General features: G+C 44.1%; 1 protein-coding gene and 1 long non-coding RNA gene across 2 annotated transcripts; one reads left to right on the top strand and one right to left on the bottom strand.

The window, feature by feature from the left end:
* Positions 1-38,918: 38,918 nt before the first annotated feature.
* Positions 38,919-142,091, top strand: TGFA (transforming growth factor alpha). Its single transcript, XM_068274928.1, has 6 exons — positions 38,919-39,547; positions 78,043-78,096; positions 114,219-114,336; positions 120,384-120,533; positions 125,399-125,502; positions 137,632-142,091. The coding sequence occupies exons 1-6, from the start codon at positions 39,505-39,507 to the stop codon at positions 137,637-137,639; spliced, it is 477 nt and encodes a 158-aa protein (XP_068131029.1). The 5' UTR covers positions 38,919-39,504; the 3' UTR covers positions 137,640-142,091.
* Positions 129,394-132,897, bottom strand: LOC137561143 (uncharacterized). Its single transcript, XR_011029880.1, has 3 exons — positions 132,763-132,897; positions 130,299-130,357; positions 129,394-130,198 (listed from the first exon to the last, which is right to left on the bottom strand). It is a non-coding gene; the product is annotated as an uncharacterized lncRNA (long non-coding RNA).
* Positions 142,092-144,179: the final 2,088 nt, after the last annotated feature.

Here is a 144,179-nt window from a genome sequence, read left to right as displayed (position 1 = left end):
GAAGGTTAAAACAGAAGGTATTTGCGATTATTCACCAGTGATGGACTGTGGGACACCTCAAAGCTCACCCCAACCTGAATAACTTCACATACCTTCTGTTTTAAAAAGGCAAACTTCTGTTTTGCATAGCATTTTAGTAAGGAGGCTTTTTGGTGTCTTTCAGCCCCTTACACACTCCTAGGAGTTCTGGTTCACCATGAGCTAGCTGGGCAATCTGTAAATCAGCGGAGGTAACCTTGCCCACATCTAAATAGACCCTTATGTGATTTCACCTTTACCCTGATAACCTTTTGCCAGTTTTAGGTAGTTTTCACAATAAAGTTGTTTGTGAAGGTGAATTGTTGTAAAAACGGCATCCTGACGAATAGTATTCTTTTTTTATGAGCTGGTGACATCACCAAGAACTTTTATCACATAAGATTTCTGGGAAATCTCGAGGACATGACTATGTTTGTTTGTATTTCATTTACCACAAACATTACCTGAATCTGAAAGACAATAAGAGATAATCTTTAAAACAACATCCGAAAAGTTTAATTTGTGTGCAGTCAACATAGTTTTGAATTGTTTAAGGGCCTTCTTCCACTAAAAGTCTCAATGGCAAACCTGCTACAGCCGCTATTTTATGTACACATCTACAGTGTGAGTGCTGCAACGTGTTTGGGCGGATTTCATGTTTTGACTGTGTTAACAATTTCAGACGGATAAAGAAAGAGCTGCAGAAAACTTTCAATTGCAAAATTGCTAGAAGACCGCATATTAATGCATTTATGATGCGATAAGTTAATTATGGGACCTTTGTTTGAATGTGCAGTACGATCTGGCCCTACAGAGTAAACAGTTGCTTTTATTTAGTGACATTATTGAGCTTGATTTGATACATAAATGTGCCTGTACATCACTCGACTTGGAGGCCGATCGACCCCCCGATTTAATAATTATTATCAAATCAGATTAAAGTCTGTGCCGCCAAAAGCTTGCCCAATGGACGATGGGACCTATCTCTGTCTGAGATTGGTTGCATATGTCGATCAAACATGCTGGTATTGCGGTAGTAACAGCATGCAATATCAAGATGAGCAATGATTGTGATGGAAACCCCGGAGCTGCCCCCCCCCCCCCCAGTGTAAATGTGCCACCGGCGCATTTATAATTTACCTGTCACTGTCAGCTGTCAAAGAGCTTGGTCAGCATGTTTGTAGCCCTGCTCAATCCCTGCTTGTAAACAGGAGCAAAGGTGGCGCTGAGGGGAGGAGCAGGAAGTTTAAGCAATCCGCTTTGGCAGCATCTGGGGGGGCTTGTCTGCTTCCCGCCCCCCTCCCTTGCCCCACCATCGTTATGCTTGCTCCCAGGACATGCAATTTGCAACATAGGTAAGTAAATTTTCAAAGGTATGGATTCTATCCTTTGGAGGGTTAGCATGGGTGGTCCCCCTTGGGCACCAGCCATATCCAGGGGATGCACTGGCCATGTTCTCTTGCTCCCCCCTCCCTGACGGGCAGTTGCGGCGCTCCCGAGCAATGGATGCCTTGTGGGAGTGTCTGCGCTGCCCTCCATTTCTTGGGGGTACAAAGAGGCCTACACGCGGCACCCCTGTTGAGATGCAACGTATATTGCGTTGGCCAACTCCTGCAGGAAGAGCAGGTGGATAGTTTAGATCCTGCATATTCTGTTAGGCGAATGCAACATGCAAACGCTTTGCCATTTTAATTAGTCAGTTGACTTGAGGCAGCCAAGTCAGGAGTTGACTGGTCAGAGCACACATCCCTTTTTCTTGTGCAGCATACCACTTTCGCATACCATTTCAGTGCAAAGTTCTGTGTTTGAATGAAGTTCCATTTTTGCATTGGCTTTCATTGCCTCTGTGGCAATCCGCTCTTCGGAAAAAAGTGCCAAGTGCAGACTCTCCACTCAGTTTTGAAAAACGTATCCAACGGATCCATTTTTATTTGCAAATCAAGACAGCCAATATTTTTAAAATTATAATCCATTCCTCCGTGCCTATAAACAGATACGTTTTTATTGCAAGTGTGCAACGGCTCTAACTGATTCTTTGCTTTTCATTTTTGCATACAAACACCATGCCTGATGAAGCAACCTGAGCTGCTTTGAAAGCTTGCTGTTGTAGCCTACCATTTAGCCAATAAAAAGTATCACTTAACCCTCCAATTTCCCGTCACAGCAAAATTTGAGCAGGCCAATTCATCTCAGTCAAGTCATTTACATTGTTGACAACTAGGCTTCTTGATTGTTGAAGATGAAACTGAGACTGTAACTTTAAGCCAGAGTATCACTTAATCCTCCTTTTCCTCTCTACCAAGCACCTTTCCTGTACTACAAGTTTATATTCAACTACAGTCTCCATAAGTGCCTGCTAATTGCTAGAAGAAAAAGTGGCACAAGTCTTCGGGGTCAATGTATAAAGCATTACCTACCGCATTCCACAAGTCGGGGTCAATGTATAAAGCATTACCGCATTCCGCAAGTCGGGGTCAATGTATAAAGCATTACCGCATTCTGTAATGCAGAAAACAGCTGACTTTACCGAGCACTTAGCAAAATGTCAAATCATAAAAGCAGTTACCGCATGGAAACCTAAAATTACTGAGCAGTGAGGTAAATTACCAACTTGTGCGGTAAATACCTCAACAAATGTCAGTAAATGTCAATTCATAAAGCCTACAACATGCGGTAAAGCCACAAAAATATACCTTCTGCTCTGTGGTGAAAAGAATACAGAGTCTGTGCAAGGAGACTGTGCTGGGAGCCGTGACTCACAAGCAAAAGCAGTGAGAGTTGTGATTGACAGGAGCAGGGAGCCAATAGAAAGAGCCCCTGTTCTCCTGCAAGTCTGAATGATGGAATCTGATAGGACTCGCAGCCTTCTCAGGCGGGACAAGCTTTTAAACCCCCCAGGCAGCAGCAGAGCAATCAGAACAAAACAGGCTTCCCCTAAATACGGTCAGCTGTTTAACCTCTTGGGTTCCTGTTTGAAGATGTGTAGGAGCTAGTGGGGAAAATCACCTAAGCATGGCATGTGTAAAGTTTCTTGAAGTTCTAAGCTGTGGCAATTAAATAGAATGTTAAGAAAGACTAATAGACAGATTCAGAGTAGATTCAGAGCAAGCAGAGGCAGTATAACAAAACATGTACATCTAAAGGGATCCCGGGGTGCCTCGCAATGCCTCACTGCACGGAACAACTTGTAACAACACAGAGACACTCCACGCTGCTCTGCTGTGTTATGGAGAAAAGCCATTTAACCTCATATTTTCTGAGTTATGACAGTTATGAATAAGCAGAACACCTGTGCCCATATGCAATTCACTTTTTCTCCTGTGTTTTTTCCTATTGATGATATGATATTTTTACATGTTGTCAATAAGATGCCTCATAAATCATCAGCAAGCGAGAAAATACTTAAAATATTTTTGATAGTACTTTTTTATCTACTATTCGATATGTTCTTAATAGGAAAATGGGCCCATTTGGGTGATCAAAATCGATGCTTGTATGGTGAGCATGAGATATTTTATTCGTAACTCAGGTGATAAAATTTGGCTTGTTGGCTAGTTTGCTGGCATGCTTTAATCCTTACTTGCTAGCAAGCTGCTCCTGTGTGGACAGATCACAGACAAATCATTCTTGACCCCAGCCTGTGTCTCAGGATTCTACAAGCAAGGGAGGGGAAGAGGCAGGAGGGAGAGAAACACTGTGTGTTATTCCTTATCTTAGTAACTAAGTATTGCTGCAGACTAGAGCTTGTATTTTACAGACAAGAAGTTTTGAATCAGGGTTATTATCCTGATTCAAAACTTACTGTCTGTAAAATACAAGCTCTAGATGGCTAATTTAAAAGAAAAAAATTAAGCTTTCAGCTGTAAGCCTTCTTTAGACTATATTCCTGTTAACAAGCAATGTTAGAACATACAATCAGAAGGAAGTAGATACATTGTTTTGCAAATATAAGTTGCATCCAGATACATCAATTATAAAGGATCTTGCAAGGATTGTAAGATATTTATGGCAAATAGATAAGATCTTTGGTTTACTGAACGTCTGCATAGACTGGAGAGTTGTTTTTTTACAGACCCTATCCTGTTCACTGTACTCTGCTGGAGCCTATAAATTGTTATCTGCATAATACTGAGTAGAGGGGTGGGGGCACTCAGAGTGGGCACAGTGATTCCCAGGAGGGGGGGGGCAGTGCCCTAGCATGCCCCAGTGTAGCGCCACCTATGCTTGCTTGGTGAGGCAATCAAGAGCAGGCCACAGCAGTTGTAACACCAACATGCTAAATATTCTCCTGCTCAGAAAAGTAACATTTACAAACAAGGATGAATTGGTTCCAACATATTTCTCAATTAGTCTTTCAATATGCTTCAGATTCATGCAGCTATGTCGCAACATCAGGCAAAAAGCCCCTATGTTTGAGCCTAATAGACTCTAAACATCCACAGACCTACAGGCAAAAAGGAAACGTAAAGAGGAACTCTAGAGACATACAGTAGAATGTAGTAAATTATTCAGGATACTCACATTTATGTTAGTTACTCTAGTTTCAGGCAGCATCAGAAACACCTCCTATTTCTATATATTGCTGTAATAGGGTATGTAGCCCAGCCCTCTCAGTGATGTTAAGCCTAGGCTCTGCAGATTACCCCCGGAAGACGCCCCTGCACCATGATGATGCACCAGGTTTAGAACATCTTTTCTCTGCTTTTCCTCCTCAAAACCTAGGTGCTTCTGATGGTCAGGTGCATCTTATAGAGGGAAAAATATGGTACATGAAGTCATCCTACATGTAGTGGCTCTTATAACTGAAAAAATACACTATCATAAATACTATATTTTTGCAAGCTCAATGCCCATCAGGATAATGCGTTAATTGTCTAAGCTTATCTCAACTGTTTACATGACTCTTCCCGTGAACATCTTAATGAGCGGTGGTCGGTGGATATTTTTAAAGGCCATAAATATGAAATCAGATGCTTGTCTAGAGAAACCCTTTGGGGTTAGTGGAATGGTAATGGCGTATAGAAAGAGGGGCCCACTGGGATGAAAATGTGACACCAGACATGATTGTTTGAGGGCAAAGCATCTCTTTCTTGTGACTGAGAGCCCCACTTGAATAACGAAGGACGTGGCATTGTCCTCATCAAAAGGGTTCTCAGGAGATCTAGTTTCAAGGGGAAACATCGGCCTCACCTTAATGTGAGGGAAGGGACAAAAGGAAGCGATAACTTTGTTTAACCAGCGAAGCAACTGGTCCCGGTTCTCACAGCGATAGGGGCAGAGGGCGGCCTTGTGGTTTTCTCACCTGATCCTAAAAGGATGTCTTGTCTTACAGAAACATGATCATGTGGCATACCCTATTTCGCTAATCCATACCACGGTCCATGGCAAGTGCTGGATTTTTTTTCCTTTTAGCCTGAACCTCTGACGATGTTATAGCATGCTGCTGGTAGTACGCTTGCATTAACAGGTGGCATGTTCAAACTATCCCATTTCAGGTGCCACATGTAACACATAAATTACATTGACAAATGAAAGATCTTGAAGATACAATGCCACGTCTGGTGTCCTGTAACATGATTACTGCTTAGTCATACATGAGCAGTTCCGATGTGATTAACAGTATTGCATGTGGGTCCCACTGTAATAGGTAACACCGTCATTAGTCTTTGATCATTTGTAATCATTCTGGCTGTCAGTCAACCTGTCAGCCTGTGACAGGCATGCGCTTATAGTTCAGCCAAGCTGCATGTGTTTTCCATTGCAGAGAGAGAAGAGGAGGAAGAAATAGGAGGCTTCCCACTGTGGGCTACAGGAAAGAAATTGATTATAACCAACCATTTATCCTGGCAGTCCCTGCTTGCCAGAGATATGATGGATACAGAAGATGAGAGATATTGATACAGATTAGAGAGTGACACTGATACAAATTGTTTTAGCCATCAAAAGCATAATGTTTGTATGAGCCATAATATACAGCATCAATTCTCCTGATAAGGAGACATTGCTCACATTAAAACAGGATGTACATAGCAGAGTGAACTCTTCTTTTACTTTAAAATACATACTGTATTGATTCAACCTGTAGGTCATCCATTTATCGACTCACATTATTTAACATTGCAGGTTATGTTCTATGAGCATAGTATCGATCTCCCTTTGCACCTTATTAAAAGCAGTAGCACTTTGGTGAATATTCATGCTCTATTGTTGGGAGGTACCAACAGATTTAAGGTGAGTACACACCGTTGACTTGTAGCCCTTGGGCAACATCAGTGGGCCGGCATACCGTGGCTTTGCAAAAGTATTCGGCCCCCTTGAAGTTTTCCACCTTTTGTCACATTACTGCCACAAACAAGCATCAATTTTATTGGAATTCCATATGAAAGATAAATACAAAGTGGTGTACACGTGAGAAGTGGAACTAAAATCATACATGATTCCAAACATTTTTTACAAGTCAATAACTGCAAAGTGGGGTGTGCGTAATTATTCAGCCCCCTGAGTCAATACTTTGTAGAACGACCTTTTGCTGCAATTACAGCTGCCAGTCTTTTAGGGTATGTCTCTACCAGCTTTGCACATCTAGAGACTGAAATCCTTGCCCATTCTTCTTTGCAAAACAGCTCCAGCTCAGTCAGATTAGATGGACAGCGTTTGTGAACAGTTTTCAGATCTTGCCACAGATTCTTGATTAGAGTTAGATCTGGACTTTGACTGGGCCATTCTTACACATGGATATGTTTTGTTGTAAACCATTCCATTGTTGCCCTGGCTTTATGTTTAGGGTCGTTGTCCTGCTGGAAGGTGAACCTTTGCCCCAGTCTCAAGTCTTTTGCAGACTCCAAGAGGTTTTCTTCCAAGATTGCCCTGTATTTGGCTCCATCCATCTTACCATCAACTCTGAACAGCTTCCATGTCCCTGCTGAAGAGAAGCACCCCCAGAGCATGATGCTGCCACCACCATATTTGACAGTGGGGATGGTGTGTTCAGAGTGATGTGCAGTGTTAGTTTTCCGCCACACATGGCGTTTTGCATTTTGGCCAAAAAGTTCCATTTTGGTCTCATCTGACCAGAGCACCTTCTTCCACATGTTTGCTGTGTCCCCCACATGGCTTGTGGCAAACTGCAAACGGGACTTCTTATGCTTTTTTGTTAACAATGGCTTTCTTCTTGCCACTCTTCCATAAAGGCCAACTTTGTGCAGTGCACAACTAATAGTTGTCCTATGGACAGATTCCCCCACCTGAGCTGTAGATCTCTGCAGCTCATCCAGAGTCACCATGGGCCTCTTGACTGCATTTATGATCAGCGCTCTCCTTGTTCGGCCTGTGAGTTTAGGTGGATGGCCTTTTCTTGGTAGGTTTACTGTTGTTCCATACTACTTCAATTTCTGAATGATCGCTTGAACAGTGCTCCGTGGGATGTTCAAGTCTTTGGAAATCTTTTTGTAGCCTAAGCCTGCTTTAAATTTCTCAATAACTTTATCCCTGACCTGTCTGGTGTGTTCTTTGGACTTCATGGTGTTGTTGCTCCCAATATTCTCTTAGACAACCTCTGAGGCCGTCACAGAGCAGCTGTATTTATACTGACATTAGATTACACACAGGTGCACTCTATTTAGTCATTACCACTCATCAGTCAATGTCTATGGGCAACTGACTACACATTTAGACCAAAGGGGGCTGAATAATTATGCACACCCCACTTTGCAGTTATTTATTTGTAAAAAATGTTTGGAATCATGTTTGATTTTCGTTCCACTTCTCACGTGTACACCACTTTGTGTTGGTCTTTCACGTGGAATTCCAATAAGATTGATTTATGTTTGTGGCAATAATGTGACAAAATGTGGAAAACTTCAAGGGGGCCGAATACTTTTTCAAGCCACTGTATACTGAGGCATACATTCTAATGCTATGCGGGGGGAAGGCGGAGCGGAGGGACGACGGAGTGGCGCGTATATGATGTCACGTGGCCGGCGGGGGAGTGGCATGGACAAAGGAGTTGGTCATGGCTCGTCCAAGTTGGTCAGCTAGACGGATTGCTTGTGGAGCGGCGGTCGGGGGCTACTGTGCACACGTCTGACTATCAGCTGAGGCGGTCCTTATCGGCCACCTCGGCTGACTTTAGTCATGCGTGTGCCTTTACACAGACCCGTGTTTCAGATTGTGTCACTTACCTGGTTCTATGGAACCATTCAGTGACTTTTTGCAGCAGGGGCTCATTTGTGAGTTTGAGGCAGCCTTTGTTTGACATCCCTGGTGCATGTCATCGCTAGGAATTGTCTTTTTGGTGCTTAGCACACTATTTTAATTGTTTTGTATTGTACTCCTTTGTTTAACCATTTAATGGCAAGCATACGTATTAAAACGTCATGCTTTAGCCTATTAACGGCAACATGACGTTTTAATACGTCGCGCGTTCCCGCTGCCGCTCCGTACGTGTCCGCGCCGCTACCGCCGCCATTACCGTTGGGTTTCCGTGCTATGTGATTGGGGAAGAGGACCGAGCGGTCCTCTACCCAATCGCAGTGCCTGGAGTGAATGGACGTAACCGCGAACGGCGGCTACGTCCATTCACAAAAACAGGAAATTGTTACAGGTTTAATAAAGTGTAAAAAAAAAAAAAAATTAACACTTCCTATTACGGAGAGTGTTCACTAGCGCCATCTTGTGGCCAAAAAGTATATTACACATACATGCACATACATAATATGAACATACACAGTATTAATAAATTAATATAGTACCCCCCCCTCCCCCCCCAAAAAAAACCCTTGTAAAAAAAAAAATCAGCTTCAAATAAATAAATAAATAGTTGCCTTAGGGACTCAGCTTTTTTCAATCTATATTTTATGTGGGAAAATGTATTTTACTTTATTACATAGGGGCTTGTAATTATGGCCAGAACAAAAAAAAAAAAAAAAAACAGAAAAATAACACCTATATTTCAAAATAATATATTGTCGCCATACATTGTGATAGGGACATAATTTAAAACAGTTTAATAATCAGGACAACTGGGCAAATAAAATGAGTTGGTTTTATCCACTGGAGAATGTTTAATTTTAAAACTATAATGGCTGAAATCTGAGAAATAATGATTTTTTTCCATTATTTTTGTATTTTTCCCATTAAAACGCATTTAGAATAAAAAAATTCTTAGCAAAATGTACTACCCACAGAAAGCTTAAAGGGGAACTGAAGAGAGAGGTATATGGAGGCTGTCATGTTTATTTCCTTTTAGACAATACCAGTTGCCTGGCAGCCCTGCTGATCCTCTGCCTCTAATACTATTAGCCATAGCCCCTGAACAAGCATGCAGCAGATCAGGTGTTTCAGTGGTTCAGACTTATAAGTCTGATCTGACAAGACTAGCTGCATGCTTGTTTCTGGTTTTAATCAGATACTACTGCAGAGCAATAGACCAGCAGGGCTGCCAGGAAACTGGTATTGATTAAAAGGAAATAAACATGACAGCCTCCATATACCTCTCTCTTCAGTTCCCCTTTAATTGGTGGCGAAAAAAACGAGGTATAGATCATTTTCTTGTGAGAAGTTGTAATAAAGTTATTAGAGAATAAAAGGGAGGAGCACTGACAGGTGAAAATTGCTCTGGTCCGTTAGGGTAAAAACCCTTGGGGGTGAACTGGTTAATAGAGAACATTTATCTACTGCATATGGTTGTACAGCCGGTTTGTACCAGGACTTCTTTTCTCTTTCTGTTCATCATCAATGTACCCTGTTGGTCCTGGGGCTCGCATGCCCCCAATTATATCATGCTTGTTGAGCAGATGACTTTATTTGCTCAAAGAAGTCCATGGGCATGATTAAGCACATTTTCTAGAAAATTCTTACTTTTGAGAAAATGTATATCTTGCCAAAATTCCAATACATTTTCGCGAGCATTACAAGTCAGGAGGTAAGGCAAATTTTGATGTGAAAATGAATTTGTAAAGTCTGTTTAATGCTATTTGTTATAAGAAGGGACATTATGGCAACTACTGTTGTAAGAAAGACATTATGGCTGCAGTTGCTATGTGGGGACATAATAGGGGGCAAATAGAAACACTTGTCATGTGTGGCTATTCACAAATGTTGCCATGCCCATAGGTAGGTAAGAATGTTCTCAGCTATGGGTATAACCAAACAGTTCTGGATCCAAATGTGTTCTGGATATTTGTGTCCTCCAGAACCCCCTGCTTGTGCAACAGTTGCATTGCTGATGTCATAGACTGCAGGAGATGGACCAATTCTCCTGATAATTAATTTAATAATTAGTTTTAAGCTTGTATTTATTCAAATTTGAAATGACATGGTTATTATATTAATGACAAATAATTAAATTAAGATGCTTACCTTTTGTGCCATTACATATGTTACTTCCTATGCACACTAACCTCCTCAAACTATGGCCCATGGGCTAAATCCAGCCTTCTGCCTTCATTCTTTCTCTGACTGTCCAGATAAAGCCGTGAGATAATTCATGAGATAAGTTTGGCAAACCAACCCCTTTGCGCTCTTATGTTACGTCACAATGCCAAATGTCACTTCCGGAACCCTTTTGTGTGTAAGGGTTAGTGCACTATTATGAAAGAAGTGGCTTAAGGATAAAAGTCATGAAAAAGCCTCCATATTATTTACATATTTATTTGCATATCATTCATATTGGGGGGGGGGGGTGTACTCTTTCAGAATGATGGAGGTTAGAGGAGCAGAACAGCAGCTTGCAAGCTCAGACTGCAAGTAAGCTTTCCTGAATGATGTCACTACCAATCATACGAGAGATATAGTTGGAACATCCAGTGATGATTGGTCAGCAGCTCTGGTCAGTCAGATTGGAAAACCTGTTTTTTTGTTTCACTGTTTAACTGATTGATCATAAATACTGTACAATCTGCACTAGTTCTCTCCACTTAGCTACATTGGCGTGAAAGGTGTTCCAGCTACATTGCTTTTTAAGAGTCTTCCAGATACACTGATGTTATGAATCTCAGTCCCAGCTATATCGGTGTTAGGGGTCTCAGTCCCAACTACCCTGGTGTTAAGGGTCTCCCAGCTACATTGGTGTTAATGGTCATCCAGATACACTGGTGTTAAGGAACAGGTGGCCACTGGCTTGATGCAATTACCTGCTTCTGGACGGCAGTGATTAAAAACTACGCCCTGTTTGGGTATTCCCTCAAGGGCATAGATTTCAATCACTCTTGCCGTGCGTTCCGCTTGCTCTCTCTTGCGCCGCTCTGTCATTGCTGCAGTCAATCACAATGATCACAGCTTTTCTTTTTCGAAAAAGTCCTTAAGGGGCCAGCGATGCTTCGTCCACAAGTGGTTAAAGCTTTGTATTGAGACAGATTAATGTAACCTATCTCAATACAAAGCTTTAACTGCATCAAGCCACTGGTGTGCCTCCTCTTCATTTAATACTTGCCAAAGCATTTGGTTTGTGATTGGAGGCCACATCGGGGTGTTGGCACCGGCTTCCAGGGTTTATCCCCCCGAGTCTGCAACACCCGTGGTTTTCCTTATAGTTAACACTAGTGTTAAGTGTCTCCCAGCTATATTGGTGTTAAGGGTCTACCAGCTAAATTGGTGTTAAGGGTCTCCCAGCTACATTGGTGTGAAGGGTCTCCCAGCTACACTGGTGTTAAAGGGAAGGTTCAAGCAAAAAAAAAAAAAATGAGTTTTACTTACCTGGGGCTTCTACCAGCCCCATGTAGCCATCCTGTGCCCTCGTAGTCACTCACTGCTGCTCCAGTCCCCCGCTGGCAGCTTTCTGACCTCGGAGGTCAGGGCCACATTGCATACATTTTTACGCATTCCAGCTAGTGCAGGAACAAAAATTTACGCGTTGCACCACTAACGCGTAAAAATGTATGCGTTAATGTTCCTGCACTAGCGGAAATGTGTAAAAATGTACGCAATTCGGCCCTGACCTCCGAGGTCAGAAAGCTCCCAGCGGGGGACTGGAGCAGCAGTGAGTGACTACAAGGGCACAGGATGGCTGCATGGGGCTGGTAGAAGCCCCAGGTAAGTGAAACTCATTTTTTTTTTTTTGCTTGGACCTTCCCTTTAAGGGACTCCCAGCTACATTGGTGTTAAGAGTCTCCCAGCTACATTAGTGTTAAGGGTCTCCAAGCTACATTGGTGATAAGTGTCTCTCAGCTACACTTGTGTTAAGGGTCTCCCAGGCCCAGCTACATTGGTGTTAAGGGTCATCCAAATACACTGGTGTAAAGGATCTCCCAGCTACATTGGTCTTAAGGGTCTCCCAGCTACATTGGTGTTAAGGGTCTCCCAGCTACATTGGTGTTAAGGGTCTCCCAGCTACACTGGTGTTAAGGGGCTCCCAGCTTCATTGGTGTTAAGGGTCTCCAAGCTACAGGCCGAAAGCTTGTTTATTCTTATTCATTTGTAGTTAGCCAATAAATGGTATCATCCTGATTTAAAACTTCTTGCTTTTACTGATGGCTAACACGGTACAATACCCTACTGCTACTACCAAGCTACATTGGTGATAAGTGTCTCCCAGCTACACTGTGTAATGATCGCTGCTGCAGCAGGTGTTGCTGGAAGTAGTAGTGCTGCAGCTCAGGCAGTTCTGATGTCTTTCCATGCAAGCTGCATAGCTTTGTCTGTCTTTCCCTGCTGTCAGCTTGTGACTGATTATTATTCACCTGTGTGGGAATCTGCATGTCTGCTCCCATTGGATGACCTCAGTATAAAGATCTGCTTCCTGCAGGGTTTCCTTGGGTTTTCATAGCTTCAGTTTAAGCCTGTCTTGCTGTCGCTTCGGCCCCCGATCGTGTTTCTTGTTCTAAAGATACTTTGCTGGTCTTTGCATCATATATTGGTTCATTGCCAATATATATGCATACCAGCACGTTTATTATTTTCCTTGTATTCGTGTTACGTTGATACATCAGTGTCGCTGATATATACGTACACGAACTGTTTATATCCTGTGTTCAGTTAGTCAGTTTTCCAGCACGTTTTGGTAGTTTGCGCGTACCGTGATCACCCGTGCTGAGGTAGTTATCCTGCTCCTGGTCCTGTTCGTGGATTGCGTTCATCTCTGCGAAGAGATAACGAATCCTTCTGAATCCTGTTCTGTTACTGTTTGTGGATTGCGTTCATCTCTGTGAAGAGATAACGAATCCTTCTGAATCCTGTTCTGTTACCGTTTGTGGATTGCGTTCATCTCTGCGAAGAGATAGCGAATCCTTCTGAGTCCTGTTCCCTGTGTTACTCCAGTCCTAGTCAGCGTTCCTGCTTATGTCATATATCGGTTCATTGCCGATATATACATATGTTAGTCAGACGTTACAAATAGTTTCATTGATAGCTGTAATTGTAATACGCTAGGAAAACATACTTATTGTATATTTGTCTGTGTTACGTTCATCTATCTTGATCCTGCTATTTCCTGACTATCCTGTCCTGTCTTTGTGAGGCACGCCATCGCCGCAACGAATTGGCTGCCTCATTCCAGTCTGTGTTATTGTGGACGCTTGCTGTCACTAAGTAGTGGCTAGTTAAGCAAGCGTTCATTCTGTTTACCTGTCCTGATCTCCTCAGTTCTGGTTTATGCGCTCAGCGCTACTTTGCGCTGAGACGTTATAACGAAAGCATTGTTTGTGGCTGTCAGATCTGCACCGGCTCTGTGCGCCACAATCTCCTATTGGAGTCAGTCCTCCCCTCCACTATACTAGGGATAGCCTGTTTCCTTGTGCTAGTGTGTGTACCTCCTCCACGTCAGCTCATGCGTTGCATGCTGACTGTGGAGAATACACCACCAAGCCTTACGCTATGAAAACCCCATTACCAATCCCCATTGTGGGGGGGATTCCCAGAAAGTATGACACTGTTAATTATGGTTCCTGTTCCTTTAAGAAATTTGAAGAACTTAACTCTGAAACAGAAAATGAGTTTTTCTCTGAATGTGCCAGGTTCCTGGCCAATCCCGATCTCCAAGCGACTCCTGTTTCAACCTGGGCACTCCAACTAAGTTATATTTTGTTTAAAGGGGAATTATTCCAGTGGGCATTTGATGTTCTCAATCATTCCGATTTGAAAGAGAGACCGCTGGAATTTCTAGCGTTTGTGATCCATAACTGGTTGCGCATAGATCTATTGCCTTTTCCTCTTAATGAACTCCTGGCAGCAGGCCAATCAGCTTCTCCTTCAATTGCTTGCAAAAATGTTCAGCAAGCAGAAAGTGTTACTGATAATTTTCCTGCAGCCTTGAATAAATCACCAAAAACAGCAGGGTCTAAGGCAAAACGCAAACGTTCTAAGAAACGTGTCCGATCTGCAGAGTCGTTATCCTTAGCGACTGAGACCTATAATGAGATTCTGCCATTAACAGATAATGAAATGCAATTGTCTTTCAGGGGAGTTAAATGGACTTATGAAACTACTAATGAACTTTCCTCCCTGGCTAGGGAGAATAAAGATTTTTGTTTAAAAGAATTATCTGAGTATGATTATGAGGAGATATTACAGAGTATTGAACAAATCAACTTATTTGTGAAGCAAGGAAAGTTTGCATACACTACAGTTCAGCACTTGCTACAGGTATTGGAGATTCTTAGGAATAAGGAATCTGCCAATCACCTGCTAATTAACCCAATATATGTCCCTGCTACAATCATATCTGCAAACCATGATCTGCCTGTTAAGTATGCTTGGAATCCTCCATTTGAGAAAGGAGAGATGGAAGCTCTGGTCAATGAATGGAAGAATGATTCAAGTTCATTTTGTCAATTTTACAGTGCAAAAAGTGAATTAGTATTGAATGCATGCATTAAGTCTGCCTATAACCTAATAAAAACTGGTGTGTGTGGGTATGACTTTGTGGCTCCATTGATTGATGTGTGGGAACTGATTTTGGATGATTTTTATGTGACTCCGAATTCGCAAATTTGGCGTTCTGACCCGCCTGCTTCAGCACCTTTGGCTGATTCAGCAGGTGATTCGGAGCTCTTTTTGTGTGAAATTGAAGTTCCTGCAATTCCACCCTGTACCATGGATAACTCAGTGTTACTTACCAGTAAAACAGAAGCCACTGATACATTCTTAACCTTGCCCTGCGCAAATTTCTCAGCAGAGAATCCAGAGGTCCTGCTGACTTCCGAGTCCAGCCTAGCCAGTACTCATGACTCTTTGTTCAGTGAAACAGACACCAGAAAAATCTTGCCTGCCTCTGCAAACACTTCTGCAGAGATTACCTGTGTTAATAAAGTTCAACTCCTGTCTGATCCAGCAGATGCCAATAGATGCACTACATCAGTTTCCGAGTCCCAGCAATCCTGTCTAGAAACCTCAGAACCCCAGCATCTGAATTTTCCAATTTTACAAATGAATGGTGATTCAGATGCGCAAACATTGTGTCTTGATCTTCCTGTTTCTACACCTCGCTCTAGTTTCGTGAATAGCTCAGAGCATCTGCTATGTGAACCTGAAATCGCAGAATTATTACCTTGTTCAGAAAATATTCCAGTAAATTTGCCCTGTACCATGAATTGTGCAGTAGATCTCTCCAATGAAACTCAGGTCACAGAGTCATTATGCTGTCCAGCAGGTGCTTCCATGGTTTTGCCCTGCAATATGGACTGTTCAGTGATTCTGTCCAGTGAAGCTGTGGTCGCAGAGTCTTATGCTTCACCCAGTACTTTGGATACTTCAAACCCTCTAGCAGAGGAGTCTGAGGCACTGCTTACCTCAGTTGGTGTTGCAGTAATATTCACTTGTCTAGCAGCTGTTTTGGAATTACAGTCTGCTCTAATAAAACTTGATGAATTTCTGCCCAGCAAAGCAGAAGCCATTGAAATATTGTCCTCGTCAGCAAGTGTGTTAGATACCTTGCCCTGTACACAGTCTGATTTAACCAATGTTGTTGAGTCCCTCTCCAGTGTTGTAACAGCCGAGGAACTCCAGCCCTGTCCTCTGAATGTTTCAGAAGTCTTGCCCTGTAACATGGATAATTCTGATTCTCTGGTCAAAATAATAGAAATCTCAGAATTTCAGTCCGGTCTGATGAGTGTTCCTGAAACCCAGCCCTGTATCCTGAAAGATTCTGGTTCTCTGGCCGCTGTGGCAGAGGTTCCAGAGTCCCCTTCCTGTCCAGGGAATTCCTCAGTTTTGCCTAGTCCAGTGGGGGCTGCTGCAATACTGACTTGTTCTGCAGCGCCTCATGAGCTCCAATCCAGTGTATTAGATGAGTCTCTGTCCAGTCCAGAGGTGGTTGTGGAGTCCCTATCTGGTTCAGTGCATACATTAGAAGATTTGTCCTGTCTTGTTAGTGCCCCTGAATCTGATTTGTTACTGACTTTGCTGGAATCAGCGACATCTAAGTCTGATCCTGCATTCTCGTGTAAAAGTCCAGTAGTTGCGAAGTCTAGTCATAATGATTTTTTTTGGCCAGTCCTGGTTTTGGTCCTGTCTTGGCTGACCCTGAGGCTCACAGTTCCTTGACATGCCCAGAGGTTTCTCTTGTGCCGGTGTGCCCAGATGTTCTTTGTGTGCCAGAATGCCCAAGTGTGTCTAAGGTGTTAGCGTGCTCTGATGCTTCCTTAGTGGGAAAATGTTCTGATGTTGCCAGTCTGCCTGCATGCCCAGAGATGGTTCTGGTCCCTGAAAGCCCTGATCTTGATGTTTGTCCTTGTGGCCCTGACTCGGGAATTGCCCTAGGTTCCATAGGGGTTCTTGATAGTTCTCCATGTGAGCCTAAGGGGCGTTCTGACCTATGGGGATCTCTTTGGAGCTTCAAGGTGTTCTGGGAGGTCTCTGAGAAAACTTGTCCTGGTGCCTTGGACTGGTTCAACAGTGGGTTTTGTGTTGGTAAAGACAGTCCCGGTGGGCATTGCAAAGGCTTTGGCATTTCTGAACGGTTCCTGGAAGGCGGTGGGTATCGCTCAGGGAGTTTCGGAGGGCTTTCTTCTGGAAATCATGGTTCTGATGGGTGTCACACTGGGGCTTGTAGTACTGATGGGCATGGTTCTGTAGGTTCTCGTTCTGATGGGTCCAGTCTTGTGGGGACTGATTCTGGAATTCGGTCTTGCCGGGCTTTCCCGGTCATCATGAATTATCAGTCAGACTGTTTTGTTGGGAATTTCAGTTTTGAAAAGTGTCTGGAATCCGCGTTTAAGGGCGGGGGTACTGTAATGATCGCTGCTGCAGCAGGTGTTGCTGGAAGTAGTAGTGCTGCAGCTCAGGCAGTTCTGATGTCTTTCCATGCAAGCTGCATAGCTTTGTCTGTCTTTCCCTGCTGTCAGCTTGTGACTGATTATTATTCACCTGTGTGGGAATCTGCATGTCTGCTCCCATTGGATGACCTCAGTATAAAGATCTGCTTCCTGCAGGGTTTCCTTGGGTTTTCATAGCTTCAGTTTAAGCCTGTCTTGCTGTCGCTTCGGCCCCCGATCGTGTTTCTTGTTCTAAAGATACTTTGCTGGTCTTTGCATCATATATTGGTTCATTGCCAATATATATGCATACCAGCACGTTTATTATTTTCCTTGTATTCGTGTTACGTTGATACATCAGTGTCGCTGATATATACGTACACGAACTGTTTATATCCTGTGTTCAGTTAGTCAGTTTTCCAGCACGTTTTGGTAGTTTGCGCGTACCGTGATCACCCGTGCTGAGGTAGTTATCCTGCTCCTGGTCCTGTTCGTGGATTGCGTTCATCTCTGCGAGGAGATAACGAATCCTTCTGAATCCTGTCCTGTTACCGTTTGTGGATTGCGTTCATCTCTGCGAAGAGATAACGAATCCTTCTGAATCCTGTTCTGTTACTGTTTGTGGATTGCGTTCATCTCTGCGAAGAGATAACGAATCCTTCTGAATCCTGTTCTGTTACCGTTTGTGGATTGCGTTCATCTCTGCGAAGAGATAGCGAATCCTTCTGAGTCCTGTTCCCTGTGTTACTCCAGTCCTAGTCAGCGTTCCTGCTTATGTCATATATCGGTTCATTGCCGATATATACATATGTTAGTCAGACGTTACAAATAGTTTCATTGATAGCTGTAATTGTAATACGCTAGGAAAACATACTTATTGTATATTTGTCTGTGTTACGTTCATCTATCTTGATCCTGCTATTTCCTGACTATCCTGTCCTGTCTTTGTGAGGCACGCCATCGCCGCAACGCATTGGCTGCCTCATTCCAGTCTGTGTTATTGTGGACGCTTGCTGTCACTAAGTAGTGGCTAGTTAAGCAAGCGTTCATTCTGTTTACCTGTCCTGATCTCCTCAGTTCTGGTTTATGCGCTCAGCGCTACTTTGCGCTGAGACGTTATAACGAAAGCATTGTTTGTGGCTGTCAGATCTGCACCGGCTCTGTGCGCCACAATCTCCTATTGGAGTCAGTCCTCCCCTCCACTATACTAGGGATAGCCTGTTTCCTTGTGCTAGTGTGTGTACCTCCTCCACGTCAGCTCATGCGTTGCATGCTGACTGTGGAGAATACACCACCAAGCCTTACACACTGGTGTTAAGATCTGCCTACTTACTTGTGGCCAGCCGCTAATCCAGGAGGAAGCAGGGACCAGGAAAACACACAGGCAAAGAGAGCCTGGAAGCCGACTTCACCATGGGCGCTGTGCATTGACAGCCTGCAGTACCGCTACAGGACATCAGGTGTCATCATGCGGTGGTGACGGGATGATGACTTGACGTTGGATGCAGGCAGCCCAAGAGGAGTCATGGAGGGTGATCACGCTGGTAATATACTTTCCTCTTCCATTTGGCTGCACCGCCCGTCACCAGCTCCCTAGCGGTTATGTCCTTCTGCCTGCGCCCCCCTTCTTCTACTTGCCGGTCTGCGACCAGGGCGATAGTGTTAAGGGTCTCCCAGCTACATTGGTGTTAAGGGTCTCCCAGCTACATTGGTGTTAGGGGTCTCTCAGCCAGGGCCGGCCCGCTCATGAGGCGGGGTGAAACATTTGCCTCAGGCGGCAAATATGGGGGGGCGGCAGGCACCCGCCTGTCCATAGACGCTGCTGCTGGGGGCCGCCCGCCGAGCTGGAGAGGTAGCGGGCAGAAAGGGGGCATTGGGCCTAGCGGCGGGGAGGGGGGTCGGACCCCACCCTCCCTCGCCTGGGTCCCCCAATCTGCGCTCCTCCTCCAGCGTTACTGCATATGATGAAGAGGCAATGGGCGGGGGAATCACTCACCTCTTCCGCGTTTCATCGCGTGCTCCACTGACGTCACTTTCGGCAACGCCGCCCACTGTATTGTAAGTGGACGGCCTTGCAGGAAGTGACGTCAGTGGAGCGCACGATGGAACGCGGAAGAGGTGATTCCCCCGCCCGTTGCCTCTTCAAATCTTCATCATATGCAGGCTGGTACGTAACGCTGGAGGAGGAGCGCAGATCGGGGGACCTAGGCGAGGCCCAATACCCGCCGCTAGGCCCAATACCCCTCCAGCTCGGCGCCCCCCCCCCCCCCCCCCCCCCCCACACGGCTACATTGGTGTGAAGGGTATCCCAGCTACATTGGTGTTAAGGGTCTCCCAACTACACTGGTGTTAAGGGACTCTCAGCTACATTGGTGTTAAGGGTCTCCCAGCTACATTGGTGTTAAGGGTCTCCCAACTACACTGATGTTAAGGGACTCTCAGCTACATTGGTGTTAGGGGTCTCCCAGCTACATTGGTGTTAAGGGACTCCCAGCTACATTGGTGTTAAGGGTCTCCCAACTACATTGGTGTGAAGGATCTCCCACCTACACTGGTGTTAAGGGTCTCCCAGCTACACTGGTGTTAAGGGTCTCCCAGCCACACTGGTGTTAAGGGTCACCCAGCTACATTGGTGTTAAGGGTCTCCCAGCTACACTGGTGTTAAGGGACTCCCAGCTACATTGGTGTTAAGGGTCATCCAAATACACTAGTGTGAAGGGTCTCCCAGCTACATTGGTGTTAAGGGTCTCCCAACTACACTGGTGTTAAGGCCCTCTCAGCTACATTGGTGTTAAGGGTCTCCCAGCTACATTGGTGTTAAGGGACTCCCAGCTACATTGGTGTTAAGGGTCTCCCAACTACATTGGTGTGAAGGATCTCCCACCTACACTGGTGTTAAGGTCTCCCAGCTACACTGGTGTTAAGGGTCTCCCAGCTACATTGGTGTTAAGGGTCTCCCAGCTACACTGGTGTTAAGGGTCTCCCAGCTACACTGGTGTTAAGGGTCTCCCAGCTACACTGGTGTTAAGGGTCATCCAGCTACACTGGTGTTAAGGGACTCCCAGCTACATTGGTGTTAAGGGTCTCCCAGCTACATCGGTGTTAAGGGTCTCCCAATACATCGGTGTTAAGGGTCTTCCAACTACATTGGTGTTAAGGGTCTCCAAGCTACATTGGTGATAAGTATCTCCCAGCTACATTGGTGTTAAGGATCTCCCAGCTACACTCATGTTAAGGGTCTCCCAGCTACATTGGTGTTAAGGGTCTCCCAGCTACACTGGTGTTAAGAGACTCCCAGCTACATTGGTGTTAAGGGTCATCCAAATACACTGGTGTGAATGGTCTCCCAGCTACATTGGTGTTAAGGGTCTCCCAGCTCCATTGGTGTTAAGGGTCTCCCAGCTACATCGGTGTTAAGGGTCTCCCAATCTATCGGTGTTAAGGGTCTTCCAACTACTTTGGTGTTAAGGGTCTTCAAGCTACATTGGGGATAAGTGTCTCCCAGCTACATTGGTGTTAAGGATCTCCCAGCTACACGGAGTGCAGTTTCTAGGCTAAATTCCACCCAGGGTGAGGGTGTAAAAAATGTGCCCCCTTCCAACCCCACCCCCACGGACTCGTGAACCCTTACTCTTTAGGGACAGTCACAGAGCCACAAGTAGATTTGCCTACTTACTAGTGGCCAGCCGCTAATCCAGGAGGAATCAGGAACCAGGAAAACACACAGGCAAAGAGAGCCCGGAAGCCGACTCCACCATGGGTGCCATGCATTGACAGCCTGCATTACCGCTACAGGACATCAGGTGTCATCATGCGGTGATGACGGGATGATGACTTGACGTCGGATGCAGGCAGCCCAAGAGGAGTCATGGAAGGTGATCGCGCTGGTAATATACTTTCCTCTTCTATTTTGCTGCACCGCCCGTCACCAGCTCCCTAGCGGTTATGTCCTTCTGCCTGCGTCCCCCTTCTTCTATTTGCCAGTCTGCGCCCAGTGCGATCGCCCTGCCCGCACTGCCCCAAAAACGGCCCTGGTGTGAAGGGTCTCCCAGCTACATTGGTGTTAAGGGTCTCCGACTCCCAGCTACATTGGTGTTAGCAATGAAAGGGATGGTGAACAGAGTCTGCTCACATGGAGAGCGACCTTGCAAGAAGGAGCTGTGACACTCTGCACCACAATATATCTCCATTTTGGGGCATGTTTCTGTAGTCAGTACACATATTAAAAACTGGTGTCAGGATTGTACATTGTTACAGTAGCAATATTTTATCACATGCATACATGTATAAAAGCAACTTTTTGCCATGAGATTACGTTTCCTTTTGCTTGCTATTTCATATACATGATTTCAATGCCAAGAAGCCTTTGATAAAGAATAAAAATCTTCAGCCAAAAAGTTCAAGAGTCTTCATGGTAACAGAAGTTCATCAGTCTGTAATGAATTACATAATGACGCAGGAAGGCCTAGGATGAACTCTTAGCTACGAGTGACCTGTGTACAGCATTATTAAGAAACTGCTATTTGGAATCCAGATAGAGTCATTGAACCACTAATCTGCGTCACTGTGAAGATGTGAAACCCCGCTAGATGTGTCAGATCACCCCACATATGGACATTAGTCATTCCTCAGGGAAACTTTGTGGGAAATTCTTGGGCTTGCCAATATATATCAGGGAGGATGAAACTATTCTATATCTCATCCACAATGCTGAGAATGAAACCCACCATAGAAGCAATCTGTGGGCTTCAGAGATAATGACTCTACTTGCTTGGAATTACAGTTCAGTATCATTATGACATATGTTTTTCTGTGATGCTGTTCCAGTCAGCCTTGCGCTAGTGACATACAGGTTGCCTTTATCTCCACCGTATTTGGTTTAAAGTGCTATGCATTCTCACAGATATTTTATGTAGCTTTCTGGAAAAATGGGAAAAGAGAAACAATTTGGACCTTTAGTCATTTTTTTTAAATGAATATTTACAAAATGGTGACGTATTTAAAGGACAACTGAAGCGAGCGGGATATGGAGGCTGCCATATTTCTTTTTAAGCACTACCGGTCTTATAGCCTGGCTTATCCTGCTGATGATGTTCTGCCTTTAATACTTTTAGCCATAGACCACAGGTGTCAAACACAAGGCCCGCGGGCCAAATCCGGCCCGCGAGGCCTTGCAATGTGGCCCGCACCGTGCTGTCCTGACTACGCATCGCCGCCACGCAATTTGGCCCAAACCGCGCAGTAAACATAACACAGCGCCGCCGCGCAATTTGGCCCACATTGCGCTGTCATCACTGCACGTGCTGCGTTCCAGCAGGATGACGCGCGGTGGCTTGTGATCTCTCGCATGCGCAGATATCCAGTCGCGCGAGATTCGGAAGGCGTGACCTATAGCCCGACATCCGATGTGGTTGCGCGGGTGAGGAAGAAGAAGGTGTTTGTGCGGGTGGCAGAGCAGAGGGGAGAGTGTCAGTGTGCGGGCATCAAAGGGTGAGAAAGAAGAAGGTGTTTGTGCGGGTGGCAGAGCAGAGGGGAGAGTGTCAGTGTGCGAGCATCAAAGGGTGAGGAAGAAGAAGGTGTTTGTGCGGGTGGAAGAGCAGAGGGGAGAGGGTCAGTGTGCGGGCATCAAAGGGTGAGGAAGAAGAAGGTGTTTGTGCGGGTGGCAGAGCAGAGGGGAGAGTGTCAGTGTGCGGGCATCAAAGGGTGAGGAAGAAGAAGGTGGTTGTGCGGGTGACAGAGCAGAGTGACTGTGCGGGCATCAAAGGGTGAGCAAGAAGGTGTTTGTGCGGGTGGCAGAGCAGAGGGGAGAGTGTCAGTGTGCGGGCATCAAAGGGTGAGGAAGAAGAAGGTGGTTGTGCGGGTGGCAGAGCAGAGTGACTGTGCGGGCATCAAAGGGTGAGCAAGAAGGTGTTTGTGCGGGTGGCAGAGCAGAGGGGAGAGTGTCAGTGTGCGGGCATCAAAATACACAGCAGAAGCTGCCAGTTCCTGGCCTACAGTGCGGGCATAAAAATACACAGCAGAAGCTGCCAGTTCCTGGCCTACAGTGCGGGCATACAAATACACAGCAGAAGCTGCCATCTGTACCCAGCCAACGGTGTCAGACATCTAGCCAGAAAACAAAACAATGAACATTTCAGGTACATTCCAATATTACTGTTTTGCGTGATACCAATATTACTGTTTTGCTTGATAGCATGTGAGTTGGTTTGACAGCCCTGTTAAGGAAAAAGATTGTTCCACTCATTTTAAATTCACATTTCTGGTTAACATTGTCAGTTTAGGACTGTTCAGTAAACCATTCGGCCCGCGATTTAGGCTGGGTTTTAGATTTCGGCCCCTTCTCTGATTGAGTTCGACACCCCTGCCATAGACCCTGAACAAGCATGCAGCAGATCAGGTGTTTCTGACATTTTTGTCAGATCTGACAAGATTATCTGCATGCTTGTTTCTGGTGTGATTCAGACACTACTGCAACCAAATAGACCAGCAGGGATGCCAGGCAATGTGTATTGTTTAAAAGAAAATAAATATGGCAGCCTCCATATACCTCTCAATTCAGTTGTCCCTTAAAAAGGCTAAATAAACTTTTATGCTGTGAGGTATAACAGCCACTAGAGGGCAGGGTAACAACAGAAATCATTCTCCTCAGTGCCTCTACTGGCAGCACCACTGCTATCACATACCATATATAGATAGAGCCTGCTTTAGATAACAAGATACAAGTGAAGATGTCAATCAACTAAAAACATTCAATATATTCAATAGAAGCAGCGTTATTCCCAGATTTCTGGCCTTGTTCTGTCCAATGTACAGGTTATGAGCTGTGCGTCTTTAATTTGAGGTGGACATATTTTGGACAAGCGGCAACCAGATGGAATCATTGCCTCGTTGATTCCATGAGATGGGAAGAGAGTCGTGTTTATTATGTCTTCTCAGCTGGAAGTGTTACATATTTACGGAATGGTGGACTTGCAATCTTCCAGTGGAATATAAAGTTTGACATTATGAATGGCTGGCTGGGACTCATAATTGATGTAAACACAGACACCAGCGTGATATTTACTTTTACTGATTTTTCCCTCCACCGAATAGGTGACATTAACCAAATTATTTATACAATGACATCATTTCCTGCACACAAAACAACTGCGCACGATGCGGGCACTAACTGACATTTATATTTACCTTTTGGAGCCCATTACAAACTCCGTAGCTCCCAAATGACCACAGTTTCCTGGAGAAGCCTGGGTTCGCAGACATGCCCGTGGAACCGTGTTTCCCTGGAAAGTTATTTGTTTTCTATTCCAAAACATTTACAACAGGGGTGCCCATTGTGGAGATTGTGATCTACCTGTAGATCTTCAACTGCGTTAGTTGAAATCCACATCCTGTGGCTGCTTACTTCTGACAGAATGTATATTTCAACTTCCCCGCTGCGCGCTCCCATCGCTTCCACCGATCACGTCGCTCTCTTGCAGCTACAGCTCACTCACCCTACCGTCGGTATTATGGAGGAGCTCTGTGAGCCAGTCAGGAGCCAATTTCAAAAGCTCACATTGACCATAGTTTCAGGAGCCAATGAAATTGGCTCCTGTTCGGCTCACAGAGCTCTGCCGCCATAGAAATGGCAGAGCGGGTGAGTTGAGGTAACGGTTGTGCAGCGTGAATGGTGACAGCAGTGATTTGGCAAGCCCCGGTATTTAGTACCAGCGGTCTCTGGTCCTTAAGGGGCCAGAGACGGCTGGTACCAAGGTGTTTAAGGACTTCTGGGTAGATCCTACACCTCCTGCCTGATTGACATACCTAATGTACTGTGTCTCTTGGATTAGTGCGATATGCTGTCCTGAAGTTTTGAACAGCAGTGTAGAGGATTATGATGTTGCAAGGTGGGGAGCCATATATTTAGAATCATTATGTGCTACCACTGATTACAATTTTGCTGGACACAGAGCATGATGATGTAAGCATGATATTGTGACTCTTACTTGGTCAAGCACTGTTATATTTGGCTTACTGAGGAGGACTCTACGATATGGATCCAATAGTCTGGCGACTTGTAGTAATCACTGATGGAGGACTTCCCCTGTACAGGTGCTGCAGCTGTGACTTGCATCTGTAGGTACAATCTACTTGCTAGATGGTTTTCAATTTGTATTCTTGACAGTAGCTTGCAAGCTGTAAAGATGTGGGCACCTCTGGTTTCCAATATGTGAGGAGTCTCTTTCTGTATACTGTGTCAATGCCCTTGTATTAAAGGACATCTGCACTGAGAACTGAGAAGGATATGGAGGCTGTCAGATTTATTTTCTTTTAAACAATGCCACTTGCCTGGCTGTTTTACTGATCTGCTGCCTCCAATACTTTTAGCTAAAGAATACTAAAGAGTATGCAGCTCAGATGTTTCTTACTGAAGTCCAACTTAATCTAGCAGGACTTTGGTTGCAAGCTGAATGCTTGTTTCAGGTGTGTGTGGTCCAGATAATACTGAGGTCAAAGAGATCGTCAGGGATGGTTTATAAGGAACTCGGATGGTTTATAAGGAAATAAATAGAGCAGCATCCATATTCCTCTCAATTCAGGTGTCCTTTAAAGAGAACCCGAGGTGGGCAGATGAGGGGCAGATGGGGGCAGAGGCATGTTCCTGCCTCATGACATGCTAATGTGTGTCCCCACACCGCCGCTCTCTGCCCCGCCCCCCCCCCCCCCTCACCACCGCTGCACAGGGAGAGGGATTCCCTGTTCAAACCCACCCACCAGGGGCATTCCGGCAGGGTTTCCAGAGCTGCCATTGGGTAGCTCACTCTCCCTGGCCGCGCCCCCTGGCGCTCCCCCGCCTCCCTGCATGCTGCGAGAGACACACAGTCTCTCCTTAGTTTCAAAGTATTTTATTGAATAAAAATTTCAGATAAAACTTACAGCTTTTTTGAATTGTCCCTTAGCAAAGGGTATTCTTTCATATAATCAGTACAACAATTATCAATAGAAATAAACAGTAACCAGAAATGCAGGTATTTACATTGTTCGTTTACAGGGTCGACCGTAAGGATGGGGATAGCACCTAGAATGAGAGGGCGCAGGACCTCAGACCAAGAGAATTCGAGGCTGAGAGCCAAGGCTGCCAGGTTCGAGTGAAGGCCAAAGTTGTATCATTAACTATTGCTAACAGTCTTTCAGAAATAAGGATGTTCATTATGATATTGTCTGCCTGATCGAGTGATAGAGAGGGTTTAAGCCATTGGCGGGCAATGTGGAGGCGTGCCGCCTTAGCAACATGTTGGGCTAATCTGTGTTGTGGATATTTCCACCTTTGAGGCTTGTGTCCCAGAAGAAGTTGCAGGGGGTCCGGAGATATATCTATCTCAAGCGCTGTACCTATGGTGGAGGCCAGTCGTGCCCAGAAGTTTTTTGCTATGGGGCAATACCACCATATGTGGGCAAGGTCCCCCACCTGGCCACATCCTCTAAAGCATAGGGGGGATTTGTCTTTCTGAATGATATGCAATTTTTGTGGAGTAATGTAGGTACGGTGCAGTAGTTTAAAATTAGTTTCGATATGTGAGAAGTAGTTACTTCCTTTGGCTAAAGTAAGACAACATTTGGCCCATTGTTTTATAGTGAGAGTTTGGCCCAGGTCTTCCTCCCATGCAATCATTGATTGAGTTTTAACAGCCTCTAAGGGCTGTGAAAACACCGAGTATAGGTAAGATATAAGACCCCCCTCAAGAGGCCTCTGGTCACACCAATGTTCATATGTAGTGCGATTCGGGATAGGAATTGTCTTGTGCATTATCCCTTTTATAAAGTGATACATTTGTAGCGCTCTGAAGTATTCCCTGGGGGGGAAGGCTGTGTGAGAACAAAATACGAGCCAGTCTGGGAGCTGGTCGTTTACCAGAAAGTTTGCCAATATTTTAAAGTTGTGGTTTATCCACCACTGAAAGGGGTGAGGCTCCCATCCAGGTGGGAAATCGGGATTTCCGAATATTGGAAGTTGCTTTGGGACCACTGATTGTAACTTTTTAGTGAATCTCAGTCTTTGCCAGAGGGATAGTGATTGGGCCGTTATAGGCGACATTTTTTTATATTTTGCAGGTGAGAGGTGTATGGACCATTGAAGAGCGGCCAGGCCAATTGGGGCTAAAAGATCACTTTCAATGTCAGCCCATAGAGGTCTATTGTGGGAGGCATGTAACTGAGCCAATTGAGCGATTTGAGCTGCTCTGTAGTAGTTGTATAAATCAGGGACACCAAGGCCCCCCCTCTCTCTGTTGAGAAACATAGTGGATTGTTTAATTCTGCTTCTTTTATTGTTCGCGATGAACTTAAAAATGGAGGTTTGTAAGTCTTTAAGGGAAGCCTTGGTTATTTGTATTGGAAGAGTTCTAAATAAGTAGAGAATCCGTGGTAATATATTCATTCGTACGGAGTGGATGCGGCCCGACCAGGAGATTGATGGAGAGTTCCATTTTGATAGGTCCCCCTTCAGCTCAGACAGAGTTGGTTTATAGTTTAGGGCATATAAGTCTGCTGGGTTGGTTGTGATTTTAATACCCAGATATGTAATGTATTTTGATTGGTAGGAAAGTCCTAATTTTGTGGCCAGGGCCTCTGCACTATTTTTGGGCAAATTATCAAATAGGACCTCTGACTTATTGACATTTAATGTAAGTCCCGATAGTTGGCCAAATTGCTTAACTACGTGGAGAAGATTTGGAATAGAGGTATGCGGGGATGAGAGAGTTAAAAGGAGATCATCTGCGAAGAGGTTGGCTTTGTATTCTGAATTTTTAACTTTAATGCCCTGTATGTCCACTGTAGAGCGGATTTTGCATGCCAGGGGTTCTATGATTAGTGCGAATATGGCGGGGGACAGGGGGCACCCCTGCCTGGTGCCTCTTCGGATGGGGATTGGAGTTGGGGAGTCAGTGGGCAATTTGAGTTGGGCCATAGGGTTGGAATATAGGCACTTGACTGCATTTAGGAAAGAGCCTCCGATACCCGCCCTGGCCAAGGTAGTGTGCATGAAGGGCCAGTCTATAGTGTCGAAGGCCTTTTCCATATCGAGGGAGAGCAAGGCAAATGGTGTCTTAAAGGCCCTGACAATATGTAGTAGGTTAATCACTTTTCTTAGATTATCTGGAGCCTGCCTCAGTGGGACAAATCCTACTTGATCTCTATGTGTACACAGTCTCTCCTTGCAGCGTCGTGACCTATAGGTCACGAAAGTGAAAGTGGCCAGTGCGGCCCACAGGAGAGGCGGCGAGCTACGTTGGTTTTTTTTGGGCTAACTGAACCACCCAGCCCCCTGGATCAGGTAGCCTACTTTTTTTTTTTTGAGCCCACCTCAGGCTCTCTTTAAGCATTTGAGAATGTGAAAAGCTGTAAAAATGTTGTGCTATTTATTTTGACACCAGTTTCAAAGCACTGACACTTAAAGATTGCAATATCAGTATTTCACTTCTGCCTTTATAGCACATTCAGATCAGTTGAAGCACTTATGGATGCGTGGATTATGAATTAGCCACTGACACTTATTATGCCAGAGGCTTACTGGAAGAAAAGACAAGCCAATAAGAGGCTTTGTTCACCTCTGAAAGCCCACCTAGGGTTAAAAGTGTTTAAAAACAAAACTTCCAATAGTTCCATTATGGCTGCCTGGAAGATAACAAGTGGAGGAGGGAATTGCTATTGATCTATCTGACCATACCAGCCTCCTATGGGAATCCCATTAACATTACTAAGGGGACTCCAAGGACTGGGTGTGGGAGCAGTGGAGAGACAGGTAACCCCCAGCTGCTCATGTTACAAGTACTGCAGATTCAGCAGATTCAGCCATCGCCATATTGGCTCTCAAAGCTATAACCCTGTCTACTAGGCATAGCAAATCAAAGGAAATAGGGGAAGTTTAACAACCATGAGGGGTCCAGCGAGCTGTGAACCTCACCCTGTTATTACATTTTTATTAACCAACCCTTATCCATCCCCCAGCTATATTTAAAGATGAACTTTAGTGAAAAGGGGAAAAAATAAATAAATACATTGCATAGTGAGAAGTTACAAAATAGAAGAGAAATGATTGGTATTCACCATGTCATTTGTTCATATTGCTGATCCACAATCAGCCTGCACGTCATCATCTTTACTGCTGACAGAAAAGAAAAAAACTAGACAGAACCAACTGCATTGTGATAGGCTAAGAGGTTGTTTTTTTTTAAAGGACCACTATTGCGAAAAAAGTAGGCAGTTAAAATCTGACAGAACCTGGATTAGTCCAGCTCCTCATGGAGGATTCTCAGGGTTTTCTTTGCTTTCAACAGCATTTCCTGAACAGCAGTTGCAAAGTCTAACTGACAAAATAGTGTGCAAGTGAGTAGGGAGGCTGGCTGGTATCTTACTATTTTGGCAGTTAAACTGCTGTTCAGGAAATGCTGTTGAAGAATCCCCCATGAGGAGATAGACCGGCCTAAAACCTATCGGTTCTGTCAGATTTTAACTGCCTACATTTTTCGCGATAGTGGTCCTTTAATAGAGATACATATGTACAGAGGTAGATACTGGTTGCTTGGCAGTTGGAAACAGCTGTTATTTCCCACAATGCAATTAGGTTCACAGACAGGAAACTGTCAGGACCTAGGTCATGACATCACACTGTGGGAGGGGTTTCACCACAATATCAGCCATACAGACCCCCCCCCCCTCCCCATTCAAGAAAAAGGTTAAGATTTATCACAGGAAAGGGGGTATCAGCTACTGTTCAGGATGAAGTTCAATCCTTGGTTACAGTTCCTCTTTAAACCTTGGATCTACTTGCCTTGGGTTAGGATAAGAAAAGCAATATAAAGGATGGTGCCATATTGGTTATCTGTAGTGCATTTTGTGTCAGGATTTTCTCATCTACAGATCAGTGGGTGGTGGGTCATCATAAGTGATGCTGAATTTACATTGCTGGACAGTTTGATACATCACCAGACAATGAGATTGCTCCTAAATGTATTTTTGGAGTTCTTCATTTTTTTATTCTTAAGACGCATGGAGACGGAGGGCGGGTTCAACAACTTGGCCTTGGCCTTCAGTCTGCAATAGGAAGGTATGGCTACAGTGGGCACTTGCTAAGGGGATTTAAGGGTGGAGTCGTACTGTGAAGTAAGGGGAAAGAGATTCAATAGTCTGGGAGAGATTGGGAAGAGAGGCAGCTTATCCAGGTACTCTGTAAAAGTCCTACATTTCAAGTTGTAACATAAAGCTGAACAATCCACAGCTTACACTGACAAAGTTCAACAGATTCTGGGACCGTTATTCGCAAGTTGAATTATAGGGCTCTGTAAAATGATCATAGGTTTAACTAACTCAATCGCACTTTCCATCGATCTCCATGGCCACAGTGGTGTCATGTGACCCGCCATCAGGAGGTAGGAGAGAAGAGGTTCGCCCACCACTGGGCTAGATGGTTCCTGGCTAAGACAGCCAACCGGGGCCCTCTCTGCCAAGAATCTAGCATGAATACCGCTGTTTCCGATCCCCCCCTTATGCGTCACCCAGGCCCCAGCGTCGGCTGACAGGCCACCCCCAGGTATTTATGTGAAATGCCGCCAGGACACTGAGAAGAGGCACCTGCAAGAATGAATACAAAGGATGCAGCTTGAGGAGGAGAGCGCAGGCCGGACAGGTGAGTTGCCAGTACCTTGCAGGCAGGGGCTCTGAGGAAGAACTGTCAGCCTGGGTGGCCTATCAGCTGATGCCCCGAGGTACAACAACTCTTAACAGAGGAAGAAGAGGAGGAAGGAATAAAGGAGCCACCTAGTGAATGCAGCTTTCGGGGGAGGTGTTTTCTTTTCTTAACATGCTGCTGCAATGGGGGGGGGGGTTGCTGGTCAGGGAAGACCCCATGGAATTTTTGCCCAGGGCCCCATTATTGCTAGCTCTGACCCTGGCATCACAAAGAGATCCAGAGTGCTGAATAATCTCCACCAATGGCAGGATGAGTGCATTGTTCTGCTCCTAACCACTGCCACTTCATGGTGCACTGCACATCGTCCTTTTGCTCCCCCCCCTCCCCCCCCCCCCCCCCCCCCACACACACACACACACACTTTACAGCAGCAATATGCATCAGCAACTGTGCTGTGGAGTTGCAAAACATCTCTACAGCACTTGGCAATAATTTGTCGCCCAAATGAACGTCCCAATCCAGTAGTTGTGTTTGCGTACGCACTAACAATGGAAAAAAAAGGTACTATGTGACTTGCCTTTAATAAGAAACTCTACATCTTTAAATTAAAAACCTGGAAAACCCGTAAGAGCCAGAGTGGAAAGTCTACGCTTACCTCCATTCTGAGACTGCTTTGATAAGTCTGCACTCTGCACTATTATGCGAGGCAGAACCTGACAGCAGGAGTGAACATTGCCAGAGGAAGATATCAGAACACCTGCTTGGAATAACACTGCCAGGAAGGAGGTAACTGGAGCATTCACTCCCAAGTATGATTTAGAATTTTTCTTTGTGATCCAACTAAATACGTCATTAGTATTAGTAAGAGCCAAAATACAATAATAAATAAATAAAAGCCTGTGCACAGAGAAAGCTAAACTCCCCTCCGTCTTGATGAGGTGCTTAGCTTCAGACTCTGGCTTGTGAACCTCGTCAGAGATCCAGTGTTGGACTGGGAGCTGAAAAAAGGTATACACCTGCTGGCCAAGCAGCAGTAACCCTGTGTTATCACTCCCAATAGAAACCTGCAGCAAGTCTTCACTGTGAGCAGCAACACCTGATTACTGCTGCTTGGCCAGCAAGTGGATTTCCTCAGCTTTCCCATCTCCCACTCCGACACTACAGAGATCTCTGGCAGACTGGCGCAGTTTCTTCTGGCCACTAGTCCATCCACACTGCATTGAAGTGAATGGTGGTTAGAACTTCTAGCAGTAATTTCAGAAGGATCACATCACCTGAGCCTGCAGCTACCCGCTGATTAAGACACAAGAGACCTGTCTGCACTTCTGATAAAACCAAAGACAGTGCATAGAGACCTTCATGGAATGGATTGCCATGCTCAAGTTGCTGCACCCATGCATCACCAAGTGCCATGCAAAGTGTCAGATGCAGGAAGCCACTAGACTGCAGAGCCAAAGAGACACATTTTTCTTAAAGCAGACCCAAACCAAACATTTTTTTTAATTCAAAATATTTAGTTGCACTACTCTGACACATACAAAGATAAATAAACACTCCTTCAAACCTATGAGCATTTCTGTGCATGCTTTTCATCCTTCCCTTTTCATAACTAGGGTTATACAGGTGGCAGCCATTACTTCTGAGCTTAGTAGGAGGTTTTAGATCATGGGTGTGTTTGTCATCAGCTACACTCCCTCACAGGGGAATCCTCTATGTGAAATCTCACACAAGCTGAGATCACCTCCCCTGTGACATCATCAGTAGCAGCCTGTGTTTTGTTTTTGTTTTTTATCTCCTTCACCAGTTTGCCGGAAAAATCCCGGCAATTTGAAAGGAAGGGAGGGGTTCCTCCAATAAATGTAAAATATTTTATATTTGTCATCATGCAGCTGAACAAAAGGCTGCTATTTATCATTATAATTTAGAAAATAGATTTTATTTCTGAAATCTTTTAATTTGGGTCCACTTTAAGTGACAAATAACACTTCAGTATGGTCATTTGAAGGATGAGTCTAGGTTTGGTGGATACAAAAAGAAAGTTACTTGCATGACTGCATTGTGCCTTGTGTAAAGTGTGGTGGAAATGGTATTATGGTGTGGGGTTGTTTTTCTGGGGTTGGGCTTAGCCCCTAATTCCAATGAAAGGAACTCTGGATGCTTCAAAATACAGAGATATTATGGGCAATTTCATGCCCCAATTTGTGGGAAGAGTTTGGGGATGGCCCCTTCCTGTTCCAACATGACCGTGCACCAATGCACAAAGCAAGGTCCATAAAGAAATGAATGAGCAAGCTTGGTATGGAAGAACTTGACTGGCCTTCACAGAGCCCTGACCCCCCAAAATAGAAAACCTTAGAGATGAATGAGAGTGGAGACTGCAAGCCAGGCCATCTGACCCAACATCAGGGCCTGGCCTTACAAATGCTACTCTGGAAGAATGGTCAAACATCCTCATAAACCCACTCCTAAACCTAATTGATAGCCTTCCCAGAAGAGCTGAAGCTGTTAAGGTAGCCATACACTGGTCCATTTGCCATCAGATTCGACCAACAGACAGATCCCTATCTGATCGAATCTGATCAGAGAGGGATCGTTTGGCTACCTTTACTGCAAACAGATTGTGAACCGATTTCAGCCTGAAACCGTTCACAATCTGTGGTGGTGGTGCCGCCGCTTCCCCCCATCCCGCATACATTACCTGCTCCGCCGGCACGACTCTTCTTCTCCGCTCTGGTCTGCGGCATGCTTCCCTTCTTCCTGTCTGGGGGAAGTTTAAACAGTAGAGCGCCCTGTTAAAACTTCCTGCCGGGACAGGAAGAAGGGAAGCATGCCGGAGACCAGACCAGAGCGGAGACGGAGAAGAAGAGCGGAGACCCGGGAGTCGCGCCGGCGGAGCAGGTAATGTATGCGGCTCTATTGCGTCGGTCGTCGGGCACTCGAACGCCGCTAGCGATGCGCTCTTTACCCGCGGGCGATCGACGGTTATTTTCCGCACGGCGCGATCGTCGGGATCGGACGGAATGGATCAAAATTCGGTGTGTAGCGTGAACGATTGGCAGCAGATTCGATCCCAGTGATCGAATCTGCTGTCGAAACGGCGGCAAATCGGGCCAGTGTATGGCCAGCTTTATAGTTGCTATAGCTGCAAAGTGGTGGATCTACTCCATACTTCATCCTACTACCAATTACTGAATCTGAGAGAGCCTAAGCGCTTTGAGTCCTATGGGAGAAAAGCGCTATAGAAATGTTATTGTATTGTATTGTATTGTATATTAAAGTCTATGGATTAAAAATGGGACGTCATTAAAGTTCATGTGTGTGTAAAAACATGCATCTCAATACTTTGTCAATATAGAGTAGATATACACTCATCAGCCAAAACAATAAAAACCACCCGCCTGATCTTGTGGAGATCTCTCCCCCCCCCCCCCCCCCCCACCTTGTGCTTCAAAAACTGTTCTGTGGTATTTAGAACCAAGACATTATCATCAGATAGATAGAACACAAGAGAAAAGAGACACCCCCTTTAAATACATCTATTTAGCTCTATCTGAGAACAAAATAATTGGCCAAAAAAATGCAAAGAAGTCTTTATTGATGCCAACTACAAAAATTAAAAACAAAGCAGCCGTGCCTAGGCCATAGGCCCCTAGTGTAATTAATGAGATGCCTGAGCCCTACATACATAAGGGTACAAAAATATTACGATTGTTGCGCCTCTCTCAAGAGATGGCGGTCTCCAAATCTTCCAGTGTCAGATGTGTGTAAAAAGATATAGACTGACACTGTGCCGCAATCAAATCAGGGGAGAGGCGCACAAAACCTGTCCTATATAAATAAAAATAAATATGCCTTTCAACTTCCAACGTCTGCGCCAAAAAATAAAGTGCTAGTGCTGAGGGTACAACAACATTATGAGAGGTTACTCACCCTGCTCTCAGCATTCCACTGACACCATCTCCCTTCAGTCAGGGGAACCTCTAGCTACTTAATAGTAAATTTCCTCTAGCTGCCTAATACTTGGGGGCACTTCTAGCTACTTAATACTGCGGTTCTTCTAGCTATCTAATTCTTGGGGGCACTTCTAGCTACTTAATATTGAAGGTACTTCTGGCTACCTAATACCAAGGGTCCAGGGACACCTGTAGCTACCTATGATGGGCAGGAGAAGTAAGGGCTGGTTCAGACGGACGTCTGCGTGGCGTCGCGTCTGTGGGCGTTGCGGCGGCTGCGCGGTCAGGCTTTCAGTAGCCTTCGGTCGCGTCGTGATGCGGTCGCGGTTTTTTCTTTCCCTAGGGGAACATTAGCCGTCGCGGTTGGCCGCTCCCTGGAAGCAACATGTCGCTTCCAGGGGCAGCCCGAACGCTCGCGAAAATCGGGACCCGAACGCTGCGTTCGGGTAAAAGCGCGCAAAAGCTCGGTGTAAACGCTCCCATTCACTTGAATGGGAGCGTTTACCGCGACGTTCCGAACGCTTGCGGTAAACGCTCCACAAGCGTCCGTCTGAACCAGCCCTAAGGGAGAAGTGACAGCTGGGCCAGCCAGCACACTTGCGATGCAGTTTGTGGGTGTTTGTAGGTTCATGGAGGGTGAAGTCTAGGGTGCCAGGACATCTGTGCCTATAGGCTCCTTTCATGTAAATCTGGGCCTGCAGACAGCCTTTGGGGAGAGCCAGGCAGCCAAAATGGAGAGCCACACAGCCTGCTTCTCACTGTGATTAGATGCAAAGGGGTATGGGGTGGGTCTTTCAGTGTATCAAAGCAGAGGAAGCTGACAATTCTGAGGACTTTCCTGCATCCCTTTAGATGTGTAAATCTGTATTCTAGCATACAGAAGAGCTCCCCCTGGTGGCTGCAGCACACCTAAAGGGATAACCGGGATTAGTGTTGGTCGAACAGTGTTCGACACTGTTCGTTTTTCCCCGAATATCGGGGTGTTCGGGTTCGGCTCGAGCTCAGCCGCGCTGTTCGGGGGCCCGCACGGGCCCGTTTTGGGGGCTGGAGGTCCATGACCACAGTCGCCCCCCCCCCCCCCTCCCTCACCTCGGGGCTCTCCCTACTGCACTCCCCTCCTGCTTAAATTGGTGTGTGGGCAGCAGCGGGCAGCGGGCAGATACATACCTTCTGTGCGTTCCACCGCAGATACTCCTCGCTCTAGCGTCTGACGCAACTTCACTCCAACTTCACACCAATGGCCGCTGCCCACACACCAATGTAAGCTGGAGGGGAGTACAGAGGGGAGAGCCCCGAGGTGAGGGAGGGGGAGGACCGTCCCCCCTCCCCGCCGACTGTGGCCATGGCTTTCCCTTCATGCTGCGTCCCCTCCAGCAGGCATGCTCGGATCCCCATTGACTTGAATTAGGCTCGGTGTTCGGTCGAATATCCCGAACATCTGGACCATGTTCAGCCGAGTCGACCCGAGCCTGAATATCTGGGTGTTCGATCAACACTAACCGGGATGCACAGGACAGAAAACTCATACACATAGCTCCCTGCCTGACCGCTGACCTGCTCCATGCAGGTAAGTGACACTTAGGGCCCGTTTCCACTATCACGAATTCGCATGCGGTGCCCGCATGCGAATTCGCATAGCCAGTGCAAGTGGATGGGACTGTTTCCACTTGTGCGTTTTCCTGCACGTTTTTCTGTGCAGAAAAAATCTGCAGGGTAGGGTTCCTCAGAATTCGCCTGCGTGTGGAATGCAGGCGAATCGCACGCAATGTATTTAATAGGGAAATCGCATGCGTTTTCCCCATGCGTTTTTTGCCGCGATTTTGCATGCGATTTCGCATAGGTACCCATGTTAATTCACACAGGCAGTGACATGGTTAAAATCGCATCACCCTTACCTATGCGAAATCGCATGCGAAATTGCGTCAAAAAACGCATGCGGAATCGCACCCGCATGCGATTTTCCTGTGGTGATTCTCCGGCGATTCCGCAACGCTATAGTGGAAACGGGCCCTTACTGAGCAGGGCTACGTGAATTGAGGCATGTTTGTTCTGTAATTACCGAACTTCTGCCTCATGGGGGAAAAAAAAGTGTAAAATACCGCATGAGGTATTTTACCATCCAAAATGATTTTACCAAACTTCCCATTGTGAATAGAGCCCATTGTGTTAATACTTACCTGCCTGCCAGAAGCTGCTCGCCTGTGCACCGCCACACAGCTAAATTCGGCGCAGTGCTGCACTAATGATTTGGGTGCTGCCATAGGTGGTAATGTGAGCTATAGCAGCACCTATGCATTAGTACGCCACTGGTGAGCTGGGCATAGGGTGAGCCAAATGACAGCTCAACCTGCAGCCGCTCAAACCCCCGGCGGCGTTAAATACTGAGTCATAGCAACTCGGAGAGAGATGTAATTTTAGGTCCAGAGATCGCCGGAACCCCGAATTGCGCTTACGCACCCTGCGTGCTATAGCATTACTGCTACAGAGGTGCCTAGTTTTGTCGCTCGGAGCTGATCGCCAAAACTACCTGCTTTGTACAACAGCACTCATTGACTAATTTGGGTGGCGGCAATAACCAGAGCATTAATTAGCAAAAACTGATAATTCGGCTGCTGGCCTGAATGACGTATTTACTATAAATGACGTGTCGGGCCTGAATTACGTGTCGGGCTACTCGATGAGGGAATATTTTGTATTCTGGGTAAGAGTTTTAGCAGGAGCAGGGTGGGCCATCTTTTGGCTTAACCCTGCATCCAGATTTTGCCAGCTGCGTTTCTACATGACGTGTTCACCGCCTGATATCCCCCCTCTCCTCTCCATTGAACAGTACACGCCGCTTGGCTATAGCACTGAAGCCCGAGACTGCCGACTTAACAGCCTATGCGTATTTGCTAAGGGCGACAGTTAGGCCTTGTTCACATCTAAAATCGCAATTGCTGACGCCAGCATTTTGCAATTTTGTGCGCGATTATTTTTAGCTCCTCCCGGCATTGCGATTTTTTGTAAAGCGCTTTTCTAAGCGATTTTGCAGAGTGATTTGTTCTTTCACTTCCTGATGCAAATCAGGAAGTGAACTCTTTGACCCAGAGAAGAATAAATACAATGGGCTCGATTCACAAAGTGGTGCTAGCCCAGTTAGAGACTTTAGGCGTGATAACCATTGCACCACGCTGGTGAAAAGCCAGTTTAGGCGTGATACGTTTAGGAGTGATAAGTTTAGATAAGTTTAGATCGCGCGCAAAGTCCCGCGCGCAAAGCAGCACCATTAAACTCTATGCGAAGTGCACCAGACTTTGCTAGCGCAAAACTTTTGATCAGTTGTGCACTGCGGTGCTTACCCAGTTGGTGCTATAGTTATCACGCCTAAACTTATCACACCTAAACTTATCACACCTAAACTTATCACGCCTAAACTTATCACGCCTAAACTTATCACACCTAAACTGAGTTTAGGCGTGATAAAGGGCTTTTCACCAGCATGCTATGGTAACTGTTAGCACCGCTTTGTGAATCAAGCCCATTGTATTTATTCTTAAAAGCTCTGGGGAAATTGCTATGCAAAGCGCTTTTTTAAGCGTTTTGCGATTTCCCTATACCTTCCATTGAGACAAATGCCCCAAAAATGGTATAGGCAGCGGTTTGGTGAGCGGAATCGGAATCGAACCGCTCATATGTGAACACTCTCATAGGGCATCATTGCACAAGCGCTTTTAGGGCAATTTTGAAAATCGCCGGCACTTAAAAAAAAAACAAAGGCGCCCAAGCGCCAGTGTGAACAACCCCTAATTGCGTGCTTTTACACGCCAGATTTATACTTCTCACCCATTGACATGTCCTGTAATGTTGTGGTTAATTGGAGTATATATTTTTTTCTCTTGTGTGAGTGTAGCTTTCATAAGCCAACAGCCTGATATCAATATTGCCCATAAGGTCCTAGGATGCTTTGCCTGCCTCCTGTGTGTGAATCCGCCATAGGACAGGAGGCCAACAATAGCGCCTCTATGGCAGCGTGATTCTGTAATGAGTAGTAGACTAATATGACTCCCTACACACAGATCAGAGGGAAGGGGAGGGACAGCAGGAGTACAGCTCAGCTCTCTCACCTACAGCACTCAGCTCACAGGACAGGCACGGAGCTGGCTGGGGATACCTCTCACATCATCGGGAAAAAAGTTTCCCAGCAAGAGTCCTAAACAAACAGGCAGATAATCGGGCTCTTCTCCTAACAGGGTAACTACAAGGGATGTCAGCGCGGAGGATCACAGGACGTGACTTTCTCTAACATTCTACCCGGAGATCTTCTCTCTGCCCTGCTGGAGATACTGGCAGCTGCTGCCCTGGGATTTGCCCTGTCCTGGTACCACTGACACTCCGCAGGATGGGAGTCACTCAGCATTGCTAGGGGGGAAGCCTTCTCCTCTGTGGTCTGTCCAGGATGTTGTCACGTTTGTTTGTTTTGCTGTGATCGGGCTTTATAGAGCGCACTGGTTGGGGACTGGCTGGCCCATGGAGGAAGGAGCTCTGGGTCACTGAATTGCCTGTCTGTGGGAAGAAGGTGAGTCAGCCAGTCTCTGCTTGGAGTCACGTCGATAGAACTCAAAAGGGGTCACAGTCTTGCCACCTCCACTGCCAGGGGACTTGCCCATCGCCGCCTCTGCCACGAGGATCCAGGGACAGAATGCTGCTGTCATCTGCAGGGGGCGTCATGCTGCTGATACTAGGTAGGTCAGGTCACCTGGAGACCCCCTTCCTCTGCTGGAGGGACTGATTGCTGTTCTGGATGTATAAGGTCTGATCAGCCCTGGTCATTGTCATTATTATGCTTTTGAGTATTTTCTGTACTAATCGGGTATCTTTTCCTGTATGGCATATCCATATCAAAATAGCTGTCAACGTGTTGATATTCAGTATGGTGTTTTTTTGGGGGGGGGTTGTTTTGTTTTTTGTTTTTTTGGTGTGTGTGTCTGTGTGTTTGGGTTATATTTATTGTTTTTTTGTTTTTTTAAACCAAATAGCGCTGCGTAATATGTTGGCGCTTTATAAATACAATAAATAAATAAAATAAATAAATAGAAAGGCACACTATAGCATGTGACTCCATTCTACGTCCTGTTGATAGATTTGGCTGCATATTTTGGTGCAGTATTTGGATTGGACGATATTGTAGACTCCTGTGTAGTCTTCACATGTGGGTGTGACTGTCGGTAAACACCAGTTTCACAGAAGCCAGTATGCCACAGTAACTGCAGATATCTGCCAGCATGCTGGACAATGTCTGATACTACAGCTACTCAGCATAGCAAAGTTTGATAAACTTGGTGGACATGTTTTAAACAGCATAGTAATCACTCAGAAGTAGAAAATGAATTTGATTGGAAATTTGATGTATCCATTCATAAGGCTCGGTTCATTGTGGCTGTTGCGCTGAGCTTCCTGTAACAGCCAAGAAGCAAGGGTATGGGAAAGCGGCTGCACATCTTATCTGAAAATTAATGTATCTACATGGAGTTTGTATGTTCTCCCCGTGCATGCAGATACATTAATTGGCTTCTTCCCGAAATTGGCCCTAGAGCATGATATAGACATATGACTGCGATAGGGATTAGATTGTGAGCCCCTCTGAGGGACAGTTAAGTGACAAGACAATATACTCTGTAGTCTGTACAGCGCTGCGGAAGAAGTCTGCGCTATATAAATACTAAAAAATAATAAAAATAATTAATGTATATGTAATCTTCACATTCTATCCATTTGAAGATGGTGAAAATTCCAAATTTATGATATGTATTGAGAAGGTGATTTTTTTCCTTCCATTTATTTTTACAATAGTGTAGGATGCCCAGTATCATTACAGGCTTTACAGTATATAGTTCATCACTTAGGTGATGGTAATGATTGTTGGAAATGGTGGGATTCTAGCATTGCCGCATCAGTCACAGTTGGGACACTTGTTACTGGGGAGATGTTTGAGAAAAGATGGGATATCGCTGTCAGAGCCCCGTGGGGGGCCCCGGAGCCAAAATACAACAGCAATTAGTTGAAGTGCTGAGGGATTAGCATACATGAGTAAGGTTTATACTATGCTAATCCCTTGAGAAATGTTATAATCATTGAGCTGTGATGTCATGATGTATAATTACTCTCATTATGCCTGTATACACAGAACAGCATACTCTTTCGCGATAACGCCATCAACATTTAGATCGTATAAATCCCAAAGTTGTCCTGTGTCTCTTTACCGCCATGAGACTGCAGGCCATGGGCCATGTGTTTACTAACGGCATTACATGGTGTTTTATTTGAGAAAACTCCAGAGAGGCAGAGAGGCGGTGCTGGGCAGGCTCCAATGTTCAGGTGTCGTGATGCTCACACTACAGCGACATCAGAGGATTGTTTACTTAATTTACTTATTAATGTGGAATTCCCAGCAGGGGTTCCAGACATTCCAAGTGTTCTCACTGTATCTGCATTGCTAATAACTCTGTCTATATGTGGATCTTCTGTGGATCTTCTCCATGGCTGTTATCAGTCCTTTTGTTTTGTTTACATGAGCTGATCCATTTCCATAAGCCATAATGGCTGGTCAGGAGATTAAATCAATGATTCCCCATAAATAAATTAGCAGATGAGATACACGATGGCTTGGAAGTGTTTTTAGTAAATAAGCAGCTGGAAACAGAGGTGCCAAAAAAGAATAAACTATACTAAAAACTGTTTAAAACAGGAGGTATATTGGTGGACTTACCTCCCCCAGCAAGGACTCAGAAAGTTGAGATTCAGCATAAATCAGACTTCAATCAAAAAGCTTCAAACAGGCAACGCGTTTTGCAGGTATTCACCCGCTTCTTCAGGCAATTAAAGAAGGAATTAGGAGGGTCAAATACAACAGGCTAAGGCCCCGTTCACACTTGCGGTTTAGTAAAAACCGCACCGGATGTCCGGACCGCACCGTATCCGGACCGGACCTGATCCGTACGGTTCCTATCCGGATCCGGTCCGGATCCGGTCAGTTTGCATCCGGTTTCCGTGCGGTGTGAACACGGTTGCGGTCCGGATCCAGTTTCTTAAGGAGATACACATCCTGTAAATACCTGGGGTCTGGGAGGTCAGCAGAAGGGTCTGGGGTCATTGTTGGAGACAAGTGGACGTGTGGAGACCATCCGTGGATACAGAGACTGCAGTTGGGACCATGGATCCAGGCATTTTTTACTCGTAAACCTGGGAATTCTCTCCTTCCTGTTGTTCGCCTCCTTGTCAGACATATATGACATGTTGCTGCCAAAAAGAGCTCCAGCATGAAATCGCTGCTGCCCCACTCTTTGAACGCTGGGCCCATGTGGTCCCCATCCAAAATGCATAGGAAGTGGGGTAGAACGTCCGGTTTTTGTAGCCAGTGTGTTGTGCGCTCTCCGGCTCTCATTGCTTTGTATTGGCCGGATGGTGCAGTCCGGCTCCGCCCCGGATACGGCTGCCGGAGGAGCCGGACCAAAAAATAGCGCATGTTGGAACGGACGCTGGAGTCCGGATCCGGCCCGGATCCGGTCCGGCTCCGGTCCGGCAGAACGGACGCATGTGAACGGACGCATAGGCTTTCATTGCTATGCCGTGCGTCCGTTCCGTCCGTTCTGCAAGCGGTCCGGCTCCGGCACGGCGATTCCGGATGGCCACCGCTAATGTGAACCGGGCCTAACAGTTCATCCACATAGTCATTGTACAGTGGAACATTTAAATGCTCCAATCTAAAAAGAGACTATAAAGAGACAAGTAAACCATTCCGTATAATTCTGTTTGCTGATCCAATGCCCACCTGGTGACAGTTTCTCAGATCTGGCCACTGTACAATTACACATTTTATTCTCACCGGTCTATGCCCAACAAAAACATAGCTGTATAGGAGAGGCATGGGCCACCCTATAAACTGGATAAAGAATCTAGATTGGACAATCACCCAGATCTCTGAGAGAGGTCAGATATGGTCAGACTGCAGTCAGTACATCCAGTCTGTGAATAGATGTCAGTGTGGTTGGTTTATTAGAGTTAAGGGGCCCATACACTCAGCCGATTTTCTGGCCGACCGATCGATCGATTGATCGTTTGCAAATCGTTTGGCCAATCGATGGCCGATTTCGATGGATTTCCATCGAACTGGCAGGGTGGAAAATTTAGGTCGATCTGATGAGATTGCTTATCAGTTTGCATTGGCCTTAATGGAAATCTGATGGCAAAAAAATGCCATCAGATCAAATTTCGATAGATTTCAAACTGAAATCTATTGGAATTCTATCCTGGTAAAAAATGTTCTAAAAACGCATCAGATAGATTTTCAGATGCATTTCTTATCTATCTGCTGCCAATCTGACGAGTGTATGGGCACCTTTAGGGGGGCAGTTCTGGTTAGGAAGGACTTGGCTAGCTTTATTTAGCATGGCACTGCATGCATGGCATTATTGCGCATTTCAACAAAGTACTGCCATATAGGTTATTATCACTGTGTGTCTGTACTTTTATTACAGTTGGTTTACAGCAGAATGAAAGTCAAATAAAGCAGTGCCTCATATAGCAAACCAGCAGTAGTAAAAAAAAAAGTTTAAAGATTTACTTAAAAATTACGTGTAGAGGGTGGATAGGGAAGGGGCGAATGGGCTACAACTGTCGGGTATCATGATGTCGAATATTGATGTACGGTAATAATAGATTCCCACTCCTGGGAGTTTTGTATATTTTCAAAATTTTGAAATAAAATATATTTTAAAAAAACAAAAACGACGTCTCTGTAGATACTGGTGATGACTAGTTTGCCACTGCCCTGCTTTGCTCACCACCTTTTTCCACAGTGTATGGGAGATGTTGCTTCTTTTTCCTCTGCAGTGCCTGTTAGTTTCCTGAGAGACATGACCATTTCCCAGCTGCTTGGGTGAGGCAGCCTTAGCCTGTGTACAGGTGTCCCTTATTGTCACTTATAGAACCCGCAGAGCAGATCATTAGTTGCAATGGTCCCCAATCAACACCTGACCACATTGTTCCCCTACTCACTCCACCCACCTTTATCATCTCCTATACTGTTATCCCTCTTCCCACCTCAATCGCAACAGACTCACCACTCGGCTGTAGTCATGGCATATGACTGTACTCTGCTCCTATACGGTAGTGCCACCCGAAGGATCAAGCTCGATCCTGATGAGCGACTCTTGCTGAGTGTGTGTACGTAGCTCAAAAACTGTCAACTAAGCCTAAACTTAACCTATACCCTTCATAAAATGCCTTACCCTAATTTCTAAGTTCATTTATCATTAAGCCAGACCTACCATGGCAGTGCTTGACAATATTTCTGGTGGTAACGGCAGAGGCATAGTGCACTTTACCCTATTAGCGCAACAGTCATTACTGGGGTATGGTGCGCATTGATATGGTAACACGTGTACGGAGTGTTACCATAGGCTTGCGCTAATAGGGTAAATGCACACTTCCCCTCTTGACATTAGTACTGGTAAAACTGCAGTGCGCTACCTGCGCATGCCAATTTTACCGCTGTTTCAGGCATCAGGTCCTATGTCCGCTTTAGTTGTTCAGCTCAAACTCATCTGACCTCAACCCTAGATTGACTTTATCTGCTTATTGGCAGTTTTTGTTTGAAGTGTTACAAAGGACAGATGATGCAGACTGCTACTCCTTTGACATACTTTAAGATAAGAGCAGTTGTAAAGTTCCTTGATCCTTGTCCTCAAAACAGGTATTTGTCGAAGTCAGCAGCTCTGTCCCTGTGTTACTAGAGACACCTATAGACATGAGATGACGTGTTCTTCTATCACTTTGTTTGTGCATTGATTACATCATAATGTCACATCCATTGGTGCGGTCAGTCAGCTTTGACGAGAAATACCTGAGCATATAGATTCTCGCATGCTATGCGTTGGCGGCGTGTATATGGCTAATGGAAGAGCGGCGGAGCTGAGCATATAGATTCCCGCATGCTATGCGTTGGCGGCGAAGAGCGGCGGATTCGAAAGACGGACGGGCACCGCAACACAGAACAGGTAATGTATAAAAGTACACATACATGCACATTTATACACTAGGGGAACAGCGACGGGAGTTTCTTCTCGTTCGACGCTCGTCCTGATATCACTCGCCATTACCACCGTGTACCCAATCGACCACGACGGACCGTCATCTTGCAGCATGTCTGATCGACATGCTCAGCCCGAAATTGGTCACATGGTCACTTGGGTATGCCCTTGGCGGCACCAATTTTCATCCGATTGGATGATATTAATCGAATTGGATGGTCGATCAGCCTCCAAGTCGCCAGATGTATGGGTACCTTAAGTTCCTCACTCTAACCAGAAAAATTATTATTTAGGTACCGGAATGGGGAAACCCCAGCCATTGTTTGATGCAGCTCTACACCCAGATAAACAGTTGTATTAAGAAGAGTGAGAGAGGCAGATCTCATAGCCACACAAGGTATGGCGGAGGGCCAGCAGTGGGGAAACCTGGACAGTGTCGCTTCTGCTGCTGTGCAGCCTAAGGGCTCATTGCCACTATACATGGCTTTATGCATTATGGAAAACGCATACTTTTACATTTCACAAAGGCATGTGTTTTCTCATAGGAGCCCATTATATTCCCAGTATACATTGCATTTTTTTTTCAAACAAACTGCTAGATGCATTTTGATGCATTTTGATGCATTTTGCTTTTCCATTATAGTCAATGGTAGAATAAAAATGTATCCCTTCAATAGGAATGTAAAGGTGAACTGTATCACAAAAGCAAATTAAAATGCACTTAAATGTGTGCAAACAGGACACCAAATGCCTTTTTTTTATATACAAATAGTCCCTGGCTAACAAATGAGATAGGGACTGTAGGTTCATTCTTAACCTGAATCTGTCCATAAGTCGAAACACTTTTCTACCTTTATCCCCTGTGCCTCCTCTGTGCCCCCCGTGTCCCCTCACTGTGTCTCCTCTGTCCCCTCACTGTTGTAACCTCTGCCCCCCCACTGTTGTCACCTCTGTCCCTCCACTGTGTCACCTCTACAATACCAGACTTGTTCCATAGCATTGAGGATCGCCAACGATCCCAGCTTTTGCATCTTCAGTCATCTTCCTTCAGGCCGGAGGTTTCGGTCCATCGCCACCAGGACCTCAAGGCACAGGAACAGCTTCTTCCCCTCAGCTGTCAACTCTCTGAACTCTTTCCATCCCCTTCCCCCACCACCACAACCCTTTGATCATTCTTCACTACAAGCTGGTTTTTCATAGAACTTGATCGCACTGATGCACCTTATACAATCTGTGGCGATCTTTAATTTGAAGTTGTTCATTTTGAAATTGTTGTTTTTGTATTGTTTTATTGTATTATTTGTATTGGCATTGCTGTTTTTAGCCCGTTGTATGCCAAGCCCAGTTCCGGGCACGACCAAGTCATGCTTGGCGAAATAAAAGATTCTGTTTCTGAATACCATGTGCCCGATCACTTACATTTGCCACTGCTAAACACCAGTCCAATGACGTAGCTAAGGAGCTGTGGGCCCCGATGCAAGTTTTACAATGGGGCGCCCCAAGCACTCTATACATAACAATTCATACGGCGCACCAAAACCTGCCAATGGCAACTACAGTGTCAGAGGAGCAAGAAGGGGATAGGGAACAGTTTGTTAATGATCACCACTATTCAAAGTATGTATAGAAGTGATTATTACCAGCACAGGACCAATAGAGAGCTAATACTGTAGTTGAGGGAAGGCCCTTTGGGGCCCCTCTGGCCCAAGGGCCCCAATGCGGTGGCTACCTCTGCACCCCCTATTGCTACGCCAGTGCACCATTCTCCACTGCTATCTGCACCGATTCCGATGCTTAGGTTACTCCCGGCGCCTCCGGTGCCCACGTAGTCCGCTGGGCACCACTATAGCCCCAGTTAACATTGCAGGCTATCGCGCCACCAAAATTTCCTGCTTGCTTACTAATCCTTGGTATCTGTGGAGTGTGAAAATAGTAAATTAAGGGTGGCTGCATACAGTTAATACCAGGGCTGTGCAGTGGGTATAAAACTCATCCGACTCCTCAGCTTATGAAACCACCGACTCTGACTCCAGGTACCCAAAATTGCTCCGACTCCTCGACTCCTATTCGGTGATCATATAGACCCTGAGCCAATCAGCTCCCTCCTGCAGCCAGCACAACCACAGGAAATGCATCTTGGACATTTAAAACAGAAGTAAAAGAGAGGAGAAAAGATACTGTTTTTCCATTTTCCCTCAAAATGTCAATACTTGCTAGAAAAGGCTAGCCTTCTTATCTCCTATCTCCTTACCATATTTATGCTTCTTGGGCTTCCCTGGAACATTACCTTTGGTGCAATACTTTCCCCTAAGCTATGCTTCCTTCTCAGTTGTCAGTCTCTCTGCTTCAGCAGCTGACTCTAACATTCTCTGCCTGTGGACAAACATTCTGCAAGTCAGACAGGAAGCTTCAGGTAGGCTTTGACCCCTAGGCTGTACAGAAACAAAATCTTCTGAATGCTTTACATTGACATCATTTTTCTGCAGTGAGTATAGTGGGACTGTAGTCTGTAACTAAATCCCTGTCCTCCGGCCCAAAGAGCCACCTCAAAGGAAGAAAAACCGCGTGCGTGTGTCTGGCTTGTGTGTAGTGGTGTGTGTGTGTGTGTAGTGGTGTGTGTGTGTGTGTAGTGGTGTGTGTGTGTGTGTGTGTGTTTGTGACTATGTGGTGTGTGTGTGTGTGTGTGTGTGTGTGTGTGTGTGTGTGTGTGTGTGTGTGTGTGTGTTTGTGACTATGTGGTGTGTGTGTGTGTGTGTGTTTGTGTGTTTGTGTGTGTAGTGGTGTGTGTGTGTGTGTGTGTGTGTGTATGGTGTGTGTGTGTGTGTGTGTGTGTGTGTGTGTGTGTGTGTGTGTGTGTGTTTGTGACTATGTGGTGTGTGTGTGTGTGTAGTGGTGTGTGTAGTGGTGTGTGTGTGTGTGTGTGTGTGTGTGTGTGTGTGTAGTGGTGTGTGTTTGTGTGTGTGTAGTGGTGTGTGTAGTGGTGTGTGTGTGTGTGTGTGTATGGTGTGTGTGTGTGTGTGTGTGGTGTGTGTGTGTGTGTGTGTGGTGTGTGTGTGTGTGTGTGGTGTGTGTGTGTGTGTGTGTGTGCGTGTGTGTGGTGTGTGTGTGTGTGTGGTGTGTGTGTGTGTGTATATGTGTGTGTGTGTGTGTGTGGTGTGTGTGTGTGTGTGGTGTGTGTGCGTGTGTGTGGTGTGTGTGTGTGTGTGTGTGTGTGTGTGGTGTGTGCGTGTGTGTGTGGTGTGTGCGTGTGTGTGTGGTGTGCGCGTGTGTGTGTGTGTGTGTGCGTGTGTGTGTGTGTGTGCGTGTGTGTGTGTGTGTGCGTGTGTGTGTGTGTGTAGTGGTGTGTGTGTGTAGTGGTGTGTGTGTGTGTGTGTGTGTGTGTGCGTGCGTGCGTGTGTGTGTGGTGTGTGTGTGGGCGGTAAAATTGTGAGTGGTAAAATTGCTGCAAGCGGATGCAAAACGGACAAATTGCATCCACCTAGCAGATGTGCTTACCATGTCCATTTTGCATCCACTCAATTATGAATCGGCGCTTTCATCGTTTAAGTTTATTCTTTATAACAGATTAGACATTAGATTTAATGGAAAAAAATTATCTAACAATAAACTATTAAAAAGTGTAAAAGTAAGGTCCATATCAATGTTTCAACATTTTATTGGTCAAAGATTGATGAGGAAAAGCTGGTCTTCTCTCGATAGAGCATGGTTGCTTTGTACTGCACCAAGCAGTATAAACCTAGCCGTGGCAATTTCCCTATCAATCTTCAATATTGTGGCGTGGGGTGGCAAATCTCAAAAACAGTCGATATCTGGGAGCTATTGATTGTTTACATGATCTGTTAAAAATTGAGCAGTGTATATAGCTGTGTTGCAAGCAGCTGCCTAAGATTATAAGATTATTTATTTTCTTCTTTTTGTTTTTTGGCTTTGCTAATGTTGCTTCAAAAATCCCCCCCCCCCCCCCCCCCATCAGAAAATTGGCAAAAAGAATTAAACTGTGAGTTTAAGAAATCACACCTTACCCCATAGTTATTTGTTTGTGTAAAGCCAAAGAGGTCACTCTATCTTGGCAGCACTTCTTTCTATTTCCCCACCTATTTTACAGCCTATAATTTCACTATTTCTAGTACTAAAAGGCCCTAAAGTCAGCCAATGTACGTTACATGGCTTGGCTGGCGTTAGGTAAGAATACTAGTTTTACAATGAATGTTAAGCATAGAAAGATGACAGATGATAAAATCCTAGACTAGAAAGGCTGAGGACTCAATTTAATGAGAGGTAACTACGTATTTACTGGCCAATAATTAGTGGTGTAATAGCTCCTAATAATTGCTTGTCCGGTTGCTGTTTCGTTAAATGAACAATGAAACACCTGGAAATCCAGTAATTTGTTTTAAATGATTATAAACCGGGTGACTTCCCAGATGAGTAAAGATAAACATATGTCGGCTATGGCGTCATGTAGCTCACTCCACTAAAACTACTTAACCTCCAGTGCTTAAAGTAAACCTGTCACTTGAAGACCTCTTTCTAGTTTACACAGTGCCTGCGCCATATATATAGATATATATTAACTTTAAAGAGCCCTATAATAAACCAAAAAGGATTAGTACTTAAATCGGAATTGGGATATATGTTTTGAAATAGTTTGAAACTTAATGTTCATCTGTGCTCTAAAACATTAAACACAGCATAAGAACTGATAGAGAAAAACAATGACTGGTATAAAGTTACTGGAAGGGTTAATAACTTAAAGTTCCACTGCACATAGAAGCTAATTGAGAATATTGACAGCTGCATGGCAAAATTATCAGATTGTCTTGTATTTATGATTTACAGTGCAAACAAAGCAGGGAAGCTTCTCCCCTTACTCCTTGCGAGGCGAGAAGCTTCTCTGCTTTGTTTGACCTTTCAAACAGGAACACAACCCAATCTGGTACTTTTGCCTGGAAATCAGCAATGTGATCAATCGGCTTCTCATTGAAGTGGAACTTTGAATAATTAACCCTTCCAGTGACTTTCCACCAGTAATTTTTTTTTTGTTCTTGCAGTGTGCTTAAGGTTTCAGTGCAGAGATAAATAAAGTGCCCACAATGAGTACTTACCTCAGTAGAGGAAAGCCTGTGGATAATCCTGAGGCTTCCAGTGTCCCCCTCCCCTCCACTAATCCAGCCCTGAGAGATACAAACCTCTTCAACGAGGGCCTTGTGAAAGAGTGTGTGCAGCCACTTTCCCGTCCGTGAACCAGTACACCTGCACTACACAGATGCAGGATGCCTCCCACCTGTGCAGAAGCACACAGCTGGACGAGCAGTTTTTCCCCCCGAGCCCAAGCGACTCCATGCTACTGCACATGTGCAAGGTGGCTTTCACAGTGCGGCCACAGCCTGCGCAGTGTGGCCACGCTCTTCCACAGACAGGAGCGCGGCCAATAACTTCCAGAGGGTCCATCGCTGGGTCGGGAGGAGAACCTGGAAAGCCTTAGAGACTTCCCTCTACTGAGTTAAGAATCTAAGTTTTGCTTATGTCAAAGTTACAGGTTTAATTTAACACAAGTGTGTGTTCAGATGCTGCAGTCAGCTTACTTGACTCGCATGGAATTTGATTTTCTAGTTCACATAATTTTAGACTTCTTTTAGGGTTAGATCACACTAGGTCCAAACCATTTGCCATATGGGACAGCAGCAGAAGAACAGACATGTAGAATGGGCCCGTGGAGGAGGATGGAGAAAAATGAGCATGGTAGGCAGGCCACACATGACGGATAAAGTCCAAAACTCTCCCCACTTCAAACTAGCAATTGGAGGAGATACGGTACAGTATAAAGACTCTACGAAACCTTGGGGTGATCCTGGATGGGAAGCTAATACTCAGACAGCACGTATCAACTGTCGTCAAGTCTTCATTCTTTCATCTGAGAAATATAGCGAGAATTAAGCACCTTATCCCAGCTGAAGACCTAACTGCCCTGGTTCATGCTTTTGTATCCTCTCGTCTTAAATACTGCAATGCTCTGTTCGTCGGATCCCCAGATAAGGTTATGCACCCCTTACAACTAGTACAGAATGCTGCAGCCAGACTCCTTACCAATGCCCCCTGCAGCTCACACCTCCCAAGTACTGCAAACTCTCCACTGGTTGCCAGTAAAATGGAGAATCCATTTTAAGATCTGCCTGCTGACATTCAAGGCTCTAAACCACATGGGACCCAAATATATAGCGGATCTATTGGAACTTGATGCCCCTCCACGCACCCTCCGCTCTGCCAACAAGATGAAGCTGGTTATTCCCAGGATACACTTAACATTTGGTGCTCGGGCCTTTTCCTATGTAGCGGCCTACTCTATGGAACTCGCTTCCACAGTCAGTGCGAAAGGCTCCTTCTATGGACAGCTTTAAAGGGATAATGTAGGGGGGTCGGGGCAAAATTAGTTGAACTTACCTGGAGCTTCTAATTGTCCCCCGCAGACATCCTGTGTTGGCGCAGACACTCACCGATACTCCGGCTCCGCCTCCGGTTCACTTCTGGAATTTCAGACTTTAAAGTCTGAAAACCACTGCGCCTGCGTTGCTGTGTCCTCGCTCCCGCTGAGGTCACCAGGAGCGTACTGTGCAGGCACAGACCATACTGGGCCCGCCCAATACACTCCTGGTGACGTCAGTGGGAGCGAGGACACGGCAACGCAGGCGCAGTGGTTTTTTAGACTTTAAAGTCTGAAATTCCAGAAGTGAACTGGAGGCGGAGCCGGAGTATCGGTTAGTGGCTGCGCGGGTACAGGATGTCTGCGGGGGACCATTAGAAGCCCCGGGTAAGTTCAACTCATTTTCCCCCAACCTTCCTGCAATATTCCTTTAAGAAAAAGCTAAAAATCCCGAGCCTTTGAGACTGTATAATGCAGGTCCCGTCGCTTTGAGTCCCCAGGGAGAAAAGCACTATTAAATTATTGTTATTGTTGTTATTGTTATTAAAAGTCAATGTAAAAAAAAGAGATCTCGAGTTTCTGAGTCACATGAATTACACCTGACTTTGAAAGAACTTTACTGAATGTAACTTAATGATTAAAAGTGCTTATATTTTTGCAATATTCATTTACACATGATTTAGTCAGTGTTTGCCCATTGTAAAATCTTTCCTTTCTCTGATTTACATTCTTAAATTTATCACAGGTGGTAACATCTTTACTGTAGGCAAGGTGCATCACTGTGGAATGTTTGTTTGGAGTGCACTGGGAAGAGAAGGCTGCATAAGTAAATATCCCAGGCTAAACATCGCTGGGAGGGCTACATACTAACGTACAGCAATAGATACAGGAAATGTTTTTGATTCTGAAATCAAGAGGATTAAAGTAAGAGTATGGATCCTGAATAATTAACTGCATTCTACAAAATATTGTTGTGGTGCCTCTTTAGGGTGATTTTATATTTAAATCTACTGTTTAAGTTTTTATTGTCTTTGCTCAATGACACATTCATTGAAGTATGCCTGAGCTAAATTCTATGAACTATTGACCCTTTTTCTCTCTTTCCTGCTCTCAAAAGCCATTTTTTTTGCTAGGAAAGTGTTTTATAGTTGTAATTCCTTATCAGTGAGGGTCACACTGTAGTCTGACCCAGTCCTGACTCAGACAGGAACTGCTACTTACATACCTGATGTTTAACTCTTTCAGGCAGAGAAAGAAAAAAAAGAACACAGCAGAGTTGTCTGTGTGTTTGGCACTGTACCTACACATGTCTATCTCATCATGTCACATGTCACCTTGGGTATCCTTTAAGCAATACCAGTTGCCTGACAGTCCTGCTGATCCTCTGCCTCTATTACAGATCAGGTGTTTCTGACATTATTGTCAGATCTGACAAGATTAGCTGCATGCTTGTTTCTGGTGTTATTCAAACACTACTGCAGCCAAATAGATCAGCAGTGCTGCCAGGCAACTAGTATTGTTTAAACCGGACCTGAACTCAGTACTTCCGTACTTTGAAGGAAGCAGACATATCGTCAACATCCTGTGTTTACTAATTAGCCTCTCTGCCATGGAAGCCAGTGGACACAGCTGAGAGATCAAACTACACTGGTGATTACACTGGAGATTAGTCACAGATAAAGGGGAATTAGACAGGCTAAACTCTCTAAATACATACAGGGTGCATTTCTCACTGTTTTCCTTCTGTCCTGTGCAAGAGTTCAGGTCCACTTTAAAAGGAAATAAATATGGCAGCCACCATACTCACTTCAGTTGTCCTTTAAATACTGAGAACTCCGGGGTTGTATTTCCTACATTTTTAGTTTAGAGGTTTCATGGTATTGGGGTTCTGCTTCCCTTGCTGTGTCAGGCCAGTGATTTCTCCTCTGAGTAATTTAAGTCATTTATTTTTTGATCCTATATTCTTGTGACTAAGAGAACGGATGACACCAGAGGTGTGGCAGTTTCTCTCTTGTTTGTCTTTTAATTTGGAGATATTAAAATGGACACAACTGTACAGGATGGAGGAGAATATTAACCCCTGGCAGTCTGCAGCAGATTTCCTAGTATTACAAAGTGCAGATTCAGTTTGTTGGTCATGTCTCTGAATTTTACTCACCAAGTAAATTGTGTAGGGAGGGCTGGCAATCCTGCTTTAGACATGAATGCAGAATTCAGTAAGCCATCTTAGTTACTCAGACTTCACTTCTAGTTATGCTTTGCTAAACATTTGGTAGCAATATTCATGTTTCCATACCATATTTCAGGGAATTTCCAAATTTTGGCTTACATTGAGACTATTCTCAAAATGTGAACCCCCCCAGTCTAACAACTTCCACATTCTCTACTGTTTTATCCACCAATGCAGGGAGAAAGGATAAATGAATTTGGACCGGTATGTTCTACTTTATTAACCTCCTGAGCGATAATCCCGAGCTGAGCTCGGGGTATGTCGCGCAGGAGGATTTCTCAGGCCCCGCTGGGCCGATTTGCATAATTTTTTTTTTGTTACACGCAGCTAGCACTTTGCTAGCTGCGTGTAACTTCCGATCGCCGCCGCTCGCCGCCGATCCGCCGCTACCCGCCGTTCCGCGCAGCCCCCCCCCTCCCCAACCCCTTGCGCAGCCTGGCCAATCAGTGCCAGGCAGCGCTGAGGGGTGGATCGGAACTCCCTATGACGTCACGACGTCCATGACGTCGGTGACGTCATCCCGCCCCGTCGCCATGGCGACCAGGGAAGCCCAGCAGGAAATCCCGTTCTGAACGGGATTTCCTGCTTACTCTGATCGCCGAAGGCGATCGGAGTGGGTGGGGGGATGCCGCTGCGCTGCGGCTATCATGTAGCGAGCCCTGGGCTCGCTACATGATTTAAAAAATAAAAAAAATTAAAAAATAGTGCTGCGCCACCTCTTGGGCGATATAATTGTATCGCCCAGAGGGTTAAAGAACGACTACTGTGAAAAAGTGAGCCGGCTAAATGGTGTACAAGTGAGCAGGGAGGCTGGCTGGTATCTTACAATTTTGGTAGTAAGACATAGTAATTGCCATTCAGGAAATGCTTTTGAATACAAAGAAAACCCTGAGAAACCCCCATGAGGAAATGGACTAGTCCAAAACCTGTCCGTTCTGTCATATTTAACCTTTTTTTGCTACAGTGGTCTTTTAATAAAGCACATAACATGACTTTGTATCTCCAAACAGTATCTCCAAACCTTTGTTGCACAGGCTTATGGCATGAGTATTGGCAGTGTAGGCCACACAGATTGTAAAGAAGGAGACTACTACCTCATACATATGTAAGGACTGTTGCCCGGCAGGAAACTGAGTGCTCAGGCTACAGTGCAGCGCCGAGTCTGTAAAGACGTATTTCCAACCTACAGGCTACCAAAACTTCCTCAGAATATGCAGGAGGGCTTGCAGAGCGCAGGGAGTGGGAGAGATAAGGAAAAGATCAGCACTGAGGAAAGTTGGGGGTTTCTATTCACATGTTAGATTCTTGGCAGAAACGGTCCCAACCAGCCACCTAGGCCCTGAACCATCTAGCATTATTTCCTCCATTCACGTACAGATAGTTTTTCATAAACTATTCACCTTGTGCCAAGCTCCTCAGAATTTTATTGCATTTCCTGAACATCATCATATACTTAAATACGTAAATTACATTTCTTGTGTTTCTGTACAGGAAGCCTCACCTTATGATTTTTGCAGCAGGTAGAGTCACAACGTGGATGAGTGTCCTGTAGTTTATTAGAGAATCTCAATTTTTAAGAGGGTGCATAAATGTGTGACGTACCCTGGCTGAAGGCCTAGTTTTATGAGGCGGGCCTTGTAAATTCTGAAAGGGGTGTCTGGTAGTGTTCAAGTAGCACCTCCCCAATTTTCAAGAACTACTCATCACAGCATGTTTATTAGGAAGGGTGACTAAAAACTGTAAAATAAATGCATGTTTCATAAAGCTGTTATACGTCTAGTAATAATCCGTTACATAATAGTGTTGGCGATATTGCACCTTGTGTCTAATGCCTTGCTACAGGCCATTGTAAAGATGATCATTTTGTGCACTGATAAGAGTGAGGATAGTTCTTTGAGTTGACAAAGCTGTAGTTATGGACTGGAGATGTCTGTTGTAGATTGCAGAGAACGTCCTGCTCTTCTGGGGTTATAGACTGAGCCTGTGGTTCCTAAGCGTCTGAATTTGTGTCACTCAGTATAAAATACTGTAACAACATCATGAAATTAGTCAGTAAACAAGTTTTTCTTCTAAAAAAGTTATGTGACCCCTCAGGCGGTGACAGACCCCTCAGGCGGTGACAGACCCCTCAGGCGGTGACAGACCTCTCAGGCGGTGACAGACCCCTCAGGCGGTGACAGACCCCTCAGGCGGTAAGAGACCCCTCAGGCGGTGACAGACCCCTCAGGCGGTGACAGACCCCTCAGGCGGTGACAGACCCCTCAGGTGGTGACAGACCTCTCAGGCGGTGACAGACTCCTCAGGTGGTGACAGACCCCTGAGGCGGTAAGAGACCCCTCAGGCGGTGACAGACCCCTCAGGCGGTGACAGACCCCTCAGGCGGTGACAGACCCCCTGGGGCCATATGCAATTCACTTTTTCACCTGAGTTTTCTCCTCGGTGATATTTTCAAAACTTAAAACAAAAGGCCTTTTAAGCCACCAGCAAGCAAGAAATTACTCAAAATATGTTGACAGTACTTTTTCACCTACTTTTTGGTACTTTTTCAATTACTGAGTGCTGAAAAATCACTTTATATAGAAGATGAAAAATGATCTTCTAGGAGAAAACTCCGGAGAAAACGTCAATTGCATATGGGCCCTGGTGTCAGATTTACCAGTGACAGACCTTTTCAAGTAACTGGTTCACAGTCCTGGAACTCCCACTGGAAAATATCCCTGGTATTGCCGGTGCTACACCTCACTCAGGTCACCCTCCTGAGTAAAGACATGCAGTATCAGTGAAGAGGCGGCACACAAATGGCTTGCTTATTAAAGCGTATATTGATGGTGAAGCAGCACTACATGTTACGAACCTTCACGGTTCTTCATCAGGTGACAGACCCCTCTATGACCGATCCCAAGTAATGCCTGGTGGCATTTTCCCATCAAATCATTGGTATGAATTAATAATTTCTGACAGGTCCGATCTTTTCTAATCAATTCTCTGATCACTTCTTTACAAAATCGATTGGAGACCTGATTGGACCTGTCGGAAATTATTGATTCGACCCGTCGATCTGATGGGAAATTGCAGCCATTACAGGTATCTGCTTCCAATCAAGAAAGAGATTCATTTTGAGATGGGATTCGTTGCTGGCATTTGCTAGGCTGTATTTTTTTTCTCCGATTCATTCACTTTCTTCATTGAAATTGCATGGTGTATACCCAGCTTCAGACTTGTACTGCAATTTCCTGCAGTGTAAGGACTTATCAGGCACTGCCTGGCAACGACATTCTTACATTTAGCTAGCGTTTCCCCTGTTACACATTTTCCATTGACTACCATGGAGGTCCAAGTAACTAGTAAACATCTCCAAAATATCTACAGCAGAATTATTATGCTGGGAATACACGGTTCGTTTTTGAGCCATTTAGATGGCTCGATAGATAATTTCTGACACGTCCGATCTCCCACCCGATCGTTTCGCCGCTCGATTCCGCATTGAGCACAATGGAAAAAAAAATAAGAAAAGCGAGCGGAAGATATGACAATCGCCTGCAGAATCGAGTGGGAGAATCGAGCGGCAACATCGAGCCGTGTATGCCCAGCATTAGTGAAGACAGTCAGCTGCACACCGTGGTGTGAACAGTTCTCAGCCAAAGGCATGACAGCATAAAGCCCTTGTGTAAATTGACCCTATAGTACATTTACGCAGGCAGACACAATGACACACAGGTAGTTCTTTCTTATATAGCCGGATAAGAATGCCTCAGCTATCACACTGCATTCCTTAGATAACAAGCACAGTTTCTCACCGGTTTCTCAGCCCTGGTTACACGTGGCTGGGAGGGGGCAGAGGAGACAATGATTTGGGACAACTCCCCTCTTTGGGAATGAGAGCAGGAGGAGGTGTATGCAGTGTGAGTCACAGGTAATGGGCATGGACTGTCTGCTCTTCATATCCAGACTCCACGCCTTGCAGCACATCCAGATACGTGAAGGTGTCATCACAGGTGCACAGGTGGCCTCTGCAGCTCTAAGCATAGTGACTGCTCAGAGCTTAGTCTGGCCAACCTGAACAGCGTGCTTCTGTCACTCTAATGATACAGTATGGTATTTATATAGGAGCTGAGCCTGACTTTGACCTTTGTGCTGGTGTATTTACTGAGGGCACTTTTCCTTCCATCTTGCGGTGTTCAGACATTTACCACAGACCAGGCACTCAGTGTGTGGCTATTCCGGATGTGTCTGAAGAGTTTTCAAAGGGCACTTGGTGTAGAAAAACAGCAGTCAGGACTGAGCTTCTGCTAAAACATTGTATACCGTACCTAAATGTGCTGCAAAATAAGCGACATGGCTTATATAGATAGGTTATTTTTAGAAAATGAACACATTTAGTTTATGAGTTTTAATGTCACAGATGAACCACACTGACTGTATGCAGTGGGATTTGCGGTCATTGGACTGTGACTGCTTTGTCCACTACCTAGACTATGAGCTCACACAGAGCATTTTAGTGGCAGTGAGGTCATGTAGGCCCATTCACTTTCCATAACGCCCTGTCCTATAGTAATAATCTTCCATTATTATTACAGGACCATAGTCACCAGTGCATATTTATAACTGCCCTTCCCCTGTATGTACTACAATTGCATGATACAAGCCAGTAGGCCACCAAGATGAGCATTACAAGGACAGGCACTGTTTGAGAGAGGTATAAGCAAAGGAATAGTTCTTCATAAAAAAAAAACAAGATCTACTTACCTGGGGCTTCCTCCAGCCCCTAGCAGGCAATATGACCCTCGCCACAGCTCTGGTGTCCCAGGGCCCTCTCTGCTGCAGACGGCATCTTCTACGCTCATGTGGCCTGGAGTGTTCTGTGCAGACGAGCCACGTGCGCAGTATGGATCTGCTAGCTTTCAGGAGTACTCTGGGACACAAGCACTTCCAAAGCCTGCTCGAAGAAGGTCAAAAACACAGTCAACCTGCTGGTTGAATCATTTAGCCGGGGGTGGAGGATTGTAGTCACAGAGAGAGGATGATGTAGGCTCTATGGGTTCCAGAGCACCTCAAGACCTGGGGTCCTGGTGCGGTCTCAACCTCTGCATCCCCTATTGCTACGCTACTGAAGACCATTGTACCATGTCTACCAGAATCATGCAGACTGTCTTAGATTTAGCTTTGAAGCCATAATATTACTGAAACATAAAAAACTATAGAGCAATTTTGGGTACCTGGAGTTGGAGTCGGTAGTTTCTATAAACTGAGTCGTAGTCAGATGATTTTTGTAGCAACTCCACAGCCCTGGTAAGAATTAGACTGACGAGTCGGAGTCAGAGCAATTTTGGGTACCTGGAGTCGGTGGTTTCATAAACTAAGGAGTCGGAGATAGAGCCATTTTGGGTACCTGGAGTCGGTGGTTTCATAAACTGAGGAGTCGGATGATTTTTGTACCAACTCCACAGCCCTGCATGGTACGGTGCTCTGTTCTTTGGTTCAAAGACAGCATAGTTGCTCTGTTAGCCCCGGAGTGCCTAATATGAATTCCAGTAAGGATACTGTCTGCATGGAGAGAGTATGTTCTCTCAGGGTTTGCATGGATTATTTTCTTCCATGCTCTTTTCAGAGTCTGAAGAAGACCTCTTGAGTTGAAAGATTTAAGGTGCCCATACATACTTGTTTTTCCTGTACGATTGACCATTGTATGCTATCATTTTTTTGTATCGGAGGAGATTACGTTCCATTCTGCTCGATCGATGGTAATTGACCAATATTTGGTCTAATCGACCAATTTACTCATATGGACTGGAATCAGCTACCATTCACATGATTTATTGACACAGAATCGAATTTTGGTTTCAGAGCATGGAGACACAACATTGATAAGCTCAATTAGGGAAGGAAAATCGCATAGGATCTCGCTTCTAGTGTGTGGGCCACTAGTTGATTGACTTTTGATTAACTACACTGAAGTTGATTTCCAAGTAAAGTCGATTGCTTAATCGCTCTGTGGAAAATCCAGTAATGGACGGGCACCTTAACTCTTTGGGCCTGATCCAATTCATTTTTTCTCCTACATTTTCTCCTAGGTGATACTCACACATCCTATCAAGAAAATGCCACCAGCAAGCAAGAAGATCATTTTCACAGTACTTTGTCGCCTACTTTTTTGTACTTTTTCAATTGCAGAGTGCTGAATTTATTTTAAACAGAATATGAAAAATGATCTCTAAGGAGAAAACTTTGGAGAAAAAGTGAATTGGATTGGTTCCTTTGAATTGTTTAAAGTTGCCCAGTAAATGGTTTCATCCTGATTCAAACCCTCCTGCCAGAAAATGCCCTATGAATTGAAAAACCTCTGTGTTCCAAAATGAATACTTCTGAAGTTTATGAGCATCTTCTGCTGTTTGTAGATAGCCCTATATATTGTAGGCATTACATGCATTCATCAATCTGGGACTGAATACACCACCTCTGCCCTTCTAACAGGTCTTGATCTTTTACATTTAGGTTCGTTGGTGTAATTACACTTGACTTATACTACATTGGAATTCAGAGTAAACCTTTTCCTGTTTTAGATGAAAAAGAGTGTATGTTATGTCAATAAAAAATATTATTTTTTATTTTGTCAATCGGACACTAGTTACGGTATATAAGGCAGGACACATAACATTTATATTGCGCTTTCCTCTTGGCGGATTCAAAGCACTTTAGAGCTGCAAACACTTAGGGCACACTCCACGGGTTACCAGGAGCCTTGCCCAAAGACTCCTTACTGGCTTACAAACTAGCTTGAGTTGGGATTTAAACCCTGGTCTAAGGCACAAATACTGCATCAAAGACCACATACGCTATCCAGACTTGATACTTAAAGGGGAACTGAAGTAAGAGGTATACGGAGGCTGCCATATTTATTACCTTTTAATCAATACCAGTTGCCTGGCAGCCCTGCTGGTCTATTTCTCTGCAGTAGTATCTGAATAACACCAGAAACAAGCATGCAGCTAGTCTTGTCAGATCTGACTTTAAAGTCTGAAACACCTGATCTGCTGCATGCTTGTTCAGGGACTATGGCTAATAGTATTAGAGGCAGAAGATCAGCAGGGCTGCCAGGCAACTGGTATTGCTTAAAATTAAATAAACATGGCAGCCTCCATATACCTCTCTCTTCAGTTCCCCTTTAAATCCTATCCTAATAATACTAACATGTTCTCCGGTTGGACTCAAAGCGCTCCAGAGCTGCAGCCACTAATGTGCCATTAGTGGCTGCAGCTCTGGAGCGCTTTGAGTCCAACAGGAGAAAATGTTCAAGGGGCCGCCCTGCAGTGTTAGGAATTCTTGCCCAAGGACTTTTCACTGAATAGGTATTGACCCTAGCCGGGATTTGAACCCTGGCCTCCCATGTCAAAGGTGGTGTCCTTAACCATTACATTATCCAGCCACTGGTACTTTGTGTACCTTCCATGCCCCTGATATTCAATACCCCACCTCTCAGGTTTACACAGTCAGTATTTATTCATAAATACACAAATGTAAATAGCTTGCCAAGTTTGGTTTGAAATATACCAGTTTTCTTCTGCATCTGGCACTTAACAGATTAATCATTTTAATGGGACACCTGAGACAGAATGACCTTCATTATTAACATTCCTGGACTATCTCCTCTACTTTGGCATCTTCTGCCTGACTTTTGTGAAGTGTTTTGAAAGTTGGTGTTGTTGATACATTTTCATATTTCTTGGGTACGTCTTGAGATCTGTCTCTGACAGGAGTTCTCATCTTACAAGTAATTGTGTTGATCCGCACGTGAGAACTGTCAAATAATTGCTACCTTTGAAGGGATTTGTATTGAGCAGCTGGAATGTTATCTGCCTAACTCGTTAGGCGGACAGAATTTTATACATGCAAATCATAAGCCGGTTTCTTTGTCATTGTAAATGCCTTCACCGGCTCCTCAAAATGACTGGCCTGGCTTTTCTACAAGTTCAACCTGGAATCCAATGAGTGTGTCTGGAAATAGCATGTTAGGTTGTTTCTTCATTGTGCTGACTGTAAAATTGTTTTCTCAATACCTTTAATAGATACTGTATAGCAGCTCAGGTTGAAGATCATTTACGATGGTAAAAGCAGACACTAACTAGACACACTACACTCAGATTGTACCTGGAACTGCGGTGTAGAAGACAATTCACATAACGTTCAGCATCTTGTAAGATGTATCTGGGCAGTAAGAAGCTTTCTAAGGGCCAGTGTACACCTAAAATGCTGGCATAATTGCAAACTTTTAGAAGTAATCTTTCTAAGCGTTTCTAGGCATGTGCCTAGCGATTTTCTGTTTATACCTAGCGATCTTTGGAGTGTTTTTGTGTAGCTTTTTTTTTTTTTTTTTTTTTTTTTTTACAGTAGAGCTGCAAGTGTATAGGTTTTATTACAAAAACGCTTGGAAAATCGCTCTGTTCTAGCGCATTTCAGAGCAACTTTCCACTTTCCTAAACTTAACACTGAGGCTGAATCATCTCAGAAATGCTGCAGGACCCACATTTGCATTTGGGGAAAAAATCACATCGCTCTGGTGTGATCCATCCCATACAAATCCATTAGCCAAGCGCTTTTGAAAGCGCTGGTGTTTTAAAAAGCGCTCAGAAGGGCTCTTGGTGTGCACCAGCCCTTACGTTGACAAGAAAAGGAGCTTTTTAGGTGACTTGGTTACATGGTTCGCTAAACGATAGAGGTCTCCTTCAAAAGATACTAATTTTGTGGCAGTAGTGCTCACCCTCTGGCCAAAATACCAGCTGAATCCCTCACCTGGAGTAAATAAAGATTAGATGCTCTGATTAGATTCTGATTGGATGTTCTGATTGTAACTTTCCTGACCTGCTTGTTGTACCAGGGAAGTGACTCGGAAGGCATTTTCTGTGAGGGGTAGAGCCAGGAAACTAGTTTTTTTTTATTGTTTTTGAGACTGGGTCAAGATGTCAACCCTCACAGCTCTGCAATGCAAGATGTACATGAAAAAGAAAATGTATTTGTCCACACAAGTGTTTTGATTTTCTGAATAGTATGAATTTAGTTCAGTGTGAGCTGTACCCAGAACCTAGGTTCTCAACATTTGGTGGGTTTTAGAAGGTATTTGAACTTGTCATATTTCATCTAAAATCTTGGGTTTTGGGAATTAAAAATATTTTTCAAGTATAATTAAGCCTGAATAAGATATGGTTAAAGTGTACCCGAGGCAAACCTTAGGTTAAAAAAAAACATATTTAACTAAGAAGAGAGAAGCCTCTGGATCCTATAGAGACTTAATGATGGCAACAACTGTTCACTGGCGAACAGTCCATATGTATTGACCTTTGGGGCTTCTGAGACAGTGAGGCCTATCAGCAATGCCCAGGTGCTGGCCCAGCAGTGCACATCCTTACTCGCGCACGTGTGGCCGGGGAATTCTGCGTGACATTGAGCGCATGTGCAGAGATCGCTCCCGGTGATGAAAGAGGCGTGCTGCGGGGCCAGTGCCTGCCCACTACTGGGGGATCTCACCGCCCCGGAAGTGGCCCTGAGGATACTACAGGGACTGTTTGCCATAAAACGGTTCTTGCCATCACTTTAGAGACTTTCCACACTGTCCTCCATTGCCCCGTCACGAAGCATGGACCCCCAATGAATTACAACAAGTGCTTGTCGGAAAGAAGATCGGGGCCACTCTCTATTTCAGGCGCGAGCTTGGCCGTACATGTGTGAGAGTCGGCCAGAGCGGCTCCAGGCTACTGTGCAGGTGCAGCATTGCCAACCTGGCCGTCTACAGTATCCAGAGGCTTTCTTCTTCTCTGGTAAGTTTGTGTCTTTTTACCTGAGGTACACCTTGAGCTCCCTTTAATGAAAACCATAAAGGAATGTATGAAAAACATTTATACAAACATACATGTGTAAAAGAGTACTTGAGATTATGATATCCCCAAGAAGGGATACTCTGCAAAAACTATCTTTCATAAAAGCATACACGCTGGAACAATGTTGAGAAGCCTAGAAGACTTGGAGCATCTCTGAACACCCTTTGTTGGAGGCAGCTGCAGTATAGCAGACTGAGATGAACTACTGGCATGGTGAAATAATGGGTGTTGTTTACTAGGATGTAGTGAACAGTGCCTGAGCTAAGCCTACATTCTCAATTAGCTAAAGTGATCTTACGCCACTCTTACCGTTCCCACACAATGTTCCTTATGCATCTCTGTATGATGACTGAGAAACACTGCTCCGCATGCCTGGACGCCACACACCCTTCCCTGGAAAACAAGCTCGCCTAAAAATGAAATCTTTAAATAACTTTACCTATGTATTTCACGTAGATTTAAGACAGGCAGGGATTCAGCTAAATGCTTATTACTCATAGGTCTGTTGATAATCAGCTACATTTACAGTTTATCTGTAACTATACACCCACAAAGAAAAGCATTAAATAAACTGGAGATCATTTATGATATTACTAACAAGCTTAAAGAGAACCTGAACTGAAAAAAAGTCAAAATAAACATACACATGTCATACTTGCTGTGGTGATATATTGGGGTGCTGATAATGTTAAGGATAATAACAGAACATATTTCTGTCTTTTTTTCTGTCTACTGGGTAAAACCTCAGATGTGTATTGTGCTTGGTAGTAATTGGCCACCTGGCCAGAGTAATCTGAAGGATAATGTAAATCTGCATGTAAATGTACATTACCTCTGCCCTCATTGTCCAGCCGGGGAAACTGTGTGTACTGCTAATTAGCGGCCAATTGAGGAAGAATAGGCTGGTCGGCACGGCTTTTGAACTGGAATCAGCCATTGTCCCATCATACAAAGCAAGCCTGCCAGAGTGTTGGGGATGGGAAGCGGACACCTGAAGGTTGGAAATTTACATGGAAGGGGTTGGAAATTTCTACAGACTTTAAAGGGAAGGTCCAAGCAAAAAAAAAAATGAGTTTTACTTACCTGGGGCTTCTACCAGCCCCATGTAGCCATCCTGTGCCCTCGTAGTCACTCACTGCTGCTCCAGTCCCCTGCTGGCAGCTTTCTGACCTCGGAGGTCAGGGCCACATTGCATACATTTTTACGCATTCCAGCTAGTGCAGGAACAAAAATGTACGCGTTGCACCACTAACGCGTAAAAATGTATGCGTTAATGTTCCTGCACTAGCGGGAATGTGTAAAAATGTACGCAATTCAGCCCTGACCTCTGAGGTCAGAAAGCTGCCAGCGGGGGACTGGAGCAGCAGTGAGTGACTACGAGGGCACAGGATGGCTTCATGGGGCTGGTAGAAGCCCCAGGTAAGTGAAACTCATTTTTTTTTTTTTGCTTGGACCTTCCCTTTAAAAACGGAAGTGGAATTGCTTTGAAATCTGTAAGTGTAAACAGGATTACAGGCAAACTGCTACCTGTAACCAAAATTCAATCTTTTCATGGATGTGCTAGAATACACTTTAACCAAGGAAATAATGTGGAGGAAGCTTTTTGATGTCTGCAGAGTTCAATGGGTGAGATTGTGTCCTGCCAAACTTCAAGAAGCTAAAACAGGAACCCCCTTTGAAGTGCATATCACAAGAAGGATTATGACAAGCGTTCGGTGATGTCACAAACGGGGAAACTGCATTAGTTCCTGGGGGCTGGACATTAAATGCCCCAGGGGACACTTCGGACTATTTAAGGTGGCCCAGGACAGCCACCGGTATCTTCTCTCGGAGGTAGCGAATAGCTAGGGAGGATCGCGACTCCTGGTCGAAACGGCGTCCTCCCGTCAAACAACGTTCTAACCTAAGCTGGTAACGTTCTTTTTTCCCCCGTTTATTTTTACGCAAATATCCGTGTGTGTTATCTTTGTAACCTCTTATTTTTGTAACTTTTATCTTGTAACATTTTTACTTTGTTTTTTGTAATCTTTTTGTATATATTAAGTTCTGCATTGTTCTATGTTTTTCTAGAATATTAAATTATTATTTAATAAGTTTGACTTCTGCCGTACTAAACTAACACTCATAGCCTAGAAGAGACTGAAGTGTAACCGTGTATAAGTTCATGCCTAATTGTATGCTTGAGCAACACTACCGTATGAAATTGTAATTGCATTGTGTGTGGGGGCGTTTGTCATACGTTGGCCTAAGCGCGCAGCTGACCCAACGTACGAACAACGCCAGTGCGAGTAGCGACAGCAGAGTAGCTAACAGTATCGTTCGGAACGACTGTTAGTGGGTCTTTGCTTCACGACAGTGTAAGATTGCAACTGTGTGTGTGTGTGGGTGCGTGGCGTTCCCGTATTTGGCCTAAGCGCAAAGCTGACCCAAATACGAAAACGCGGAGTGCGCGCTGAGGACTCGACAGCAGAGTGGAAGTGTCTAGCGAACCGCTAGTGGTGGCAGTGAGAGGTGTTCTGAGGGGTCCCAGCCTTGTTTTAGCTTGACTAAGGCTGCTTCCCCTCTCAATCTGGTCAAACCCGCAGTCGGGAACCGTATACGCAGGCATGCCGCGGGCCGGTTCCTGACACTTGCCTCCCATGTAGTCTACTAATCAATCTCTTTCTCCTCTCCTGCGTTCTGTTTGTCCACTGTGATCGATGGAATTCTCTGTCCTCCATTTTGAAAATAACCATTACTCCATGACAGCTTCCTGGACAGCACACTGTTAAACTGTAATATCACCCACTTGAGCCATAGGGAAACATGGACATTACCTTGCACATTCAGTTGTAACTGACAGCAGCTGATATATAATTGACAGCAACTAGTATATTTCAGTTCTGACAAAATATTGTCAGAACTTGATGGGATCTCTGTAAGAAGAAAATAGTGAGCTTCTGAGAGGAACCGACAATGAGGTAAGTATGTAATATTCATTTGCAGCTACAGCATGTGTTTATTTTAAATAATTGTACTCAGTTCAAGTTCCCTTTATCATCAACTTGTGAGATGGGGAAAACTTGAATGCTTACCAAGGTAGAGAGAACGAGGCAGGTCAATTCAAACTGCGTTCTTCCCCGAGCTGCGCCTGACCTGAGCGCCGCCATAGACATAATGTTATTATGTCTATGGCCACCACTGATTACTTCTCCCTCTAAGTCGTGGCAACTTGGAGGAAGAAGTAAGCAGCAGCACCCAAATGACACTGCTGCATGGCCATAGTAGCCCCGCCCAGGAATTCAGCGGCAGCAGGGTGACCCTGCTCCAAAGTGACGGGTCACAAAACAGCCTGTACGCAGAGAGAGGACTCTGGATGATCGAGAGGCTTCATAAGTCGTCCTGGATCTCACTGCTGCTCACTCTTCTAATTCATGGCCGTTCTCCCCTCCATGTACAAGCGTGGCCACACTGCGCTTGCACCAGTCCTGCCTGCCCCAGTGCAGTACCACAGAGCCACTTGTGCACAGAGAAAAAGCCATGCACGAGTTGCTCCATGCTACTATGCAGGTGCAGACAGGACTCGAGCAGAAACATTGCAGCCGCGCTTGTACATCGCGGGATGCACAGCCACCAGAGCAAATCCAACAAGTTTTTGTCGCATTTGCTTAGAGGGTCCTAGCGCTGAATCAGGGGAGTTGTAGTGCATTGAGGAGGCCTCCAAACCATCGAGCGGCTTCCCTCTACTAGGGCAAGTATCTAACTTTTCTTCAAAATTTTCACTTCGGGTTTACTTTAAAAGGATACTGTAGGGGGTCTGGGGAAAATGAGTTGAACTTGCCCAGGGCTTCTAATGGTCCCCCGCAGACATCCTGTGCCCGCGCAGCCGCTCACCGATGCCCTGACTCCACCTCTGGTTCACTTCTGGAATTTCAGACTTTAAAGTCTGAAAACCACTGCGCCAGCGTTGCTATGTCCTCGATCCCGCTGATGTCACCAGGAGCATACTGTGCAGGCCCAGTATGGTCTAGGCCTGCGCAGTATGCTCCTGATGACATTAGCAGGAGCAAGGACACGGCAACGCAGGCACAGTGGTTTTCCGACTTTAAAGTCTGAAATTCCAGAGGTGAACCAGAGGTGGAGTCAGGGCATCGGTGAGTGGCTGCGCGGGCACAGGATGTCTGCAGGGGACCATTAGAAGCCCCTGGTAAGTTTAACTCATTTTCCCCCGACCCCCCTTAAGGAGCACCAAACACCCCCAGAAAACCAAACGGTAAAGGTAGCTTTACACAGGTCGATAATGGCCCCAATATGTCATCTGATTAATCAGCTCATGATCATTCCTCCTTTATCACATTGCACACTCAAGCTCAGTTAGACTTCAGGAGAAATCTATTGCACCACTAGCTTTGTACCACCATAAAATAATGCTATGTGGCCTTCAGGCAACTTGGAGCTGCGCATTAATGTGAGTCTCTAGTCAAAGCTTTTAGGTTTGGATGCGATAGAGAAAGATTAGAACCTATTCCGCAAGGTGGCCACACACCATACAATTTTTTAAATATCTGTTCAATTTAAGAATTGCAATTAATTTTTCTGACTGATTGTAACATTTCAAAAATATGACCAATGTACCACACACCTATGTTCAATTTTTCCCCCAATTATGATAAAAATGATTGGAAACGCTAACAAAATTGCTAGGGTGTGTATATTAATAAATTGACAATCCAACACACACCATACAATCTTTAGAAAGATTGAAGAAAAATATCGGGCAGTCCGGATCGATTAAAATCGAAGAAAACGGGAAATCCGATCGGATTTTTCAGTCGAATGAAAAAAAAGCTTTCGATTTTTTCGGGAGATACGATCGTTTTTATCGAATTACTGTAAAATCGGATCATTTTATTGTATCGTGTGTGGCCACCTTTAGCCAGAGTTCCCACCCCATTCCCTATCCCTCTAGGTCATCTTCTGTCGTGTTTCACAGATTGGATGACAGCAGACCAGTGGACATGTAGCTTTCCTATTATCCTGTTCACAAAGTTCATATACACTGGATACAGGTTTCTCAGTTGCAGTATCACATCGGACATTAACAACCTGCACAATAATTCCAGAATAGGTACAGCACATGAAGTACACTGTCAGCTCCAACATGGACTGTCAAGAGTGTGAGATGACCCTAACAGGTGTAGCTGTGACACTCAGCAATGAGAAAAAAGTTATTCCTTGATAGATAGTGAATAAGATTGAACCACTGTCAGGCTTTTCTCGCTATCCCCCCGTTGCTGACTTGTTCTCTCAAGATTATCACTCCAGTCCATGGTTTCACAGGATTAGGAAGTGAGGGGAATTCTCAGCAATAAAATTGTGACAGAGGCTCTAAGTCTTTTCTGTTATAAACAAACTAAAAAAAATTGGCTAGAGTTAGCCTTTAAATATACCGGTCTCTGTCTAGAAAATACATTGCTCTGTAACCTGGCACCGGCCAAGGAAAACCACTTCAAAGGCCAAGACCTAAAGCCCCAAGCGACTTGTGCAGCAGTTACATGGAGCATAAGTAAAGCAGGACCTTTCTCCTCTCCTTGTTTGGCTTGGCTGCCAATGGTGGTGTAATTAGCTAGAGGAGACGGTAGAAGAAAAATGATCGCTGCATGGAACTGCTTTTACCTGGACGAAAAAATGAACACATTCTTCGGCATGTACACAGAGGGAGATCATGTGTAATGTTCAACCAAGTTGGGGAAGTTTTCAACTGCTTGAAAATCAACAGTCAGTCCAACACTTTTCTGTACGCTGTTTGGTTGCTGTTTGGTTATTACATATGTAAAGCGTGCTTCCTTCCCAGTAGGGATGGATGGTATTATGCTTATACTGTCACCCGCTGTCTCTCTTAGTACATAAGTTATCCAAACTGAGTAAGGCCCTTTTCACAGAGATGGCTGAACTGCAGGCTCAGCACACAATTTAGCCTTTGATTGGCTGTCGATTTCCGGCTTCCAGCTGCAGCCGCATGGCAGTGTTTGTAACCCCGCCTGTGTCAGCGTGGTGTGGTTTCCTGGCAACAAAGAAACACCTCATGTTGCGTCTAAGTGCTGCTGCAGCTACCCTTCAGTGTGCCTTCATGAAGCGAATGTGTCTCCCAACAGCCCATACCGAGTGCCTCCCGTCCAGTGAGTGCAGCAGAGCAGCTGACAAGCAGTGATTCACTGTCTGTAGCTGACTATGGTTCTGTAAGCTATTGCTAAGGCAAAAATAGAAATCCAAGAAGGTATCAAACTTAGCCAATAAATCGTTTTTTCCCAAGGTTGAATTTCCAATAGGTCCAGATGGGATTTTTCGTTTGTTTTAGGAAAACACATGCTTTTGTATGCGATTTAACACATGCAGTCTCCATAGTGGTGCCATATTCATGAATGGATGAGGCAGCTTTTTTTCCACAAATATACAGTACCCAAAAAATCACATCGGTTGGAAACAGCCCTTTGGTTTTCAAGGGCCATTCGACACCGGGGAGACGTATAGGGCAGTGATCTGCAAACTTGGCTCTGCAGCTGGTAGGGAACTACAAGCCCCACAATGCATTTGCCTTTATGAATCATGACTGTGGCTGTCAGACTCCTGCAATGCATTGTTGGACTTGTAGTCCCTTAACAGCTGGAGAGCCAAGTTTGCAGATCACTGGTATAGGGGAAGGAAGGGGCTATTATAAACCAGGTAACTTTATTTAATTTTGGCCCATTTTGTATTTGAGTTTGACATCCCTGCTATTGAGGGGAAAACATATATAAGGTGAGATCATCTACAAGAAAAGTTTTGTAAATAAAACTTCATGTTTTTTTTGTTTTGTTTTTTTGCAATGCCTGTTCTTACTGCTGATCCTAAAATAATATAGCAGTAGGGTATTGTACCGTGTTAGCCATCAGTAAAAGCAAGAAGTTTTAAATCAGGATGATACCATTTATTGGCTAACTACAAATGAATAAGAATAAACAAGCTTTCGGCCTTGCAGCCTTCGTCAGGTTTATATCCTGTTAGTTTGCAAGCTGGTGGTACAGACAGCTTATATACATGCAACATCAAAAGGAAAACCAGATATTTTTTTCAAGCATAAATACATCATTAAGATGCCTTAATACAAACAGACCAACAAAACCCGGCCCTGGATAAATACATAAACAAATTCAGACGCAGAATCTCTGACAGGATCCTGAGTAAAAGAAAGACACTGGCCCAGAACGTAACACCACAGGAGCGACAGGCCATCAGATCCCTTAAGGAGAATAAGGACATTATTATTAAACCAGCGGATAAAGGTGGTGCCATAGTCATAATGAACACCAGTGACTACATCCAGGAGGCACAAAGACAATTATCCAACACCGCTCACTATGCCAAATTACAGGGGGACCCCACAAAAGGCTACAGGATGGCACTTAATAGGATGGTTAACAGATTGCCTGCAAACATCAGACTACATGTAAGGACCCTTATCCCTGAAGAGCCTAGAACAGCCTGCTTTTACATGCTTCCCAAGATCCACAAAGAGGGAAACCCTGGCAGGCCCATAATCTCAGGGAGCGGAACTCTTACAGAGAACATCTCAGGGTGGCTGGAAAACATTTTGAAACCTCTTGTCTGTAAAAGACCCAGCTACTTACAGGATACCACCCACCTCCTGAACAAACTGTCAGCCATCGGCCCAGTACCTGAGGGAACCATACTGGCCACGATGGACGTGGAGTCCCTGTACACGAACATTCCCCATGATGATGGTATTGCGGCCTGCCGTAAATATCTTCAGGGTCAGGGCATACCTGTAAAGCCTATTACTGGACTGATCAAATTCATTCTCACTCATAATTATTTCACTTTTGGACAGGACCTCTATTTACAGCAGATGGGCGTGGCAATGGGTTCGCGATTCGCTCCACAGTATGCAAATCTATTCATGGCCAAAATCGAAGAGGAATACCTCAATGCATGTGGCATAAAACCCTTGGCCTACTTCCGCTTCATTGATGATATTTTAATCATCTGGTCTGCAAGTGAGGATGATCTTCTCCAGTTCCACAGGAACTTCAATGCCTTCCATCCTACAATCAAACTGAAACTTACCTACTCTCACACAGAGATTAACTTTCTGGACACCACCATATACATCAGGGGTAACAACATACAAACCTCTGTGTATCGCAAACCTACAGACCGTCCCACATACCTAAGATATGACAGTTTTCATCCCAAGCACATTAAGAACTCTATAATTTACAGCCAAGCTATAAGGTACAACCTGATTTGTTCTGACAGGATGGACAGAGACAAGCACCTGGATCACCTTAAGAACACTTTCATTAAACAAGGTTACAGTCCTCCCATGGCTGAGGCCCAAATCAGGAAAGCCAGCAACATCCCCAGGACTGAACTCCTGAAATATAAGCAAAACCAGAAAGAGGAACGTGTCCCTTTGGTTGTCACCTACAACCCACACCTGGAAATCTTAAGGAGGATTGCTAAGGAACTTCATCCCATTTTACACAAGGATCACAGACTGAGAACGATATTCCCTAAACCTCCACTCTTGTCATATCGGCAACCACACAATCTAAAACAGATGATTGTCAGGAGCTCTTTGAATAGGCCTCAACAAAACGGAACATCACCCTGCCGACAAAAAATATGTGGGACCTGCAGACACATTTACTCCACTGACAGGGTAACGATACCAGGTTCACAACAGGAGTACAGAGTACAAGGTAAATTTTCTTGTGGGTCCACCAATCTGGTATATCTGATCATGTGTGCTAAATGCCCCAATGTTATGTACGTGGGAGAAACTGGACAAACTCTGCGCAAACGTATGAATGGACACCGGCACACTATTAATGATACCAAATCTGGACTCCCAGTTGCTACACACTTTCGGTCCAACGGACACAGCATGGATGATCTTCGTGTCACTGCCCTGAAGGGCGGCTTCAAAACGTCAAATGACCGATTAATAGCAGAAACAAAATTTATAAATTGTTTCAAAGCTGTGCAGAAGGGTCTGAATAAGGACAACAACTTTCTATATTGGTATGAGATTGATGAGATATGAACTGTCTCAGCCACCCTAGCTGAACTTGTGAACTAAGAATTTACGATACCTCTGGGTCAATCCTAATAACAGGTCTGTGAGCAATAAAGTAAACAAGGATCCTTATCTTACCCCATTTAGATGGTCTGTTTGTATTAAGGCATCTTAATGATGTATTTATGCTTGAAAAAAATATCTGGTTTTCCTTTTGATGTTGCATGTATATAAGCTGTCTGTACCACCAGCTTGCAAACTAACAGGATATAAACCTGACGAAGGCTGCAAGGCCGAAAGCTTGTTTATTCTTATTCATTTGTAGTTAGCCAATAAATGGTATCATCCTGATTTAAAACTTCTTGCTTAAAATAATATATAATCAGAAGAATCTGTTCAGTAATGGACTTTCCCATGATATTTATATATATAAGGTCCTGAAACAGCCATGCCAGTTTTGACAGGGTGAAAGGGTTAAATCCAGCGTTGAAAATGTGATTACATTTCTAGCTGGGAATTTTCTCCTCCTTAAGGGGAAACAATTAAATGAATGACTTGGAGCCGGATCAAAGTGCTGCCGTTTAATGTCTGGGTGTCTACAAACAGAACATTCACAAATGTCACTTCTGTTGTCCTCACCTGACTTCCTGTGCTGAGGAGGCATCCTATCTATTAATATTATAGCAGACAGAGGCGGAGCTAGATTTCATGGGCCCCAGAAATACATTTTGAGCTCCTCAACTTGACATACGGTAAATACAATCCCATCCTTATGTGGGGTAGCTGAAGTGTGTGTGTGTGTGTGTGTGTGTGTATAGGTTAAGTTAAAGGCATTCATCCTGTTTCAATCTTGACAGGAGCTGAAAACAGTTCTCTGTAATGAAGACATTGACAGCTAGAAAAACCTTAACCTCCTGGGCGATACAATAATATCGCTAGGGGGCGGCGCAGCACTTTTTTTTTTAATCATGTAGCTAGCCTAGCACTAGCTACATGATAGCCACTGGGCAGCGGCATCCCCCCACCCCCTCCGATCACCTCCGGCGATCAGAGCAAACAGTAAATCCCGTTCAGAACGAGATTTCCTGTTTGGCTTCCCCCGTCGCCACGGCGACGATCGGGGTGACGTCATCGACGTCAACGACGCCGTGACGTCAGAAGGAGTCCCGATCCACACCTCAGCGCTGCCTGGCACTGATTGGCCAGGCTGCACACGGGGTCTGGGGTGCGGCGCGGCGGGTAGCGGCGCATCAGCGCGGAACGGTGGCGATCGTTATATACACGCAACTAGCAAAGTGCTAGCTGCGTGCAACAAAAAAAAAATTATGCAAATCGGCCCACTAGGGCCTGATAAATCCTCTGCGGCGGTTTACCCCGAGCTCAGCTCGGGATTATCGCCCAGAGGGTTAAAGGGTCACTATCGCAAAAAAAGTAGGCAGTTAAAATCTGACAGAACCGACAGGTTTTGGTCCAGTCCATCTCCTCATGGGGTATTCTTAGGGTTTTCTTTGTTTTCCTCTTTAACCACTTCAGGACGAGAGCAATTGTCACATATAAGCGCTGCTCCCATTCATTCACCACCAATAACTTTATTACTACTTATCACACCTACATTATCTATATATTGTTTTTTTTTTCAGGACAAATTAGGCTTTTAGCATGTGATAATTTTGTTTAGTAATTACCTTATTTTCTATGCATTTTAAAGGGAAAATAAGGGAAAAAAATAGAAAAAAAAACACTATTTCTCCAATTACATCCAGTATAGCTTTACAATAAACAGTGCTAACTATAAGTTAAACCCACAAATTTTATTTGCTTATCCATCCTGGTTATTACAACATTTAGATTTTGTTCCTAGTACAATGTATGGCGACATTATTGTATTTGGAAATAAAGGTATTTTTTTCTGTTTTTTGTTTTTTGCTTTCTCATTGTACACTACATGGCATACATATTTAAAAAGCCAATTTCCTAAGGTAACAATATATGTTTTTTCTTTTATATTCTGTAACTTTGTTATCATTTTATAAGTCTTTTATTTTGGTACAGAATATACAAAAATGTAATTGCTTTTGATTCAGTTTGTGACTAAAAAGAATAAACAAGACATGGGCCTCAACCCTAAAACTCTCTAAACTCTATTCTACTACTTATCACGGTTAAAATGTTACCACATATGTCTCTTGTAGTTTTTCTACAACTTTCCCAAGTTTGATCATAAATTTGAAAATTACTTTTTATGTTTTGATTGAGTTTGTCCCTACCTATTTTTTGTGTGACCTGGGTCCAAGCTGTAAGACACACTAAAATATATTCTACAAGTCGTCACGGTTAAAATTATATCACATGTGCCACATTTAGTAGCAAACTGGTGGTGCATTGGCCACAAATACACTGGACGTATATACGTCCTTTGTCATGATGTGGTTAAAGGGGTTGTACATGTTTTCTACTCTATTTAAAACTAAAATAAAAGTTATGCTACAGTCCTGGGGCATCTCTATGTAATGAAAGGTTGAGGTGGTCATACATGCATAGATTTCTGCCCAATGTGGCAAACAGATCAATCCCTTTATGATCTGTATTTGATCAGAGAGGAATCAAATCCCCATACACTGCACACAGTATATTGAGTTACAGCTCTGCACTGCTCATTACAGTGCAACGCTATAGACCATCTACCGCCGTGTACAGTTGACCAAAATTTACCTTCCAGTCCGATCGTAATTTTGATCGATTTTTGCCTCAAATAGATTTAGGATCGATGGATTCGATCATAGGGATCTTGTATGGATTTTGTCCTCACTCTGCAAGAATCAATGCTTGTATGGCCACCTTTACTAAGATTCTGCAGAGCCTATGTGATTCAGCAATCTACCATATCTGTGTTTAGCATTCTATTAGGTGGCAGAGGTTTTCAACTTTCACCTGTGTTATATCAGATCACAGTGAGAATTACCAAAGAATGAATGAAATAGCAGTTATGCAGCTGCAAATGCCTCTTCAGTGAACTTTTCTGCAGTGAACTCAGAACAAGTCAGAATTAATACAGACTGTTGGTCCGAGCAGGGCTTGCGATCTTTTTCCCAATATAAGACCATTTTTAGTAAATCCAAGTTAGTTTTTCGGCACCACTCTGTACTGTTCAGTCTTGGGATACTTAGGCGTATGAGAACTATTGGGTCTGACTTACTAATTCTTCCTGGGATATGTATTGATCCTGGCACAGTTGGTTTGGGTGCTCATGATAAGCAAAGCATTGGCAAGGCTGATACAAATACTCTGCTATTTCAGATATGTCACAGTGTTTTTCGTCACTCCCTCCAGTCAGTCAACTAACCCTAACAGATACTCATAACCCCTTCCCGACACCTAACCTTAAAGCGGGTGGTCAACCACAAAATCAAATTCCATTTAAAGGATACCCGAACTGAAATTATTATTATTATTATTATTTATTGTATTTATAAAGCGCCAACATATTACGCAGCGCTGAAATGTGACATAATGAGATAGACATGTGTATGTACAGTGCCTAGCACACAATTAACTATGCTGTGTTCCTTTTTTCCTTTCTCTGTCTGAAAGAGTTAAATATGAGGTATGTAAGTGGCTGATTCAGTCCTGACTCAGACAGGAAGTGACTACAATGTGACCCTCACTGATAAGAAATTCCCCTTTCTATCTATTTCTTGGTCTCAGAAGCCATGTTCTGCTAGGAAAGTGTTTTATAGTTGGAATTTCTTATCAGTGAGGGTCACACTGTAGCCACTTCCTGTCTGAGTCAGGACTGAGTCAGCCACTTACATACCTGATATTTAACTCTTTCAGACAGAGAAAGAAAAAAAGGAACAGTGTGCAGGCTTTCCAATATAATCAAAAATGTTTCTGCTCTAATGACTCTTATCTCAGTCAGTCTGGCTCCTTTTTGTACATTGCCGGAGAGAGGGAATCTTGTTATCTCCCCTCCCACATTCTTGCTCCTCACTGATTGGCTGTGGGCAGTTCAGTTTGACATGAGACTGAGAAGAGAAATATATCTCACCCCTTTGCAGAAGCTGCTGAAATATGATCTATGCTGTGTTCACGTGTGTTTACAAAACAAGCTAGATATGACAGTGCAGTTTCAAGGAGAAAAAAAGAGTAAGGGAGGAAATGACATCAGGATTAGCTTCATTCAGAGGCAGTAAAGATGGAAACAGTTCAGCATTGAAGAGTTTTCTCTTTATTTACTATGTAATATTCATTGAAATCAAAATGGAGACAGTACAATACATATGTTATGTAAGTAAGTATTTATCTACTTATATACTGTATGTGTTGTTTTTCCTGGGATGTGACCCAGTTAAGTGTTGCAAATTTTTGCTACCTAATATAAAGCAAATTAAGAAGAGGGATCACATACGGTAGTTTCTTTGGGGCCTGAGCATGCTTGTGCACTTCTGTGCACTTTTCAGCATTGAAGTGTTACTGAAAAATACACAGAAGCATGCAAGTGTGCTCTTGCCCTTAGGGTTGTCTGCAGCACTGGGAGAGTTGACTTAGGGCCTGTTTCCACTACAAGCAGATTGGATGCAGAATGGATGCAGAAAAACTGACTCCAATTAATGTCTATGGGCCTGTTTCCACTAAACGCGATTTTTCTGATCCAGATTTTCCCATAGGCTTTCATTGGAGTCAGTTTTTCTGCATCCATTCTGCGTGTAGTGGAAACAGGCCCTAAATGAAGAATGTATTGGGCATGTGGTTGCAGAGTCTTCCGTATAAATGAGGCACGGCATACACATGCAGGGACAGTGCCGCTAGTGTCATACACATGAGCGCTCCCAGTGAGATGATGCTTGATTGGCAATAACAAACTGCACAGCAGTGCTGTCTGCCTGTGACACCAATGCAAATAAGCATTTCCTGATGACTAATAACCACAGAGGGAAACACTGTTTACTTTATTAACAGTGGTGAATGAATGGAAGCAGAAGCTGTATCTATAGGACTGTATTCCATTAAACAAAGCAAGGACCCATGACGGGCAGATACTCCCGACAGCCAATCAGTGAATCGCTACTGAACCTACTCTGGAGGATCAGAAATAGGCCATCTGATTGGTTGTTATGGGTTTAACAGTAAATTAGATTTAAGCGTGTAAATGTCACTGGCACCTGCACAGGTTCAAAAAGATGTGTCTATCCAGTCGATGCCCTTGTCCCTCTGTATCCTGATCCAGATAGAAGGCAAGTCACGTTTTTCCAGCTTACTCAAAGTGTCATCATCCTAGCAAATATGACTACTGTATATTCATTGATAACATGTAGTAAGACTGAAGGTCAGCTGTGAATGTATATAGACAGGTGGATAAAGTCCATCAAAGCAGCGACAACATTTTGGCTAAGTGGTTGGCACTCCCCCCTTATAACAAGTGGTTTGAATCTCACCAGGGAGCCTCTCTGGAGTTTGGAAATTTCTATAATCTCTATTGGTAAAGTGCTGTGTAAAATATTGGCTGGATAGAAATGCAGAAATAGATGAAGCTTGATTTAATGTATTTTTTTATTTGTTTTGTGTTTCTAGGGTTTCTTTTTGCTGCCTGCCATGCACTGGAGAACACCACAGCTGTGTTGAGTGGTATGTACACTTACTGGTCCACCTCCCTATTGCATTTATATTCTTCTTTGCACAGAGTGACCTCTTTGTATCCTGGCCTGCTTATGGTATCTATGTATGTATCTGCCGCATTTTTCACATCATAAGACACTCCTGGCCATAGGACACATTTAGGTTTAGAATACTAAAACCAGGAAAAAATATTCTAAATCTGGTGCCTCTTTTTGGTGCATGGGTGATGTGAAAAATATGGTACATTTGTAATTCAAGTTAGTGCTAGGCACAAATAAAGCAAACCTACTAAAAACACTGCAATGCACGTAATCTATAGAGTGATACATGCAGCTCTTCCTTTTTATCTCTATATGTAAGCATAGCGGTGAACACTGAGTGTGTTCTAACAAGTAACATTTAAAGAAAACCTGAACTGAAAATTAAAAGTCAAAATAAACTTACACAGGCCATACGTACCTCCCGTGTAGTATACTCCTTAATCTCTTTCTCCTCTCCCGTGTCCTGTTCGTCCACAGTGTTCAAGGGAATTCTCCGTCCTCCATTTTGAAAACGGCCATTACACCATAACAGCTTTCTGGTCAGCACACTGTTAAACTGTAACATCGCCCACTTGAGCCATAGGGAAACATGGACAATACCTGGTACATCAGTTTTCCTCTCAGCTATAACTGACAGCAACTGATATTTTACTGACAGCCACTGATATATTTCAGTTCTGACAAAATGTTGTCAGAACTGGAAGGGATCATTGTCAGAAGAAAATGGTGAGCTTCTGAGAGGAACTGATGGCAAGGTAACTATGTAATGTTCATTTGAAGTTACCTCATGTGTTTATTTTAAATAATTTTACTCAGTACAGGTTCCCTTTAAGATCGCTCTAAAGCTGTTTCCCCACCTAAACTGGCAGTGCCCCCCACCTGTCTGTCTATCACCCCCAAGTTAATGGCATTAAACCCCCCCCTCACCCCCCCTTCCCCTCGGCCCCAATTAAACTCCTCAGTTCTGTTTCTCCCAGAGTACATCTTAGTCATAGAGTACATCTTACTTTCGTACAGCTGCCCAGAAAAATGCATGAAGTGCATACCTTACACGCATGTTATACATTCACATACACTGTGTTACTAGACACGTCATGAGGACAAGCAGGGAGAGAAGTTCACAGGGTTGAGGTTAGGTAGAGAGGGCTGGAGGAACAATGGAAAGAATATTTCAGGTGAAAAACGAATGCCTGTAATTTCCCATCAGATAGACAAGTCGAATTGATTATTTCCAACAGGTCCGATCTGATTTCCAATTGTCTTTCTGATCGATTTTGTATAGAAGTGGTCAGAAAATAGATCAGAAAAACGATCAGATCATACCTGATTGAAATAATCGATTTGACTTGTCTGTCTGATGGGAAATTGAATGGTGTGTACCAGGCACAATGCTATCCTAGTACAACAACAGATATAAAAGCCATTTCCAATCATGTGACCATTGTGTCATCCTTTTCACCAGGGCAATAAGCCCACAAACCTGCAGCAGATATTTCATTCATTGCTTATAATGTTATTATGATGCATTCTTATTGCTGTTCATTGCTAAATGTAGTACAAGTATATTTTGGCAGTATATCATATAATGTACCGTATATCAGAAAAGTCACATCATTATCTTGTCAATGTTTACATGTATTTGTATTTTAAAATGCAAAATGATGCATGTATTTCCATAACACAATGTTTATATAATTTAGGTTTGCACTTTTTTATACCAAACTCTAGATGTCCAAAAAGCAATAATGTTGCTAATTAGAAACATGCATTAGCAGTGTTGTGCTTATGCTTTTATGATAGTTGTTGCTATTGAAGTAATTGCAGTGCTCATGTGCCCAGAAATTATTTTAAATAACTCCTGGATTTCATGCATTGAACCTCATTGTTTCACTTAGAAGGCTTGTACACATGGACTATGTTTTTGACATGTCTCTTTAAAGGGGGGTTGCTCTAACCTGGGGACAGAGCTTACGTCCCTATTTATCCTGTATTGTTCCTTTGTTTTGTAGCTATGATTAGGGACTATGATTAGTGTTTCCCTGATATGTGTAAGTCTCGATCCCTTAGACGGCATTGCATGGTTAAGGCCTGCATGTTGTTGCTATGGAGGGAGCCGACAAAGCAGTGTACGAGTGACGTTATGCGGCAGGCGGGGTGAAACAGTGATCCTGGCCAGCGCACGGCTGAATCGATCCATTAGGCTGATCACTGGTGGGGACATCAGGAGCTGCAGTACACATGCTAGATTCTCAGCAAAGGCGATTGTTACAATGTGCCAATTCAGATCTGATTGATGCTCCAATGTGAATTGAGGATTCCTTGCACCTTTGGATTACATACATACTATTAGTATGGCCCATAACGATCAAGCTCAAGCCTTAGGGCAGGGTGTCCAAACTTTATAGGTCAAGGGCCATATCACCTTTCTTGAAAGTGTTATGGGGCGAAATTAAACACCATTTTGCTGATTGCAGTTAGGTACACTGTGCCTGTGGAAATGTTTTATTTGTCAAATAAAACATTTCCACAGGAAATAACCCACAAACAGTGGGGAGTGCTACAGTGGCAGCTGATAATCAGTGGCTGTTACTGCTGGTGGCACAGTGGCAGCTGCTAATCAGTGTATATTACTGCTGCTGGCAGTGGAAGCAACTAATCAGTGTCTGTTACTGCTGGAGGCACAGTGGCAGCTGCTAATCAGTGGCTGTTACTGCTACTGGCACAGTGGCAGCTGGTAATCAGTGGCTGTCACTGCTGCTGGCACAGTGGCAGCTGCTAATCAGTGGCTGTTACTGCTGCTGGTATAGTGGCAGTTTTTAATCAGTGGCTGTCACTGCTGCTGGCACAGTGGCAGCTGCTAATCAGTGGCTGTTACTGCTGCTGGCACAGTGGCAGCTGCTACTCAGTGGCTGTTACTACTGCTGGCACAGTGGCAGCTGCTAATCAGTGGCTGTTACTACTGCTGGCACAGTGGCAGCTGCTACTCAGTGGCTGTTACTACTGCTGGCACAGTGGCAGCTGCTAATCAGTGGCTGTTACTGCTGCTGGCACAGTGGTGACTGCTTTGGGAGCCACCAGAAACGGCTCGATGGGCCGCACTTTGCACTCGGGATGGACTTTGGACATGACTGCCCCAGAGCGCGACTGCAGAGAATGAGTGCTGTATGGACACATTGCTCGAGAACTGCCATACAGCTGTAGGCTTTGGGGACTGGTTGTGGTGCAATTCATGAGAAAAGTAATACATGTACATCTGATCGAGTCGCCTTCCTGGTGTTACATGCAGGATCCTCCAACTGCACAGTAATCACACCACTTCCAGTGCATTTACAAACACCATCATTGCATTATACAGCGATTAAATGACAGCTGAATGGCGGTGGCTGCATAGCAGATTTGCAGTTAACCCCAAGGTAACTGCTTGATAAGTGTTCAGTTTACATGTCCATCAGTGCAATAATACAGCGTCCCCTTTATCCAGGATGAATGTAGCAGCAGATTATCACTTGTGAATTCCCAAAGCAAACAATGGCAGCTCACTTGAAAGGCCCTCTGTCATGTGAGTTTGTTCACACGTTGTTTGAGTAGCTGGATCCAGCCCTTCCCCAGGCGAAGGATTTTATGAAACGTTCCCTATTCTTGTCACTTTGGGTTCCTCCAAGCTGGAAAGTAAATTGTAACAATGCAGTGCCTTACTGATTTACTAGCTCTGAGGAACAGACTGATCCCATTGTGTAAATGGAGAAAATCTTGGCTAAATTCTGTGACATGTTACAATAGCACAGTGCAACACACTAAATACTGTGAGACGTTACTATAGCACAATATAGCGCACACCTGAAACAAAGGCGCCTGGAAAAAAGGGCGCATGGGATTGCCGCTAGAATATTGCTAAAATTAGCAATATTCTACTGCTGTATTGTGATAGTAAAATATTGGAACGTTTTACAGATATTTTTCTATGACTAAACCTAACCCTACTCTCCTCACACACAACCCTCCCTCTACTGATGCCTAACCCTAAGACTCCCCCTGGTGGTGCCTATCCCTAAGAACCCCCCTCCCCCTACGACACCAAACCCCCCCCCCCCTCCCCACCCTCCCGGTGGTGCCTAACCTTGAGACTCCCTTGGTGGTGCCATAGGGGACATCCCTCCCGGTCATTCCTAAGCCTAAGACCCCTCTCAGTTGTACCCCCAGTGATGCCTAACACTAAAGGGGCCCATACACCTAACGATTTTGCCGCCGATATACAGCAAATTCGATCACTGTAATCGAATCTGCTGTGAAATCGTTGCGCAAACACTGACAGAATGATCGATTTCCATCCGAAATCAATCGTTCCCGTCGATCCGTCCGTGCGGAAGATTATTCTCGATCGTCAGCGGGTCGGGAGTGCATCGATAGCAGCGTTCGAATCCCCGACGACCGACGCAATACAGCTGCAATAAATTACTGGCTTCGCCGGCGCGACTCCCCCGGTCTCCGCTGTCTTCTCCGCGCTGGTCTCCGGGTCCGGCAGGAAGTTTAAACAGTAGAGGGCGCTCTACTGTTTAAACTTCCCCCAGACAGGAAGAAGTGAAGCCTGCCGGACCCGGAGACCAGCGTGGAGAAGAAGACAGCGGAGACCGGCGGAGTCGCGCCGGCGGAGCAGGTAGTGTATGCGGGCGGGGGGGGGCAGCGACAGCACCACCACCACCACAGATTGTGATCATTTCATTCTGAAATCGATTCACAATTGGTTGCAGTAAAGGCAGCCATACGATCCCTCTCTGATCAGATTCGATCAGAGAGGGATCTATCTGTTGGTCGATCTGATGGCAAATCGACCAGTGTATGGCTACCTTGAGACCCCCCTCCCAGTCCTACCCCTCCCTTCCTAGTGGTACCTAACCCCCTCCTAGACCTTAAACAACCACCCCAACGCAAAGCCACAATATGTGGCAAAGAAGTTACATTTGGGCGCACGGATTCCCTGCAAGGTACTCCGTGCGCCTGATTACCAGCAAGCACTGTAAATTTCCGCTCCGTAGGCACACAATAGAATCGCAGGTGCCGGGGATTTGCAAATTGCGGCATTCCATAGCAGGCGACACATTATAAAAGCCGCAATTTGCTGCAAAAACTGAAAATTTTGGCGCCCGATATTGGCCGCTGCCATGTGCCCGGCTTTTATGATAGGAGCCTATGGCATAAGGGCTCCTGCTCCCTTTTTACCTGATTTGACTGCAGCACATGGCACCGCTTATCCATCAGGACTGTGTGGCTTCCTGCAGTATTTATACAAAGTGGACCTGACACCAAGAACAAACAAACAAACAAACAAGAAGGTGATTTTATTCCTAAAGCTTTACAACAGCGCTTCAGATAACACCATTCCTTTTCCCTTTAAAATGTGAATGTCATCTTTATTAGAAAGACAACAATTCTTAGCCTGGGGTGTCACTGTGATTTTGTAAATGCCAAGTGCAATGTATGAAGCAAGAACTGTTTATCTGCAGTGTTTCTGACAGCACAGAGAAGAGATTTATACAGACAATCAATCTTTAACCTGCCAGCTCCAGATTTATAGTCTGAATGTTTGTTGACTTAACCTACAAAATATTTTATGTTATTTTCTAATGAGATAATCTGTAGAGCAGAAATATGGTAGCTCCCATGGCTAACCTGTTGCAAGTTGTGGGTCTACCCAATCTACACGATACGATTCTTTGTACGATTCAATTACGATTCGATTTACGATTTGATTAAATCTGACATGTCCGATCGGGATTCGATTCGATTCAGTTCGATTTGCAATTGCAAAACAATGGCTAATCGAATTGCATCGAATCGAATACCAATCAGACATGTCGGATTTAATCGAATCGTAAATAGAATCGTAATTGAATCGTACAAAGAATCGTATCGTGTAGATTGGGCTTTAAAACCATTAATATTATGATTTAGTATTTATACAGTGCTGACATCTTCCGCAGGGCTATACAGAGTACATAGTCATGTCACTAACTGTCCCTCAGAGGTTCTCATAATCGAATCCCTAGCATAGTCATATTTGGAATGTGGGAGGAGACCCGCGTGCCTGGAGGAAACCCACATAGAAACAGGTAGAACATACTAACCCCATGAAGATAGTGTTCTGGGTGGGTTTTAAAATGAAGACCCAGTGCTTCAAGGCAAGAGTGCTATCCACCACCCCACTGTGCCCCATATACTTGTACAACGTATTACCGCTACACAATATGTGTTTGCTGCAGGACATCGTCTAACATGATGCAGACAGAACAGCAGTCAAGTTAAAGGACCACTGTCTCGAAAAGTTGTAAAATGTAAAATATATGTGTACATATAAGACGTACATTTGTCTCAGAGCAAAATGCACTATAATTACTTTTTTCCCTTGTGGCTGTCACTTACAGTAGGTAGTAAAAATCTGACAGGTTATCGACTAGTCTATATCCTTTTGGGGGATTTTCAGGGTTTTCTTTATTTTCAAAAGCACTTACTGAACGGCAGTTGCTCAGACAAGCAGACAAGATAATGTGCAAATGAGTAAGGAGGCTGACCAGCGTCTTTGTATAGATCCTTTCCAGGAAGTGCTTTTCTGAAGGAGAAAGGAAATACTGAGACTCTCCCATAGAAAAAGTAATTTATATTGCCGCGTACTCTTGGACAAGTGTATTTTTTATATCTACAGTATTTGTACACATGTATTTTAAAAACATTTTTTGTGATTGTGGTCTTTTAAAGAATACCTGAAGTGAGAGGTTTATGGAGGTTGGCATATTTATTTCCCTTTAAACAATACCAGTTACCTGGCAGTCCTGCTGATCTTTCTGGCATTAGTAGTCTGAATCACACACCTGAAGCAAGCATGCTACAAAAGCAGTCAGACTTCTGTAGAGTCCGCAGAGCTTACGCTTTGCATTTACCTGATGCGAGAGCTACGAGGGACAGAAAGTAGCATGAATTTTCAATGTATTACATAAAGTGCAGAAGACATTAGTGTTATTTAAATGCCTAATAATAATAATATGAATCCTTACAGATACATTTAAAAAAAGCAAAAAGGTAACACAGTGTAACTAAGGGCCCTTTCACACTCAGTCAGTTACTGCTCCAGTGCGATCATACAGTAAGGCATACAGTACAATTAGGCTACTTACACACCAGGACGTTGCGTTTTAGGGGACGTTATGGTTGCATAACGGCAACACCTGGTGGTGTTTGATGTGGACGTCAGAGCGAGCCGCGTTGTGCAGCTCACTCTGGCGTCCGTGATGCGTACTCTTGGACGCATGCAGCATCACGTGGTCCCGCCAGCCAATCGCCGCACAGAGCGGCCGCTCCAGGAAGTAAACACTGCACGTCACAAAGTGCAGTGAATATTAATTAGCCATGTGCCTGGCCGCTCTCCCCTCCCCCCCAACATGACTGAGAATGTGCAAATAGTCTAATGCGGCTTAGCCGCGTAGAACGCACAACATGCAGCACTTTAGTTAAAGGTGCTGCGTTACAATGTAACGCAACGTGGGCACTGTGAACAGCCCATTGATTTTTCATTACTGTGCGGTGGGCTGCGTTACAGGCTGCACTAACGTGCGCCTGTAACGTCTTAATGTGAAAGCAGCCTAAAAGTATTCCTCACTGCCAATGTAAATGCACATGGTACCTGTTACTGCATCGGAACCTGCCGCACTGCGACAAACTCTGTGTGATGATATTGTACATTGTGACTCAACAGACTTGGGGCTTGAGTCACTAAACCGTGATAACTCAAATATCACACCTTATCAAAGATCACACCTTATGAAAAGATATCACACCTAGGGCTTGATTTACTAACTGGCGCTAAGTATTAGCGCCGGAGTGAAAAGCCACATAGTACCTGAAATGTAGCTTTGCGTGCACTAATAGTCACGCAAAGCTACATCGTGCACAGCCAAGTGCAGTGTCCGCGCAGCCGGTAATAGTGCGCGGTGCCTTGTAAACGTCGCACTTGGTGTGACGAAAATGGAGCATCGGGTTCCCCCAAAATGGCGCATCAGTGAGCCGCTTTGGGGCACCCGATGCTCCGTTTTTGGCGCACCAAGTGCAACCTTTACAGGGCAGCGGGTGCGACGTTATCGTCGCACCGCGCAATATTACTGGCTGCGCGCACACTGCCCTGGGCTATGTGCGATGTGTGGGCACAAACCAATTAACTCCTTAACTCCGTGGTTTGCGCCCACTAGGTCTTAAAGCACACTAACCAGCTTAGTGTTGGTTAGTGAATCAAGGCCCCTATGAAAATATATCACACCTTATCATATCACACCTTATGAAAAGATATCACACCTTATCATATCACACCTTATGAAAAGATATCACACCTTATGAAAAGATATCACATGTTATCAAAGTTAGCACGCCTTATCAGAGTAGCATAGCGAGCGTTACGAACTTATGCCTGCTAATTGGCAATGGCACTCGTCCTGCCCTGGGCCCCTGCAGGTTGGTAGCGCTCGCTATGATACGCTGATAAGGCGTGTTAACTTTGATAAGGTGTGATATCTTTTCATAAGGTGTGATATCTTTAATGAGGTGTGATATTTGCGTTATCACGGTTTAGTGAATCAAGCCCAATGTGTGAAAGGGTCCTAATGGCGGCCTGCAGTTTTCCTTAAAATGTTAGTGTGGAATCTTAGTGATCATTTTGTACACTGGAGACGGCCAGAGACCAGCAGGATTGTCTGTAATAAAGAATATTAGTGAAGCCAAAAAACTAGTTGGCTTTGTGTTGTGTAGCAGAAACGTCTAGCTACAATATAGTGGAAATTCTAGCTGCACACATGTTGCAATATCAGTACAGTGTGATTGCATTCCTATTTTTGTCCCAGATAAGGAAATGTTAGTTTCCTCTTTGCTTATAAGAACTGTCTCTTACTAATGAATGATCTTCTTAATCCTAATTATAGTTTCCCCTGTAGTATGTGTCTGTCAGAGCCCCCCTCCTCCAATCTCACTGATCCCTGATAATCCTGCGGTTAAACTGATTGGGGAAGGAAGTGCGGTTAGTATTTTAAGGGTAAATTATGTCTTGAGTATTTAACAGAGGCTGGGCTGGGCCATAAGCTTGTAGTTGACTGGGGGGATTTCCCTGCGCTGCACAGAGCTGTTAGCATGAACCACAGGATTTGGCTGATTTTACTTTGCAGTTGTTCTCCATAAATGCTCATACACAATCCTCCATCTCTGGCCTAACCTGTACTACTTATTACTGTGATATCCCATTTTACAACCAGATTACACCTGCCACCTCCTGTGTCATTTAAGGTACCCATGCATCTAGTGACTTGGCGAGTGATCGACCATGCGATTCGAGAATTATTATTGAATCAGATAAAAATCGGTGCCGCCAACTGCATGCCAGATCGACAATGTGACCATTCCAGGCCTAGGATCATCAGGCATGCTGCAAGATGTCGGGCCGTCATGGTCGATCATATGCACGGTGAGCAACATCGGGACGTACGCGACGGATCCCCCTGACGTTGTTCCGCCAGTGTATAAATGTACATGTATGTGAGCATTTATACATTACCTTCCTGTGTTGTGGTGCCTGTCTGTCCTCCGAATTTGCCGCTTTTTCATTAGCCCCATACACGCTGCTGGCACATAGCATGCGGCCCGTGTGTGACATCACACACCGTGTGTATAGGGCTTATGGAAGAGTGGCAGATTAGGAAGACAGACGGACACCGCGACATCAGGAGGTAATGTAGAAACATACACATACATGCCGATTTATAGACTAGGGGAACGGCGGCGGACAAGGCGTACTCAGCCGATTCCCTAGAGATTTCAGCATGAGATTGATCAGGAGTCGGCCTGCTGCAGATTTCATCAGCAAGAGATTTGTCTCTTGGTTGAATCTGCCCATCATCGCCTGATGTATGGCTAACTTAAGGGCCCTTTCACGGCGGGGCGGTATTTTACTGCACCCCACTGCCAGGAAAGGAAAGCGGTACGGTGCGGCGCGACGGAAGTCACGTTTTTTCCAAATCCCGGATGCAGGTCCAAAATACGTTGCGGCGGCCTGGAAGTTATAGGGACTCTGAACGCCTCTAATGGGAATGCCTTTAAAGAGAATCTGTATTGTTAAAATCGCACTAAAGTAAACATACCAGTGCGTTAGGGGACATCTCCTATTACCCTCTGTCACAATTTCGCCGCTCCTCGCCGCATTAAAAGTGGTTAAAAACAGTTTTTAAAAGTTTGTTTATAAACAAACAAAATGGCCACCAAAACAGGAAGTAGGTTGATGTACAGTATGTCCACGCATAGAAAATACATTCATACACAAGCAGGGTGTATACACCCTTCCTTTTGAATCTCAAGAGATCATTTGTGTGTTTCTTTCCCCCTGCAGCTATCTTCCACTGAAGTGTCAGGCTGTTTCTTCCTGCAGAATGCAGACAGCTCTGCCTGTATGTAATTCCTCAGTATGTGAAAGCCCAGCCAGCTCAGAGGAGGATTTATCCAGCTTGTAAAAGAGAAGAGAGAAGCTGTCCTAATCTAAATAATACACAGGCAGTGTGCAGAGAGGGGCCTGAAGGGGGGAGATGCATCACAGAACCACAACACTGAAGAACTTGGCAGCCTTCCAGACACAGGCTGACAAGTCTGACAAGAGAGAGATAAGTTGATTTATTACAGAGATGGTGATAGTAGAACGTGCTGCAGTAAGCCAGAACACATTAGAATAGCTTTTGGAACTTGTAGGATGATAAAAAACAGGATGCAATTTTTGTTACGGAGTCTCTTTAAGACTCTGACCAATACTGCAAAGTATTTAATGATGCATAAATTTCTGTAGCTTGTGCTCTCCTCTTTCATTTAAAGCCTGAATCCCCATTCTACACCAAATAGTTTTTGTTCGATTTCAATTTAAAAATCGCAGCTGCCACCTTGGTTATGTTATAACTTCCAGGTCACCCCTGTCTTCTCAGTTAGAGAAGTGCATCACTGAATGAAGCAGGAAGAGGAAGTGTTGGAAGTCGTCTGTCTTAAAGAGACACTGAAGCGAAAAAAAAAGATGATATTATGATTTGTATGTGTAGTACAGCTAAGAAATAAAACATTAAGATCAGATACATCAGTGTAATTGTTTCCAGTACAGGAAGAGTTGAGAAACTCCAGTTGTTATTTCTATGCAAACAAGCCATTAAGCTCTCCGACTAAGTTAGTCGTGGAGAGGGCTGTTATCTGACTTTTATTATCTCAACTGTAAGTGAACTGTTTACTTTTTCTCTGCCAGAGGAGAGGTCATTACTTCACAGACTGCTCTGAAAGAATCATTTTGAATGCTGAGTGTTGTGTAATCTGCACATATAGAATAATGCAATGTTAGAAAAAACACTATATACCTGAAAATAAAAGTATGAGAATATTTTCTTTGCTGCTAATCTTCTAGAAATTATTCATAGTACACAACCAATTCACTATATCATATTTTTTTTTTTTCGCTTCAGTGTCTCTTTAAAGAGGAACTGTAACGACAAAACGGCCCCTGGGGGGTACTCACCTCGGGTGGGGGAAGCCTCAGGATCCTAATGAGGCTTCCCACGCCGTCCTGCGTCCCTCGGGGGTCTCGCTGTAGCCCTCCGTGCAGCGGTGACGCAATATTTACCTTCCTGGCTCCTGCGCAGGCGCTCTGATGCCTCTCGGCGCCGAAGTAGGCGGAAATACCCGATCGCCGTCGGGTCTGCTCTACTGCGCAGGCGCAAGTTTCCGGCGCCTGCGCAGTAGAGCGGACCCGACGGAGATCGGGTATTTCCGTCTATTTCCGTGCCGAAAGTCGCCACAGCGCCCCCGCTGGAGCCAGCAAAGGTAAATATTGAACTGACAGTCGGCACAGTCGCCGGCTGTTCGGAGGGCTGCGGCGAGACCCCCGTGGGACAGAGGACGGCGTGGGAAGCCTCATTAGGATCCGGAGGCTTCCCCCACCCGAGGTGAGTACCCCCCAGGGGAGGTTTTTGTTGTTACAGAGTCTCTTTAAAGGCTTGCCCATGAGAGGTGCTCGGAGTCCCTTTAAGTTAGTCTATGGCGACGCAGGAATATTTAAAACATTTCTGATGCGACCTGTAGTAGTAACGCGATATTCCCTGAAACTCCCCGAAAGACCTGTTTTTAGCGGCGTGGCTGCCGCACAGTGTGAAACCAGCCTTAGACTTCTATGAAGTCATGCTATAGCAGTGAGGAAAGAAATGGTAATGCTTACAACACAGCAACCTATATTAACCAATCAGTATTCACCTTTCATCTCTGATCGATCATTGCTGATTGGCTGCTGTGGCTTGGTTTGCAAGCTGCTCTTTCTCACGTTGGCCTATATGCAATTAACATTTTCTGCAGCGTTTTCTCCCAGGTGATCTTTTCAAACTTGTCAATAAAATGCCTTTTGGACTACCAGCAAGCAAGGAAATACTCAAAATAATTTGGATAGTGCTTCTATTTGGGTACTTTTTGGGTACTTTTTCAGTAGCAAAGTGCTGAAAAGTTATTTTAAATAGAAGATAAAAAATGATCTCGTAGGAGAAAACTCAGGAGAAAAAGTTGATTGCATATGGGCCATTGAGTTAATGTACTCAGACTTTGGTCTATCACACTAATATAAAATATTTAGCTATTAAAAGGGAACTTGAAGGGAGAGGAATAAAGGGGCTACCATCCTTATTCTCTAGTAAACAATGCCAGTTGCCTGACTTCCGTGCTGATCCTCTGATGCTGTGCCTGTAATACTATCAGTCGATGTATGGGCAGATCGATCAAGAGGCAGATCTCTCTCTGATCGCATCTGATTGTAGAGAGATCTGTTGCTTGCCCATACATCGGCCTTGTGATTCTTCAACTATCGGCTTGCCGGCCCGATGCTTTCCTTACTAATGTGCCTGGTGCACTAAACTTTACCTGTCCGCATCCGTGGCTGGCTCCGGGCTCCGCTGCAGTCCACTTACACGCGCCCCACGTGGTTGCCTGGCGTATACGTGGGCACGTGTGTGACATACAGTGTGTGGATTGCACTGGAGCTAGCGGCAGACGCGGATAGTTCAATCACGGGAGGCAGCACACCACTGGCTGTAGACTGAAGAGGTTTACATAGCAGTCAGATCCCTTCACACATCATTCATTTGTTGCAATTGTTCTACACTTGCGCCACAGCGGTCTGGAAAGGTCGCACTGCACCTTACCATTGTGGTGTGACCATACAGTGAGGCATACTTTACAATGAAAGTATGTCTCACTTCCAGGTAAAACATGGACAGTTACTCTTGCGTCGTCACGATGGGGCCATTTCTGCTTCTGCGATGGGACGAGACATTTTTGTACGACGCAACGGAATGGACTGCAGTAAGTGTGAAACAGCCCTAAGAGGCACAAACACTACGCAATACGGGCCTACTGGTCCTTCATCAAGTAATAATTTTTGATTGTTTAGGACAAAAATCTAGTGTGTGCAGGTGTCCCTTAACAGGGCTCCCCCTGCTTTGCCTGATCAGAAAATCAAAAACGCTCATTTCATTCAACAAGGAGAAAAGTAGCTTCTCTTCCAGTGTCAGATTTGATAGTGATATTCCCCAGGAGCCAGCAGCAATGTACTACTACAAAAAAAGAAAAACTTCATTCATGTTTTCGTTATTTAGAATCCAAAAACCTAATCAGTTGAAAGGAGTTCATTGTATCTGTGCTATTTTATTTTGTAAAATGTTTTCACTTCATTGCAGTGAAACCAGCAGCTCACTGATGCAGTGTTTTTGTTCATACAAACTAAAAGACATGATTAATGACCCCGGACCTATTTGATGTGGCAGCAAATAGCAAATTTGGATGTAATTGTCTCGCATCAAAGAAGAGAAGCCTGTCCCATGTGGGATCAAAGCCAGCCAGTGGCACACATATTGGCGTGCAATGATAATATTTACAAAGGAGAACATGTTACAATGTTGGTGGACAGAAGCTAAGAGAGGTCGGCTTGTGCCATAGATCTGCCATTATAAAAAGGATGCTAGATTCAGTGTCTCCCTCTGTGGGACCTCTGTTCCCCTGTGCCTTCAGTGTCCACCTGTGTGACACCTCTGCCCCCCACTGTGTCACCTTTCCCCACCCTTCCCCCACTGTGATACCTCTGCCCCCAAGTCACCTCTGCTTCCCCCACTGTGTCCCCTCTGTCCTCCTGTGCCCTTGGTGTGCTGTAGAAAAAAAATTCATTTTCCGATTTAAAAACATTTTTTTTTCTCAAAAACAGACAAGGTCTTTTTGAAAAAAAAATTTGGGACTTGTTCCCACAAAATCAAATTTTAAATTTTTGTGCCGTTCATATTGGTGGGTTGTTCCTACGTTGGTTTGTAATTCGGGGACTACCTGTAATAATAATTCAGATTTTTTTTGTTTTGTTTTTGCTCTGTCTTTATGTTTTCAGACTGTGCATAGGCTGGTTTTGCTTAATGACACAGTCACTGTAATTACTCCATACAGGTCTCAACTAATTTGGGGAAACCTATTACTGTAACTGATCGCTGGTTTAGTTCTAGGATGTGAATGGAAACTTAGAGGAAACTTGTTCAGCCACAGCCTCCATACAGACAGTGCTCTAGTCATGACCAGTCCGGAATCCTAGAGCCACACAGCTCCAGAGTGCTAACAGAGCCTACTTGTAGGTTTTGCTCTGTCATTAGAAATAGAGTGAGGTGAAAGGTCAGGGCTGATTTTAAGATTTTGTCAGGTTAAAGTTCATCATAGTTAGCACCAGGTTACGATTAGTGTTAGCCTTAGATTGGGGTTAGGATCTGACTAGATTAAAGAAAAACAAATTTAAGGGTAAAATACCACAACCAAAGTAAATTCAAGTAGTTTAAAAACTACTTTCTAGTTTACCCAATGGCAGAAGCAAATTTTACACAGACAAGCAGGGGAGGACTGGGACCTTTTGGCCTGGGGGGAAACACAAACTAGAGGCCCGTTATCATGGCAGCCCCATCCCAAATGACGTCACACAGGCACCCCACGTTGTATATGCTAGTAGTCACGTGGAGCGCCAATGCGGAAATACAGAAAGAACACTCTAGGGACAGCGTGACAGATAAAGTACAGGCACCGGGGGGGAGGGGACATAATACATTTTGAGGGACAACAGCTGGGGTTTACGCCGTGTCTATCATTCGTGGTTATCGCATGCCATGATTATCGCACCTGACAACCACATTTCCTGAAATTTTCCAACATCTCAGATTGATACATTCAACCAATTTCCACCCAAAATGTTTATCTGATTCAATAATATCAAAACGGTTGGTCGATCGGCTGTCACGTCAACAGATGTATGGCCACTTTAATTCCCCAAGATAGTTCTGCAACACCTCAACCAAATAACCGTGTTTGTGCTAGGGCTCAAAACAAGAGCAATTATATGGTAGAGGAAGAAAGCCCTTAAAGAAAAGGACCCCCCACAGCAAATTTAGGAAAAATATAACAAAAATCTTTATTCAACATTAGGTATAATAATAATCCCAATATTGATAATTCAATAAAGAATAAAACCATTTAAAAAACAAACAAATAAATATTCCAACATGATCCCTACTGCATGTGAAACAATCACTATATATTGTATAATGACACAATGCTGCTGTCAGACATAACACCCCACAGTAGGCTCAATACTGAGCCCAACAGGGGGAGAACCCGGGTTCAGTATACAACCTAGTGTGATGCAAAGCCAATAAAGCAACACCTGTGCAATCAAATATTAAAGAAAACACACATGAATAAATATCACATATATGAAAATAAAGTGCACAATTGCTATCCAGATAAACAGTATTAATAGTGATAAGAGGATGCCTGGTGGAAAATTGAGGCAAAGGAGCAGGCCGTAGGTAAAAGCGAGTATAAAGTGGAGTAGTGCAAAAAAATAGGAAATACTTAGCCCAGAAATGATAAAGGTCAATCTCAGCAGCACAGCAGGAAACAAGGAATCGCCTCAGAGGACAATATTGTTTTTAAATACAATTGTTGAGGCAATTCATTATAAAAACAGCTTCCTGGTCAGCACACTGTTGAACTGTAATATCACTTACTTGAGCCATAGGGAAACATGGACATTACCTTGCACATTCAGTTGTAACTGACAGCAGCTGATATCAGAATCAGTTTTATTTCGCCAAGTACAGCGGAGCTATACTCGGAATTGCTTTTGGTACACATGGCATAGACATAGTATAAGAGGACAGACGCACAACACATACAACTTAACAACTAATGTAATTTTCGAATTGCAGACGTGGCATAGATAAGGCCTTCTCAAAAACAGTCCCTGATCAACAGTTCAACAGTTAGTGTGTATTTCATCTGTGCGGAAAAAGTCCAACAACACTAATTCTGATAGTAGTAGGGATAGGGATAATCATCATAATGGTTATGGTAGCAATAACAATGACAATGAACCCCCTACCGCAGAGGTCCCCAACCTGGGGGCCGCGGCCCCCTGGTGGTCCGTGTGCAAATTTCTGGGGGGCCGCGGCGGATCTGGCCTTTCTTCCTCTCCCCCCCGCGGCTGCCGTTTCTGTTATCTTAAGAGCGGCGGCCGCTTCCTCCCTTATATTCCCCATAGCCCCTCTCCTTCCTATCTCGTACAGCAGCGCTTCCATTGCGGCTGCTGTAAGGAGGGAAGGGGCGGGGCAGCGGTTCCCATGGTAACGGCGATCGCCGCTACAGGAAGCCGCTGCCCTGCTTCCTTCCCTTCTTTACAGCAGCCGCGCGGGAAGCGCTGCTGTATTACGAGATTCTGCAACAGAGGAGAGGAGCGCCTTAGGGAATATAAGGAAGGAAGCGACCGCCCGCTCATAAGGTAACCGGAGCGGTGGCCGCGGGGTGGAGAGGGCACCTAGCCTAGCTACACTGAGGCACTATGCTCGGGTAACTACTGGCTACACTGGGCTAACTGTACTGGCGACACTGGGGCAGCAATACTGGGCTAACTGTACTTGTTATATGGGGCTAACTGTACTTGCTATACGGGGCTAACTGTGCTTGCTATACTGGGCTAACTGTGCTTGCTATACTGGGCTAACTGTGCTTGCTATACTGGGCTAACTGTGCTTGCTATACTGGGCTAACTGTGCTTGCTATACTGGGCTAACTGTGCTTGCTATACTGGGCTAACTGTGCTTGCTATACTGGGCTAACTGTGCTTGCTATACTGGGCTAACTGTACTTGTTATACGGGGCTAACTGTACTTGCTATACGGGGCTAACTGTGCTTGCTATACTGGGCTAACTGTACTAGCTATACTGTGGTAACTGCCGCCGCCACTAGCCGCGCCCCTCCAACCCCCCCCCCTCCCCCGGGGGGCCCCCGGAGAAAATTTGGGTCGGGACAGTGGGCCCCGGGCTCAAAAAGGTTGGGGACCCCTGCCCTACCGGACTCTTGGCAGTGAAGAACCAGGGCGGGCAGCGACAAGCACAGGCTGACCGGCACTTCTAGGGCATGCTAGTAGGCGGGCCTGGGGGGAAGGTTGGTGTTAAGCAGCCGAACCGCTTGGGGGAAGAAGGTATTCTCCCGCCTCCTGGTTTTGGATGGTAAGGTCCTGTAGCGGCGGCCCAACGGGAGGAGCTCAAAGTAGCGACTGCCTGGGTGGGAGGGGTCCCGGACGATCATGGTGGCTCTCTTCATCATCCTAGCAGAGTGGAGGAGATCAAGAGGTGGAAGAGGCGACCCGATGATCTTCTCTGCGTCAGCTATGACTCTCTGAAGTCTATGTTTATCTCTGGCCGTTGCGCCCGCGTACCAGACACTGACTGAGGAGCAAAGGATGGATTCTATGGTGGCAGTATAGAAGCAGGTTAGCAGTTTCCGGGGCATACCGAATCGCTTCAGTTGGCGCAGGAAGAACAGCCTCTGCTGGGATTTCTTGTGGACTATGGTGGTGTTTAGCACCCATTTCAGGTTGTTCGTGAGAGTCGTGCCGAGGAACCGTACAGATGACACCCTAGAGACTTCGGTTCCCCCAATGAGGACAGGTGGGAAGGGGGGAGGGTTCCTCCTGAAGTCTACGACTAGTTATAACTGATATATAACTGACAATAACTGGTATATTTCAGTTCTGTAAAAATGTTGTGAGAACTAGAAGGGATCACTGTAAGAAGAAAATGGTGAGCTTCTGAGAGGAACTGACGGTGTGGCTAGTATGTAATATTCATTTGCAGCTACATTATGTGTTTATTTTTAACAATTTTACTCGCTTCAGGTTCCCTTTAATCTGACCATAGAGGGATCTATTCCTACCACACACAGCACTTCAGTTTTCAATAGATATCGATTGAACTGCAGCATTGGAGTGTTTAAAGTGAACCGAGCACCTTTTTAGCACTCAGGACATTTCTATAGCACATGAAAAATGCATGCCAACAATCTGTTTCATTATTAAAATAAACTTTCATTTACCTTTGTATTTTACAATCAAAGTAGTATTTTTAGCCTGTTTCAGCAGACCTGACCGTCCGCAGAGCTCTCAGGACGCTAATTCTTTTATTGAGCTAATTACCCATAAGTAAACAATAGCTTTTCTCTCAACAAAGGGGGTGGGTAATTAGGACTGTTTGACACACACTATGTCTTTGAAGAAACAGTCCTTCTGGGTAATTAGCTCAATAAAAGAATTAGCATCCTGAGAGCTCTGCGGACGGTCAGGTCTGCTGAAACAGGCTAAAAATACTACTTTGATTGTAAAATACAAAGGTACATGAAAGTTTATTTTAATAATGAAACAGATTGTTGGCATGCATTTTTCATGTGCTGTAGAAATGTCCTGAGTGCTAAAAAGGTGCTCGGTTCACTTTAATGCAGTGCAATGCTATGGAACATACTGTATATCTACCACTGTTGCTTTTTCATCTAGTTTGATCTTTGGTAAAAATCAATTGAAATGACTGGATAAATCGTGTGTATGGTGAGCTGCTTTAGGCTTTGTGAAGTTTAAAGTTAGGAAAGAGTTATGAAGTTAATATTTAGGCAGCACGGTGGCTTAGTGGTTAGCTCTCTCGCCCTGCAGCGCTGGGTCCCTGGTATGCATCCCAGCCGGGGCTCTAACTGCAGAGAGTTTGTATGCAATCCCCATGTCTGCATGGGTTTCCTCTGGGCACTCTAGTGTCCTCCTACATCCCAAAAACATACACATAACTTAATTGGCTTCCCCCTAAATTGACCCTAGGCTATGATACATACACTACACATGATACATACATAGACATATGACTATGGTAGGGATTAAAATGTGAACCCCTCTGTGGGACAGTTAAAGAGAATCTGTATTGTTAAAATCGCTCAAAAGTAAACATACCAGTGCGTTAGGGGACATCTCCTATTACCCTCTGTCACAATTTCGCCGCTCCTCGCCCGCCGCATTAAAAGTGGTTAAAAACAGTTTTAAAAAGTTTGTTTGTAAACAAACAAAATGGCCACCAAAACAGGAAGTAGGTTGATGTACAGTATGTCCACACATAGAAAATACATCCATACACAAGCAGGCTGTATACAGCCTTCCTTTTGAATCTCAAGAGATCATTTGTGTGTTTCTTTCCCCCATGCACTGAAGTTTCAGGCTGCTCTTTTCTTCCTGCAAACAGCTTTGCCCTTGTTTGTAATTCCTCAGTATGTGAAAGCCCAGCCGGCTCAGAGGACGATTTATCCAGCTTGTAAAAGATAAGAGAGAAGAGAGAAGCTGCTCTAATCTAAATAACACACAGGCAGTGTGCATAGAGGGGCCTGGAAGGGGGAGTTCATAGCAGAACCACAACACTGAAGAACTTGGCAGCCTTCCAGACACAGGCTGACAAGTCTGACAGGGGAAAGATACATTGATTTATTACAGAGACAGTGATAGTACAAAGTGCTGCAGTTAGCCAGAACACATTAGAATAGCTTTTGGAACTTGTAGGATGATAAAAAACAGGATGCAATTTTTGTTACGGAGTCTCTTTAAAGGACAACTGTAGTGAGAGGGATCTGGAGGATGCCAATTTTATTTCCTTTTAAGAAACGCCAGTTGCCTGGCTGTCCTGCTGATCATCTGCCTCTAATACTTTTAGCCATAGACCCTGAACAAGCATATGCAGATCGATGTTTCTGACATTGTCAGATCTGACAAGATTAGCTGCATACTTGTTTCTGATGTGATTCAGACATTACTACAGCCAAAAAGATCAGCAGGACTGCCAGGCAATTGCTATTATTTACATTGGGGTTAGGTATAGGTAAAAGGTCATGTTGGGATTAGGCATTCCTGAACAGAGGAGTTCAGATTACAGATGGTAAATTTACAAGATTCCTCTGTTGGCTAAAACAGGAAGCAAACATGAGACATGATCACATGATCTAAGGCTTACAAATTCTTTACATAAACAGGGCTGTTTTACATATGACGTATGATAGTTTTCCTGCCCTAGTAGAAAGCATCAACCAAAGCTACAAATACAAACAATTAGCAGATTAAATATAAGATTTGATTGAAAAAAATATGAATCTAATGAGAATCTATTAAACAATCAGGCAATCTCAATCGACATTCGATCGTTACATCAATCAAAAATCGATCAGAAAATTCTATTGAAGACTTAGCAGGCTGGAATGTAGAGAATGGGGTGTGGGCAGGAGAGACACAAGAATAAGGCTCCATACTCCAGAGAACAGTGCAAAACTTGCAGCTGTATACAGGGCTGTGGAGTCAAGGAGTCAGAGCAATTTTGGGTACCTGGAGTCGGAGTCGGTGGTTTCATAAACTGAGGAGTCGGAAGTCGGATGATTTTTGTACCAAATCCACAGCCCTGGTAATTATTAGACTAAAGGTGGCCACTAACGGTGCAATTTCTAGAGAAAAATCGTTTGAGTGATCAGAAATTCTGATCGGATTGGTTGAAAATAATCTCAGCTGATGGGCACAATCGATTATAAATGATTAAAATTTGGATTTTCTTGTTGGTTGTAATAGATAGGAAACAAAGATTGGTTTGTTGATGGTGTAGTGAACGATTTTTCTTCTGATCAGAATTTCTGATCGCTGGAACGATTTTTCTCTAGAAATTGGACCATTAGTGGCCACCTTAAGGAGTCAGAGTCAAGGAGTCGGAGCCATTTCGGCTACTTGGAGTCGGAGTCGGTGGTTTCATAAACTGAGGAGTTGGAGTCGGATGATTTTTGCACTGACTCCACAGCCCTAGTTCATGGAAAAGAAGATTAGATTAGATCTCTGTTGAGAAGGACCATAAGCCATACAATAACATCTAAGCACTAATAATGGAATGGTATCCTGTGGCACCTGGGACCATTAGAAATAGCACATGGAAAGATGCTTGCTATCTCAAGATCAGAGGGGGAAAGCTATTACTGTGAAAAAGAGGAAGCCTCACCCATCCTACCTGCTGAAAGGAGCCAGCACTGCTGGTTAAACCTGTCTGGATCTTTTATCCCATTTGTGCTGCCAGGATGTAAATAGGTACACTTGTCCCTTCCCTCACCGCCATAAAGAAACGTCTGCACTATTCAGTGGGCCTGAATTCTAACTCTGTCTGCACATGAATCAGTTTTTTAGACCTTTTGAATCAATTCTGAGCAGTTTACAGCGGGCCGTTGAACAAGTGTGAAATCAATTGCCAGAGTGTTCCCCTATATTGAGTGGTACTATACAAGCAGTTTCATTTGAATCTCAGATCTTTGCTGGAATCTGATTGACGCTGAGTGGGCAATTGACACTGAGTAGCATTGATCGCTATCAGTTGTTGATTGGAATGAGACTGATTGCTTGTCATACCAGTCCTTTATCAAGCAGCTCCACCAGAGATATCATGAATGACCCAACAAACTAGGAGGGAAGCTATTGCGTGGCAAAAAGATTGCAGTCCTCTCTGGGGTTATACTGAGTAGTGCGAGTGGCAGAACAATTATTACATGAGAATAGGTGTGACTGCTGCTGTGTCATGCAGGATCCCACATTGACAGTATTAGCAGAAAACCTTTAATGAATCCAGTCTGGATTTGCTGGATCATTTATGATATGACCTTAGGAGATGCTTTAAGATTATTATTATGCGTTTATATAGGGCTGACAACTTCCGCAGCACTTTACAGTGTAGATATTCATGTCACTAAGACCTCTTTCAGAAGCATGGCTGAACTGCATGCTTGTCTGTTGGCCATGGGCGCCTTTCAGCTGTAATTCAATGCATCTGAATGGTAGTATTTAAAACCCATGGAGTTACCCAGCAGCACAAACCTCCACATGCTGTGTCTGGGCACGGCAGGTAGCCAGCAAGCACCTGACCATTAAGCCACTGACAGGCAGTGAATTCACCACCTTCAGCTTTCACCGTGAAGGAAGCCTAACTAACTGTCCCTTACGACACGTTTTTTTTTTCTTTATCAGTCGAGCCGCTGATGGCTCGATTGATAATTTAAGACAGGTCCAATCACCGCGCAGATCGATTCCCCGCTCGATCCCCGCGGGCAGACAATAGTGGGGAATCGAGCGGAAGATAAGGAAACGCCCGCAGGGACGAGCGGGAATCGATCCGGGCCGCCGCGGGGACGTGACGGGAGTCGATCTGGCGGCTAATCGAGAGGAGCTGATAATCTATTCCCTACCATAGCCTAATGTTCATAACACAAGGTAGTTCCCTACCATAGCCTAATGTTCATAACCTAAGGTAGTTTTGGGACGGTACTGCTTCCTCCCACGTTCCAAAAACGTACAGATAAGTTAATTGGCTTCCCCTAAATTGACCCTAGACTACGATGGGCATAGGACTATGGTAGGGATTAGATTGCGAGCCCCGCTGAGGGACAGTTTTCTTCACAGCCGTGTTTTCTTCAAGCCACCTTGGCAGTTTGTCATGTTAGCTCCTGTCCTACCTTTCATGTATATGTCAGTTGCTATGCAATCTCTGTACATGATAATACCACTGGCAGCATTCGGATGGCTTCCCTGGCAGGGAAAATATTTCCTCAGCATAAAAGAACCTGGATTTAATGGCCCTATTGCATTAGTCACCCTATACGTTCTCACTGTGAAGGGTTTGCCTGCCTGATCACAGGTGACCTGCCTCTGTACACACACACTGCTATCACAGACTTCATTCATAAACTGCTCACAAGTCAGGAGCTGAAATCTGAAACTCCTAACCGCCCTGCGTTTCCGATTATACGGCGCCTGCTTTAAAAGAAGGGGGTTTCTGACATCCTCCCTCCTCTTCGATAAATAGGCAGCACGAAAAAGAAATGTAAAAAGAAAACTGGATAAACTGTTTTATTCTTCCAGCCGCTTCCCCCAAAGGGGGCTTGCTAATAAATGCAGAAAATTTCCTGACTTGTATTTTTCAGTGGCTGCATTAAGGTGAAACAAGGGAGGCGTGTATTCTTGTTTGCAGTTGAATTATTTTCCAAAGGGTTCAAAGAGCGTTTCATTAACAGCCCCGGCTTGTTTGCTCAGCGTGATGTTGAAAGTAGGCCGTGTCTTTTGGAAGATCCGTCTGCAAATATGTCTGCTGGCAGGGTGATAAATAAACCATTTTTTTTTTACCAGGGCTGGGGCATCCTAATCTCTAGAAGGGCGGCCTGGGGGGACCTAAAGATTTTCTTTACATAAATAAGCAGCATTTTTCTTTGAGTTTACATTTTCATACCCTTAGTGGATTGGGTTTTAGAAGCAGGGTGCTTGATTCACAAAAGAGTGCTAACTGTTAGCACGGGCGTTTTCGCGCAAATTTTCGCATTGCACGCGTTTGCGAATTTTCACGCGAAACGATAACGTTTTCGCGCGCAAACGTGAATTTTCGCACAAAACGTTATTGATTTCGCGGTAAAATGCGCGCAAAAACATTATCGTTTCGCGCGAAAATTCGCAGTCGCGCGCAATGCGAAAATTTGCGTGAAAACAGCCGTGCTAACAGTTAGCACTCTTTTGTGAATCAAGCCCATGGAATCCCCCCTTCCACCCCTTCAGTGGTCTATCTAAAGCTGGCCACTAACGGTCCAATTTCTAGCGAAAAATCGTTCGAGCGATCAAAAATTCTGATCGGATTGGTTGTAAATAATCTCCATTGGTGGACACAATCGATTATGAACGAACGAAAAAAATGTCGCCCGAATGAATTTTTGCCGAACGAAAATTTGGATTTTCTTGGTGGTCGTGATAGATAGGAAGCAATGATTGGTTAGTTGATGGTGTAGTGAACGATATTTCGTCCGATCAGAATTTCTGATCGCTCGAACGATTTTTCGCTTGAAATTGGACCGTTAGTGGCCAGCTAGCTGGCCAAACACTGTTTAATAGATTACATGTTTATTTTGAATGTATAATCAAATCTGAGAAAAAAAATATTAGAAATGAAGTCTCTCTCGATTACATTGTTATTGTTTTGTCAATGGAACATAGATCGTTAAGGCAATCCTGAAACAAAGAAAAAACGTATGATATAATGAATTGTGTGTGTAGCACAGCTAAGAAATAGAACATTAGTAGCGAAGAAAAGAGTCTCATTTTTATTTTCAGTTATATATTTTTTTATAACATTGCATCATTCTGCCAGAGTCACAGTTTTCCACACTTCTGTCTTTTAAGCTATAAAACAAAGCAGAAATAATGATCCTTTGAACTTTCCTGCAGTAAAACCTTATCCACGCTGTCTCTCACTGTTTCTTGGCTGTTTAATGTTTAGAAAACAGGACTGTGTACAACTCTTCCTGTACTGGAAACAATATAAGACTCTTTTCTTTGCTACTCATGTTCTATTTCTTAGCTGTATTACACATACAATTAATTATCTCCTTTATTTTCGCTTCAGATTTGCTTTAAAGACTACTCTTTTTTGGATTGAGTGTGGAAAGGTTGTGGTTGGGAGGGGTGACGGAGCGGTATGCGCAAGAAAATGGGCGTGGTCATGATGTCATGTGGGCGGGGCTAACTGTAATGTAGTTGTACCAACTAATGTAGTTACATACAAAAAATATGAAGTAAATGCACATAATGAGAGACAGCGTTTCCCCAATAATGCACGTAATGACAGACAGCGTTTCCCCAGTAAATGCACGTAATGACAGACAGCATTTCCCCAGTAAATGCACGTAATGACAGACAGCATTTCCCCAGTAAATGCATGTAATGACAGACAGCGTTTCACCACTAAATGCACATAAGAGACAGCTTTTCACCAGTAAATGCACGTAATGACAGACAGCCTTTCACCAGTAAATGCATGTAATGACAGACAACGTTTCACCACTAAATGCACATAAGAGACAGCTTTTCACCAGTAAATGCACGTAATGACAGACAGCCTTTCACCAGTAAATGCATGTAATGAGAGACAGCGTTTCATTAGTTAATGCACATAATGAGAGACAGCGTTTCCCCAGTAAATGCATGTAATGAGAGACAGCCTTTCACCAGTAAATGCACATAAGAGACAGCCTTTCACCAATAAATGCATGTAATGAGAGACAGCGTTTCACCAGTTAACCTCCCTGGCGGTAAGCCCTACCTCAGGTCGGGCTATGCCGCGCTGGAGCATTTCTCAGGCCCTGCTGAGCCGATTTGCATATTTTTTTTTTTTGGTACATGCAGCTAGCACTTTGCTAGCTGCGTGTACAAACCGATCGCCGCCGGTCCGCGCCGATTCGCCGCTACCCGCTGTAGACCCCTTGCGCAGCCTGGCCTATCAGGGTCAGGCAGCGCTGAGGGGTGGATCGGGACTCCCGATGACATCGATGACGAGTATATGTAGCCAGGTGTATAGGTGTCCCCAGTATATGTAGCCAGGCGTATAAGTGTCCCCAGTTTATGTAGCCAGGGGTATATGTGCCCAGTATATGTAGCCAGGTGTATATGTCCCCAGTATATGTAGCCAGGGGTATATGTGCCCAGTATATATAGCCAGGGGTATATGTCCCCAGTATATGCAGCCAGGTGTATATGTGTCCCCAGTATATGTAGCCAAGTGTATATGTGTCCCCAGTATATGTAGCCAGGTGTATATGTGTCCCCAGTATATGTAGCCAGGTGTATATGTGCCCAGTATATGTAGACAGGGGTATGGATGTCCCCAGTAAATGTAGCCAGGGGTATTTGTCCCCAGTATATGTAGCCAGGGGTATAGCTGTCCCCAGTATACTGTATGTAGGCAGGTGTATAGATGTCCCCAGTATGACTAGACCAGAGAAGCGGCACACAGATCAGCCGTGCTAGAAAGAGAGGAAGTCTTCTGCTGCCGGCCCGCCGCTCATATCTAGAGGGGGGAGAGACGGGGAGCCCCAAGGTGAGGGAAGAGAGGGGGAGATGTCCCCCCTTCCCCACCGCTGTGTCCATCGCTCCCTTTTCTCTCTCCGCTTCCACCCCACCTGCTGCTTGGCTACCCTGCCGGGGGGCGTTTGGGTAGGACAGAAAGCTTGTCAGCTGGGGCTTAAGCCTGGGTAACACTGCCGCCACTAGGCGCAGTGTGTAAAGAGTCAAACTATTCAGCTTACATTGAATTTCTGTTAAACTGTCACTGAACTGTTTTTCAGCGCTCAATAGTGGTTGAAAAAATACTCACTATTACCTTTTACCTGGAGTATGGAGCTGTAGAGTGCTGGCAAGGAGAACCCAAGTTACCAAAGGCCTGAGTAGTTATTTTACAGCCAAAGTAGAAATCGTTATTGTGCAAAGTGGGTGACATTCTAAATACCATCAAATGAAGGTTGGATAACCCCAAAACATCTCCATCTGCTGTACTCGAAAGGGACAAGTAATTCCCTGCTTCTACTTGATATCTGTTGCATATCTGTTGGTTGTTGAGTTTCTGCATTTTAAATTGGCAGACACGAACTACTGATCCAATCTATGCTTGTAGCAAATTCAGGAGCACATTATTGTCAAAGCAGACAAGCATATCGTATCGCTGTAATGCTTGTGCACAGTCACGTACGTATTGACACGCCGCCTGGTGAGTTGGGAGCCGGGATATGTCAAAAGTGACAATATCGGTAATATTACCAATTTCCCAGAATTCTGTTCTCACACTAACCCTTTCTTCTAATGCGTATAACTGCCCCCCCCCCCCCCCATACCCCTCCTAGTGCCCAACACTAGCTACACTCCCCACATGATGTCTAACTCTGAAGTAATTGTCATTTCGATACTACTTGCCGGTCATCTAGTACTAGTTGTAGTGGAACTGTAGCCAATCGCTAATAATAGCCGATTGACTACTATCATGTGCCGAGTGAGTGTCGGAATCTGGAAACTCCTGTGTTAAGGCTCCTATACATGTCCAACATGCATAAAACCACACAACAAACCACACAACCTGACGAACCACACAACCTGTATGTCCACACGCCTAGACGGCTAAACAACCAACTCAATAACATACTGCACATGCAAGAGGAATGATGGACTACACAGTCAAAACAAGTACAAGTCTTTCAAACAACTTGTACACACGCACCAACTTGTACACACGCACCAACTGCATGTGTACAAGTTGGATCTATGTCAGACCGACATAGATCCAACAGTTGGATCGGGCAAACCGCCTGTTATCAGTTGCTTGTCAAGTTGTTTGCACACGTACACATACCTGATTATCATCCAACAGACTAAAGTCAGATGATTATCAGGCTGCAGGTTGGTCCGTGTGTACTTAGCTTACATTCCTGTTCAGCCGAAGGAAGATAAGAGTAAAGGGAACGATGGGTCCGTCAGACCCTCCCGCTGGGCAGGCGTTGCAGCGACAGTACAGCGTGTGTACAGGCTGTCTGCAGACTGATAAGGCTGTTTCTGAATGATCCGCTCAGCGGAATGTTTCAGCGGATCGTTCAGAAACAGCCTTATCAGTCTGCAGATTGACTGTGCACACGCTGTACTTTCGTTGGAACTACCCGCCCAGCGGGAGGGTCTGACGGACCCGTCGTTCACTTTAGTACGGCGTGTGTACGAGCCTTAACATAAACTAGTGGGGAATCCAGATAAGATCTGTACTGAAGATCAGTGTGGCAGAGATGGGGTTAAGTCTATACTCACATATTGGCAGAAGAAGCTATTGTGCAGTAGAGGGAACAGTTCAAAGAAGCAGACATCTGTGATAAAGTTCAAAGCATCTGTACACAGGTGGTCACAGAGAGTTCAGTTTGCTCATTGTTGGAATGTCAGGGTGAGGAAAGAAGGGGCTGGGACAGACAATGCACCTTGTAGGTGGCCACATCAACCAACCATTGCTTACAGGGAGCCATAAGGGGGACAGACTAGCAAATACATACATGCATTCAGTTCTTCTTCCACTAGTCAACCTAGACACTTCATACATCCATGAAACTGTTAGCGATGTTCACTCCATCAATATTGAGGGCTATCCCACACTAATTGAGTGTACATTGAGTAAAATGACCGTATTTAAAGGGAACCCGAGGTGAGACATATGGGTGCTGACACATATGTATTTCCTTAAGCAATGCACATTGCTTGGCTGCCCTGCTGATCCTCTGCCTCTAATTCTTTTAACCATTGACCCTGAACAAGCATGCAGATCAGATGTTTCTGACAAAAATCTGACAAGATATTCTGCATGCTTGTTTCAGGTGTATGATTCAGATACTATTAACCATAAAGATGAGCAGGACAGCCAGGAATTTGGTATTGTTTAAAAAGAAATAAATATGGCAGCCTCGATATGTCTCTAACCTCAGGTTCCTTTTAAACGTCTTTCAAACAGTCCCATGACTTTTATACAAGGTAGCCATACATCTAGCGATTTAGCATTGAGCGACTAAGTGATCGGCTTTTTGGGATGATCAACTACACTGTGGTTGATTGAAAGTCAATCAACTAGACGCCCACACACTACAAGGGATATCCTATGCAATTCACTTCACTAATCGATCTGAATGTTGTTGTTCCTCCATGCTCTGAAGCCAAAAATCGATTCTTTGTCGATCAAAATGATGTGAACAGTAGCTGATTCCTGTGAGATAGACCAATATTATGCTCAATATACAAATCAACGCGATTCACCCAGATATTAATTATTGTCAATCGCACACGCTGGAACACACTCGATTCACTCTCAATTCAATAAAGTTATCAAATCTGTTGAACGACCGGGTCTTGAAATAGCTAGAATTATGGCCGCCTCCATGGCTTTTGGGCATTTATGGCCACCATGGTTCCTTCCTTAAAGAAAACCTGAACTGAAAATTAAAAGTCAAAATAAACATACACAGGTCATGCTTACCTCCTGTGTAGTCTACTCATCAATCTCTTTCTCCTCTCCTGCTTCCTGTTTGTTCAATGTGATCAAGGGAATTCTCCGTCCTCCATTTTGAAAATGGCCATTACCCCATAACAGTTTTCTAGTCAGCACACTGTTAAACTGTAACATCGCCCACTTGAGCCATAGGGAAACATGGACATTACCGGGTACATCAGTTGTGTCCACTCAGCTATAACTGACATCAACTGATATATAACTGACAGCAACTGATATATTTCAGTTCTGACAAAATGTTGTCAGAACTGGAAGGGATCATTGTCAAATGAAAATGGTGAGCTTCTGAGAGGAACTGATGGCAAGGTAACTATTTAATGTTCATTTGAAGTTACTTTTTAGTTTATTTTAAATTATTTTACTCAGTACAGGTTCCCTTTAAGTGAGGGAGTTTTGACCACCCCTTACTCTGGAGATCATAACATATATACTGTATATATGATTTTACATGCACAAAATACCTGATTTCTAGGCAATATACAAACATATGAATGCTCCTGATTACAAAAAAGGCTAATGTATAAAGACTACATCGGATCTCCTTTGTATCTCTGGCATATAGAAGTATCTTCTGTAAAATTATTATGTATTTCTATAGTCCTGACTAAAATAAAAGAGATTGTTTTCAATGGGACTAAAAATACTTAAACCGTAAGGGCCTGTTTTTCAGCAGTTCTATACGGCAGTTCTTTAGCAGTTAACAGGTCTACACGCATCAATTCACCCCCACCGCATGCACACCAATGGTAGCAGGCCAAGATGGTTGATCATAGATCTTGAATGCTCTGTGCACTGTTCTACAGTTGAGCTACTGTAATACACTTGCATGTGAATGCCACACAAGTACCTACTGATGTCATTGAACACAGTTATGCTTCACTGTGTGTTTACATAATAGGAAAAAAACTCTACCAATAGCAGGCATTTTTCATGCTTTCGGGAAACCTCTACCAACCGGCTTCGAACCACTTTGCATAACTGCATGCATATGGGATTGTCTACAGCTGATCTGAGACTTCTGAGAAGTGGTAAAAGCACTGCTCTCCAACCGTCTGTCTGAGCCGGCAAGCCTGCATCCCCATTCTCTCATTTTCATTGTAAAATAGCTATGTTTTTACTTCTTAAACATTTAAGGTGGTCACACACCATACAATTATTTTTATTTTGAATCGAGCATTCCGATCCAATTTTACGATTGATCAGAAGTTTCAATCAGAATCTATGTGGTACCACACACATATTTTCGAGATTGATGCAATTTCGGGATAAAAGATCGAAAACTCAGAAAACATTGGTTGGTTAGAAAGATTGAGATAAACATGTACTGAATACTTACATACAATTTTTTTCTGGTTGAATACAATTTTACATAGTTACATAGTTATATAGTTATTTTGGTTGAAAAAAGACATACGTCCATCAAGTTCAACTAGTACAAAGTACAACTCCAGCCTGCTCCCTCACATATCCCTGTTGATCCAGAGGAAGGCGAAAAAACCCTTACAAGGCATGGTCCAATTAACCCCAAAAGGGAAAAAAATCCTTCCCGACTCCAGATGACAATCAGATAAAATCCCTGGATCAACATCATTGATCAACATTGAATTTCATCTGCCATTTATGTGCCCATATAGCCATCCTATCCAGATCCTGTTGCAATATGACACTATCTTCCTGAGAGTTGATGATTCTGCACAATTTTGTATCATCTGCGAAAATAGCAACATTGCTCACTACTGCATCTACTAGGTCATTAATAAATAAATTGAAGAGCACTGGACCCAGTACTGACCCCTGTGGGCCCCCACTGCTAACAGTCTCCCATTTTGAGTACGATCCATTGACAACTCTTTGTTTTCAGTCCATTAGCCAGTTCCCTATCCATGCACACAGACTCTCATCCATCACACACCGTGCAATTCTTGATAAAACTGGTCTGAATTTTCCTACATGTCCAATCTCAAAAAAATCGGAAATTTAATCAGATTTCTTGATCGAAAACAAAAAACGCTTTTGATTTTTTTGGGGGGACAACTGATCTTATTTATCCAATTGTTGTAAAATTGGATATTTTAATTGTATGGTGTGTGGCTGCCTTTAGACTTAAAGTGGCCACACACCATACAATTAAAAGATCCAATTTTTCACAAATCCGATAATTTCGATCGGTTGTCCCGAAATATCGAGAGATTTTCTTTGATTTCGATCGAGAAATCCAGTCAAATTTTCATTTTTTATTTTTTTTTGGGAGATTGGACATGGTGAAAATTTCAGACCAACTTTATCAGGAATTGTTTTATTCATGATTGGGGAAAATTGAACATAGGTGTGTGGTACATTGGCAGATTTTTGAATTGTTACAATCAGTCAGAAAAATGGATTGCTATTCTTGAATTGAACAGATATTTAAAAGAATTGCATGGTGTATGGCCACCTTAAGGCTTGGTTTACACATAAAAAGGTGTCCTGTCAGTGTTTGACAGTTGGCATCAGTTTTTTATGTGTTTCTGTGGCTGTGTTCCCACATAGTGACACATAAGTGGTACATTTCTGATCCACTCAGGTAAAACTGATTGAAAACTGATGCATAACTGACAGGACAGGTCAGTACTGGACTGGAAATGTGCAAATTTGTGTGTGAACCAGGCTTATGTGTGCGCCCAGCTTTAATTGGTGCTCTGACGACTGGCAAAGAAAAAACATACTGTTGCACTTTGGTATCCTTTCACTGGAGTAACTCCTGCTGAAAGGGCCATCGTGCCTAGGCAGGTTTGGTGTCAGGCAGTTGTTCAGATAAGAGCTTCTAGCTGTTCCAGGGAAGGCTATCCTTAATGACACCCTTTGGCCCTGTTCTACGAGAGAGTGACCCTCTAATCTTGAGAAAATAAGCCAAGTCTCTATAGCAGGGTGGTGGAATGTCCTGGTTTCTCCCTGTGTATATAAAACGATTACTTATTTATCAGCTGCCTGGCCCAGGGAATTTTTTAAGCTGTTTAGCGAATTCCAATATAACCGCAGAGTGTGACCACGATCAGTGCGGCAAGGACAAGTTAACCCATCGGTCAACTGATACTGATGGAAAGTAATCAGCTACCAGTGTAATATACCTGCTTACCTATGTAACTCCTGGACCACTTCACCGGTTTCTAAAAGTCAATATTATATTTAAACCTAGAGCTGTGCATGTTAGAAAAGGTTATAGTGGTAGCTGGAAAGTATACTGGTTTAGGGCTCTGCCTTTGACATAGGAAGACCAGGGTTTGAATACTGGCTAGGGACAAACCTATTCAGTAAAAAGGCAAGACCTCCTGACAGTTTAGGGTGCCCCCTTAGTGGCTACAGCTCTTGATAGCTTTGAGTCCCACAGGAGAAAAGTGCTATTCACATGACAGGATTAGGTTAGGATTATACATAACTATTTACTGGTAATCTTTAGGAGGTTTAAAGCATCAGTGAAAAATCAGGGGAACGTTAGAAAGGATTGCTGTTACTTGGAATATTCAGGTAGCTACGCACTAATACAGGAAATCCAGCTTTTAACCAAGATAGTTTCCGGTTATTCTTTTTTAATCACATCCTCAGTTTTAAGCGCCTGACTTTAGAGCTAGCTTTTCATCAGCGTATAGTATTTCAGTTTTGTTGGCTGTATTATATGAGAACCCGTCAAACATATTTAATGGTTATGTCCACCAAAAGTAACATTTAAGATTCATTACAATTAACTTCCCCTTCCTGCCTTTTCCCACCCATCTTGGGTTTAGCCATACCTCCTCTTGTATTATCAATACTAAAAGATTAATTAGAAATCCAGCTGAGGGTGTGGCACCGAAATAGGAAAAAAGGGGCGCAGGAGCACTTACGGAAAAAAGGGCGCCACCATATGAATGACACGATTTGCGGCAATGCTGGGAAATTTGGGCGCATACAGGTGTCCAATAAAGTCCAATTGCTATGCACTGCCGCAATTTGCATATAAGCATGCCTCGAAGCCCGCTATTACATTCTTTTCAGCAATCAAACATTCTTTGACGCAAATCTTTGTGGCAGCACCTCCAGGAGCCCAAATGGTGGTTGGTTAGGGTTAGGAGGTGTGGGTTAAGTGTTAGGCACCACCCTGGGGTGTTAAGGGTTAAGGTGGCCACACACCATACAATTTTTTAAATATCTGTTCAATTCAGGAATAGCAATCAATTTTTCAGACTGATTGTAACAATTCAAAAATCTGACCAATGTACCGCACACCTATTTTACATTTTTCCCCAATCATGAATAAATCATGAATAAAATAATTGAAAGCTCAGAAAAAATTGACTGGAACTCTACATTAAGTAATTGACAATCCATCATACACCATACAATTCTTGATAAATTTGGTCTGAAATTTCCAACATGTCCAATCTCCAAAAATCGAAAAAACGGTAAATCCGATCTGATCTATCGATTGAAAACAAAAGAAAAGCTCTTGATTTTTTGGAACAATCGATTGTAATTATCGAATTGACGAAAAATTTAATCTTTTAATTGTATGGTGTGTGGCTACCTTTAGGTATAGGTAGGTCTTAGGGTTAGGCATCAGTAGAGGGAGGTCTTAAAGAGAACCCAAGGTGGGGTTCTGACAATGAAATCCTCATACAGAGGCTGGGTCTGCCTATAGAGCCCAGCATCTGTTGCTATCCAGGTCCCCCCTAAGCCCCCCCCTGCGCTCTGCGATCATCCATAAATCACAGCTGCGCTGCCAACACGCAGCGTGTCACAGCGGGCTGTGTTTACCTCTGTACTGTCAGTCTGCTGCCCCCCCCCTCCCGCCTCCTGCATAGCTCCGGTCCCCGCCCGCGTCCCTTCCCTCCCAGCTGATTGGACCTGATTGGGCAGGGACTGGAGCAGGAGGCGGGGGGGGGGGATAGCCGAGACTGACAATACAGAGGTAAACACAGCCCGCACAGCGCGGCTGTGATTTATGGGTTATCGCAGAGCACAGGGGGGGCTTAGGGGGGATCTGGATAGCAACAGAGGCTGGGCTGTATAGGCTGACCCAGCCTCGGTATGCGGATTTCATTGTCAGAACCCCACCTCGGATTCTCCTTAAGGTTAGGCATAGGTAGTGGGAGGTCTTAGGGTTAGGCATCAGCAGAGGGAGGTCTTACGGTTAGGCATAAGTAGAGGGAGGTCTTAGGGTTAGGCATAAGTAGCGGGAGGTCTTAGGGTTAGGCATCAGCAGAGGGAGGTCTTAGGGTTAGGCATCAGCAGAGGGAGGTCTTAGGGTTAGGCATCAGTAGTGGGAGGTCTTAGGGTTAGGCATCAGCAGAGGGAGGTCTTATGGTTAGGCATAAGTAGAGGGAGGTCTTAGGGTTAGGCATAAGTAGAGGGAGGTCTTAGGGTTAGGCATAAGTAGAGGGAGGTGTTAGGGTTAGGCATCAGCAGAGGGAGGTCTTAGGGTTAGGCATAAGTAGAGGGAGGTCTTAGGGTTAGGCATCAGTAGATAAAAGGGCTCTGTGTGAGAGCAGGGTTAGGTTAAGACATGTTAAAATATTGGTAAATATTATCAATATCTTACTATTGGAATTACGGTAAGTAGCAGAATATCAGTAATTTTACTGATTAGTTTTACTCAGTAAAATTAAATGATTGATTACTGATTAATTTTACTGAGCACAGGGCCTGAATCCCAAGTGCTCTTTTTATCAGGTGCCTTTTTTACATGACTGCATGTGGCACCCCTTGTCTAGATACAGAAGGAGAGTGGATGTATAATTCTGGGCCAGCAGATTTATAATTCTAATGATGAGGAGTTCTCAAGAAATGTAACAACCCTATAGATGACTTCTTACAGTTATGCATTTACTTTTTTATGCATCTCTGGAAAGTGCCTGTTAGTGGAATGCCTTTATGAATATGTCATGTGTGCTGGAGATTAGAATTATTTGGGGCAACCAGTATGAGAAACCTAGTCTCCAACAGATTTTCCTGGCAGGCCTAGTGAGTTAATAGTTGTATATAACTTCCTCTTGTAACAAGTGCATGCCCAACTTCCCGGTAACAAGGTCTTCTCATACTGAAGCGGAAGATCATGTACTGACTAAATTCCCAGCACCATCTTGTGGCTGAGGGGGGCAAACACAGAATATTCAGGCTCAGAAAGTTCAGGGAAGCCAGGTACGAGTCTGCATGACTTGATTTAGCAAGACGTTAATTTGACTGACTAAGGCCTGGAACCCACTACAAATCGCAAACCACTAGCGCAATAGCTAGCGTTTTTAAGTAGCATTACGTAAGAGATTTCATGACTGTTTTCCAGCGATTTTGGTAGCGATTTAAAAAGTGTAAGCTCTTTGCCAGCGATTGTGATAGCGATTTGCGATTAGCAATTTTAATTCTGATTGGTACTTTCAAATTATTATATTTTTTTTACAGTTTGCAGTAATTTCAAATCGCACATAAATCGCTATGTGTAGCAATTTATGATCGATTTGCTAGCGCTTCAATACTTTACATTGAAGCACAAATACTCCCAAAATGGGGGAAAGCGCTAGCGATTTAAAGCACTCCCTAAACGCTCAAAAAAGTGCTCTAGTGGGTTCCAGGCCTTACAGGCTATCCAATTGTGGCTATCATCAGCTTCAAACAATCAGAGAAATGAAACGTGATTTCTGGTTGGTTGTTGTGCGATGAATCATTTTACAGGTTGCTTGCTGTTTATTTCGTTATTTGTGTTCTGACAAGTTCCAGATCTTCTCTTCTGAATGCATTATGTCTCTTTTGCAGATCCTCCAGTGGCAGCGGCCGTGAGGTCACACTTTCAAGACTGTCCAGATTCACACAATGATTTCTGCTTCCACGGGACGTGCAGGTTTCTTGTGCAGGAAGCAGTGCCAGCCTGTCAGTAAGTCATCAATATAGTATCATAATACAACCATTCCTGGCAGGGGCGTAGCTACGAAATATGGGGCCCCCAAGGAAAACTTTGATGAAGCCCCCCAATGTCCACATCCCTCCACTTGGCGACACATTCGCCACTCACCAGCACTTTTTTTGCAAAACCTAAAAACACACTTCTTAAGGGCAAGCATACTCTTTCACAGGAAGCATCTGAGCAGCACAAAGAAATGAAATCTACTTACCTGGGACTTCCTCCAGCTCCTGGCACCTGCTATGTCCCTCGCTGCACCTCCTGTGTCCTGGGATCCCCCCTGTTTCAGAAGCTGGCCTCACCAGGTCGGCCTTTACTGCGCCTGCGCAAATTCGCTCACATGGTCTGGAGCGTTCTATGCAGAACAATCCAGACCACGTGAGCGTGATTGACTGTGGTGTTCATGCAGGCGCAGTAGAGTCCGACCTGGCGTGGCCAGCTTCTGAAACAGAGAGGATCCCGGGACACCGGAGCTGCGGCAAGAGACGTAGCTGCTGCCAGGGGCTGGAGGACATCCTGGGTGAGTAGATCTCCTTTTTTTGTGCTGCTCGGATGCTTCCTTTAAGGCTTCCTTGGCCACTTACCGCTTATTTACCATTTCATACACAGCTCCCCTTCACCTATTGTTCTATACTTTAACCTTTACTTAGTAAGGCCAATAGGCAAGGGCTTTCTTTCCCCTTTGTCTCTCAATGCTGTGTGATGTGCATACGTGTCTTCCTCCATATGTAAAATCTGTAGTTGATTTGTTTACTGCATTAGCTGTAATCCACCATTGTCTTGTACTGTTAAGGTAGCCTTTCATCTAGCGACTTGGAAGCCAATCGACCATCTGATTCTATAATTATTATCGGATGAAAATCGGTGCCACCAAGCGCATGCCTGATCGACGATGTGACCAATTTCTGGACGAGTATGTCAATCGGACGTGCTGCAAAATGTCGGCTCGTCGTGGTCGGTTGGGTGCGCTGCAGTAACAGCGAGCTCTATCGGGATGAGCTACAAACACGATGAAACCCCTGAAGTTGTCCCCCCTATCATTCAATATGCCCCACCCCGGTGCCCAGTGCACTATACATTACCTGTCCGTGTCCTCCGCTGGCTGTGGGCTTTGTCCATACTCGTGCCTCACACGGTTTCCGGAAACGGGGGCCCACATTACTCTGGAAACCACATAGGGCGCATGTATGGACGGAGCCAGCGGCAGACATGGACAGGTAATGTACAATGCACTGTCCTCCCGGGGGCACATTGAACATTAGGGGGACAGCAAAGTGGTGGATGCGAAGTCACAAGGCCGATTTTGTATTGATTTCAGCATGTAATTGATCGGGAATTGACCTGCGGTGTATGGGCAGCCGACAGGTCTCTCTCTAAGCCATACATGTCAAACTCTGTCCTGTGGGCCAGATCTGGCCCTCAGAGGCATTACATTTGGCCCTCAAGTGGTTTCCCCACTTTGCATTATGTTTGGCCCAATCTAGACCACCAGGGAAGCTATATTGGAGGTTAAGCCCTAGAACACCAGGGAAGCCATATGAGGAGGTAAGAGGGAAGCACTTAACACTAGGGAACTGTATAGGGGAAGGTGGGGGCCTCTAGACACCAGGGAACTGTATAGAAGAGGGAGGATTACTAGACACCAGGAAACTGTATAAGGGTTGGAGGGGGGCCATTAGGCATCAGGGAACTTTATAAGGGAGCAAGGTGGCCAGTAGACATTGAGGTTGGCCAACGACTAGGTCCCAGTGCAGAATTTCGGCCCCGTTGAGTTTGAGTTTGACACCCTTGCTCTAATCAGATTCGATTAGAGAGACGTTTGTCTCTTGGTCAGACCTTCACATCATCGCTAGAGTTATGGCTACCTTCAATGGTTATATTGTATTGTTATACTTTGTATTCTGATATACAGCGCCACGGAAGACGCTGGCACTATATAAAATCAAAATAATAATGTCATCTGGGGAGGGAGATACCGGCCAAGTGTGTTCTGCATAGAATGACAAGCGTTTGTCATATTTTATGTGATTAGTGGATCAGGATTCGGTCACCACGATTTTAAATATATTTATGTAATGTTTATCTCCTAAAGCTGTGAAGGATTTAGCCACCATGAATGGGCTTCTGCCACCCTTCAGTTCTGCCATTTCATGAGGAGAGACCGTTTACACAGAAGGAAGCTGATAGCGCGTTACAGAAATATTCAGGCAGTAATACAGACCTGAGGCGTTTTTAGTCTATATCAGAAGTTCAAAGCCCTATTGTAAATAGCTGAATAATGGAAAGTGCTTTATCAGTGACAAATACCACTTTGATCCTTAATAAACAGTTCTCTAAGAATGCAAATGACGTACAGATACCGTGATATAACAAGGGTCAGAGGAGTTTTAATGTATTCCCTGTTTATGGGCTTCTGTACGGAACCCTTTTCATCGTGGACTTCAAACTTACTGCCACATCTAATCTTCAGATTGTCCCAAATAGAAAAAAAAACAATAACCTTTGATTTTCTGGAATGCCAATAACTGGGAAACACCAGCTCTTTAAAGGTTATGTGTGCTTTTAGGTCATTCACATAGTTACTGTTGTAGGTGTTTACTTGGCAGCCTCAGAAATACCTGTATATGAAAGTCCCAATAAAAAAAGAGAGAAACATGAATACTGTGAAGTGTACCTGTCACCTTAAGGCTAGTTTTACACCTGGTCGCACAGGGGCTGGGCATTGCACCACAAACGCACAGTTTGTGGTGCGATGCCCAGCCCCTGTAACATCACACGGCAACGCACAAATGCCTAATATATGTGGCAGAGTGTGCCGACAGGGTCATATGCATAGGCGCGCCCCCCGCACACCCCTCGCCAAGTGACGTACTCCATGCTGGACAGGAAGTATGTCACTGGGATTTCTGGGTTTCCCTGTCGTAATCCCATCATTATGTGCAGGCGCTACTCTGCCAACGTGTTTACATTGCCTGCGTCACCCATTGACTTACATTACTTCCAGCGCTGCTGCGTCGCCACGGAAGTTTGACAGTAACGCACCGGTGACTTTGATTTAATTGTAAATCTCGAATTGAAAAAAAATATATAAAAAATGGTATGGTGTGTGGACTTTAGAGCTATGAGTGCTGTGATGTCTGCACATCTTACTGCCTACGGACATCTTTCCCAGAGATATCTTTCATCCACTTATATGTTGAGATATTCATTAAAAATTGCACTTTCTTGTAGTTAAGTTACAGAATCAAAATGTTTTTTGTTGCTGGTCGCAATGGCCATTACAGTCAGTGGAACATGACACACTGCCTGTGATGCAGTATGTCTGGGCATCGCAGAAGCCGCAGCATGTAACCGTGCCACTTCTGCGGTAATCCTAGGAGCGCTTTGTTTTTTTTCTTTCCTGGGTCGCAATATGGCTTTAAGATGCGGCGTGACTTTTCAGCTCCAGTGTGGTGCGATTGTTCCAAATTGCACTGCACCAAGTGTAAAAGAACAGTGAAGGTCTGTACCCACCACGTTTTTTTCCAGCGTTTTTTTGAGCGACGAGCGATTTTTTCTGTAATCACGCAACATGGCTACAGGCGCACGATCACGTGAATGATGTTTAGCTACGCACAGCGATAGCGACCATCCCGGTGGATGACTCTGCGCAAAGTACTGCGATGACTTGGCTTCCCGTTCGCGCCCATTGTGTGATGTCGCATGTACCCGGCATCCGGAAGGTGGAACACTCGTCGTCAGGGAGACGTCGCTGGAACCATCTTCCTACGTCGGGTGGTGAGTATTGAGCGTTAGTCCTTGTTGGAGCTGTCACAGTATTTTGGATAAAATCATTTTCTAGGTCTCACATAGGAAGAGAATACAGCAGGGAAAGAGATCTACAGTATAACAGTCTGGCAGCGCTTCAAAACCTTCCGCACTCTGTTCTGAACTAAAAAAAAAAAAAGTTTTCCGTTGACTTCTACTTTGAGTCACCACATTTCTCTGCTATTAAGCTAAGCTCATGTGCACATTAAGTACACCATAACACTGAGGTGGATCACGGCTTTTCAAAATTACATTATTCATATGGCGTGTTTTATAGTCAGGTTGTATTGGTCATCTGATGACATGAGCCTAGAAACGAGTGGATGACCTGTGGCTCCAGTGTTTAAAATAGTTTTCTTAGTAAGAATAAAATTGTTTCCCCAGCAACCAAATAGTTTCAAGTTTTGTTTATCTAGCTTGTATTTGAAAAATTACAGCTGAAAACTGATTGTTGTAGGTCACAGGTGTTTCAGCTATTAGTAGTCCATGCTGTGTCATAGCTATATTAGGAATTGTTTCCTACCTGCCTTTTGTATGATATGTATACCCAGTGGTGGACAAAGCCAACAGTGTGGAGCTCCTCTTCTTGGCTCACAGCTCCAGCCACGTAGCACCTTAGGCGTTGCTATAGCAGCAATGCTATAGTCCGCAATCGCTGGACCACAAATTACTTCTCTCTCCAAGTGGCCGGCATGTCTCCCCCTATTGACAGCTTCTGCTGGTCACGTCATGAGCAGAAGCCATCACTAACGGAGCAGCGGAGATGAGAGGTCTGCGCCGCCGCTAGAATCACTGGTGTGGCGAGCCACGCTGCCACTGTGAAGGAGAAATTGCGAGGAACCGAAGGACCACACAGGGCGACAAGGCAGGGTGTCCCCAACGTTGCGGCAGGTCGGGGACTTCCTGTCTTTGGAATGTCTCCATTTTTGGAGGAGAAAAAGTGTGTCTTATGTTCCGAAGAATAGGATAATTCCTACCATAGTCATAGTGGGAGATAGCCACATGGGAAAAAAGTGACAAGAGAGACAGTTGCATGGTAGGTAGTGATACAGGGTAAGCGTGATGCAAGAAGTAAAAAATAACCAAATGGGAAGGAGGATTACAGAGAGGAACATACAGAGAAGAGCCTAGAGGATAATCCAGCCCTGACTGTGGTGCATGGACTCTAGAGGACAAAGGACTCCTGTGCAGCTGTAAGGCCTGCACCAGCCCTGTATATACCACTTTAAAGAGAAACTGTGACCAAAAATTGAACTTCATGCCAATCAGTAGCTGATACCCCCTTTCCCATGAGAAGTCTATTCCTTTTCTCAAACGGATCATCGGGGGCTCTGTATGGCTGATATTGTGGTATAACCCCTCCCACAGGAAACTGTGAGGATTATGGTCCTGGCAGTTTCCTGTCTGTGAACCTCATTGCATTATGGGAAATAACAGCTTTTTCCAACTGCCAAAAAAGCAAGCAGCAGCTATTTCCAGTGACATCACCTGCCAGCAGTAAAATATCACCATGTGGTAAATGTCAGAATGTAAATCAGGGAGAGGAAAGATTTTACAAAGGGCAAACACTGACTAAATCATTTATACATAGTTATTGTAAAAATGAAGCTCTTTTTTATTACATTATTTTCACTGGAGTTCCTGTAGCGGTCATTCTGATCTGTTACTTAGGGCCTGTTTGTACTACGTCCAACAGACACGCAGAACAAACTGTTGCTTTCCAGTGGGAAAGCATAGATCCATTTGTCCGTTGCATTTCCAGAATGCACAAATCTGGCCTGCACAATTTTTTGGACCTATCCATTCCCAAGTGCAATAAGGGAACACCACCATGGACCTCCAGAGTGGTACTGGTACATCATATCCAGCCCATAGTATGAAGCCAGAATAAGAGAGAAAAGGAACACAGACATGAGGTGCATTTCTTACTGTACTTCATTACTATAGCCAGTTTCCTCCTGAGCATGCAACTTGACAAAACCAAGCATGCATGTCCACCAGAGACTGCTGCTCAGGATGTCACCTGAAATGGTTGGGAGGAATCATTTTAGGCATCAAAAGTCTAATGACAGGCCTTAGTCTCTCAGTTTCTGGCTGGGTGTTGTTGGCTAAGCTGGAGCTTAAGCTAGTCTTCTATTTGTAACTGCGGTAAATAATGATGTAAAATGAACTACTCAATCATCATCTCACTGTTGACTATTTTGTCTTTGCAGGTGTCTGCCGGGCTATGTGGGTTCCCGCTGTGAGCATGCCGACCTGCTGGCAGTGGTGGCAGCAAACCAGAAGAAACAAACAATCACCGCACTAGTTGTGGTGTCAGTGTTGGCCACAGCTCTGCTAATTGTAGTCTGCGTATTAATGCAGTAAGTATATTACAGCAGCTGACAGTTATCTTTCTTGAATATCTTGCTCCTGAACTTGTGCATATGAAGGGAACTTCATCACTGTTGCTACCACTCTGCACTGCTTTATCGCTGGCGCTACCACTCTGCACTGCTTCACCACTGCCACTACCACTCTTCATTGCTTCATCACTGCTGCTACCACTCTGCACTATTTTATCACAGCCACTACCACTCTGCGCTGCTTCATCACTGCCGCTACCACTCTGCACTGCTTCATCACTGCCGCTACCATTCTGCACTGCTTTATCACTGGCGCTACCACTCTGCACTGCTTCCTCACTGCCCCTTTACCCTGCTTTATTACTGCTGCTATCACTCTGCACAGCTTCATCACGGCTGCTACCACTCTGAACTGCTTAATCACTGCTGCTACCACTCTGCACTGCTTCACCACTGCTGCTACCACTCTGCACTGCTTCATCACTGCCGCTACCACTCTGCACTGCTTCATCACTGCCGCTACCACTCTGCACTGCTTTATCACTGGCGCTACCACTCTGCACTGCTTCGTCACTGCCCCTCTACCCTGCTTTATTACTGCTGCTACCACTCTGCACTGCTTCATAACTGCTGCTACCACTCTGCACTGCTTCATCACTGCCCCTCTACCCTGCTTTATTACTGCTGCTACCACTCTGCACTGCTTCATCACTGCTGCTACCACTCTGCACTGCTTCATCACTGCTGCTACCACTCTGCACTGCTTCATCACTGCTGCTACCACTCTGCACTGCTTCATCACTGCTGCTACCACTCTGCACTGCTTCATCACTGCTGCTACCACTCTGCACTGCTGCTACCACTCTGCACTGCTTTATCTCTGGCACTACCACCCTGCTCTGCTTCATCACTGCCACTGTCTCTCCTGCACTGCTTCACCACCACCCCCACCACCCTGCACTGCTTTATCACTGACACTTTCTCTCTGCACTGCTTCATCACTGCCCCCACCACCCTGCACTGCATTATCACTGCCCCTGTCTGTCTGCACTGCTTCATCACTGCCCCCACCACCCTGCTCTGCATTATCACTGCCACTGTCTCTCTGCGCTCCTTGATCCTTGCCACTACCACTCTGCACTGCTTCATCCTTGCCACTACCCAGGAAACCCTATTACTGACACACCATAGGATGTGCAGTGTGGGTTTGTATTTAAATGTGTTGTCTGCAGTGCAGTCAGCAAACTCCATTCACTTGCGTTGATTGGGGCTGCACCACATTTCGTATTCCACCATGACTAGTATTCCACCATGACAAGTATTCCACCACGACTAGTATTCCACCATGACTAGTATTCCACCATGACTAGTATTCCACCATGACAAGTATTCCACCATGACTAGTATTCCACCATGACTCAAGCAACTGGCAAGCACATGTATTTGGCGTCAGGCGATCCCCGCTCTGCTGTACCATCTTTTAAACATTTGTATGTTGGTTATGAATAAGCTCTAGATTTTATTATTAGCAAACACAGTTGGTGATATATAGGTTGGATACTGTGTATAGTTCACATACCAGCTGTTACTTTGCAACAGAGGTACCAATTTATAGGTGTTTCAGTGTAGTAATACTGATTTATTGAAATTAAGCAACCAAAGAACTAAATAGCAAATCTAAAGCACAATATATAGAGGTACAATCAATTATTCCATTATTTTGTGTGTGTGTGTATTTAAAGGGGAACTTTGACCAAGGATTGTACTTCCTTTGTGAAGCGCACTACATTATGAATTCCAATAAGGCTCGCTTTACACAGATCATTGTGAAGCAATTGCAGCCTGCTGTAAAATGTCTAAATGTTTGCAGAAAGCAATTCAAGGCATTTACAGGAGGTTGTCAAAGCAGTTTCTTTCAAAAGATGAGTAAATGGAATTCGTTGAGACATTTGAGATCACAGCTGACTCCCAGAAGCTGTAAGCAGCATCCCGGAAAGGCAGATCTACTGCGGTGAGCTACAAACACCATTCCCAAACTCCTGCAGCGATGCTTTTATTCCTTTAGTGGTGAAGCCGATGCTTTTATTCCTTTAGTGGTGAAGCCGGCAATATGCTACTCACCACTCTGTTAAATGCCGTAAAAATCCCTCTGCAACCATCCCTGAAAACCAAGCTCATCATGTGTGCTCCTGATTTTAGCATCAGCAGCCAGTACCAGAAATGTGTAGATTTGTAATCTCTCAGTCATGTGACGTCTTCCTGCAGAAGATCAATCAGATATAATTAGAGATGGGAAGTTCGATTTCTTTTCAATGATCCGGATGATTCGAATCGGATCATTGAAAAGATCTGGATCTTTGATCCGAATCTCGGATCATTTTACTACCGAAGCATTCTGGGGTGAAATGAACAGCAGGACAGGTCTGTGGACAGGAGAAGGGGAGGGTGGTGGACACACAGAGAAGGGGAGAAGATGGACAGAGGGCAGGGAGTGGACAGAGAAGGGAGGAGGGACGAGCAGAGAGCAGAAATGTTTGCTTGCACACAATACCCACATGCTGCAATCATATGCTTTACATATATTTCACCTATATGTTCATCTGTGTTGCACAGTGAAAGAAAGCATTCCCCAAAGCATTCCCAGAAGTTACAGTGCAGCTGTTTAGTGCCGAGTGCAGGAGGATCATATTGCGCTGCAATCACAGTGCCTGCAAAGTTACTGAGCTGTGCTGAGCTGAGCCAAAAGCTTCCAATGTGTTCACTGTGCACAACTACGGAACAGACAGCCTATAATCAGCAGCACATTGCAGCCAGTATGTGTGCTCTACACATATCTGGCAGTGGCACCGATGTCCCCTCTCTCTCATCTACCTGTGGCTGTGCAAGGCTGCCTCCCCTCCAACAGAGCGATCCATCTCTGCTCTGCTTCCAGGACCCCGCTGCCCGCTGAGAGGGGGTGTGTCGCTCCTGGCCCCGCCCCTTTTGCGATCCGAATCACTCATTTTGATGGTTCGGATGATTCGACTCACAAAATAGATTCGGATCAAAGATCCGAATCGTTCATGATCCGGACAACACTAGTTATTATAATAAACTCTCTGAGGTAAAGGACCTGTCCTTTCACCAGTCAATGTTTCAGGCCCAAGTCCACTATTGTGTCCGCTTTTTAGCAACACATCAATGTTACAGATACAGAAAAGTGTACAGTAGCAGAGACAGCTGCATTAGTGGGTTCAGGCCCTACAGAGCTGCTCATGAGAACTGTAGCAGACAGCACGTCTCTCAGACTACAGGGTGTAATTAGACTTGCACTAAGTACAATAGGCCTAGCAAATACAGTAATATACCCCACTCTATATACATACCATGAACTCTGTATTAAATGTTAAAATACATTAATTGAAAGTATATTAAGCTGGGGGAGCAGTGGAACCCAGACTTTAAAGAGACTCCGTAACAAAAATTGCATCCTGTTTTTTATCATCCTACAAGTTCAAAAAGCTATTCTAATGTGTTCTGGCTTACTGCAGCACTTTATACTATCACTGTCTCTGTAATAAATCAATGTATCTTTCCCCTGTCAGACTTGTCGGCCTGTGTCTGGAAGGCTGCCAAGTTCTTCAGTGTTGTGGTTCTGCTATGAACTCCTCCTTCCAGGCCCCTCTATGCACACTGCCTGTGTGTTATTTAGGATTAGAGCAGCTTCTCTCTTCTCTCTTATCTTTTACAAGCTGGATAAATCGTCCTCTGAGCTGGCTGGGCTTTCACGTACTGAAGAATTACAGACAAGGGCAAAGCTGTTTGCAGGAAGAAACAAGCAGCCTGAAACTTCAGTGCATGAGAACAGGGGGAAAGAAACACACAAATGATCTCTTGAAGATTCAAAAGGAAGGCTGTATACAGCCTGCTTGTGTATGGATGTATTTTCTATGTGTGGACATACTGTACATCAACCTACTTCCTGTTTTGGTGGCCATTTTGTTTGTTTATAAACAAACTTTTTAAAACTGTTTTTAACCACTTTTAATGCGGCGAAGAGCGGCGAAATTGTGTCAGAGGGCAATAGGAGATGTCCCCTAACGCACTGGTATGTTTACTTTTGTGCGATTTTAACAGTACAGATTCTCTTTAAAGCAGGGCTGAGGAGTCGGTACAAAATTATCCGACTCCCGATTCCTCAGTTTATGAAACCACCGGCTCCAGCTCCAACTCCAGGTACCCAAAATGGCTCAGACTCCTTGCCTCAGAGTCAGACTCTAACTCTTGACTTCACAACCCTGCTTTAAAGGGAACCCAAGGTGAGAGGGATATAGAGGCTGACCTGTTTATTTCCTTTTAAATAATGCACATTGCCTGGCTGTACTGCTGATCCTGTGCCTCTAATACTGTAAGCCATAGACCCTGAAAGAGAATGTAGATCAGATGTCTATGACAAATCTGACAAGTTTAGCTGCATGTTGGTCTCAGGTGTTTGATTTAGACCCTACTGACCAAAAAGCTCAGCAGGTCTGGCAGGCAACTGGTATTGTTTAAAGGAAATCAATATGGCAGCATCCATAGGTCTCACACCTTGGGTTCCTTTTAAGCACAGCAGAGACCACAAACATCCTAAGAAGTTGGCCTTCACCACTCCAACAGTGGTTGGTTGAGACTGCTGGTTTGTTAAGTTCCCGATAACCAGGACTCTACTGTATGCAGGTTTGGTTCAGTCTGGCACCAACTATTAAGAAATATAATGTAGGAAAATGTAATCAAAATAATGAAAATTGGTCTGCCTGTTACCTTGTCTTATTTTGCTAGTCAGATAGTGCTGAAGTTTATGAAGCTGTACACTTCAGTGTATTCCTCATTCCCTAATCTTATGGCATGTTTGCGTTTTTCAGCTGTTGCAGTTGGAGGAAGCATTGTGAGTGGTGTAGACGAGTTTTATGCCGACATGAGAAGCCAAGCTTCAAAGGAGGAGCAACCTGCTGCAAGTCAGAAACAGGTAAATGGAACCGCACACACCGGGGGGGGGGGGGCAATACAATGGAACCATCACCAGCTTCCCTCCAGTACTCTCCTGTCTTGTGTCCACTCTCTTCTGCCACACTTCAGGTGACACCACTACCAACAGAGAGAGACACAGAGAAGGCAGGAGGGCACTGGAGGAGGCCCAGGAAGTATACAGGATTATCTGTGTTTCCATCCTAACCTTTGTATTGGGATGGCGGTGAACAAGATTCCCAGTCAATCATTCCTCTGAATAAGGGACATGACTGCAGTTGCAATCTCCACAAACTCTGTTTGCTCTTATGTAGAGGCTGAAGTAATTTTAGTTAAAGGAGCACCATCTGTTTGAATCCTTATCTCTTTTTTTACAGTTATCTAATACCTTTCAAACTTTTCTGACAGCAGTCTGCTGTAATCTGACAGCAGAATGAGCCATGAAGGGAGGGGGGAGTTCCCTCACAGTGCATCTGTTAATCCTGTGTGTGCAGAGAGCTCAGTCAGAGACAGGCAGAGCTTTCTCTCATAGAGAGCAGAGCAAATGTATCATATGTGCAACATAAACATTTGTAATTCTGTGTGTGAAACCTGATACCTGACAGGCTTTTGTTTTCATATAACTCTGCTCCAATATTGCACTGTTCTTAGCATGTCAGACTGCAGAGTTTCATACCTTTGCAAATTAGACATTCCAAACGTAGCTAAAATCTACACACAATGAATTACAGCTTTTGCCTCTGATATTTAACATGAAAGGTAGTAAAATGTTTACACAGCTACTTAGACATTATTTGTACATTGTCATGGTAGAACACTTGGTGTGATATTGTTCCTTTAAAGCACACCTGAAGTGAGAGAGATATGGGGGGGTGACATATTTATTATAGACCCTGAACACGCATGCAGGTCATATGTTTCTGACTGATGTCTGACTGGATTAGATGCATGCTTGTTTCAGGTGTGTGATTCAGACACTACTACGGCCAAAGAGATCAGCAGTGATAAAGACAAAGAAATACCGAGAGCCCAATATAGTGTAGTATGCAAAACAAAGGGTTGAAAATGAAAAGTATATAATGTATATACTCAAAAACGTGGGTTACCTCCTAGGTAACCACTGTATAGGCAGGTGAGGAGATTAGACCTGTCCTCACTCAGGATTAAAAGTTGCTCTCTGTAGATAAGGAAATAAGGGGCAACCCCCCTCCACTAGAGGTGGATATTGATAATGTAAGAGGGAACAGAGGCGCCAGCAGGATAAAAGGTTCTAAAAGGCTTAAAATCCCTCAGGAGGTGGTGGTGGACTCGCCTTCCCGAAGCAGACAAGATATCGTCAGTTTTATGACAACAGGTTTATTAATATACTCCAAAACAAACAGTGCAACGCGTTTCGCGGGTATGTTCCCGCTTCCTCAGGCAATAAACAGATAGGAGTACACAGTATAGTCTCAAGGTCACGAATAGCACCTCTGTTCACTCTTACATTAAAGAGATCAGCAGGACTTCCATCAATGGCATAGCTATGGGGGTGCAGCGGTTGCAACCGCGCAGGGGCCCTCCCTCAACCACAGTATTAGCTCATTATTAGTCCTGTGCTGGTAATAATCACTTCTACAGATGCTATGAATAATAGTAATCATTAACAAGCTGTTCCCCATCCCCTGCTTACACCTCTGACACTGTGGTTGTTGTAGCAGACTTTGGTGTGCCATATCAATTGTTATGTATAATATATAGAGTGCTGGGGGCGCAATGTAAAACATGCACTGGAGCCCCTAGCGTTGTAGCTACGCCACTGAATGCCAGGTAACGGGTACGGTTTTAAAGGAAATACTTATGGGAGCTTTCAGATCCCTCTCTGTTCAGATATCCTTTAAAAAAGGAAATGGAGATCTTTCCTGAAGTATTATACCCATTCCCGGTCCGCCCATGATAGCAAGTGAGGCGACTTCCTTGGGAGCAAGAAGTCTGGGGGCAGCACCTGGCAGAAACAGGAAGTGAAGAGAGTGCCTGGCCAACCTATACTAAGGGCAACTCTACCTCCCTAACCAATACTGTGGGCAACTGTAACTAGCTACCAATACTGGGGGCACCTATACCTGGCTACCTACCTATATTGAGGGTGTTTGGGGGGCTCACCACAGCTATATTGTGCGGTGCAATTTGCCATGTGCTGTGGCATCATTCCAATGGGGGGGGGGGGGGCGCATCCAAACAAGTTTGCCTCAGGCAGCAAAAAGTCTAGAACCAACCCTGCATTTGTGAAATGGCACAGATGCACTCCTTATATGGCCACGCTGAAATCTGATAGTCCGCTATTACAATACTTGTCCACAAACTATCGGGTGATTGTTTGCTGCTGAACCGAAGCGCCACTAGCCTGCTGGCTAGCGACACACTCTGCAAGTAAGGAGAAGAGCAAATGGAAGGGAGGGCGGAGCACCATACCAGGGAATTGTATAGAGTGGGTCTCAGCCTATACTCAAATGAGATGGCAGTCCAGATCTCTCACCAATGCATCGGGCACAAGCTATATTATAAAACCATCTAGCTTGTGTACAGCTGCATGCTGCTTTATTTGAGTGCTGAGAAGGCAGTGTTCCCAACTCACTTCTTTAATTACTGACAAGTCTAAGATATGCAGGTTCTGGGGTTACTTAATTCTAATCAGTGTCTAAAATGCATCTAAGAAGCCTTAAAGAGAAACTCCGACCAAGAATTGAACCTTATCCCAATCAATAGCTGATACCCCCTTTTACATGAGAAATCTATTCCTTTTCACAAACAGACCATCAGGGGGCGCTGTATGACTGATATTGTGGTGAAACCCCTCCCACAAGAAACTCTGAGTACCAGGTACTCCTGGCAGTTTCCTGTCTGTGAACCTTGTTGCATTGTGGGAAATAGCTGTTTACAGCTGTTTCCAACTGCCAAAAAAGCATGCAGCAGCTACATCACCTGCCAACAGTAAAAATGTTGCCATGTAATAAATGTCAGAATGTAAATCAGGGATTTAAAAGATTTTACAATGGGCAAACACTGACTAAATCATTTATACATAATTATTGTAAAAATTAAGCACTTTTTTATTACATTATTTTCACTGGAGTTCCTCTTTAAGAGCCGAATAATTAATGTGTTCCTGCCGTAATTAAAGGGGTGAGTTGGCAACACTGTGAGAGGGCTTAGCTTGAGGTGTTTATAACTTCCTGAACCACACACAAATGCCAATATTAGTGGATTAGCACTGCAGCATTCAAATATGTTAACATTCTGTGAGGGCTTCTTTACAACACTCAGCACAGGTCATGTGACTGACTGGACATAACTGCAGCCTGATAGATTTTCTGTGTATTTGTACAACACAGTCTTATGCTGGGAATACACGGTTCGTTTTTGCCTTCGTTTAAACCTTCGTTTCGATTGTGCCTTTTGTCCTTTTCGATCCCGAAATAATCAGTCATACGGTTAATATCACCACCCACGGTTTCGTTTTTTTTTCCGATTCTGATGGTTTCGTTTTTCCAATGATCGAAGGCTGCAAAGAAACGAAACGAAAATCCCTTTTTACAGGGACGGACTAGCATAAACGAATATATAATCGATCTGAACAGCCATCAAGCCTACCAATGGCTCGATTAGATGGATAAAGAGAGATAATATCAAACATGTTCGATCACTAGTCGTTCGTTTTTGGGGTCTATTAATCGAAACTATAATGAGATTATGACTATTTTCACATACGTTTTCAACACTCGATTCGTTTACCGAACGAATCGAAGGTTTAAACGAAGGCAAAAACGAACCGTGTATTCCCAGCATTATACTTCTTGTTCCACACAGCGAACAGAAGAAACCATCGATTCTTTATTATGAAAGACACTGAGAATACTGCACATGGTTCAGTATAGTGAGTACAGTATAGGTGGTTTCCATTTATGGAGATTTCCCTTTCTGATGCCAGCAGGACATTCGCCACACAGTGTAAAGTGGAAACAGGATGTTCTATAAGATGGAACCTGGAAACCAGGGAGGTTCATGGTTAAGGGGGTGAAAAGGGCAGCTCCGACCATAAATCAATGGCCTTTTGCCAAGTGCAGTTAAGAAAGGAGTGTGCGGCAGCACTGAGAGCTTCCAGTATCCACAGGAGGAACGTTAAACTGCCGATGAGAAAATAACGCAGCCATTGTGGGGCCGAGTGAGATGGGGACTTGCACAAGGTTACTTTGTGTCTTATGGAAACATGTGGAGATGTGGAAAGAGAGAGGCCTCTCCTTCCTGAAGCCGAGCTGGGCTGCTCACACAAATGGTAAAGCATATACTGCTGTGATTTCATCCCCACTTTACATCAGCCAAGTCACACCTGCTGTTTTCCAGCATTAACGTAAAGATGAATGGATCAGTCACAATGTGAGTCACTGCTCTGTCCCCTTGAAGTCATGACTCTTTCTTTAGTCAGTGGCGTATGTGTCAGGCGTTATAACTCGCGGCAGATGGAGGCTTGTGTGAAATGAGTGCAGGTGATCTGTGGCCAATGCTTCTTGCCTGTGTTTTAGAGTCTGCAGTTCCTTGTCACACTGGACATTGCTGGCATTGAGTTTTTTGTTGCGTAAGCTGATTGTGTGTCCTTGGGTCGGATTTCTTGGAAGGCCGCAAAGGCCTGGGCCTTGGGCGGCTGCAACTCAAGGAGGCACCTGGAGATCAAATAGAGTTTACTACATATAAAAGAAAAGCTGCCAATAGGGAGCAACACATAAAAACAGAAACTGATGCCCAAGGGCAGTGATGGCTAACCTTGGCACTCCAGCTGTGACAAAACTACAAATCCCATCATGCCTCTGCCTGGTTTCCTCCTAAAACATACAGAAAAGTTAATTGGCTTCCCACTAAATTGGCCCGAGACTGCGATACATACACTACATGATATAGACCAGTGATGGCTAACCTTAGCTCTCCAGCTGTGTCAAAACTACAAATCCCATCATGCCTCTGCTTCCCCAAGTTATGCTTAGAGCTGTCAGAGTATTGCAATGCCTCATGGGACTTGTAGTTCCACCACAGCTGGAGTGCCATGGTTAACCATCACTGCCCAAGGGTATGAAAGAGAAGGGCTGTAGTACATGGATGATGTATATGTAAGAGGGGGCTGCACTGGAAATGAAAGGGAAGCCCGAATATACTTGGCCTAGGCGAGTAAAAAGTATAAATTCCGGATTGGCACCCATAAACTGTTACACAAAACAAACCACAGGGGATCAATTGCTCAAACATGTCTGATCAATCAAGTTTCTGAATTGATAGAAACAGGTCAGAAAAATGTCCTCCAATCAGGGGCAGGGCAGGAGCGATAGTCGATCAATGGGTTATAGCATTGCTCTGCATGGAACAGTGCAACGCTGCAGTCTAATCAATTTTCAATAGATTTCCAGCTGGAATCTATTGAAAATTGACGTGCTTTGTGTGGAAGGAATCAATTACAGTCCAATCATATTCTGAACGGAGAGTGATTGATCTGATAGGCACACCGACTCATAAATTGGCTAGCTTTAGTTTTCAGACTCTGTGGATGTGCCTGAATTTAAGGTGGGGGGCACAGGCTGATTCTGTTTGTGAGGATTGCAACCTATAAGAATGGCGGTCAGTCATCCAGGAAGTAACTAGCCAGTAGCTGCGTTCCATGCCAGATATTTATTTAGCATCAGCTAATCGTGGAGTTTGTAAACAGAGAGAAACCAGCTCTGCAGCTAACTACCTAAATAGATCCAGGAAAACCTTTTACCTGGAGTGATGAGGTAACCATAAGCTATTAACAGTAGCTCTGCTATTATGAAGACGAGCTGCGCTCATACAACAGCCAGAATGAACTGTTTCTACCTACTTAGTTATACGTTCATCGGCAACCATTGCACATTGTGCTCTGTCATTTCCAACCTTTATCACTGTAAACTGGCATATGCTATGTGGGAGGGACCAACCAGTTTAGAATTCTCCCAGGTGTGTGTAAGTGCTGACGTCAGGAGCATCTCATAAAATGTAAAGTTAGTCATAGGCAGGAGGTGACAATCAGAAGACCTATCACCAGTCAGTCATCGAATATAGCAACAGTGCCATAAACATGATCTTTATTGCTTTGGAAACACATAGCACAGGATTCGTAAATAGAACGATGTGATTGTGTGTTTTCCTGTGAAGCAGGATGATATACATATCTGCACATTGTTTCTTAAAAAGTCCCATTGATAAGATATACTAGCTTCTTGCCTTGTCACTTATCTTCCAGTGGACAGCAGTAGCTGCTCACTAGCCCCTCCCACCTGTCACCTTCTAGTATGAACAGTGATATCCCAGCCATGCTTAGAGACAGAAAAAGGGTGTCAAACGCAAGTAACATTTTCAAAATCTGCCAAAAGCAAAATGGCAGCCCCCAAGACTGAGCAATAATACATCCTGCAATTCCTACCTGCGAGATTAGATGGCATATAGATGGCAGCATGCATTAATAAAGTACTGTTATTGGAAAGAGAAGAAAGGTTCGCTCACATTTGTGTTAATGCTTAAAGCTGAATTGCAGGAATACCTGACTTGCCCAGATTTGTGCTTTGTCATACTACATAGCTGTTCCTGGGCTGTGTAAGTGTGTGGAAAAGGTGTCACATGGCTGAGATTTATTGAATTAAAATATGTTAAATAGTGGAATTAATGATGATCACATACAAAGACTTCATGGAGAGAGATTCTGCTTATAGTGATATTGCACAATATCACAGCTTACTATGTCCCCACCCAGTGTGTCCATATAACAGAATACAGATTCTGTGCCCTGCTGCCTTACAGCACTGTTCTCCTGTAGTTTCAGTATCCATCTGGAATAAGTATACATCTGCATGCCCTTCCCATGGTCCAGCTGTATGTATGTAGCTGTCTGTGTGTGCTTCCAGCACCTGGAGGCGTGGACTAATGATGTCACAGCTATACTTCCTGTTTGGACTCTCCACCCTCTTGGGTGGCAGACGTGCTAAGTCTCTGGCAGATTGAGCGACTTATAGCAATGGAAAATGGAGGGGAATAGTAAGCTATTCTATTTGTATAAAAAGTGTGACTGAAGGTATACCTGTAGTGCAAACAAGATGTTAAAGGGGCACTATGGCGAAAAATTGTAACATTTAAAATATGTGCAAACATAGACAAATAAGAAGTACATTTTTTCCAGAGTAAAATGAGCCATAAATTACTTTTCTCCTATGTTGCTGTCACTTACAGTAGGTAGTAGAAATCTGACAGAAGTTACAGGTTTTGGACTAGCCCATCTCTTCATAGGGAATTCTCAGCAAGGCTTTTATTTATAAAGATATTCCCTAAAAAGGATTTACACAATGATGCTGGCCTTCTTCCCTGCTCGCCACACAGTTTTTTGGCAGTTGGACAGAGCAACTGCCATTCACTAAGTGCTTTTGAAAATATTTGAAAATGTGTCCCCCTCTGTGTCATCTCTGCCCTCTGTACATGCTTATACAAGTTTAAAAAGCATTTTGTCTTTGAATTTTTTTAAATTGATTTTCTCAAAAACTACAAGTCCAGTTTGCAAAAAAAATGTTTTGACTTGTTCCCATGGAAACACAGAATCCATGCCGTTCGTATCAGTGGGTCGTTCGTAAGTCGGAGACTATCTCTATATAAAATATTAACATTTTTGGCCATAGTGTCCCTTTAAACTTACCTCCTCAGGAATCAAATGAAGGCTGCCCACACATGTTTAATTTCTTCAAAGCTGGAACTGCTCTAAAATACTCAGTATTTCATGTACCTCTTTCTGTTCACAATGATTGGCCAGCAGCCAGGCAGGTGTGCATGGAGGAGTTACCTTTCTGGGCTTTTGACCTCCCATGAACTTTTAAAAAGTTGCATACCAGCATCTTTAAATACCTACGTTTACAGTGGTATGAAAGTCAGCATTTCCTCTTTGCTCTAAAAGGTTGTTTACAACATAAAATCTACTACCAAAAAAAAAATTGTAGCAGAACAGCATTCAATCAGTTAAACACAGCACTTTGTTCTTCAGTTGAAATCCCCTTGCTTCAGTGGAAAGCTTCTGGCCACATCCAGAGAGGTGATAACATTATCTTTTGTTGACATTCCTTTGTCAGATACAATTAGTAAACATTAGCAAACTGCTAAAGCTGAACTGTACTGAGCTGAGAAGCAGAAAGAGCTGAAAAGTGATCACTAGATAGATTTTAATATATAAATACAGTAGCCATGCAATAAAATGCAATGGCAGTTTTCAGAGCAGATAAACTGTACTTTGGGAATTTTCAGAGCAGATAAACAGTACTTTGGGAATTTGTAGAAAGACAATATTACTTATACACAGAAGAAAATATAATAACTGTATGGGTAATAAAAAATAGGAAAACACATTTTTGTTGTATGTTATGTCATAGTATTACCCCACTTTAATTTTAGGAGTGAGTGTATTTTACTGTGGGTTTACCATAGTATAGAGCAGTCTACCCCTTACAGGCGATAGGAATGCCTAAATAGCAGCATTTTCCTCTTAAGTCAAGGCAGATGGATTGAAGAGACTGTAGAAGCCATTTTGGAGTATCATAGAGAAAAGCAGTATGTAAATATTTGCATTTCCGTCTCTCCCTTTCTCTAAACATACATTTATGTACGCTTGTGTACCTTTGTATCTTGTATTATTCATCCGTCAGTGTGTCAGATAATATATGTGTAGGAGCAGCAGAAGTTGGGGAAGCTGCGTGAAGATAGTTCAGTGAAGAATCTGCTTCTTTTTTGGGCTGAGGAAACACCTTCATTATAATTATTATTATTATACATTCATATTGCCTCTGACACATTTCCTACGAAACTTTGCATGTGTATCAGACATGCAAGGTCACTGGGAGTCCCTTAGCAGGGCTCACACCATAACACCTCTATTACAGCAGTGGCTGGATAGTGTACTGGTTAAGAGCACCTTTCACATGGGAGACCAGGGCTTGAATCATGGCTAGGGTCAGTACCTATTTAGTAAGGAGTTCAAGGCAAGACTTCCTAACACTGCAGGGTGGGCTATTGAGCGCGTCTCAGTGGCTGCAGCTCTTGAGCGCTTTGAGTCCAACAGGAGAAAAGCGCTATACAAATGTTTGTATTACTACAATAGAAGTCTGTTTTTTTTGGGGGGGGGGGGTTGGGGTGCCAATTAACCAACCAGCAGGTATTTAAAGCACACCTAACCTGATAGCAAACAAATTAAATAAACGTGAGCACCATTCTTACCCCCTGCAGAATCTTTAGCCATATAGTAGTTTCCTTCCTCCATTGTCTCGTTTGGCTGTGGCTCGCCTCAGAAAAACGGCTCCTCGGTCTTCAAAATGGCGCCGACCCCGGAAATACTTCCGGGTCAGGGATCCTTTTTACCTGAATTTGCATCTAAGTGAGTGGATGAGTTTTGTGCTGAAATGTGCAGGGAAACTAGGGAACAGACAGGAGCAAGCATAATGGGTAGTGAGGAGGCAAAGCTAGGGAGTGTAGGGAGCCAGGAATTGGCGGAATTGGGATGGGCTAACCCCGATAAACAGCCTTTGACTTTCACAGAAAGGAAAACTTTTTGAGAAGCTATTACGTGGACCAAGGGGAGCAGAACAGGCAGCTCTGAGTGCCATTTTAATATTCTGTCCTTAATTAGAGAGAACCCGAGGTGGGAATTACTAATACTATTGGGGCACAGAGGCTGGTTGCGCACACTAAGACCAGCCTCTGTTGCCCCATCGTGTGCCTCCATGTCCCCCCCTGCTCGCCGCTATAGACCCCGCAGTGCTGGCGACACGCAGCGTGTCGCCAGCACAATGTTTACCTTAGCGCTGTCTGTCAGCGCCGCTCCCCGGAGGAGGCGGGGGAGCGGCGCTGACTGACAGCGCTAAGGTAAACATTGTGCTGGCGACGCGCTGCGTGTCGCCAGCACTGCGGGGTCTATAGCGGCGAGCAGGGGGGGACATGGAGGCACACGATGGGGCAACAGAGGCTGGTCTTAGTGTGCGCAACCAGCCTCTGTGTCCCAATAGTATTAGTAATTCCCACCTCGGGTTCTCTTTAATTAGAAAAGTACAGTACAGTTCTGGTTAGGTATCCTTTAAGAAAGATGTCTTAATTTATTGTTTTGATCCTCTTCCACACGCGCAGTAGTGATTGCCTTAAATGATTGTTAATGAAGGGAGAACAAGCGCCTATTCTGTTTTATTGGGTGGGACAGGCAACAGACGAGTGGCTGACATATGCAGCCATATGGCAGATGCAATTTAATATTGATAGATGTAAGGTCAGGCATTTTGGACAAGCCAGTTGCAACTTGCAAGCATCATATAAACTGAATGGTAAATGGCTAGGGGCATGAGACTAGGAAAAAAATACATGGTAATACTGGTTGGAGACAACCTGATGATAACCTGAGCAACTGTAATCAATGCCATGCAGCAGCAGCTAAAGTAGATAAAATTCTGGTATGCATGAAATGGTAATTTTATTCTAAGTTATATTAAGATCAACAAGGGTCACAAATAGCCACTGGAGTGTATGATTCCAATAACCACAGTGAGCACTTTATTAAGATCCTATAATTTTATTTAACATCATGACATAATGTTATGTTAACGGTGATGTCACCATGAGACTAGTGGCAGAATCAGCTTATTATGGACTTATATTGAGAGATAATGAAAGCTGATGTTGTTAAACTCAGTGTAGCAAAATGATAGGTTACAGGCAGGGCGGCTTGAGAAAAGGCTAATGCCAAAAATGTTGCCTATATGACACTTACACTTTATTCGTCACTTTTAAAACCTGTATTTATGTCATCCTTTAGAGGAGTTGAGGGACCAAGGCAGTTACAGTTAATTTTTTGTTTTGGCTACAACTTATTGATAGTCTGTAATTTATTTTTAACTGTTTCGGTTCTCTAAAGTTTTAATGGAATAATAATTATTAGTTTTTATGAACAGTGGTGTGGAACACATGTTGTTCCATGGCTAACCCAGTGCTACTTTGCAAGTATGGGACACACCATTTTTTGTAATGTGTGAGTGATGGGACAACTATACTCATCCTAATCATACCAATTACATGGCTGTATGAGTAATGATGATGATGATTTGGCTTCAGTAGTTCCAGAGTGACACGCCTGCACCAGCACCTGGTTAGTTTAGGCAATAAAGCTATAAGGATTCAAATCACAGTCTACATGAGTTTCCTAGGCTGAGGAGGTATTAAAGGGGCACTATGGCGAAAAATTATAAAATTTAAAATATGTACAAACACATACTAATAAGAAGTACATTTTTTCGTCATAGTGCAACTTTTACGGTAATTCTTCAGGTTTCTGCATCAGAGGCGCTCTGGCCACAGATTGACCTACATATGTGTTCTCCTTGTTGTTATATTGCCTGATGAAGCGGGATGTTTGCCCGTGAAACGCGTTGCATCACTATTGGAGAATTGTTTTAATAAATAGAATTATATATCTTACGGCTATATTAGCCTGGTCATTTGCATATTTGGGGGAGGTGAATCCACCCATTTCCCTCCTTTTAGACGGTTTTTAACCTATTTTATACTTGTTTGGCACCTCTATTACTCCCATTACTCAATATCTTAGTCCACCCTTGGTGGAGGGGTGTATCCCCATTTTTTCCTATCTATAGAGAGCGACTTTTTAGACCTGAGTGGGGTAAGGTTACAATTCTCCCCACCTGCTGTATCAGTGGTTGCCTGTGTGGTAACCCCGACTTGTGAGTATAACTTTTATTTCAATATATTCCCAACTTTTCAAAAAATACTACACCAGATTTGGCTCTCGGTTTCTCACTCTTGTCCATCTGACTCAGGAGACTGTGCAGGAGAGATGGGCAGGAGAAACAGGAGGCGTTCAGCTGTGGCAATTGGCCAAACAAATTGACTATGGCAAGTTGCACGAGAGGCAACTGCAAAGGACAGGAGACGCCTGTATGGGAGATGTCTGTAATTTTATACTCCCTTGAACTGGGAAATGAAATGTTTTTATTGCTTTTGTGCTTATTTCTTTTTCATAAAGTTCTCATAATATTCAGTAATCCTTTGATTTTTTTTTCAGTGGTCTGAGAAACTGAGGAACAGGGCATTTTCTGGCTACAGAGCAACATCAGTGACCCATCGAGCTCAAGTCACATCTCAGACTATAGCTGGGACGCATATTCTACATAGGACATATGTTGGGCTTAATGACTCATGGGAACACTACCCAATGTCCCCTGCACAATGTGAAGCAGTGATCCAAGGAGCAGTCTACTTCACACTGGAACTTGAGATTTAATGACATTCTAAGTAGTCTGGGAGGAACATGGAGTGTGACAGCAGCAGCGGATAGACTGACCCTCTAAGTGTTGAGTGTATGTTGTTACAAGAGCTTGATTGCTATTTTAACTCTCTGTCTGATGGGTCTCCAAACATCCTAAGCCAATGCCTTGTAGGCCCACGCGTTGGTAAGATAGCTATTATAGAAATATTTTGTACTCTTTGAAAGACTGCGAAACCTGTTGCTTTTCATGGACCATTCTTTAAATAGACCATGCTGCTGGCATTTCAGTATATATATAAATATATCAATGTATATTTATATTTATAGCCTGGTGATGTGTACAGGAGCAGAAAACCAAGTTTTTCATGTACGTTGATGACTTTTAACAGCAAGAAAGTTTTATTTGTTTTTATGTTTTAAACCTAAGTTACCTATGCAGTGCATTAGTATTAACCTCTCATAGTCATGTTTCACGTGAGGTTCTAGAAGAGCTTTTGGGAAACTTCGGAGATATCTTCCTAACTTAGAAATGTCCAGCTGCTTTATGAAGCTCCTTCTTAATGTCCACATCCACTGCAAAACAATGACCAACTGGAATGCTTTCATCATTACATCTGTCAGCTGAGCACCTGCAGCGCATCTCCGCTTTGGATTGTGGCCTTCTTATTTCAGGCCTGGACTTGGTGGAATTCATCTACTTCTGATCTTCATCATCTTCATTGCCTTATAGAGGACCTCATGCAAATTGCTGGTTGGTGGAGAGCCTGCTGCTAATTCACAATTCATGTTCATTTGTATGGTTAGCAAAATTCTTCACACGGTTTTCTTAAAGGGAATGTATAGTGATTTATTTTGCCTATTTCCTGTACTGTATTTATTTATTGTGTTTATCACTAAAAATATATATATATTGTTCTTATTAAAACATGACCCATGCCCACCTGCACCTCTACTTGGTCAGGTTTTGGAGCAGAAGAAGATATTAATAAGTCTCTAACAGAAGTCCACAGCTTCAACACGCTATACATTCCCTTTAAATCCATGTAATATTGTGTCTGGTTTAGAGATCATGGAAGCAGCCTCGGTGAAAGTGAACTTGGAAAAGTCCTGTAGCTGAAGTTTTGATGTAGTCTAAAAAGGTGTTGATGAAGTCCAAGTTTGCCAGCCATTAAAGTCCAAAGAATAACTCTAGTGAAAATGGGAGGAATTGTTTCAGAGAACATATGTACTCATTGTGTTGAGTGTTAAACAAAACTGTACTGTCGAGTCTCAGTTATCCGGCACCGACTGAGATCGGCTGTTGCTGGATAAGTGTGTTTTCTGGTTGCCTGGGACTCAATGTTAAAAATAGACCCTAGTTAATACAATACTATACCCCACTTTATATACTGTACATCTGATCTCTGTATTAAATATTAAAGTACAGTAACTGGAAGTATATTAACTTTGGGGAGCCCACAAACAGCCTAAGACGTTGGTCCTTACCACTGTGAGAACTGTCGACAATTTATTCTGGTTGGTTGAGACTTCTGGTTAGTTGAGTTCCCGGATAACCAGAACTCTACTGTACTGTAATAATTTCAACTCACTATGGAATTGCCTATGAGTATTTCATATGGCTCATGTACAGACAACACCTAGTTAGTTCAAATGCAAATCCAGGGACTCACTCACACAAGTGGGACAGATCCTGAAATCTTAATCAACAGTGGTTTGGGGTAGCATATCAATGAAAGCCTGGCCTGCAGCATTTGGATGGTGGTAAGACCCAATTTATAAATATATTAAATATGCCCAAAGCAGTGTGGACAGTGGCAGTGCCACTCGGCACCACTTGCAGTGTGGACAGGCCCGTAGGGCGCTAATAGGCATGCAGGCATGCTCTACAAACTTTGTATCACCATGGCACCCTCTGTACAATGTTTACCTGTAAAATAAAGTTTTGATACAAAAAATATATATATATGAAAATCGGTTTGTAAACTTGTTAAATTTCCAAAACTGTAAATAAAATTAGCTAAGGACATAAGTCCCCTTTACAGTCAGTAGATGTTTAGATCACTAAATATAAGATACCAGTAACACTACTATATTTTTCGGTAGTCTAGATTCACACAGCCATTCAAAAGCATCGGGCATAGACTCTGTATCTTTGTTGCCCTGTGTTGCTCTCCAGCACTTGGGAATTACCATGGGACAACTCAGATGACCAAAAGACCAGTGTTACAAAATTAATTTCAAGGGCATTTTTTGCTCGAAAGTCGAACCTTATATTATTTTTGCGAAAATAATATCAGTGTGTGATGGTCAGAAATGCCGATATCCACCAATGCCAATTTCCGAGGTGTCTTTTTTTTTTTTTTTTGGTTATTTTTTTGCATTCTCTGATTAGCTAAATAATTCCAAGTTGATTCAGAAGTATTGAACCAAAGAATGCAAAATTTTACTGAAGTAATCAGAATACCATGGAAATATTAGGCCAAATACAAGACTCAAGAATACTCGGTAGTGTCCAAGTCTTGCAATTGGTCCAAAAATTATCGCGGGAATCCGATTTTCATGAAAAAAATTCTGGATTTTCTGATTTGTCGAATGCTTCCAAGTTCTGTGATTGAGCTACAATAACCCAGTTGTTTGGTAAAAGCCAAACTACAATTTATTGTTAGTTATGGGGATTGCGATTACATCTTCTTTTGTTTGCATTTAGTTTTCTGCTGTTTGTGTCCTCACTGGGGAGAATTGCTCTTGTTTCCTTTTCTTGGGACCTTCTTGGACTTCCATGGTTTTAGTATGTAAGCTGGTTGTCCCAGAAAAAAAGACATACGAGATTTGGTTTCCAGCTTATCTGTTTGTTGTTGTCTCTACCCCTATTGGATAGATTTAGTCACCTCCTGTCAGGACAGGTAGTGAGTGGAAAAACCCAAAGTGGTTGTTGTAGCGTCTTTCCACTGTATTCAGAACTATTTTTAAGTGGAATTGACCATGATAATCATTTTCAGCCATAAATATGTTGCTATGTATCATGTGTGATGAGAACTGATTCCCCGTCTTTACCACTAGGGGCTGCATTTTCTGGAAGTCATCCTCTTAGTGGCTAGAGTACTATACACTCTCTACTTGGGTCCCCCCTAAAAATGAAATGCTAGCAGGTGATCCACTCTGCCTGTGCCCACATTGCTTAATCTGAAATTAACTTTACTCCTTATTGAGTTCTATCTAGAGGTACATTGTGATTATGTGCAAGTCCTGTTGTACACTTTCTGCAACGCTAGTTTTGTTTAAAGAAAAATTGATGCACATACTTATATGAATTGTGGACAGTTCACACTACATAAGGCAGCATGAGTCTGTAATGTACCCTCAGTAGTGTATGTGTTATGTCTTTATGGTGAAAACTTGGACTCCAGCCTCACCTGTTGAAAGTGCAGCAATTCTTTCAGGACGTTTCATTTGTTCAAGACATTTTGCCTTCTGGCCTGTGTTTGATGTCTTGTTTAAGAGTTCTGTTTTAGTGTTCTAGACTTAGATGAGAAAAGACACAGAACAAGACGTGCAGTCATGAATGTTTGTTTCCTTCCAGCTGCCCTATACTAGAAAGCATAAGAACAGCTGTTTTGTTCAAAAGATGAATCTCATGTGGTCTTCAAAGCTGAGTTCCTTTCTACCTGACGTTTGTGCCTGCCCATTCCTAAGAGATGACGTGCATCTGAAGTCATAGTCGCTGCAAGGCAGCAGGTCTTAGCACGTTCATTAATGCCAATGTTGAGTAGTCAAGGAATGAGTAGGAAACCTGTGCAGTGTTATGTAGTACATTATTTTTGACTGCTGGACTGGACAGGATTATGAATCAGACAGGGGCTGCCTCTATAAGGACAAATTAAAACTGAAATCTTCAGGGGAAGTTGGAAAGTTATAACTGGATGTTTAGATCTCTATATGTATTCTGTAGCAGCCAATCAAATTATTTTATTTACCCTCCTATGCTGCACAGGAGATATAAATAAAAAGAGGTTGACAGAAGCAGCAAAAACGCTTTGAGGCACATTTGTTGATTTCAACACAGATACACAGAAATTGAAACACTTGCACAGATTCACCAATAGAAATGATCTTTCTTTCTGACTTTAAAGGCAAATTTCGAGTGACACGAATTTGATCCAATTATGCATAGTAGCTGTTGGTTAAATTTTGGAATATTTTCCATTTTGGAATATGAGCCTTGATTGGCCAGTACAGATAAGCTTCAATTCTGATTTCCCATGCAGATTTCCAATTAGTTGAAACTGAGCCAAATTAGCCCATTGACAGCTGGTTTATTAGGTTAAAGCTGGTTACTTAAGGTACGTACACACGTCTGATTTTACGCCCAATTGTCATTCAAACTGGACGTTTGAATGACTTGTCATTAAAACAACAAGTCGTTCAAACATCTTGTACACACAGACCGACAAAACGGCTGATATGCCAATGTCAGCCAATTTACATGTCGTTTGACTGGTCAATGGACTGGATCAAACGGCTGATCAAAAGACCGTATGTTTGAATGGCCATTACTTGTACAAACGACTCCCAGTCATTTGTACAACAGTACAGACCTAACTGTCGTGTGATCGACAGTTGGTCCAACGGATCCGCCAAGCAGATCAGTCAAAACTGCTGCTATCAGTCTAACGATCGAAGGTACACACGTCCAACTGTCGTTCAAACGACAGGTTTGAACAACAAGTCGTTCGGAAAATTAGACGTGTGTACGTACCTTAAAGAGGAACTCCAGTGAAAATAATGTAGTAAAAAAAGTGCTTCATTTTTTACCATAATTATGTATAAATGATTTAGTCAGTGTTTGCTCATTGTAAAATCTTTCCTCTCCCAGATTCACATTCTGACATTTATTACATGGTGACATTGTTACTGTGGGCAGGTTATTTAGCTGTTTCTAGCTGCTCTGTCTGTTACAGACAGCTAATAACAGCTATTTCCTGTCTCTGAACATTGTTACATTGTGGCAGTTTGCCAGCAGTACCGCGGTATTCAGAGCCTCTTGTGGGAGGGGTTTCAGCACAAAATCAGTCACGCAGCGCCCCCTGATGGTCTGTTTGTGAAAATCATTGTCTTTCTCATGTAAAATGGGGTATCAGCTACTGATTGGGAAAAAGTTCAATTCTTGGTTGGAGTTTCTCTTTAAGTAACCAGCTTTAACCTAATAAACCAGCTGTCAATGGGCTAATTTGGCTCAGTTTCAAGTAAGTGGAAATCTGCATGGGAAGTCAGAATTGAAGCTTATCTGTACTGACCAATCAAGGATCATATTCCAAATAAGGACATTGTTTCTGGGTGCTTTGTGCTAGTGCTCTGGTTTTCCATACAATGTCTTTGCACCTATTTTATACTGCAGCCCTGTTGTGTGTTGGGGAGGTCCTTATTCAAGTTTACCTTTTAATTACATTATTTTTTACATCACTCCAAACATCATCACTTTGCTGTATCTTTATATTTGACGTACACCTGAACTTAGAGGGATAGGGATGCTGATATATTTACTTCCTTTTAAACAATGCAGATTGCCTGGCTGTCCCATTGAGCCTCTGTCTCTAATACTTTCTGCTATAGACCCTGAATAAGCATGCAGATCATGTGTTTCAGACTGATTAGCCACATGCTTGTTTCAGGTGTGTGATTCAGGCACTGCTGCAGCCAAAGAGATTAGCAGGGCTGCCGGGCAACTTGTATTGTTTAAAAGGAAAAAAAATATGTCAGCTTCCATATGCCGCTCACTTCACGTGTACTTTGCCAAACCTAGCATCAAGTATGACACAGATCTACTTTGTACATTATAATGTGTACAGGAAGTAGCTTGAAGCTGTACAACTTGGCTACAATCAAATCTCTTTTATCATTAAAAAAAAATGTAAAGTGCATAAATAGATATTTTTTTAATGCACAGTTTTTTATACTAGCCAATCAGCTAGTCTGAAGGTGTAATTGACATCAAAGCAGACACCTGTGCGAATGTTTTCATCACAAATCACGCCGCTGTTTATGGAGATCTTCTGATTTCTGTAGGTCTCCTAATCAGGGCCAAACCTGGGAGGTCTCCTAAGCCTCGTCATAGGAAACAATACATATGAAAGGCTTATGGATTGGTTGATCATGCATATGTAGTCAGTGCAAAACAAGACAAACTCTGCCAGCCCCAGAAGATGGGTATTGTGTCCCATGACTGATACTGCCTTTTATCTTCATTACAGGGTATAGCATGGATCTGCAGAGTTTGACCTGTGTCCAGTATATGGGCCTGTGTGACAGGATGATTTATCTGCATTGTAATTTTTAAATTGCTAAAA

Source organism: Hyperolius riggenbachi, chromosome 3 (assembly GCF_040937935.1).
Source record: "Hyperolius riggenbachi isolate aHypRig1 chromosome 3, aHypRig1.pri, whole genome shotgun sequence".
Taxonomy (NCBI): domain Eukaryota; kingdom Metazoa; phylum Chordata; class Amphibia; order Anura; family Hyperoliidae; genus Hyperolius; species Hyperolius riggenbachi.
This window is presented reverse-complemented; position numbering and strand designations above follow the sequence as displayed.

Bases quoted from the DNA above. Each gene is read 5' to 3' on its own strand.
- TGFA (XM_068274928.1), top strand. From the start codon at position 39,505: ATGCTGCTGTCATCTGCAGGGGGCGTCATGCTGCTGATACTAG. The intron at 78,097-114,218 runs GTATGTACACTT...TCTCTTTTGCAG, and splicing joins CACCACAGCTGTGTTGAGTG to ATCCTCCAGTGGCAGCGGCC. The intron at 114,337-120,383 runs GTAAGTCATCAA...TTGTCTTTGCAG, and splicing joins GAAGCAGTGCCAGCCTGTCA to GTGTCTGCCGGGCTATGTGG.